Genomic DNA, 132954 nt, shown 5'->3' with positions numbered 1-132954 from the left:
GCAGGAGGAAGCCCAACTCTCGCCATACAATGTGAAATATTTATGGGATATATCACATTCCCTCTTTTTGAATTAGACAAACACACCACTGTTTTGCCACACCTTCTTTCAATTAAAAAAAGAGGAGAATCTCAAATCAAACGTCCTCTGTAGGCATGACATAAATGTTTTTGTGTTCTTCGCTGCAAATTGTGTGAAATACAAGATGACTACATTTGATTTTGAATTTGCTGCTTTACAGGAAGAGGTGCTGCTCCCTACACTCTCACTCTTTTCTGTCTCTCTCTCTCTCGCTCTCTCTCTCTCTCTATCTTGTTGATCTCAAACAGCTTTTGGAACTCATCTATTTCCTGGTTATACACTCCTCCCCACTTCTCCCTCTTCTCTTTAAAAAAAAAAACTTCTCTTTCACTTCACCACCCTCTCTCTCTTACTCTCATTATTCCTCTTCACTCTTTTTTTGGTTTGGCCACCTTTCCTTTCCAACTTATCAAATTCCATAGGGTGGGGAGGGGAAGTGAGGGTGGATCCACCCACATGAGTGATCATTCATTGCTATTTTAGCAGTGTTGTTCTCAGCTGGGGCCACAACATCCACCTGCAAAAAAAACAAAAAAAAGGCTGATCTTGTTGCATCACTGGATCAGCATAAATGTATAGACGCATAAAAACGGCAATATATCACAGCACAAACATCGTTAAACCGTGCTTATAATAGCTAATTTTCCAGCAGCAGCAGCAGGGAGGATAAAGATAAAAGGTAAATGGCTGGCTCCTGTTGTTGTTGATTCAGGGTGTGTGCATTGTGTGTACGTGTGTGTGTGTCAGGCAGGGAGGGGTTGTTGAAAATTCCTCTCAGTATAAAGGGAAGGTGACTGATTGAGAAGTCCCAGGTTGTGTTCTGTTGCTAATATAGTTATGTGGTGTAATCGTGCAATAATAACATCATAATCCCATCTGGAATGAGAAACTGAGGACTGTGTGCTACAGTGATTGAGGCCATTTCCTGTGTGTCGTTGGCAGTGCATTTTAAGCAGCAGTGACTGCAGGAGGCAGCCTGATGGATACAGGATCATACTGCAGCGCTGACATTGTCTTCAGTCCTCCTCCTCCTCTTCCTCCTCCTCCTCCTTCACCCTCCCCTACTGTCTGCCTGCCTCTCAGCAGAATTATCACTCTAAAAAAAACACACAGACTAGCCCTAAACACACACAGCTGCAGACACAGTTCAGCCACACATTCACTGCAACAACGCACACCGATGAAGTTCACAAGCTGATTACAACTACACACACTCAAGAGGCATTATTCCCTAAAGCAAAACTCCTGCTCAGCATATTGTACACACACATACACACACACTCATTCAAATCAGCCATGCATGTTGAGACACAAGGTGCCGCGAGGGCAAACAAAAAAGACAAAAACAGCCATCAGGGACATGCAGAGAATATCACAGCACTGAATTTCATCATTAAATCTTATGTCATTCTGTGAGTGCATTGCAGAGCCCACATGAGGATCCCACTGACTTACACAAGGCAAACAGGAAGTCAGGCAGAGAGCTGTTGTTGCCACCAGCACACACACACACACACGCATGCATGGTTTACTTTACTGGTGACAGCAACCCTGTTAACGTTCAGCCTGTCACAGTAGAAGGGAAGTGTCCGCTCCTGTCGTAGCCCTTTAATCCAAACACAGAGACGACTCTGTCTGTGCTCATGGTTCAAAAGAAGCAGAGAGGAAAGAGAGCTTGTTGTTAGTATGTGTACATGTGTGTGTGTGGAGGGGGTTTGGCAGGAAAAGGTGAATGAACCTTGTGAATGTTGTGTATATGCACAGCTGTGTTATTCCAGTGTATCTGAACTTCATTCAATGCAATTTGAAGCCAGCACTATTGTTCTGTACATTGTGCTGCCTGGACTCCTATAGATGGTGTCCAATGGTGATATTAACATACACAATTATTACATCCTCAATACTGACTTCCTATGTTGATGCTTCCACTTTTTCTCATTAGATGAAAATCGTCCTGGGCTATTATACACAATATATCCGAGGTTAATCAATTCTTATTTATTTTAACAAACTTTTTTTGATCTCACGTATGTTATTTAAACAACACTATCCTTACACTCCTCCAGAATAATACCTCTTGCTTTCATATTAGTGTTTATTTGATGATTTGATGATGATATAATTAACACGTTGCCCTGGACGTGTTGCCTGTCTGACATTGTGTCTGACATTGAATATGGTGGTAGACAACCGCTCAGAGGCATGAGATGAGTATGCCGGCTAGAGGCCAGAGTCTAGACTCCAGGCGACACACCATATGATATTGATTATCTTTTGTTTGGCTATCTCTGCAGCTCCTTGCCCTAAAGGACTTAACTCACATTATTGTCTGGCATGAGGCTCTATTATTTCAATTTAGCAAGCTCTCCAAGCAGCAGTAAATGTAGTGCAGGTGAAATGTGTCCATGAGATTCCCATAACGAGGCTGCGATATATTTCACAGCGACTCAGTAGTAGTTTCAATAACCCAAACTTTATTCTTTTTTGGAAAAACAACCTTCAAGATTGAGTTATAATAGAAAATCTTCTCCAAAAATATAATTTGTATTTTTTTTCTAAACAATACACAAATGAAGGCCAACTAACTTTGTAAACACTTTAAAAGTTTCTACTTTCTGTGCTGCCTAAGTCTGTATCCAATTACTTTTTGGGCAGTGGATAAAAAAAAGTTTTTTTTTGTAATAAAAATGTCTAAATGTGTAATTTAAGAATTTAAACTATTGTTTTCCTTTAGTGGTTGGATCATATCACATTGTGCAGTGCAAAAGAGCAAGTCTCCTATTTGTCATATTTATCAATAATTACATTATGAATGAGAGGTTTTGTGATTAGGTGTAAAGAGAGATTTGAGACCAGAGGTTGTAAAATACTCTACTACTCTACAGCGGTGGTGGTGGTTCCAAAGTCACACAAGTAGTAAAACCTAACATTAATTTCTACTGATGCTCAAGAATATTTCCACAACTTAAATCTAAGTATTATTGACCGTCACCTCTTGACAACAATATCAAACATTGGAGATGTAAAGTAACAACAACACAGGTCTTTAATAGTATACTGGTGGATAACGGTAGTTGTGATGTCAACAGTGACAATTACACATATTTTTAGTCTTGCAAAATACTAAAAGGAACAATAACAACAAACTGAGGGGCTATAAATAACGCCTGTCTTTGTTGTCATCGATGTGTTTCGGTATTTTGATTATGGTTTCTGTTTGTGTAAACACAATAGCTTTTAATAAATATATAACAATTTCATAATTCAGTTTAAGAGAACACTTCTATAAACTTGCATTCAATACACTGGTGAAAATGCAGTCAAATAAAAAATAATATATTGTAACGTCTTTGTGTTACAATATATTATTTTATTTTGTAAGACTGCATATGATGATACAAAGGTGTGATCTGTGTGATTGTTTCGTTAGCAATGCATGAAACCTGATTTTAGCTACAAAGGTCTGGGCTCACATTACCTGCTTTGCAGACACTTCCAAAATCTGACACAATATACGCCATCTATCTAAACCTGATTACACGCCCACTCAACTATCTAACCCCCCAACTACACTCACTCTTAAATCATCAAGGCTATTTCCTCACACACTCACACTGTAGTATCACTTTAATAATGTACCACTTCTAACTAATGGTTTTAGAAATCGATCTATGCTATTAATAACAACTCTTTGGCTATGTCTTCATAATTCCTAACCATTCTGTAAATAAAATAAATTTGATCGTACAGCAGTATTCATTATTCCTTATGAAACATTAATGATTTCTGCAACTCCCGACTCCCGAGCGCTTATAATCAAGTTTTACCCCAATAGAAGGTGATGACTTATATTAAGAATGAATATGTTGATGAAGATTCTTAGTCATACAAGTTGTTTTCACTCAGAAGGTTGAATGTAAAACTCTACAAGTACTGTAGTCATATCTTTTAGAACAGATAAGGTATATATTATCTATCTAGCTCTCTTCTTCTGGCCCCAAGTAGTGCAAGAGTGGAACCCTGGAGGTGCAAGTGTACGCAAGCTGTCATTTCAACCAAACACTAAAGCAGGTGAAGTCAGTAATTAGCCCCTCTTTGGCTGCAGGGGTGAATCACCTGTTATGCAGTAGCTGTTGGATAGAAACATGCACACATGGCTCCACTGCCTTTATCTTTTTTCTCACTATACACACTCAGGTGTGCAAACAAACAAAGAGTGTGAGTAGAAAGATAGAGTGTGGATTTAGCACTGTAGACAGTTAATTGCTTCACTTGTATATGTCAGCTACTGATATTATAAACATGTATACTGTTTATTCTAACAGATTAAAACAATAGCCTAGAATTAATGTTTCAATAAAAAAAAAATCTCATGACCCTTTAGATTTCTCTTATGACCCTCTGAAGGAGCACAGCTCCAGGTTAATAACCATTACCCCGACCTATAGCTTTACTTAAGTGGGTGCTTGATACCTGTAACATAATACTTTTAAACTGATACTTTGCTTTCTGCTAACATTCACCACAACGTTGCTGCACATTTATTTACAATTGTGCAAGCATACAAACAAAATGTTTTGCAACACACATAACAGACATGTTGCATTGCCCTCCACTTATCTTGATCTTGCTAATTATATCCAAGGCGTGTGTGTGTGTGTGTGTGTGTAATGGTGTGTGTCTGTACGCAACCGTGTATTTGACTTTCCTACTTATGCCACAGACAGCTGTTGTTTGTATTGCCCACAAGTGCTCAAACACAGTTTGTAATTAGCCCTATCTAGTTTTACTTTACTTAAGTGATGAGTGTGTGTGTGAAAGATGAAGAAGCCTAAAAACCCCCACCCAGCAACTACTGCTGGCACCATCCCACTGAACAACACCCTACCCACCCCCAATCCTTTCTGCAAAGTAGAGCCAGGATCACCCACACACACACACAAAAGTGCACACAGCTTTAGCCAGTGACAATAGCTCCAACACAGAAGCCATGTTCAAAACAGCTGACGCTAAAACATGCCACTTTATAAGCTGTCAATTGTTTAGAAAGAATTGAAGATTATATTGAGTGTGTGTTTATACTGAACACACAAAAGCATTTATAACAACCTAGGAGCACATATGACCTGCTTGTGCAACCTGTTGCCTCAAGAGGCAAACTTGTTAACACGTTTATACCACAACAGAATCAAAAGTACATCTGAGTGTTTTTCATTATATTTAACAACTAAATATAAAAAGTACAAGTTAAACAACACACGTGCCTTTTTATAGGAAGGTGAGGGAGGAAATCATGGCAAGGCATGCATTTTTTTTTTCCGAGAGGGGGGATGGGTGGCTTTTAGATTGTCCCTCCTCCCTCTTCCTCTGTCTCTTTTTTTTTTTCTCTCTTCCCTCTCATCTTTGTTCAAGGGCTGCGTGGCTCAAACAAGCCACCCCTGCACACTACTCTATAAGACATAAGTCAAAACTGGACAGAACACAAAAGTCAGCAAGACAGTTCTGTCACTAACGGGGAGTTAGTGTGTTTAGTTGAGATATTGTATACTATTATTCTGTTGTGGTTGTGGTGTTGTGGCTCTGTGTGTGTGACAGAGAGAGTTAAAGTGTGTTTGTGCATGTGCACATAAGAATGAGTGGGTGTGGTGTCAGGGGAGTTGTAGTTAAGTTGAGATAGATGGATGGAAACCACTCCTTTCACTTACATTTCACATGCATTTTTTTTTATTCTTGAATTGTCTATACTACATTTTCCTAAGATTGTTTTTTCTTGTTGCTTGTATAAAAAAAGCCTCAGGAAAACATTTATCATCATCATCATCATCTGCTCCTCTTTTTCCTCTTTATCACAAGGAGCTCTGGTGTATGTCTCTGTTTAATGACCACCGATGACGCACAAACACAATTTTCAACTCCATCTATATGCTATGAGTAGGCAGGGACCCACAAAGCTCCTCTCTGAAAAAAAAACCCTCTGTCCATCTGCCTCACAAAGCCCTCATGCCTCTCATTTGTAAATCACTTAAAAGCATGACAAATGTGCATTGGAAGTTTCAGAGCGTCCCTCTTCAGAGCGTTTGCAAGTCTCTCATTCACGCCCACTTCTCTTGATACACAACCACATTGTGTGAAGCAGACATATAGCTTGGTGCTACACGCATGGTCATTGTGGCTTAATTGGTATCAGCTTGAAAATGTAGCCAAAATATTTGCTGTAATGAAAAGGCCATTTGCAGTATGCACCAGTCTTATCTCTGTTTTCCAAGAGAATAATGAGACATGCCGAAAAACGATGGAGCCTGATAACACTCAGAGTTTCTTGTGGCTCGGCAGAAAGGAGTTCTGTAGTTGTGAAATGATTCGAGAGCAGAAAAAGTGTTACATTGAAATCCAAAACAAAGAAGTCTTGTCCCACAGCACTAATCCCAAAGGAGCATTTCTGCCACAGACTGGGAATTACTGTGTATTTCAATCATGTGATGGGCCATCAAGCAGAGGGCTTTACAGCATTTCCTTGTGTGTTTCTGTCTGAATGTAATCTATCCTGATGGGCAGTGGCTTGAAATTTATATTGCCACGACTCTATTTTACAATTTGGCCTCTGAATGAGACACAGTGTATTCCAGCAACACATTCATTCAGACAAATTCAATGGGGAAGGATCAGGATCATATCCAAACAAATAACACCAGTGGGAAGATGCTGAAAGGGTCAGTAAGAGGTCATACACAAAAATATGCTAGTCTACACTAAGAAGATTATATCTCTGCAGCAAACATCATGGTCTACACTAGAAAAATGTTCAAGGTTTCAACATCCCTAGATATAGATATTTTAGCCAATTATTTTAAGGCAAGGACTACACTCCATTTAAAAAAGGGGAAATACATTAAAACAATGGAGGCTTTAATAAATGTATTGTAAAAAGTATTACGGTACAAAAATGAGGTCTAATACTTAAAATGATCTTAATGCCCTTCAGGAAATGAACTAAATAAGGTTTTTTCTTGTGTGCAAAGCACACTGGCTGGGCTGAAATAATCAGTTGTTTGTCGTATTACAGCTTCTAAAAAAACTATTTACATTACACTAAGTGACACTTAGAAACACGAGTGGTAAGTAAGTAAGTACTTTGAGTATTTCCATTTTAGATAGACTACTTTACATCTATTTTACTACAGCTTAAGGGGATAAAAATTTCATTTTATAACATTAACGTTACAGCTATACTTTACAAACGAATGTTTTCCATGAAAGAACTCAAAAATCAGGGGAATGGAGCAGCGACCCCCCTCATTTATATTGTTAAAATATTGGCATTCCTTCTTAAGTTTCAAATATTTACTACACTCAAGAATTTTATTGAAGGGGGTGAAAAAGTTTCTTTGCTATCCCATTAATCATCACTTGACCCCTCACATGTAGCTTGTGACCCTTTTTAGGGGCCTGGACTACAAAAGCTAAGAATAAAGCAGATAACAGCAGCTCTACTTCAATACACACACACTGCTGCAGTAACAATGTAATAATATATCAGTTACACACAATTGCAAAGGCCACTACACTTAGGAATGTCACACGTCATACGTCAGGAAAGGTTGACTGACACCGATGGTAGTTTCACTTAAATTTTAATAAATGGTCTTCACATCACAACATTTGTATGTTTGCTAAAACAAATACTTATTCATACATGCCTCGTAGGAAGAAAGAGTGTGTGCTGACAGTGCAACTGTGTTGTTACTGGTAAACCAAGCCTGGTCATTGTAATCATGATGTGACATATGATTAAAAATAACTAACCATGCACTTTCAGAACAATGCTAGCTGTGAGCAGTCAAGAGGATGTATGACTGTCTGCCAACAGACCGACAGTTATTACAGACACAAGATGAAATTTTGGTGCCAGTTTTTCCGCCACAGCACTACTCCAAAAGTCACATCCTTTATGGGTTTTGCCACAGGTAGTGTATCATGTCTGTGTCATTGACTTGAATCAAATCATACAGGATAGATGTTCAGACTTTCTCTGGTCAGATGCCTTTTGTGCAGGAAGCGTCATTGTCATGACTGCTGTCTGAGAAACTGTCTGTCTTAAAGACATGGTCTAGTCATTGACTAGACTAAAACCTTATACTTCTTCACATTCAACTGTCCACAACTATACTGGTATTGTGTTTACTGTGTTGAAGAGATCTAAAAACCAAACTAAAAAAAAAAAAAGAGAGATACTTGCTGCCAAGCAATTGTTGCTATCATTACATAGAAACCCTGACAAAAGTATAACAGCTTGCCCATAGAGGAATCATGTTGTAGAGCCATTTTGTACAGTAAACAACTCCCTTAGCACATCCATTGCTTATGAGGTGTGCATTTTATTCTCATGAGCCATCAGGAAGTGTGTGTGCTGTTGTTTTCACTTCACCTTTTTAACTGTTATCTCAGTCTTAATGTGACATTTAAATACCCAATGTTAATGGTTTATCCCTAAGATGAGTCACATTCTCATCTTTCCAGCAATGGGGAAATAAGAGGCAGAGATAATTTGGTCATATCTGTTTGAAGAGGAGCTCTTACGCTATACACCTGACAATTTAAACTGATACAGCTATCACATCTTCATGATTCACTCGCAAAGATGCTGTAATGAAAAATTAATGAGGTATACTTTGTCAAAGGATAAATTATTTATCTCTGCACAAGGTTTGAACACCTCTATTAAGCGTCTGGTCACTCCCCGCAGCGTTGTGTAAGACTTATCTGTTCCACTTCACCAGCAGAATACACAGCAAAAGCATTTCACTACACATCAAAGTTTTCAGCCCTCATCCTCAGTTCCCTTTATTTTTTGCACTTTGGTGTTTTTGTCCCCTCAGACACATACACACTAACACACCTCTGCCCCTAAACCCGCACCACCACACTTGTGTCTTTGTATGAGACCCCTGCCTCGTCCCTATTGTCATGTTAATTTGCTGTTTGCTCTGTTTTGCAAGAGCTCGCCATCCATCAAAGCGTTTTGCAGCTTTTCATCTCACACAGTGCATCTCTACCTGTAATTAGGTTTGGGAGAGGGAGAAGATGGATTTTGTTAGCACCATGCAGAGGGAAAAGAAGACATTAGGTAGTCTCCATGGCTGTTCTGAGACCAGTCTTTAATGGTGTCTAATTGATCTGAGCTGTCATGGGGCCAAGGCTTCATGTGGCAGGAAGCTGATTATCCGTATGTGCCACCCTTGGTGCATAAGCATTAGCTCAGCATTCTGGCAGTTTTTACAGTGCGAGTATGTGAGTGTGCGTGTTTGTGTGCATACAGGTGTGTGATTATATGTATCTGTGTAGGCAACTATAACTACAAATTGTTCCGTGTGTCTATATCGCATTCAGGGAGACAGATGAATGCACTGCAGCGTCTGTTTGTGGTGGAAGTGTACTATCTTTTATGAGTGTATATATGCATGTATTTATAGCAGCTGAGAAGAGGGGAGGCAGCACTGCGGTCAGAATAATTTAACATCCAGATGTGCAGAAGCCGGAGGGAAATCGATACAGACGATGGCTCCCAAGCAGGTGATGAGCATACTGTCGTAATGCAGCAAGGATGGAGACGGATTAATATTTAGCAGTAATCTGGACTGAACAGATGGGCTATGAAAAAAAAACGCTGAGGGGTGTGAAGATGAAATAATATCAAGGAGAAATAATGGCAGGAAATGATACCAATCAAAACAATTTGAAATCATAATTAGGAGGAGCTGACAATAACATCATCTGGTGACATTTTAGATTGTAGCCTGGAAAATACTTAGAGTAGGTACAAGGGAGAAGACAAAAAGAGGGGAAGGGTTATATCTTTTGTAGACATGTTTAACAACTACACAGAATGGCAAGTATTTGTACAACTATTGTGCTTGTACAAAAACTGGCGTTGACCTGGGATTAAGGCCAACACCAGGTTGTTATATTACGTACTGTATAAAAATTGTTAATTAACTGAAGGTGTGCAGGTAGTAGCCACCAGGGCGTTTTTGGACACAAAGGATCGAGCTGCTTGCTAGTATTAGGGTGTATGCCACAAGATGGTGAATGACCACCGAAGAAGTTATACTGGCAACATTTAACAGTAGACTTTCTTTCTACCTGTGTTCAGATACTTTGTTGTAATGTGGGCTCCCTGCAGCCAGAATTTAAACCTTCATGGTGACTTGTTAGGTTGTTCTCATACTATAAAATTAGCTCAGAAGAATATGTTTTGAAAATATCTGAGGCAAGACATTAACTATGAATATTATATCTTTTGGACACAGTTTCCAGAGGAAAGCATGAGTATTGTTGATTTGCATACAGTAGCCAAGACATCAACTTACCAGAATACATTGTATAGGCTCTTCCTAAACAATACATGAGAAGTATAGATGGATCCCGCAGATGCATACCATAAGGCTATAGTGAGTGTACAGGGGTGTAAGCTGTGAACATGATGCGCTGCACACACACCTTCCAAGATTCTTTATCTGCATGAATGTGAAGTACTATGAAAAGACAGCCTACCTCTGACAAAAAGAAAAAATGTATTTATAATTTTATTTTGAGTATTGTTTTTATATTGTAAAGTATGTAAACTGTATAGTTATATGTAATATTTGATTGTATGTTGATGGTAAATGACATTATTATTGAGTTTCTGCCTGTCTTGGCCAGGACACTCTTGCAAAACAGAATTTTAATCTCAGTCTTTCCTGGTTAAATAAACGTTAATAATAATAATAATAAAAGCTAAAACTGTGCTTGAAGTAGCATGCTGTTTATCACGCAGTGCATGTTGTGACCATCTGTTCATCCTTTATTTGTTATTTGATTGGATTAGTAATCATATTCCATGACAAGCCTCATTGCAGACACTTAATCACAAGCCCCTATCAACTAAAATAACAGCCTATACAATAAACATGGATTTACAGGAAGGAATGCATTTACACCCAATTGTCTGTATATGTTTACTTCCTTGTGATATTTACTGTGGGGACATCCATGCTGCTCAGCTGACCTTCAGCATGAAATGAAAAGTGTCTGATGCCTCTGGTGTGTTTGGAGGGGCTTTCTCTTTTCTGAAGATGGACAGCCATGCATTATTGATTACAAAACACTCCTGCAACGCTATTTCATCTTTCTACCACAGCTGACTGTGAATTGTGCTTTACTTTAAAAAGTAGTTATGATGTGCTATGTATGAATGTGAATGCACCTTTATGATTGATTGCGTGGATTTGTTTGTGTAATGCTGCCACCCTCCCCCATTCCATAAAAACACCAAGTGGGAGGCTTAATGGTAGATATGGAGAACGAACTCCCTTATCTTTTCTACAGCCCCTGCACATAGGCATCACAAGACAAAAGGCAGGCAGACATACACCAGTGTGGCTCAATCAAGAGGCTGCATTACAATCCAATTATTAATCACACCAGCTTTGCTGTTCATTTGGAGCTTTAAGTAATGCATACATACATCTAACACTACTGTATCACACACATTCTGTATTACTGCATGTTTATTGCCTACATTTCTGAGTATATTCTCAGACAGTACATATTGTTTATAGATTTTGATGAAGAGAATTCTTATTAATATTCCATATTTTCTATATAAATCTGACTATTCTCTGCAGTTACAAACTTTACAGTAAGGGTGCATCTTGTTTTACAAAAAAAATCTTTCACATTACAGCAGAGAGCCAGTGAGTGTTGCTGAGCGATGGCCTTACCTCCCCGGTCCCCCGTCGAGGACGGTCACAGGGGAGGACGCCCATGGCGACCACGGCTGTCAGAAGCTGTTTCCATGATGCCATAGAATGATTGGTTTCATGCATCCGGACAGTGGTCTCTGACAGCACAGGGGGAGGCTCGGCCACACCTGGGAGAAGAAACATTGGCAGGATGTGAAATGTTACGGAACAAGGTCACTTTAAGGGTCATCGTAAGACCCATCATCCACCCACTCACCCCTCGTCATCTAGGAATTTACAGCCAGGCCTCGTGCTACATATTGAGAATATTGGCTCTGAATTTATCCTTTGTTCGAGTCTTGACTCGGTCTTTGTCTGCCTCTGTGTGAGGTGAATTTGCAGACAACAATGTCCCGGTTTAAAAACACAATCAGCAAGGTTTAGGTGGTTTTGAGAATAGTCTTATGTCAATTAAAGTGCTCTGAAGATACTAACTGCAAAGAATTAATCTTTAATTACACTGGAGTTTTTTTTACAAGATACCTCATCTGCAAAGGGCTGCAAACAAGCACCACATTTTCAAGTCTGACTCATGTCTAGCCTAGTCTGTGGAAAAGTGCAGCCAGTATCATTGATGTCAGTGTTGTTGGTGAGGCTCGTTAGCCTGAATGACAAGGCCAGCGATGGGACTCAACAACAGCTATTCCCTCACCTTTTTTTCTCTCTCTCTCTCTCAGCATGTTTTCTACAACATGAGATGAGCATGTCTCCTGAAAAGGTGGGTTTTCTGACAATCCCACTCCCAGAGCCCATGACAATTTTAATGATTGATCACTCTCCTCTTGACTGCGGTGAGAGGGAAGAGCGCAGACCACAGCACAAAAAAGGGAGGAAAGAGGGGTGTGGACAATCCCACAAGGTCAGAGTGATGTCCAATCTTTTGTTTTCAGTGGTGAGATCAGTGGCCTGCAGTCGCGATGGGATGCACCAAGTTACTGGCGGCCTGGCAGGAACAGATGTTCATGCACAATGAACATGCACTTGGTTGGTTGGTTGCGTATTCACTAAAAGTCACGGGGGCTGACTTCCCATTTTTAGAGACAAAGAAAAACACAGGCGAGAGACACAGCCTTCCACCTGTATCTCAGGGAATATATATTGCTGAGGCAATCAGGCTCATACAGTATGATTTACGCCCTGCTAAAGAAACATCCACACAACAGATGTACAACCATTTATGGTCATGACAATATGTTAAAGATACATTAGCGTGTGCTTGCATTTATTAATGATTGATACAAACTACAGTAGCTATGTGCCATGTTTAGCATTCTCTAACTTTCTGTTTGTATAACTTAAAAACACACAAATGTATGATTGTGCAGGTTTTTCCCTTTGGTCACCAGGATAATAAAACTTCTACAAATGATAAGGTTTGTGTTTAGCCCTTTTTATTGCCAATATTCTTGTGTTGTTCCTTTATTTTTTTATACACAGCTCTGCTCCCATTGTCTTCCATGAACACCCTCTATTCATGTCAGACGAACATATAAATTCCTTCAACTTCCTGTGATTGTGGATGAATGAAACTGCTGCTATCAATACCAACCAGACAAAGACAAGCAACATGGGTTTAGTCTTAGAAATTTAAAGTCCAAGTATTAGAATAATATACATTCACCATATATATTTTAACACAAGTTAATCAGATTCTAGAGAAATCTTAAGGACAACCAAAAACAGTACAGTACAGTTTCATCAACACATTAAATTTGTTGATATCTATAAACGACTAAAAGCTATTGTTAACTCACTGCCTCCCTCTGCTGGTGTTAGTATGTTAGACATTTTTAGCTTAGACAACAGCTTTCTTCAAAGATTATTAGGATATTATCTGTAGGGGTCAATTTTAAGTGCACAATTACACATTACACCTTTTTTTTTACACAGATGGGATACACTTTTGTTGTTTGATTTTTTATGTCTACATAGGATTTTAGTGGATAGTTGGTTATTAGTTGTGTCATATAATTTTATAGGGTATTATCAAGCAGTAGCCTGTTTTAGGCAGTATTTCTGTGTCCTGTAATGTTACACTAATCTTTCTTTCTATGGAAATCATTATTGCAAAGTGTGCTTTCTTTATAGTATTTAAACTTTGGACGTACGGAGAGTGTTTATCTCCGTTTTTTTTCATTTGTTATAAAATGAGTAAACACTTGATGTCAACTTTTTTTTAAACTCCTTCAACCAAAGATACTCCGTATACTGTTTACCTTAGCCACTTGTTCACTGCCGTGTCTAATATGTGTAGGCAGCCTACTAAAAACTAGCAAATAAACACGCTGCATATTAAGCTAACTTTTAGCTAAGTTTAAGCAGCTAAGTTCCTTATTAGCCAAACACAGTTGTTTTTTATATGTGTGTGTGTGTGTGTGTGTGTGTGAGTGTGTGTACCTGAAGCTGCAAGTACAATGAATCAGACGGTAGATGTCTCCCTTGTCCGCAGCCGTGCGTCTTCATGGGGACGCTCGGCTCGGCTCTGCTGCTGTCTACGGATGAGAGCGAATCGCCATTTTGAAAAGCAAATCGTTCACAGCACACCCGCCCAGAGTACTGGAACTATGCCGCGGGGCCGGCCTCGCAAACTGAGAGTTAAAAGCAACGACGATACAGGTAACAAGTACCAAAATGCAAGGAATAAAAAATACAGTTGATGGGCTATCCAAATAACTTGGTATTATTTTGTCAAACATTTCAGTGGCTTAGATAATAACACTTCAATGTAGTGTATATAGTCCCCGGATATAGTATTGCGGGTGGGCTTTGCTTTGTACGGCGAAGGAGTGATTGAGGCGGAATGATATTAATAACATCTCTGTGGCTCTTCTTATTGGCTTCCAGTCTAAATTGGTGTCCGCGAGGAGAGGAGCTGTAGTGTCGTGCTGTGTTAGTTAATGCGCCCTTTCTACTGATATTATCTTTTTATTAGTAAGTCTCTGTTAGCTTGTTGTTGCTAACTAGCTCGCTTTGCTACTGTTAGCTTTTCGGCTAACACGCAAAAACGTTGGCTGGTGTTTTGATTCTGTGGAGAGCGATGCTGTCCAGCTGCTGATTGCGTTAGTCGTGTAGGTCGGAACAAGTTGGTTAAAAACACACACACACAAACATGTGTCCAACAAGTGGTAAAAAATGCAGCAGAATGCATGCGTTTTGCATCTTGCAGCAGGTTATGGTATCGTGAAACAATAGCGGTGTTAACTTAAAATGCAGCGATAGCACCAGTAACCCCCAGATGTAACTTATTTAAAATGATCTGAACACAGTATTACAAAATGCAATATGAAAATGTGATCCTTTGAATAAAGCACACATATTATTCGAGCACTGACTGTGACAGCCAAGGTGGGCGTGTACCAAACTGTTGAATATCATAGTTTAACCGACACACACGATCTGATATTTGCTTTTTTTCTACTGCATGCACACAAAAACAACCAAGGTTCTGAATTAAAAGCATCTTATTCCATGCAAACAATGATCACGGATCCCTCCTCATTGATGTGCTGAGTGCCTTTGTCTGCTACCTCTTTTCATCTTCAGCTACTTTGAGACATGATGGACATATGTGGTGTATAGTAGGACATATAAGTAATGCACAGATTAGGGAACACAGAACAGAGAGAGGTGTCACATTGTAGCTGTTTGTCACTGAAGAAAGGCTCTTAAACCACATTAAGATACTCAAGTGTCACCTCTTGTACTTCACATCAGATGCTGATCCAAGTGAAAGCAAGGCAGAAGGTTTCACTGATGAAGAACTCAAGGACAAGAGGTGCACAATATGCACTCAGATCTTCACCACAGACAGCCAGCTGCAAAAGCATCTCCGTGAACATGAGAGCAATGACAAGGTAAGCGTGATGTGGATGTGTGTCTGCTGTAAGCAGAGATCTGTTGTTGATTCTCTTACTTGGTGGGTCACTTCATCTGTGACGTAGTTTCCCGGCTGTGATGAAGATGAAGAAGATAACAGACCTGCTGTAGTCAAAGCTGCAGTGGGTGACAATGTCCCAGCCACAGGTTGGATTTAGGCCAAGCTAGGGGCTTAACATTAAAGCTGAAGATGCCCTGGATTTCTCAGCTCAGATGATTTTTCACAATGTACACGTTAAAAGCTGTCGTAGAGTAGATACCACATCTATTTGGTAGATTCATAGTATTTTTAGGCCAGCTGATACCACAGCTTCAGTGTGGTGGACACACTCCTGGGTTGTTTACTTACCTTCATTCAAACACAGTCAAACAGTGTTATTTTTGCGTCGCTGCATATTTGACTGCATGGTGTTTATTAATATTGAAAATGTTAATGGAGTCAGACCTCAGTAGAAATGATTTGAATGAGCTGTTGCAAATGAGACTGGATCCTGGGTTATTTGTGACTTGTGTGTGTGTGTGTGTGGAGAGCAGTGAAGTGTAAAAGTGTTGTATGTGCTCCGCTGCTGAAGTTTGGTTGAAGGAGCTGTTGTGGAAACACAGTGGTATAGTGGGACTCCTGGATGAATAAAAAAACCCGCTGTGGGAGATTTGTGGTTGTTCTGAAGCAGTCGACTGCTTATAAGATTAGGATACAGCATACTAACAGCGTGTTGTAATTATAATAATAAATTTGCCATGAATAATTCTTTGGATAAAATGCCTACAGTTATTGTTGCTTTGCATTTACCATTTTTTGTGGTTGTGCATGAGAACTTTGTTAACAGAACAGAACTTTTCATCCACCTCCAAATCTGCTCAATGCTCTCTCTCCCTCTGTGATGCCCAGTAACAGTCTTAAATAGCACAGTAAATATTACTGTATGGTTGAATCACTGCTGCTCAGGTTTGTAATGCCGCCTGCCAACATATGGACATCCCAAGTTACTTTCTGTACATCAGCATGTTATGTTAAATGTCATGAGTCTTCTTAGTCACCAGATGAGTCAGAGTGTTGTTAAATGTTTTTATTTGTAATGCATGATGAATGTCATGTGTGGAGACGTTATGGTGCAAGAGGTACAGTGTGATGTTCAAGGCCTTCCCCCGGAGCAGGCCGTATGATTGGTCTGATTTGTAAGGAAACTTTTTTTGTTGGTGTTGCAAATATTATGTTCTTGATTAATAGCATTAAGAGAAACATTACATTACCTAAATTATTATTTCTAGTCCTTCATCAGAGTCTAAGTTTCATTTTCCATCTGTTTACAGCACAAGGACCAATAACATCTTATCCTCAATACTCACTGCCTCTTTCTTTTACACACACACACACACACACACACACACACTTCTTAGCTTCAAAGGGCTCCTTATGTTACCTTCTCTAACCTTAAAGCTATAGTTGCCACTGAAAGCATGGGCTATTGAAAGAGAACATGAAGTAAACCGACAGCGGTATTTTTTTATGACAAAAAGCTTAAACTTAACTCCCACAATAAGAGATGAGTTTCTCGACTCCATGGCATTATCATCGAGCATGTTAGAGTATGGATAACTTCACCTCTCATGACTAATCTACTTTGATGTAACAAGAGGCACAGTCATTTGTAGCTGCACCTGCAACCACGAACCATTTCGGTCTCAAGGCCACTTTTTTTACTTTCATTCTCTGCAGCCTGAAGAGCTGCTACATCAGGGTCTGCCACTCCAAGACTCACCGGTGTCGGCACTGCTCTCAGCCTTCACTATTTTCAAAAAGCACTCTGAAATTTTGAGAGTCAGCTGGCCCCTCAAGCAGAGATAGAATTTAATATTCAGGTTGTTTCTGCCTTATGGACTTTTTTAATGTTGACTGTTTCATCTCCTAAGTCTCTTGTTCCTTCACAACAAAAATAGGGGTTTAAGTTGGTTAATGTAGGCACTGACTGGGACTGAGTTGGGATGTGTTCTATTCTGATGTCTACATTGCTCACTATATTCTTTTACCTTTCTCTCCTTTGCAGCCTCATCGATGTGACCAGTGCGCGCAGACATTTAACGTGGAGTTCAACCTCACACTACACAAGTCCACACACACCACTTCTGACTTCACCTGCCCTGTTTGCAATAAAAAGTTCTCACGCATCGCTAGCCTCAAATCCCATATCATGCTGCACGAGAAAGAAGAGGTGAGCCTCGTCATTTCGCACGCAAAACCCAGCATGAACTGCTTTCTGTGCAATCTTAAGTTCTGTGTTTTCCCTCCTGCAGAATCTGATCTGCGCAGAGTGTGGAGATGAGTTTGTTCTTCAGAGCCAGCTGTCTCTGCACTTAGAAGAACACCGTAAGGAGCTCTCAGGCATCAGGGTGTACACCTGCAAGACCTGCGAAAAGGAGTTCAAGACGTCTGCACAAATCAAGGAGCACATGAAGAGTCACATCAAAATGAGGTCAGTCAGGGCTTCAGAGGCTGATTTATCACATTTGAGTCTGAGCCGTGTAGAAAAACGCTTGGGAGCATGAATCCATCGGCTGTTTACGAGCATTATGTTGGAGGCAATTTACTGTCAAAAGTTCTACCCCTGTGTAATGCTACTTCGTAATGTAGTTGTCCAAATAACACATAACATTTTGCTTGCCTGTAGTCACGGAGACCAAGGAACATCTCTATTCATCGTGAAAAGGATGAGTTGGCATTCACCCATCTGATTCTAACAAGTGTTCACTTGATTGTATGACCCACGTTGCAGTAAGATGTGACTTTTCAGAAGCAATCATTACCAAATGTCAACACTCACAGTATGTTGTAGTGTTGTCCTGCACTTTTCAAATTCTATTAAGCATCCTCATCGAATCCTTTACAAAGGTTGCTGTTCAAGGTGTTATATAAACCCTCTGTAGCTCATCTCCAAGAAAAAGGTCAAAACAGACCTGTCAACAAGAGGCGTAGATGGAAGTCTCAAGTGTATTTAATACTTACTCATGGCTGTGAGAAAGTTTTGAATACATTCTGATGCTCCTATAAGCATGCACATATGCACATATTGCAAACATTTGTTTATAAATGATCATAATGCTGACCTGAAACATTTTGTGTGTACATCCTCCACAGGCCGCTCACCTCTAGTTCCAGAAACTACAAGAAAAACATAGATCGCAGTGGGTTCACAAACAGCTGCCACCACTGTGGAAAAGCTTTCAAAAAGCCCAGCCAGCTCGTCAGACACATACGAATACACACAGGTGAGTGAGAAGCACAGAAAAGACCTGACCTGTCCACCTCACAGAGACCTAATGCACAATTTACTCAGTGATAGCAGCTGTAGAATAGAACTTAAATAATCCTTGTTTTTAATTCAAATTGCTTGCAATGTGCTTGTTTTGTATTAATTTATTTTTCTCACCTGATAGTAGTAGTTTATTAAATCATATGTAAGCCTTAAATAAGCTGATGGCTCATTTATTCAGTTTTCACCAACTTCTAAAAAGTTTTCTGTGTTTCCAAAAGACTGTAAACATCAGCCTTCCCTCATCACTGACCTGCCAGACAGCAAGGTTGTGTGGGTAGAATTTGGATGCGCTGTTTAAATTCTAATGTTCGCGAATTGGCGTACAATTGTTTAACTGTCTGGGTTTAGGGTAACGTAGCCAGTAGTTTCCACCCAAATGTTGTTTACACATCATCCACATGTTAATTTATTTTGTTGGCTGGCTGGCCGGCCGGCCTGATGACTAATGGTGGATGGTGTTGATTCCTCTGTGCTCTGAATCTCAAACAGCCTTTAAGCTGATGAGATGACGAATTGTTGCAAGAGACAGAAACACACACACTCTCACACACACATTATACTACATTGTCTCTTTCCTTTAGGTGAGTTATTCAGCTTGAAGTCATACCAGACATAATCTGAACCGTTATGTTGTAGGGTGACAAAATTGCGTACTGATACAAATTGAGGAATCAGGATGCATCATGACTGAAGTATAAACTGCAGACACCTAGACACCATATAGTTGCTTGCCTTTTTTTCATTCTATGTCCAGACCACTAAGCATTTGTAAAGTCTGAGAAAACAGGCACAAAACACATCCATATACTAATTATATGCATATATAATTATACTCATTATGTGCTCTGAAGCTGTCAGTGTATGGACGTTTTGAACAGTTAGTCTGCAAACAGAAAAAATGGCCGTATGATGTCAGAATACATTGATTAATCATGGACTATCGATCAATAATGCAAATACACATTGCTGCAGTTCTACACCCGGAGCCAGCAGGGCACTTAAGTTGCACATTGCGTCTATTTACTTTTGGACATAGTGTATGTTAATTAAAGTGCCAGATTATTAAATGTTTAGTGGATTATAAATTAAGGATTGAAACAAAATGTCAAAATAACATCTTGGAAAAATGACAAAAAAATGTTCAATTTAATCAACAGTTTTTCAAAATGAAATGCCTCTGGGAAAACATCAGTTTAAAAATGAAAATAATAAATATCTTATAAAGACTCCCAGATTTTTTAAGCTTGTATTTTGAATCGGTTGAAACAAACCATCTGTGTTTCCAAGTTCTTAATTGTGCGCTTTCCTTTCAGGCGAGAGACCCTACAAGTGCACGCACTGTGGCAAGGCTTTCAACCAGAAGGTGGTGCTGCAGACTCACATGGTGAGACACACGGGTGAGAAGCCTCACCTCTGCATGTTCTGCCCTGCTTCCTTCTCCCAAAAGGGGAACCTACACTCCCATGTTCAGAGAGTTCATTCTGAGGTAAGAGCACAGTGGAAAACCCCCAACTGTTTTGTTACTGCCCACTGTCCATTGTTACACTGTTTTAGCAGTCAATTAATTAATAAGTAAATAATTAATAAATAAATTAAACAATTAAAAATAAGAAATAAATATTACCAGTGGCCTCCAGTAGGGTTTGATGCCTTTGGTAAAATTAGTGCTTTTAATTTGAAACTACTGATAGGTCTGTATTGTTTAAATTGCAAAATGGAACGTAGTTTAAAACTAAATCAGTAAATGGTTTCAGCTTTCAACCAGCATATAGAGCACATTTATCCCTAATAGTCTTTGCATCATGCACATATCTAAAATATATATACTCAGTCTTTTAAAACTGTTTGTGCTGTTTACCAAATTTCTGAGCAGCATTTCTTTAATTTTCACTCTCGTCCAAGATGTCTGTTTCTTTGTACACCTCCTTCTCTGACTCACTAAATTGCCAGTCCTCCCACCTCACAGCTTGGAACATTCAATACACCAGGACACCTTGTCATATTGTTTGTCTGTCGGACAGGGAATGAGGTGAAATTGCTGTTCTTTGTTCCTCATTTGCTTGTTCCCCTTTTGTAAGCACTTCACAGCAGCCAATTTTAAGAGCCCACCTGATCTATCCAACCTAATTTAGCCTGGACTTTGGTCTCTAGTGGCACTCTCTCAACTCTTCCTCTCACTGTCAGACTGTAGTTGAGAGGTCAAAAAGAACCCCACACATCAAAGTCCTCCCTAGGTGGGCAAATGTTCATGTCAGCAGATGAGTATTCTCTCTCTGTGTGGATGTCTCGGGTTGTGAAATGAGTCTGTTATTGGGCGCTGGTAGTGTCTCCTGGTTGATGACTGCTTCTAATAATGTGGCTACAGCCTGAACTGGCTTAGCTCTCTGGCAGCCTTATTGTGAAGCAACACAATGATGTCCATCACAGGAGGTGCAGTGGGTCCCCCATCAGTGGATGTGTCACAATGCCCAGTGCTAGTGCATTTTAGCAAAAGAGCATAAAAGATGTTTTGTGTCAGTACACCAAGCCCACACTAATTCAGTTCACCACAGCCTGTGCCAACTCAGAAATACATTTACCTGTGTTTTTTTTGGCAGAGATGAAAAATGCAGGCATGAAATGTTTGTCATTGTGCTCTGTTTGCTTAAATAATATATATTTTATAAGTCTGGTTTCTATCTACAGATGTGAAGTGAATCTTTTGACATTTTTCCTCTATACTTAGTAGTTGGTGCAGATAAACTATGCTAGTTTTGTTGGCAGATTGTGGTTTATGTAACCTACTGTAGCACAGCTATAATAAAAAGTACAAGAAGTAGAGGCAACATAAACAAGTCAGCTTGACAGACAGAATTATGTCTTTGTTTGCCATTTAAAATCAATATAATATTTTTATCCTTTTTAATTCTAAGGGTTGTTTCTGTCTCATTCTGGGAGACCAGAAACAGCCGTCATGCGAGGTCAATCTTCTTCTTTTTGTATTTTTCATATATTTTTCATCACATTTTGCACATCAAGAGTTCTTCAGATAAGTCTAAGACCACCTCGGGCAAGAGTGAAAACTTTTACAGTATTTCTTAAAAGCCGCTCCACAGCTTCAAAATGTCTCACATGTTGTGGCAAGGCTTTAAAGATTTCTTCACACTGATAATTAACAGTGGGAGGTCATGTTTAATCCATTAAAATAAAATACATCTTACTAAGTGTTTTTCTGAATAAAGGAGCTCACTTAATATGCTGTGATTAGCAGTCAGGTTTTATCAACTTAGAGGAGTTTATATTTAATGGTTGTTTTGCCACTGCTGTCCATGCAGTGAGTTTTTAGAGCAGAACTGTTTTTTGCATTTAATTAAAACATTACATTTTATTTCAGAGGTTCAAAGAGTCGGTACACTTGTTAATTTAATTTTTTTTCAGCATGCATTTCAGGCAATTTGTGCATGTTTTCTTACTGCCTGACATGTTTGTGTGTTCTATGCTAAAAGCTGGCGATGGAGCCAGTTGATAGAATTACTTTAGAAAAAGCCACATGGCAGTGCACTTTGAATAATGCATCTAATTTGCACAAGAGTTCTTCAGCCTTCCTGTTCTAGATAGAGTTTGTTCTCATGATTGATTGATGAAGAGCCAGGGATGTTGCCCCGTCATCATTACACTCAATAAAGTGTTAAGTTATGTAGGTGGTTCTGTTGTGACAATAACACTACCTGCATGTAAATAGAATGTAAATCAGATTCAGCTGCTAAACCTCAGATAAACAAATATATTTTGCATTAATCTGCTGCGAATATACAAACCTAAGACCTGTTCAATAGTGATTTATAAAACAACAATATACAGAACAATTTATAGCTTTAGAATTTCAATGTCATGAAGACATAATTCCCCACAATTCCTCATAATGCTGCATCTCAGAAATTGATGAGTATGCAGCATTATATGTATGTTTATATAGTGCTGTCAAAACACTGCCAAGTGCCACAATTACACTGCCATTAGAGTCAAATCTGTCTTAACTGTTGTTTGAATATGGTTAGTGGAGTTGGCACTTCTATATCTGAGTGAATCTAAGTTCCTAACTTAAACTTTCTGAAATGCTTTCAACAATTATGCTTCTGATTATTTCATCTCATTTCAGTATAGTCCATCAGAAACTAAAGCTCTTCTTTCATTGTCAGCATTCATTGTATTTTCATGTGAGCACAGTCCCTTTGATTTTTTGGATAATTGGGATGGAGCTCACATTGCAGGGGTCTGATTCAGTACGCCCTGACACTGCAGATCCTTTCAGTCCTCAAATCTCAACTGGCACAATTGATTTTTTTTTAAATTTTTACTTTCTTAACAGTTTCAACAGACCCTTCAAACGCTGTTGGAGTTTAAAATTCAGCTGACATAACAACAGACACCTCAGAGACCATCATACTCCATCCTGAGCTGCTTGTCAGTGAGGGTGCACTGGGTTGAGCTGGACTATGGGGATCTGACCGTTTCTCTAACTTTGTGAAACTGACATTTACCCCTGATTGGTCAGAGGTGAGACTGGAGTCAAAGCGTGAACTCTCCCTGCACTCTTTTCCTATGGGTACAGCATGACAAGTCTATTCCACTATGGTGCCTATAAAACACATCTCTGTACTTTACTGATAACTGCAGTTGCCATAAAGATGTTATGACTTGCTGTAGGTTACTAACCTGATGACCTAACTGATTTGTTACACCGAACTATCGGGGAAGTCATCTTTGGAATCTTCCAAAAAAACAATCTTGGCAGGTGGTTGGTTAAACAATCTATCTGTTAAAAGCTAATTATACCAGTTAAATGACTTCTCATTGCCATCTCATAGACCGCTGCTGCACCTGAAACAACTTCGAAGCCATCAATAGTGCCATAAAGCAAAGCAGATTTGCAATATGGATGTGATCTCATTGATCTTGCGGGTCTCCAGCTGCATTGTGTGGTGAAATCATTGCTCCCCACTTACACATTTAAGACCATTTTAGTGCTCCAAAATCAATGAATACTGGAACGAAGACAAACTAGAAGAGGGTAAATATGATGTGCTGCAGCATTTTTTTTGGATCAGCTGCAGGCTGGAATTTGGACATTCTAATAATGGTCCAGCCCAGAAGTGATGAATGCATGGACTAGTTTTTCAGCATTGCTCTAAAATTGGTCTTAGTAATATTACGAAGATAGTCTTCGACACCTGTGTTCTGGATACATGACCTGTCCTTGTCAAAAATGAACCAAAAATTCTTAATATATCAGACGATTATTTTACATTGTAACATTTTAATATGATCGTTTCCTGTTTTTTTTTATCTTCTTAATTTCTGCCATGGCTTCTTTGTCACTGCCTCCTCATATGATTAGCTGCTTCAATTCTGTTGCTTCTGTCACGGTTTTTTTCTCTCCCACTTTTTGACCACCATGACAGAAAAATAACAGTCCCCCTGTGTCCAACCATTCCCCCTTGTGAATTCAACTTTGTCCACACTCCCCACAAACCTATCATCACAGGGCTGATGACAGTTTACTGGACGTCTTTGCCCTCTTATGCCCTCAAAAACATTCTTCAGTTGCATCCTTTCTAGTGTTCAACCACACTTCACAAACTTTCCCAACTTTTACTGATACCACCACTTCTCCACTGGGTCATTCCTCATCCCTCAGCCGTATGGATTTTCAGCTCTCGACAGTTCTGGCATCACTTAAAACTCTCTCTCTCTCACACACCCACTGCTTGCTGTCATTTCAGTTATAGATGTATTCTTAGTGGTTCAATTTTGTAAGTTATTTTTTTTCCTCTTCAGTGTGTGCTCAATTTATGGAATTTTTCAAATGTCTGTTCAAAGCCATCAAACTCCAAAAATCTGCCAAAAACAATCAAATGTTCATGTATCTGCTCTCCCAAGTTTGCTTCCAGCCAAGCTCTGCTGAGGCAAATTCAACAAAATCCACAGTTGTTGGTCCGCAGTTCAGCAATGCTGCCATCACATCAGTCAAGGCTGCACTGTACTCTGCTGATAGTCTGTAAGATTGACAGGTGTCAGAAAAGTGCAGAAAACTGTAAATATTGCATGGTGTCAGGATCTAGAATACAGTCTCAACCTGTCAACTCAGAGGTAGATGTATTGTTATACCATGCATACGCTGACATAGGATTCAAAAAGTGTGACACTTAGCCTCGCAGTAATTTATTGTGTGTGTACATATTGTTTTACAGACTAAAGGGGTTCCACTCTTTCCATGCATGGACTGCAGCTGTGTCTTCAAGAAGCTGGGCAGTCTGAATGCCCACATCAGCAAGATGCACATCTCTGTGATTGAAGTGCCGTCCAGCACTCCGGTAAGAGAGCAGCACATGGGGGAAAAAAACAGGCAGAAAGGTTATCCTGCATTCTTTCTCCAGTGTTTTTAATCCATTTGAGTTGTTTAATTTCCCTGCACAATGTTAATTGTTGCACTAAATTAGTTTGGATTAAAAAAGTTGCATTCAGTGCCTTTGTTTTAATCACAGAGAAGGAGATTAATGCTTCTTCAGGCACCCCAAGCCAGTATCACAGAACAAGCAATGATAGCTGGTGACTGTGGTGTTGCTCACATCGCCTGTGCTTGGTTTCACCTGGCAGAGTAACACCTAAGTTATGCTCTTCAGTAAAGAAAATAATCCTTCATCTGAGGATCTGAGGCAGCTCTATTTATCATTCTAAAAGGGAAACTGGAGGGGAAGGATTTCAGATATAACAAAGGGTCGCTGAAAACTGACTAGTTGGTTTTCAGTTTATTTTCATTCCAGATGGCCATGTTGCTATAAAAGAATATTTGTATTAAAATGTTTAAATGAGATGCAGCTGAAAAATGAGGACAGACCTCTGTGTGCCCTCTTGGTTTTGTAGCTTTATTGCTCTCATTACTATTTGTTCTCTCTTACACTGTTATGCTAATGTGAGCAGTCAATCAAGAAGGTTCTTCATTAAAGGAGTTCGTCCTTCAAATGCTCACCTGGCAAAGGAGCTATTGACAGGCGTCCAACTAGTTCCAAAATCGGGCCAACAATAAAACAATAACAATAAAACTGTTCAAGCTAAGATAACTGATATTGACATAGCAATAATTTGTTGCTCTAAAGTTACGTGTGTAATCAAACTTTCTTTCCTGTAAACCAGTTGCTTTTTTTTTCATCCAATTGCATGGTTCTCAAAAGAAAATCATGCAGCTAAGCTCAAAAAAATAAGTTTCTATCTGTCTCTTTCCAAGTCGATAATGATGCTGTGCTTTTTTTTTAATCTCAATTCTTCCTCATTCTGTACTGCCAGAAACTCTGAGAGCATCAGCTTCATTTGGGCTATAAGAGCAGCGGTTTTGTGCTGTTAAACAATTTTCCCTCTGCCATAAACCAATGAAGCTTGGTGTTGGCCAAATCTGACCTGGCACACATTCGAAACTATTGCACTAAATGTCTCTCCTGTTTGCAGCAGTGGTATTGATGTGTTCACATTTGATCATTTTTTCATTACAGTTTTCTGTTTATGTCATTTTTTGTTAAGATTATGCACAATGTCATGTGTATATATCCCCTAATACCTTATTCTTGGTCCATTTTATGCCCCAGAGAGCCCCTAATAGAAGTTAATCAGGGTGCAAATTCTAGCCCTTCCTGGTCCTTTGTCTCATTGCTCGCTTGTCTTTTTTTTTATCTCGCCCTTTTTCCCCTCTATCTCTACCTGCCTTTTCTTCCCACAGGAGACGGAGCCAACAGGTCAGGCTCCAGGCGGGTCAGAAGGTGGTGAGGGGGTGACAGATGTCATCCAGCAACTTCTAGAGCTGTCAGAACAGGTCAACGGGGAGACAGCCCAGCCCCAGCCTCCAGAGCCAGCTATTGTCATGGAAACTGCCATCAACCAGGATATCCTGCAGGTGAGTGAAGGACATATCCCCATTCTGCCATTACAATACCAAAAAAAAAAAGTATCCAACCACGATCTGATCCACAATCCTCACAACCAGCTTATATGTTTCAGGTATTAAATCCCTGAATATAAAATATGTATGTATAGGTTCTTTTTCTTCTCTTTGTCAATGTGGAAGTGCTACCAGCTGCTATGCAGGAGCACATAAACACAAATCTGGCTCCACGTCCAAGCACACACATCAGCACCTGCCAATGAAGAGGGGGGGAAGCTGGTGGAACTATTTATGCAGAAGTGATTTAGATGAAGAGGAATATATTTGGACACAAATAAATAGATGAATAGAAGAAATATTTTTTTGATAAATTTACTAAAAAGTCTCTGAAACGGTGCTTGAATCCAAAGAGTGGCTTTCCTTCAGTGACTGGCAGATTTTTCCACCTCAGAAGAAACACTGTCCATCCAGGGGATAGAAGGCAGTATAATAACTTTGCACCAGGAAGCTTTATAGATGAGAACTGCAGTAGAGCCTCAGCTTGCCAACACAATAGAATGTGATTATCACTGAGCATTGATTTTGGATCCAGCCTTTATTTGTACTGCCAAATGTTCACAATGCCATTTTCATCCAGCCACAATCAATAATAACGTTTTTTTTTTAATTCATTTTTGTAGGATTTTGCATTTTCTTACCAGTACATTAAGTTATTACGTTATTTTTTTAATCTGTTTTCTCTGTGCAGCAAGCACTTGAGAACAGTGGGCTGAGTGTGGTCCAACCGCAAAGTGATGTCACATCTAGAGAGCCACAGAACCAGATCGTCGAGGGCACCGCTGCAGAAAGCAAGAAAGTGCAAGGTCCCGACAAACCGCCCAGGGAGAAGAAGCGAAGCATTTTTAAGAAACCAATACAAATGCCAGGTAGTTTCTTCATGACTTTCATTGAAATTACTAACTTCACTGACTGTAATTCAAAAATCTGAAGATCAAATGATTATGTCAAACATTTGTTGCTGGAAAGTACATAAAAAAGATACAGACAGCTGCTTTATTCTTTATCTTTCATCCAGGTTCTATCAGGGAGGAGGATGGTGTTCGTTGGCATGGCTGTCCATACTGCTCCAAGGAGTTCAAAAAGCCCAGTGACCTTGTTCGCCATATCCGTATCCACACCCACGAGAAGCCTTACAAGTGCAAACAGTGCTTCAGAGCTTTTGCTGTCAAGAGTACCCTCACAGCACATATGAAAACGCACACGGGTATCAAGTCCTTTGAGTGTCAGTGCTGTCTGAAGTGCTTCTCCACTTCTGGCAGCTTGAAAGTACACATGAGACTGCATACAGGTGAGAAGCAGGTCCACTTTATGGAAGGGTGACACATAAAGACCGCACACTTTCAACCTATTGACTAACATGTCATTTCACATCATGCACATGCATAAATTCTGTTAATTTAAATTTTAATTTAATATTTAAAAAAATCTTGCTAGCCAAAACTACATAAAATCTAAGCACACTTTTTCTATTTATGTGTGGGTTTTATGTTATGTGGTCAGGTTTGGTTAGGGTTTAAGGTTTAATCTTAGAATCTTTTGATGTTTTTTACTCCCCCTGCTCTCCCTAGGTGTGCGACCTTTCCGCTGCCCTCACTGTGACAAGATCTTCCGTACATCAGGCCACAGAAAAACACACATTGCTTCTCATTTCAAAAGTTTGCAGCAGAAGAAGCACAAATTTCCCCGGAAAACCAACAAAACCAAAGTGTCCAAAAGCAACCTACCTCTGCCTGACATCCCCCTGCAGGAACCGATCCTCATCACTGACTTTGGTAAGAGCGCATGCGTATTAATATGGATTAGTGTGGCATCTTTGTTTAAAGATTGTACACTTATTTGGTTGTAGATAGAGTGGAAATAATCTTTCATTGTTTCTCCGTCTTTCTTTAAACAGGCCTCATCCCATCCCAGAATCCCCGTCTGGCTTTCCAGCAGTATCTGGATGTGGTGGGCAATGACCGGCCATATAAGTGCCAGTTCTGCAGTAAAGCATACAAGAAATCGAGCCATCTCAAACAGCATGTCAGGTAAATTACTTTGACTGTAGACGGCAAATATTTAATAATTAGCTGGAAGCTGATACATTTAGACCCCCTTAGCTTTGTTAGCTTTGTCATGACATAACATTAGAATTAGAAAATTGTGGGAGAACATCATGTTGTGCTTGAATGTATGTAGTGGAAGTGCATATAATTAAAGAGGACCAAGGAAGGAGCCCTGGGGAACACCACGGTTCATTGTTTTCTTTCAAAGAGTAGGTGTTAGGATTGTATTTAAAACTGTTCTTAGATCAGTCATGCTCCACATAATCATGTCAGACAACAATCGAGGGTAAGACCAGCTCTGTAAGTTTACTTTACAGAGCTTTTGAGACTTAAGTTCATTTCCAATCGAAGCAGAAGAAGAGAAGCAGTGGAGCAGAGCATGCAGTCATGTTGACAGAGGTGATGAATTTGGTGAGGATGGGATAAAGTACCAAGGGAGGCAAGATTAAATTGATGTGAGATTGAAGAGAGTAAAGAAAAAACAGTTAACAGGCAGGTGGAGGAGATACTTCTATCTTGTATATCTCTTTGAAAAACCACAACAACAAAAAACATTTAGCAATATTCATTTTAAGCAGTAAGCAAAATTTAAAGGTCCTTTGTTAGTTTAAGTACCTGACACACATTTCAGCAGACAAGGACTTTGCTGAACTTTAAGATGCTCCTGTCAGGCTTAGATTAAGTATAACACTAAAAAAAGTACCACTAAGAATTATTAGTAGTCTCATCACTTATCTGCTCTGAACAATGTATCTCTGAATCTTCTAGCCTTTCCCTATAACAGGCTTCACGTATTGAGTCCGCATTTCAATATTGAGAGTTTAATCGGAATAATCTGAAGCCTTTAGATGGTCGCTGCCCTGCTCTTCTTTCTCTTTGGCTTGTATCTCAAACAGAAGATCCATATTGGCCCCTAGTTGTGAAAGTGCCCCTGAATCACTGAAGAACTTCTGTTCCCCACGATGTTGCATGCTGATGCCCCACCAAAAACTTTCCACTGTAAATGTAGTTTTACATTTTACTGTTGTGTTTTTATGGTCTCAGGTCTCATACAGGAGAAAGGCCCTACAAGTGTCTGCAGTGCAGTCGCGGTTTCGCCTCCTCGGGGGTACTCAAAGCTCACATTCGGACACACTCGGGTCTAAAAGCATACAAGTGTCTGATGTGCGACACAACGTTCACCACCAGCGGCAGCCTGCGTCGCCACATGACGACTCACAGCGATCTGAGACCTTACATGTGCCCCTATTGCCAGAAGACCTTCAAGTCATCCCCCAACTGTAGGAAGCACATGAAGACACATAGGTTGGAATAGCATACAACCTCTTTGTTGTACACAAACTGCATCACTCAGAATTGTATGTGTAAGTCCCTGACTCCTTTGTCCTGTCTTGTCCCACAAGGTATGAACTGGCCCAGCAGCTACAACCCCAGTCAGCAGAGGATCCGTTAGGAGCAAGCACTGTGGCCCATGACATGCAGGTGGAAATAGAGGGAGACTCTCTTCAGCAAGCTTCCACTACCACAGCCGAGCAGCAAAGCATGCTGGGACTGAGCCAGACGGAGGTTGTGAATGGAGGACAGCAAGTGACACTGGAAGCCCCCTTGACTGACCAACAACTTGTACAAGGAGAAGGTAGGGGCAGCCTAAAGGTTAATTGTCTTTTTTCTAAATGACTAATTGGAACAATTTGTTTGAAATCAGCCTGTTATTGAGTGAGAACACTCTTAACTAGTGCACAGCTGCCTGGACCATTTATCAGCCGTACAAAGAAAGTGTATTTCCCAGTTATTTTGCCATGCTTTTATTTGTGTGGATGCTTGGTCAACAAAATAACCCGGCTAATAACATTAGCTTATCTCCACTGCAGCACATTTCTTGTCACAGCAGAGGAAGAATGTTGTAATCTATTTGTGGCCATAACGTAGCCACAACTTCAGGGTTTCCTTGTCCCCCAAAGGTACAAAAAAAGCACACAAGTGATTACATTGCAGTTATTGCCACCCGTATTATTGTTGCTCAATATTAAATTCCAAACATGTGAAACTCAGAATCTCATTTTTTTTTCTAGTTATACATTAAAGAATGTTGTTGTTGTTGGTGTGTTAAACTATAATAATGTTAGGCAATGAAAAATCATCCTATCCCAGTATCCCAGCAGTGGAAACGTCCTAAAGCACACCTGCAGGGTGATCAATTTCTCCATGGTCTCCATGTGTTTGGTCACTATACAAACACTCACAAATTAAAGCTGAGAAGCCTCCAGTGGAGCCTCATAATCCCTCCATGAAGACCATGATCTGTCTCTGAAAATCTTTTTGAAGTCACTGATGTTGACCCACTTTTTTTCAGTGAACTTTTTTGCTAGTTGAAAGAGAACTTTCCTGACAACCGTACTTTTAAAATGCAGCTTTTGTAGTCACATTTAATCACTTTAACCTCAGCTGTTTTTTTGTTTTTTGTTTGTTTTTTTATGCACAGGAATGTCATGTATCTCTCAACCCTCTTTACATTTTTGTGGGGTATAACTACTAGAGACCAATTATACACATCTCTCTCTGAATTAGATTGGAGTAATTGTTTTATTTTATATTAGTAATTTATATTGAAAATTGCTATTTGGATTTATTAATAGTGGAAAAAATCCTCTTTTAATTGGATTTCATGGGTTTTATTTTGTATGAAAACTACCATTTTTGTTTGAACAAAAATGTATGATTGTATGAAAATGGAAAAAAATTCTAGCTTCCTTGTCATATGAGAAGAGACTTTACATTAAAACTAAATAATTCAGACTCTCATGCAGTTTGCATGGTTGGCATAACAAGACATGATGAACTGTGTAGTGCATCTAAAGTTTTTATGTAACCTGAACAAGACTAAGCAGTAACAATGTCACAAACTAACCTGTTGCTTTATGTTTTTTTTTTTGCATTGACAGACTCATATGTGACTACCCAGCATGCCTTGCCTCAGAATATCAGCCAGTTTGAGACACCTGCACTTCAACAGCCTTCATTTGACCAGCAAGCACTCGCACAAGGTACAAATATATATGTATTTGTGACAGGAAAAGAATCTGTGTATACTGTCTAACACTGTAGACCTAGTCTAACAGCCTCCACTTATTATTCTGAGAAATGAATATACTGTATAATGAGCCGTAGCAATGCATTTATAGTAGCTTTAATTACCATGCTGCAGTGTTTTTTCACTATAAGAGTTAATTGATGGAGCAGATTACAAATGCCGGCCTCAAGCAACCATATTAGTAATGCAATCTCTCATTTTAGATTAGTGTTGAAAGAAATCAGTCAATTATAAATATTAATGATGGAATGAACTTTTTTTTAGTTTTATTTTTATGGGGGGAGTGTAGGGTTTGTGCCATATTCACTTTAATTCCCAGAACATACAGAATATTTAATTTGGTCATCTTGCATGTATCATCAGCCTTATAGCTCTCCATTCTTCACTGTCCCTCCAATGAAGTGCTCTCAAACGCACCATACTGATGCTGCTACTTTACTCCCTATGACTAACTTGCCATGTTAGACCATGCTGGTCTTCATCCTGTGTAATCAGAATTGAGGAATCTGGGTAGTTGCTGCAAACCGTAATGCAATCAGACATCTGTGAGGCAGATCTACCTTTTACTTTGCATGAGGAGGTGTTCCAACCATTTTATATCTGACCAGAAAAGACACGGTGGTTCATCATTTCAGGGTTGAAGCCATATGGCCTTGATTATCACCAGATTTTCAAGTGTGCACAACTGCTCAAAAGGCCTTTTGAACATCTAATCATATTTTTTTTCTCCTGGTCCTGGTCCACTCTCAGGGCTGAAGCATGATTATGTACTATAGTTGAAATGATATAACAAATGACACAGATCGCTGGGAAAACTCTTGAGGAAAAAAACCTTCATTATTTTACTTTTTGTATCTCACCACGTCACCACATAACAGTCACCGCACTTAGCTCAGAATTCCAGTAAATTGCTACATGACCAAAGTTCACAGGGCTGTCATTGTTTTAGGTTCACACAGTGGGGCTGCCACAAAATTGTAAAAGTGTCACTGTAGTAAAGCGATGCCACATCACAAACCTTAAAACAATCTTCCCCTGCAGTATTGCTCAGCAACAAGAAGACCAGACAGGGTCATAAAAATGAGATGGATACAAAATCAGTACCTGCCGACACTCAGAATTAGTCATCAACATTTTATTTGCTTGAGATGAGAATATATATTACTATTAAGAATACCTACAAAACAATATTTGTAGTTGGGCCATATACTGGGGGTTTAAAACAACATAAACATATAACCAATATGCAATTTGGCTAGGTGTAGCATGTGTGCTAGCTTGTTTGGTTGATATGAGTTGACTCAAATTAATTTAAGCGGGCATTTTTCACTGTACATATTATTATAGTATATATAGTATTATGCCCAATTTTCAGTAATTCAAAAATCGATAAAAGCCATCCTCACTGCTGGCTGAGTTCCTGACTGGTATTTTGCTGTGTTGTTGCTGTGTTTTGCAGATGCTGGATAAATACAGTCACTGACTGAGAATACATAGTTATTATTTTTTGCTAGGAGGAAAATTTGCACTCTAAATACATAACAACTGCATTTGTGCTGAATTGTAGATTCACTTTTTCTCTTTTAAAAAGTTGAAGCAGCGCTCTTTCCTTTTTAATGAAAGTTTCTTAGCCAAAAAAAAGTTAATATCGGTTTTTTTTTTTGCTTCACTGTTTCCACAAACTAATGGCAGGTACTTTAAATTCAGCTATGTAATACACTGATTATTCTCCATCGCCTCCCTCCAGGCTTCACCATCCCTGAATCGAGCTACAATCAGTCCCAGTTCTCCACCGTCCAACAGCTGCAGGATTCCAGCACCCTGGAGTCTCAGGCCCTGTCCTCCAGCTATCACCCCCCAAATCTGCTCCACGTCTCCACTGCAGAGGTGGTGAGTTCTGCATCCCTCCGCAATAATACCTCCATCTGATTGTTTAATCTTTTAAAAACAGTAAGGACATGTTTTAGAGAATTAGCTATTGTGTCTTGAAGATCATTAGATTACAGGTGGAGCACGCAGTAGCATAGATTTGCATAATGGTTATTCTAATCTTCCTACATACCCAGTAGTACGTAGAATTCCTTTGCTAATGGATGTAAAGACTTGTGCTGTACTTATCTATGTTTAAAACTGAGTTGTGTGCTGGTTTTCCATTCAGACAAACGGGCTTCTTCAACAGAACAGTCAAAATGATCTCCAGCTGGCTACGGAGACGCAGGACTACCAGGACGACAGCGAAGACAACACCAAGAGAGCCTATAGGTTTACTTCAGAGTCCTTACTTTGTGTGTGTGTGTTTGTGTGTCCAAGTCTGTGTGAGTAGCTTCAGAAAGCACTTCCACCGCTTAACTGTTTAAAATCATACGATGTCTAAAAGCACACCCTAGGTGGTGATGATCACAGCTTCCGCACTCTCCTTGGTTTTTCCATTTGCTTTCAGAAATCATTTCACAATAGATGGAGGAAAATACTGAACTGTGATCTCAGGCATTCTCACTAGTTTGAAAACTAGTTGCCGGGCTATGTAGGGACAGAACTTGTCCTGTTATGTTGGCGTGGTTGTAAAGTACAGAAAATCTTTTAGCCCACTGTGATGTTGTCTACACTTGATGCCCTGAATTTTCTCCCACTCAAGATGCCTCCTCTCGACTTGATGGTTGCCTTACAAAAGACTGGTATATAGTTTTTACCAAAAGCACTTGGTATTCAGACAGGAGCATTCAAGCTTTGCCTCATCATGACAGAAAACCTGTCTTCAGGAAAGCAGTTTTACAAACTCCTGGTAACTCAAGGGTGGCGCCTGTCTATTCATTCCACCGTTTAGGGCCGATTGCTGTGCAGCACTCTGGCCTGATGAGCCTCTGATACTGATCTTCTTGACTTACGGTCCCATTTTATCAAGTGACTGGCATTTAAGTTCAAAAATATGCTGAAACATGGATTAATATGCACTAATACTTAAAGTATACGATGTTTTATGTTGCTTTGATGATCTCTCGAATATACAACCCTTAGAAACTCTGTATTCTGAGTTGCGTTTCGGGGAATGAGTCATTTTATTCTTGTTGGCCGGTTGGTTGGCTTTTAGTTCTTCCTCGCTGCAGCCTTCATATTGTGTCCGCGCTCCATAAAACCCAAACAGATCTTTTATTTCAGGCCTTAAAAAAAGAGAAATGATATGCACCATCATAAACATTGAGCTTGGGGAAATAGAAAGCAGAGCTCACGCATTCAGAATGACTCCCTTTAATAACTTCACCTGACTTTGTTATCAGTATCTTTCATTTCAAACTTTTCCTCAGATAAAGCCATACTATTTAAAGACACGCTCCAGAGATTCATGTTTGCTGAGGCATCTTCTCAATACGTCATAATCACTGCTCCATCTATGCCTCAAACCTACATTTTAAGCATTTTGAAACTGACTGGAATGGTATGTAACCATGATAAATAGCCATGTTTTGGATGTTATATATTAGTTTTGATGATGACAAACATGGAGGCAGATGTGCCTCCATCATAAGTTCACACAATTTCACACATAGGTTTCCCCTCCATCAGTTCATACCTCTGTGTCCCTTAAAGAAAGGCTGTTCTTAATAAACACAATAAGATAAACTCTCATACAAAATATCAAAAAATCATAAATTTTTGTTCAAACTACAGGTGTACTTGGTGCAACAAAGGGTTTAAAAAGTCAAGCCACCTTAAGCAGCATGTGCGATCCCACACTGGGGAGAAGCCCTACAGATGTCACCTCTGCGGACGAGCCTTTGTATCAACAGGAGTCCTGAAGTCGCATCTGAATACACATACAGGTGAGCGAGCTCGAAAACCAAATCTTAAAGTGTCTTTCTAAATTATCTACACTTTCCACATTGGATATTTAGGAGGGTCCAGGCTCACACAGTGATTTAAAAAAAGCTTTTATTGCATGTCTATCAAAGATCTTTACATTAATACAATAATTAGAACTTAAAACTTCTTTTAAATGGAATTTACATGTGCCATGGCTCCCCACAATCAATCCTGTGTGCTGTGCAACTCAAAGTCTGTGAAGCACCATTGTTCCCCATGTGTAGTAAATTAGAACTTGCCAATATTCAGAAGTCTTACTAGCTTTTGAGATTATAAAAGGTAATAGCATTACTTTTCTCTAAAATATCACCATTCATCAGATGTCCTGCCTTTGCCTTCTCCCACTGACAGGAGTGAAGCCCTTTAAATGTGGTGTTTGTGATGCCTCGTTCACCACCAACGGCAGCTTAAACCGCCACATGATTATCCACATCAAGACTTTCAAATGCTCCATGTGTGACGAGAGCTTCCGCACCAGCCAGCTGTGCAAGAGGCACATGAAGAAGGAGCATGCCGTGGATGATCAGAGTAAGAACGCTGCAGATGACTTTCCAATTCTGTTGTTACTCCAAAGTTAGAAAATAAACTTAGAACACAGCCTACCAACTTTCTAGTTGTACAAAAATGATCAAAAAAGTAAGAGACAGTTGATGAGAAGGCAGTATTTATCTTTGCGCTGTTCGCTGGGAAAAGAGCACAGCACCATTCAAGGATTTGTTCTTTGTATTTAGTATTTTCTACATTTTAGTCCAATGCTGAAGAGAGTCTGTAAACAAAGCAAAATGCTTTTCATTTGATCCTTTTGATAACAAGGCCAGGTCTAATGCAGCACTCCACCGCTTTCTTTTTTTGGTCAAATAACCTTTACACAGCCTGGAGGTGTGTTTTGTCCCACTCATATCGCGTGTTGTCCTCAGAAGGCTGTGGTAGCCACGTCATATCTTTGCCCTAGTTATAGATTTATCCTTGAGTGTGGACAAAATGATCAGTGAGGTCGCAGACTAATTCACATTCTAATGCACGTCAGGTTAGTTCTTCTCTGTAGAAGATGGTAAAAGTAAAGAAAAAGTGAGCTGCTATTTGAAAACTTCTGACTGGTTCTTTTTGCTTTAATGTGAGCTTTAATGTAAGTACCTCAGTATGAGCTGAGTTGCATAAAATATAATCCAAAGACCCAACTCGCGTTCTCACAGTGATAGGTCTGGACAGTCAGGACGTGGAGGAAGACGATGAGGACGCGGACCTGAAAACATCAAAACGGAGGGGTATGGAGATCATCACTTTCACCGAGGAGCAGGCGGCCGAGCTGGCGAAGGATCCCGGCGAGGAGGCCTCGGTGTCGGAGCGAATACTTGCCCAGTCAGCTGCTGAGAGAGATCGGATCAGCGAGATCAAAGATAAAGCTGTGGAGCTGGAAACGGAGCCCAAGTACGCTAACTGCTGCAATTTTTGTCCCAAAAGCTTCAAGAAGCCAAGTGACCTCGTCAGGTAAAGAAGAAAAAACATTTACATAATTAGCATACATAGTTATCTGACAACTTCACACAGTATTCAACTGTGTTTTTAAGGCAACATGTTGTAAATAGAATTTACAGAGTAATAACAACTGGTTACCCTGAGAGGAACTATGCCACCTTTTCCAGCTGTATTACTTGAGTTTTCTCCTGTCTGCATCTACAGTATTGCACATACATATGAAAGAAACATGCATAATGAACACAAATGGAGGGTTAGTAGGTCATCCCATGCAATTCACATAGGTAATTAATGTGTCAGACTTCATTATTAAAGATAAAAGAATATAAAAGTGACAGTCAGAAAATGCACAGGGTCACACTTCACAATTATCTATTGTAACATTCAGAAAATGGCTTTGGGATGGTGTGAAAACAGTGCTACAAAATATATATATATATATATATATGTGCTTTACATCCCTCTAAAAACTGGATCTTATTTGCACACCTGTAAAGCTCTCAAACCGTGGAAATGAGTTTTGGTCAGATACTCTCCAGTGAGCTATGTTTATTATTTAAATGTTCATATTTAGAGATTGGGTGCATTTGCAATTTCTTGGAAGCTCATGTAACAACAGCTCAGGGAACTAAAGGCATGAAATGGAAGAGTGCTCTTTGGTGATAACCGGTAAACAGCGGCGAGGCTGTATATTGTGCTCTGTCTACTTCACTCACTTTTTGGATTGTAAAGTTTCTCTGTCTTTCAGCATCGTAGTGCTGTTTCAAATTCAGACGGTGTCAATGTCTTTTCAACATCCAGGCACATCAGGATCCACACGGGAGAAAGACCTTACAAGTGCGATGAATGTGGGAAGAGTTTTACAGTGAAATCAACACTCGACTGCCATGTGAAAACACACACAGGTCAGTGGTCTATCATGAGAAGATAGCTAGTTAGTCAGTTAGGCTATTTCCTTTAAGGTCATACTATTCCTTTCCGTATGTATTTTTTCACTACTGTAGTATCTAAGCACTCATTCATAGTCCGTGACTGCATTCTCTTTATCCCTACAGGTCAAAAACTGTTCAGCTGTCACATGTGCAACACGTCCTTCTCTACAAAGGGCAGCCTGAAGGTTCACATGCGTCTCCACACCGGTTCCAAGCCCTTCAAATGTCCCTTCTGTGATCTCCGCTTCAGAACCTCAGGCCACCGAAAAACTCACATCCAATGTCACTTCCGTCCAAACAGTGACAGCCGTAAATCCAAGCGGCCCTCCTCGTCTGCTGGTCAGGCCAGACAGGGCCAAGAGCCAGGATCTGGGCAGACTGTGGCCTCCGGGCAAGGGCAGCAGCCGACAGCTACAGAGGCTCTTCAACCTGTGGGTCTGCTACAAACACCCAATTCTGACCCTAGCATTTACCTCCCAGCCAACCTGACAGGGCAGTTTGACCAGAATCTACTGCAGCCGGGACTCGTAGGACAGACCATCCTGCCGGCCTCCATGTCAGGTAGGAATTGTGGATAGTTCAATACACACAAAAACAGCAACACAGATTCGTAGAGCTTTGTAGCATGAAACAATCAGCAGTCAGTTCATCCCTGAGCATTGATTTTATTTACTCACACTCAATTTGGTCAACATGCATCATTTTGAGACAAACAAATGGCCCTTGAGCAAGAAACCAATGCACTCAAATTCTATTATACCAAAGACTCACTGTGCGGTGTGATGGATGACCCGGCAGCAACACATTTGTTATTGGTATTTGGCACTCGCTCGATCGTAATGTCAACCTTGTGATTAATGCACTGAAGTTTGTGGGTGCTGCAGGATCATCATTTCTATTGGCAGCCGGTCGCTTAGTAATCAATTGGCAGTATCAACGTTGTACTCAGGACAAAATGATTTACATCACAGCAGCTGATAAGGCCAAAGCCCAGAGAATGAAGGTGCTTTATCAACACAAGCCACCTTCTGTGTACTCCTGGTTCCTCCAATCACAGGACAGCGTTTCATCATACTGTGGACAGATCTGTCTTTATGTTGTGCCAAAAATCTCCCAGCTTGGATGCATTTTTTAAAAAGAGAATGAGGCCCTTTCACACTTTCAACAGCTGTGAATTGGATGTTACCCCGTCTGTGAAAATGATACTAACAATGTTCATTAAGCTATGTAAAATGCTTAATAAGTGTGTTTCTGTAGCACTTTATAAAATATTCTCCCTTTTGAAATCACATTCGCCTCTCTTTACCTGGAGCCTGACATCTGAGGAGGTGGCCGAATACGTTTTCCAGTCATTGCTTTCTTCTTCAGGCTTACAATTCCATATATTTATACTCTGTCTGTTTTCTCCTTTTTTGGAGAAGTGCACAGTTCACTGAAAGCAAACCTTCCTTTCATCATCGGGGAAAAGACTGAATACAGAATTTCCTTTGTTGTTAGTCAGTCCTTTGGTGGAACTTATTCATGAGTTATACAGTACATGTACTTCACAGATATTCATGCTCCAGCTGAAACCATCTGGCTGTTTTGATAGCCTAGAAGCCTTTGACCCGAAATGTAAAATTAATGTCCAAGCCTCCGGGGTCATCCTCATCGGTTACCATGTAACTCTGCAGCTGCTAACTTTGAATTCTTTTTGCAAGTAGACACGTGAAATACTCTGTGTTCTGTGTTTTTTTGTTCTTCTGGTTGTGTTAAATATTTACATATGTGTGTGTGTGTTTGTGTGCTGCAGCTGCAGGAGACCTGACCGTGTCTCTTCCAGATGGCCTGACCACGCTGGATGGCATCCACTTACAGCTGACGCCTGCCAACTTGGTTTGCCCCAATGTTCAGATTTCTGGCATTGATACCACCAACATCAACAACATCACACTACAGGTTACAACCCACACACACACACCTATCACTGAAGCTTATGTTATCATCTATGTACGCAGTCACCTTGATCTTAACCTTTGAAACCTCTTGTGCTCTACATCGTTTTGTCATTTGTATGTTTTCAAATTGTCAAACATTGATAAGATCATGAACTATAATCTTCTAGGCATTCTTAGTCAAAGCCATTTTCTCAATATTATCACTTGGTTAGTGTTAAAATTCTATAATTCTTCTTTCCAAGCGCCATGCACTCAGGTTTAGCATCCAACCTATCAGATGAAGCCCTGGCTACATGGTCCATGCATCTAGCCAATCAGATCAAGTTTCATCTTGCGATCACTGTCACAGCTTACATTGGTAAAAGGAGAGAAGTTGTGAGGAAAATGTGATGGATGAAACTTGTATCATCTTCTCACACTGCAGACTTTACTTACATTATGCTGGCCGTGTGCTATGTGTTTTATCCAGAGTGCCCTGCTGCTTCAGCTCAATGGTAGACTGTGTGTTTGTCTTTCAATTATGAGTTTTGGGTTTGTATCCACAAAATCAAATGAGAGTCCCACAAGAGCATCAAAACAAGATTCAAAAGAAGTGTTGCTCAGTCAGCTGTAAAAGTAGTACATTTAATGTTTTTTTTTTTTTTTGGGTGGGGGGGGGGTTCAGATGTACACACTAGGGTTTTAATCCACTTTTTTTCCTCTATGCGGAACTAAATAGATAGTATTATCACTTATGTCCTGACACTTCAGGATGTGCAAGAACTGGAGTTCATGTGGTGCATTATTTATAAAGACATTTTTGTTACATGCACTAAACACAGGAAGCGATAAGAAGAGAAGCACTGAGCTTAATTATACAAGCTGAGGCCAATTTTAAATACAGAAACTCTTCAGTTATATAAAATAGAGTTCATTAACGGGACAGTTGTGCAGAGAATAACAGAAATATTCATCAGTTAATGAGAAACACTCAAGGCCGCTGTATGCCTGCTATTTTTGTCAGATCTTCTAAAGGTCGTCATAAGTCAGGCTTTTTTCATTGCTATGCTAAAAACAATGAGGACATTTTGAATGAAATGTTTCTGCATAAAATCAGCCATCTTGCCTGAGGCTGTTCTTGTTCCACACACACAGTCACTCTGCTTTCTATTCTTCTCTTCTAGATCGATCCCGCCCTCCTTCAGCAGACCTTACAGCAGGGTAGTCTCCTCTCACAACCCCTGAGTGTCGACACCGGTCTGGTCTCCCATTCTGGCAGTCAGCTCATGTCTTCAACTGACCCCTCAGTGTCAGCCAATGTTGTCATCCACCCACTAACCAGCCTGGCCCTGCAGCCCTCCACCATCACACCTGCGCAGGTCACAATGGCCGGACTCTCAGACCAGGATGCTACAGGTGCGTGTGCGACAGCCTTTAAGTGCTTAGATGCTCTCTTTTGCAAGCTTAATAACTGTCTTTGTCTCACTGTGTGGATTGTGCAGGTTCTCAGGACCTAAGTCACGTCATTGGCAGCTCTGGCCTGGTAGCAGGAGCTAACAGCGGTCAGGAGATCACTCTGACCATCAACAATTCCAGCCTGACACAAGCTCTCGCCCAGGTCCAGGCCCAGGCGTCAGCTGCTGGCTCCAGCACTGCTGCAGGAAACCCTCAGGAGATCACCCTCACTATATCTGGTATACACAGCCTCAGCTTATATCAAAATAATAGAAATAACACAGCTACACTACAAACACTGTCTTTTCATGTGTACAGAAAGAGGCAAACAATAACAAACCTGACATTTGCTGTAAAACCCCTCAGGAATCAGTGCAGCCTTTATTGATTTCCTCACTCAGACGAACATACTTACAGACAAGAAACAGTAGCACGCAGCCCTTTATTTCATTTTGAAGCTGCTTCACAAACCCAGATTACAAGCTGCAATATTGGAGGTTAGGATTGATTGATTTTTTTTAACCATCTGCACACTTCTTCAATGTCATCCTCATTTAAACCCATATATCCGCTGAATAAATATAGGCTGTATCATTAGTGTGGAGGAAAGTTGTCACAAAGCCCCCTAAGTGAAGATACATACATCATTCCTGCATAAGTGGATTAGTCAAAGTATCTCTTCCAGGGCCTACTCAGCCTCTTTTTCATTCAGAACTCAGATTCATTTCATTGTGATTCAAATCCTTCCTGGTAAGTCTTTAGGAAACTATTTATAATTTATGCTAAAAACGTTGAATTGACTGCTTTCCATGGACGAATTCTCAGTTTTTTGTTTTGTTTTGCAGGTCAAGATCTGCTCACACAGCCAAACAATCATAATGGTGCCGAGATGAACGGCACCATCAGGCTGGCATCGCCTCTAACGAGCCAGCCCACTAACGCTACCCTGACCATCACCTCTGACCACCTCCTACCTCAAAGCCCCGCCAACACTGGAATGGCAGGTCAGGACTGAAATATTTTACAATATGTGTTACCAGTATAATCCCTGAGAAAGAACAGGGGACAGTGAAGATGTGAAGTGGCAGGGCCTATTTTACTTTAAAGATTGGCAAAACTTTTTCTAGCGAACGTAATTTGCAGACTGCCTGTAACTCTCCACAACTCATTTAAAAGTTGCTATGCCTGTCGTTTATACATACATCATTATCTTTGGACTCACTTCCAGGTATGCAGCATCCCACTTATTCTGCTGCTTAGACTTTTAGCATGCATTTACATACACTCAAGAAGTTAATACCCCCAGAGGGACATCGGTGAGATCAGTTTGTTAGAGCAAGCAGATGCATTTTACTCCCTCATTGAAACACATGATGTTGTACCCAGAGAATATTATTGAAGTCTATTCTATAGCAAAAAAAGCAACCCAGAAAATGAAGGAAACAAACACACCCATTTCTCTTTGACTTTGTCCTACTGGAATCTTAAATCTACAATGAACACAAAGGCCGCTTTTGACCTCGACTCACTACTTTACTCCAGGCCGCTACTTAAAGAGCCAGCAGTGTGATGAGCAGTGACCATGCTGTCTCTGTCAGTAAAGTGCTTCAAACACAGAAGATAAATGAGTGAAGTTCACTTCTGTGCTTAATTATTGCAAGAAGGAGCATAAATAGCAACAGATATGAGAGAAACTTTTACGTCAGATTCCTTTTAATGGTTCAAAAGAAGCCACGCTTGCCTCCAGTTCTAGTCATAGATCCCAGTCGGACTAAAACTAAAGCACCAGTTCAGAGCCTCAAACAGTCTCCAGATCAATACCCTTTTCATGAAATGTCACACTAAGGTTTGTGCCCCCACTATAGAGTGTATGTGGGAGGCTCAAATAACTGCAAGATAGACTTTCAAAGCAGAGAAAAGCAGAGAAAGCCTCTGTCCTACATCACACAGAAATGTTACAATGGCTGCATTGGAAAATTAACATCAAATATTGGATCATAATGTAATCCGGTGCTGTTTTTCACTATAATCAAACTATTTTTTTGTAAATATTCTTCTATTTAAGCAAAAATTGTCCACTCTGACCATCTGTTTTGAAGCTTGCATCATTTTGCATCAGCTAGCTGGTTAAAGCTAACTTAGAGAGATGGTTAGTATGAGAGAGATGGGAAAACAAAATGCACAGATACAAGAAAGAAAATAACAAAAAAAAAATAAGATGAAAAACCACTAAGGGCCTCCTAACACAAATGATGTAGCAGGAAGCAGGGCCAGCATTCCCAGGACACTTCTTTGCCAAGTCCAAATGTAGTTCTCTGCTTGCATCTATGTTTGAGTTTGAAAACTATATATAGGGATTATTGTCATTTAATTATTGTGCAGACCAAACGGTGATAAGAAAGTAAAGGATGTATGGGCTGTGACATGAGCAAATATGATTTGCTTTGTCAGAGATGGTTTCCTGATTGTTCTGTTGACTGGTTTGCTTGTCACCTAGACACTTAATCAAATTTCTAGTCTCATCCCTCTCTCTCTCTCTCTCTCTCTCTCTCTCTCTCTCTCTCTTCATTACCCTCCTCTCTCAAGTGGAAAACATCCCGACTGCTGCGCAGAGACACCGAGAGCATCTCTGCTTTTGTTGATTATAGCGAAGCTTTATCACTCTGTATACAAATATGGTTCAAGCTGGGGTTTGACTGAGGAGCTGCACTATATTGGCCTTTTTTATTAAAAGTAAATATTGACTAGGTTTAGTTTTCGCCACTATGATTCCCCTGTGACCAAACCTAATGTCATTACTATTTTAAGACCTCTGGTCTCTGGTTGAAGCCACTGGTCCAACACTCCACTCGGAGTGGGGCCTGTACACTATACTATATACTATATTGATAGAATGTAAAGTAGTAGTTCTTCATTGAACCAGCTGGACATTAACCTTCATCTTTTTTTTCCACCCGTCAGTCACCAGCCTGCCACCCAGCACCACCCTTTCACACACTCCTGTATCCCAAAGCTTAGTGATGTCATCGGGAGGCGTGGCCAGCGATGGCAGTGTCACACTAACCCTTGCAGATGCACAGGGGATGCTGGATGGTGTCACTCTAAACCTCCATACACAGGTAAAAAAAATATAATACTACACAATATAAAGGCTGTCAATGAGAATCTAAGAGCTAAAATGAAGAGTGTGTTTTCATCAGCTGCCTCACCTGATTTTGTTTTTTAGGGTCAGACGTTTCCTGCAGTACTGAATGATTCTGGCCTGACAGGGCAGCCAGGCTCCTCTGGGCAACAGGTCATACTGGTTAGCCACCATCCACAATCCACAAATGGGACATCTGACAACGGATACAACGTAAGTGTGTGTCTGTAGATATCTATGCAAAGAACTGCTGAACATTTGTGGTAGACCACTTGACTTATCTACTAGAATGGAGTGTAGTTGATATTTTTTTGTCTGGAGGATGAGAAAATGATGAGAAAATGTGCAGTTAAATGTTCAAGTGTAAGTTTTTTTTATCTGTCTTTGTATATAATCCAGATTTCTGACAGCCAAAAGGGTGGAAAAGACCCCCAGACGGACACTGATAACCGGAACCAGTGTTTCTACTGTCATCAGGTGTGCCAGAATGCTAACACACTGCGACGCCACTGCAGACAAGCTCACGGCAAGGACCGCTGTCATGTCTGCAGCGTTTGCAGAAAGGCCTTCAAACGAGCTACTCACCTGAAGGTAAGCAAAGAACTCGATACCCACTCTGATTAGCAACGAGTTTTATTTAATGCTAAGATGGGTTAGCCAAAAAAGGTTTGCATATGAGCGAATACAGATAATGAATAAAGCTCTTGAGGTTTTATGAAAACAGTATGTCAACTCACAAAAAAAGCACAGTCTCAATATTAAAAGCATATGTAATTCATCAAGTGACTTTTGAGACAGACCCTTAAACTGTCACTCTTTGCAACAAAACAAAACACTTAAACAAGAGGTGTTTTGCAGTCAAATTATGGAGAGGAGCATGTGTGCCTCTCTTCCCTGACGACCCTCTTCATGTGGTTGAAACACTCAAGCACATAAATGCCTCAGAGAGAGAGAGAAGGAGGATATTCTAGCACACGACTCCACAAAGGCCGCTGTGCCATAGGCTTTTCTTTTTTTTTCTTTTGTAATTGTGCCTTAACATGCTGAGCAGTAATTGTCCCTCATAAAAGTAATGACACTGAGATTAGGTGGGTGTCACAGCGAGAGAGACTCGGCTCTCTCCTCTCCAGGTCCCCAGGCTGCTCATTAGTCTGCAACCACAACTCGGATGTTGACTTTCGATTTTTTTTTTTCAAAGCCCAGTGGAGACAAAGATGAATTAGTAGCACTATTGTTTTTCATTTTTCTGGCCTTTAGATAATAATTTTGCCATTTAATTGTAGCCGGACAACCAAAAAAATGATTTCTTTGTAGTTTGGGGTTTGAGAGTGGTCATGGTGTACCAGCCTGTGTCCATGAACAACATCATGGCAACTAGGATGTACAATTTAAACTGGAGGGCGATAACAGTACAATACAAGATCAGATTCCACATTTTAGGGATTTTCAGATTGTTTTAACCCCTCCTTCATTAGTTTTATGTTTGTGAGAATGCATTTCTTGTATTTTTCTGACACTTACCCAAGGCACCTTTAATAAACTAGTACCCAAGATGCAGCAGTACTTCCCTTCTCCTTATAAAGTTGATAGAATTACAGCATATTTCACGCTTTTCCTGTCTGCCTTCTTATACTACTGTTTAATGTTTATATTCCTGTGGGGCTGTCAGGTTTGTTCTGCCCAATATTTGGCTTGAATATTGAGCAGTGTTGCAAGAATAACATCAAACTGACTATATTCTCCTGCACTCCTCTTTGTTGTGGTCAAATCCCCCTCATGAGAAGGGAAATATGGTCTCGTATAAAACATAAAGAAAGATGATTTTTTGCAGGTTTTGTCTGCATGAAGAAAATATCAACAAATCTAGTAAAGAGACTTACGTGTTAGACTGTAACATTTTTCAATCTGCCTACAGGAGCATGAAAGAGTGCACCAGCCGGGACCGTCACCCAGCTCCCAGAAGCCCAAAGTCTTCAACTGTTCCTCCTGTGTGAAGGCTTTCGCCAAGCGCAGCCAGCTAGAGAGACACAACCGAACGCACACAGGTAAGAGGATTAGGATCGTTCGCAGATGTCATATCAAGAATATCACGGTAAATTAAACCATGAAATCCTATTATTTCTGAAAACTGTTGATCAAAATTGACATTTATTGGATCATATTTTTTTTAATTGATGTGCTGCTAATACTAGAATGCTTAGACAAATTGCATATCGATATAATTATAGTTATTTGTTAATTTCCTTATGTAATATTGAAATCACTCAGATTCCACTAGTTCAAAAACTGCTAGGAAGTGTCAGCATGCCATGGACCTCTGTGAGATCTTCCATAAACACTATGGAGACATAAAGGTCATAGTTATTGATCACATTCATATTTTATAAGGCTGTATTCAGTGCACAAAATGTAGAAAATTGAAACAAAACAAACCAAAAAAATAACAGTGACAGTTCCACATTAGAGAAATTCTCCTCCTGACAAAATGTAACACACAACATGTGTGTAAAATGTTTTTTTTTCTGAAATAACAATACTGATAGTGTTCTGGTGAGAGAAGAGCTTCATGTTAAAACAGGATTTTACAGCCATGATGTCATGTTTCACAGCTATCAGCTTCCCCCTTCAGCGTTCCTAATTCATACAGTCACACAAGCACAGCTAATAAGCAGCTAAACGCCTTTAACTCCTCATCCCTGTGAAATCCTAAGCACCCAGACATGATTACCAGCCTTCAATGTACATAGAGAAAAACAGCTCTGTTGGCCTATTACCATTTCAATGGGCTCATTTGAATGCTGTTAAAGGGGATTCTGATTGGAACTTTTCATACTCTCAACCTCATGCTGACACTTTTGCAGGCTTTGTCTGTTAAAGTTATAAACATCGTTCCCTTTTTTTCTCCACTCCTGATATTTGTAGGTGTTTGTTCTCTCGTACCTTGGTCTTTAGTGTAAATAATGTGCATGAAATGACAATAATGGGGCTTGACACAGAAAAAAATTCAGTGGCGTAGCCCCAAATTCCCTTCGAATACAAAGGCTTCCCAAGGTTGTTGCCTACAGCCTGTGAGTGCAAAGAGCAGTGATTTAGGTAACATGTTCATGTAGAAAAGAATGTGAATTCAAGAGCGTTCCCATAATTTGGCAAGTCTCGGAGTTTGGGTTGAAAGAATTGACTGTAAATTATTAAAAAAATAGCTGTGAACAGTTTCACAGCTGAATTTTATGTACTTTTTTATTATTTTATTTCTCACAAGAGGACCAAACCCAGTAATTCATGATCAATATAAATCATGTATGAAGTTCTGTATGTAACACCGCTCATTAACCAACGTGCGGTTCTGTGTTGTGCTGCAGGCGAGCGCCCTTTCAAGTGCAGTCAGTGCGACAAGGCCTTCAACCAGAAGAGCGCTCTGCAGGTCCACATGGTCAAACACACTGGAAAGAAACCCTTCAAGTGTGAGGTGTGCAGCATCAGGTTCACCCAGAAGAGCAACATGAAGCACCACATGAAGAGATCCCATGGCTACGGTGAGCAGCTGCACGGCATCGCACCAAAACACAAACACACACACACACACATTTGGACATACAGGCAGCTGTTTGTGCAGCTGGGCAACAATAAACAGTAATCACCTCTCTGTCTCTCTTCTGTCAGCTTGATTTACTTTCACTCCTGAACGGTTTTTCTGACAATCACGTTATAATGGAATCCATTTTTTTTGCCACATTGCGGTGTGTCTGCGTCTCTCATGGTCATATTTTCTTTATGATAGACCCAGTTCGTGCAGCACTGAACATTAATAAGTGTCCCTGAGTACTTCAGAAGACTGCCGAACACGAACTATCCCAAGTTTTGTTTTCTCTTCACTAGGTAGCTGTTGGGAATTAACCCTTTTAGTGCCTACACTCATCTCTGATGTGCATGCACACTCACCTCCATCATTTAGAGCAGGTGATGTTGTAGAGCAGGAAAGGACCATCGACTCTGTTCCCTTAAAGCTTCCACTTTGATATTAGTGAGTGAACGTTCTGTGTGTATATTACCTCTTCCTGACAGCATTGGTTAAGGTTTGAGGCCGCACCTCCCCTTTGGGTTGACCTTGGCCAAGTGCAACCCACACACACACACCCACACACACATTTATACATACATTGTTATTCAATTCATTCCAACATCCCACCATGGAACCTGCAGGCACTATTGAAGATGACCGGAGGAAGAGAACACTTCTGACAGATCTGTTCTACTTACTCAGCCTGAAAACCAACTTCACAAATGATTCCACTCAGGTCCCCCTGGCTGAGTGGGTGTCGATAATTTAAAACGTCCTATCTGAAACACTGCCCTCTGGAGTGTCACTTGGAATAAGGGCCAGATTCGACAAGGTTAGAGCAGGTGTTTAAGGTATTCCATCACAGCCATTCAGATCCCAGAAATGAAAAAAAAAACAAATGTTTCCAGGTCAGCTAGTGTTTCATAAATTCAGAAAATATACCAGAAAATGTCATTCAATATTACCTCTGTGAGTTTGATGTGGTTGCACTAGCAGCTATCCACAAGTCACCTGTGTCAACACTGGTAAAACCTGAGCAATTTGTTTTTGGATTTGAGATGAGACACAGCGTGCACAGAGCACAGCTAAACCTCCCCGATGTGCCAGAATACTAAAGCAGGATTGAAAAGACAACCAGCAGCTTGTGTTTGTGATTTGTGAAGCCTGGCTTCTCACCCAATTCCATCGACTGTTTGTTTTTTTGTTTTTTTTACTAGAAAAGCACAAAACAAGAGCTTATGCAGGACAAGTAAGGGAAAAAGAAAGAAAAAAACACTTACAAGCACAATTGCCATGTAATCAGAGGCTTTTATGGCAGGACCCCTGCCCATTGTACCAAAGTTACTTTCAGACACAGCAGTGTTTAAAAGTGAAATAACAGTATCTCTGTACCACCTTTCCACTTCTGCATCAGCTTGCCTGCCACATTGGCCGATGACCACAGTGTTACTTCCTATTTTTTATATTTTTTAAGCCATGACTAGGCAATGACTAATTAAATACGAAAACACGTCAAATTGCATTTGAACACAGATCAGTGTGATTAAAAACTAGCTAATGAGCCATAAAACATATTACTTTCAGTTTTGGTTGGCCTCATGTCCCATCCACTAACAAGGGGGGAGGTGGGGTTTATGGTTCATGGCCTGTAGCTGCAGCCAGCCAACAGAAGAGATGTTTTTGCCACACTTGGCCTCAATTTTGGGGAGCTTTCATATTGTCAGTGTTTATTTACTGTCTGTTTTAAACTAACACTATTCTGTCAAAATTCATACGTGTAGAGTACACAGTGTACAATAACTGTACAGAACTCATATAAGAAACATGATGTGGTGCCATTTTAAAATTTGAAAGTCATTGTAAGAGCTAAATGCAAATAGAAAAGTCAAAATAAAATTTTGTATATGCTCAGGAATGACTCGGACACCTACAGTATTTAATGAATATGTGTGTGAAGTGTTTCAGATATGAAGCAAAAATAGATGGAGATAATGAATTGACTCCCACTGTAAAATTGGATTCTGTGTATGGCCTGCAGCAATGAATCTCTCAGTCACGGCCAAGTGACTTACTGCTGTTGTTTGGTGCTCCAGTTATTTTAGCGCCGACTATGACACATGGTTCATATCATATTTACAACTCATAACGAGCATGTTCCGCCTCTGTCAACCTGTGTTATATAGACTGTGCAGTGTTCTCAGAAAGAAGAGCAAACAGGACAGAATGTGAGGTATTAGCACAAATGTTGGAGGTAGAGAGGGGAGAAAGATTACTTTTTGATGGATGGGCTCATTTGCATGACAGCCACTGGCAAATTAAATCCAGAAAGGGAGCTGCTGGTGCTGCTCTGTGAATGTGTGTTAATGGGCTTTTTCCCCCGGTTTACAAATCTCTTGTTATTACCGCTCCTATGGAGCAGTTCACTTACACACAGTACACTTTTTTTGTCTTCCAGGTCAAATACAAGATGTGTCTCTGAGCCAAGAAGAGACTGCACCTCAGGTGGAGGTAACACCTGATCTTGACCTGGAAGTTGTTCCTGAATCCTCCGGAGACTGGCACAATGTCTTCTCCTGACCGCAGAGTCAAACCGCACTGATCCGCAGCCAAGCTTTGCCAAACATATTCTCTCTTCTCGAAGGGATTATCAGGTTAAATTAAAAAAAAAAGACATCATAAATTAGTTCCAGTGTATACCAAGAGCTTTTACCCCAGTAGCAGTCCCCCTTCTGTTTATCCACAGTAAGTGGAGTCTGGTTCCCTCTGATTGGTTTAATGACTTTTATCTGTTTTGCTACCGACTGATTGTCATCAATATGATAACCTCCGGAGAGGTTTGGCCCAATAAACACAGGCATCCCAGAGAATTCTCCACTCAGGAGATGCAGGTCCCCTCTAATACCCAACCCTGCTGGAAAGAGAGGAAACTGTGCAACACTGAAAAAGCTCCCCAGAGACCAGAGCTGTGTCTCTTCATTATCGGTCTCCACACAGGGAGCTGCAGCCCACTGTACTGCTGTCCCAACAGTCTTTCCCCTCCATTGGTTTACAGCAGATCTGTCCTTTTGGTGCAGATTTATACTGTACATACTTCATGTCGTTTTATGTTGTTTTAGTTAGAAGACAGAGCCAAACATGTTAATGATGCTGATGCTGTTCGAGGTTCCAGATTGAAGATGTCAGCGTCACATTTCCTGCTGTCCTTTTAGCATTTAGGCTCGCAGCAAATACCGTTTAGGTACTGTAGGTAATTTTGTAAATACTGTAGTTAGATCGCGTATATTTTGACAATTTGAAAGATGTCATTTGTTGCATTTGTTACAAAGCGAAGCCAATGTACAGACGATAAGCTCTTTTTTTTGCGCTTTTTTTTTTGCAGTTGTATTTTTTATTGTCCATAATAAATTAAGATTAAAGTAATTTTTCTACAAATTCAAATGGGTATTTTTTATTACATTATTGTAGCTAACTGATAAAAAAATTACATCACTACATTAAAACATGAGTGACAGAAGCCAACAGGGATCTAAATAAAAGGATTGTATACTTAGCGTAGCTTAGCATAGAATCTGAAAGCATACAAAAACTCGTGTCACAAACATGACCTGGTTTTCTGAAGGATTTCTTATGAGAGAGAAGGTAAAAATAAACTTCATTGTGTTCCAATGAGGACATGTTGTATTTGTATTAGCAGAGCTCCAGCCAGCTTTTGTACATCTATGTAACATGACAAAAAAAAACAAGCTATAATGTGTCATTATGCTTGATTCTGAATACTGAGTGCTTTGGAAAGCTTGGCATGACTAATGATTACTCAGTGAGTGTATGTCTCTATGAAAGAAATCACATTATATTCTTTGTTTGCTGTATTAACCTGACCCACTAACACCACTGCAGGACAAAAAGAAAAAAACCCAACACAACCCCGGGACACAGAGTAGAGTTGCTTTTATGATTTTTATTTATTTATTTTATTGTATTTTTTTTAAACTCTCAGTTAAGTGGTTGGTCATGTTTTATTACACATACAATAATAATGAGGAGGAGGAGGAGGAGGTTTACATTCATTCATAGGATCCATTCAGGAAAAAAAACGCTACACACAGCACTCAACGAGGCTCAAGCAAACAGTGGGAGCTGCACATCGCACATGCACGCACACACACACACACACACACACACACGCCTGCTTTTGAATGGATGGAGGAGGTCAGCGATGGTGCCGAGCTCAACTGCACATTCCCAAATAAAAACACTTTGTAATGTGTCATTACAGTTAGAGTTAGCACCTTTTTGAAAATGTGTGTGTTTTTTTTTAAATTATCCACAAAAAAAGGAAACACAGCACATTGTATTTGGTAGTCAGGAGGAATGGCACTTGGCACTACAGTGGACTACACTCTAAGGCAGCGAGGAAAGATCAGAACATGGCGCCGTGCAGAGTGGAAACACTGCACGCCGCTTTCAGTAATACATGGAAATAAGCGATGAAGAAAAAATGCATCTTTTTTTTTAATTTAATAATGAAGGTTTAGAACTTTAACCACAAAATCCACAGCCAGCCTTAGATCATAAAAACAAAGATCAACATTACATTCATGACAGGACACTTAACTACATCTAAGACACGGGGGGGGGTGGAACAAAGTGGCTCTCGCTGAAATGTTAACGTTTTCACAAAACAAATGTTCCGACACAGATTTGAAGAAGTAACGCAGACAAAGTCACGAGACAAAAAACCGCTCTATTGTTTTCCTAAAACAGAAGTCGCCCCGGTCTTTTCAACCAATCATTAAGCGGCAATGACGGTCAAGTCAAGTTCGGACTTGCACCGGCCTAAAAACCTTCAGCTGCTCCGGGTCTGCTTCGGCTTTAGCCGCCATGTTTGTTAGAGAAATGATGAAAAGACGCAAAACTCAAGCACACACAAACACATTTAAATATGTATATATAGAGAGAGCCATTTAAAAGGGAAGGGGGGCATTCAGGCTGCACATGTGAGCGGCTTCAGTTCACACCGGTTGATGATGATGACTGCACAGACTTAGCACAACGCATGCAAAGGGAAGGGGAGGGAACAGATTGTGTCGCTAACTACCAGCCAAAAGGGGAAGGGAGGTGGGGGGGGGGGGCAGTAATAGGGATAGGTGAGGGATTTAGCAATCATTAGAGTGTTAATATAGGCGGAGAAGGTGAGTGTAAGGGTTGAGAAGGTTTCCTCCATTTCTTCCTCTCTTTTTTTTGTTGTTTTTTTTTAAATTCGTTTTTATCCGTGCTCTCGCACGTCTGCCCTCGTGCTTGTTGGAAGGGTTGTGGAGAGGGACCTCAGCGTTTGGCTGGAGAAGCACTCCTGCTTCCCTGTAACAGACAAGACAAGACACACATGATGAATATGTGCAGGCTTCACAGGCTACTCATTCACCACCGAAAGGACGACACCGCTTGCTTTTGGAGTGCGGCCATAGACTCCTCGTTTCCACTCAGTATGTGAGAGTGTTCACCTCAGCGGGCAGCTTCCATGAGCTTGAAGCAACAAAAAGCCTACTGACACACAGGTAATTGTAGCCAATACGTTCTGACAGTTAAATTTCAGCTTTCAACGGTCTTAATAAATCATCGCCTATTTAAAAACATCAGCGGGTCTTGGTAAGCTGTGAAAAACAGATAAAAGTATTTCATCATGGTTCCAAAACTTCTTTCATCCAGCTTAAGAGTTGTTATCAGTAAATGAAGCAACCCGGCAATGTCGCAGCCTTTTATTTATTATTAAATGATGAATTTGAAGCTTAACTCGAATTTAATGTCAGGTTAGTATGTCTGTTAAGTGGCTATCATCCTGCAGCGCTGCATATATATATATGTAGATGTAGATGTAGAAGACGATAAATGAGATTAAAATGGAAGCAAGACACCGAGCAGGAAGATGGGACCATAAGCACAGTGTGATAATCAGAGAAAACGGTCATTTTAAATCAAAATCTTACAGTAGTGAGTCTAATATATGCACAAGTTAATGTGATATATGCAAGGACACAATAATACATCACATCTACATGATTAAACTTAATTAGATTATTCAGAATATAAGGGTATTTAAGGATAGAGAAAAAGAAGTATTAAAAATATATATATCTTTTAATGGGTTCTATCACTTTGCTGTCAGAGTGTAAGTCTGCCTCATTCTGTTTGTCTTTCCTTTAAAATGTTTATTGTCAGCTTTTCTGCTCTTGAAGGGGAGAAAAAAAGGTCAAAGCTGTATTTCAGTGGAGATCCTGCAAATCTGTGTGTGATTGTGAGGCTTATCGTCCTTTCAGAGGCAGAAACTTCAAAGTTTTCTATTGTTTCTTTGTCCTCAAGAGTTTCAGATTAGACTCTTTTTTTTGTTTGTATCACGGTGCACACAGCCTTGGTAAAAGTTTCCATCCCAGACTCTCAGACTGATCAAAAAAACAGGACGAGTGGAGCGAGTCTAAAAAAGAAAAAAAGAAAAAAAAAAGACTGAAAGATTATACAAATGAGACAAATCTTTATGGATTGCTTAAGATGATAATCCATATTGTGGAAAGCCTTTTTTTTTTTTTTTTTTTTTGCTGCTCATAAAATGAGAGCTTTTGTTCATTACAGAAAGAAATTCATTATCTGTCCTGCAAGTAAGGAAAAAACTCAATATACAGCATGGCTGCTTAGATTTAAATCTGAAATTGAAAGCAGAAAATGAATAGAAATGAAGTGTGAAACATTAATTAAAAGTCAATATGGCTTTACGCTCATTTCCATTTGGATTGTGAAGCTACTTATGAAGAAACGGAAGTGATGGTGTGATGGCACTGAGTCAACGCTCATTAGCCATATCAGAAAGACTCGAAGATCCGTCCCAGAAGTCCACCACCACCACCACCACCTCCAGAGCTGTTTACTCTCTCGCAGCTTAGTGACAACAATTTAGCCACTACAGATGAGGATGCAGCTCTGGGGAAATTCAGATTTCTCTCCCACTTCTGGTAATTGCTAAACTAACTAATCTAAGGTACAGTCGGAGTGTCTGTGGCTCATTAAAACCTGACAGGGAGGAACTGGCAGAGCATGAAAGCTGCCACCCCCTTTTTTCATGACGCACACCAAAACAAATCACTTGTAAGCGCTTCTCTGTAATGAGGAAGCAAGTTGTGAAGACGGCACTGTGAAGTAAGTAAGTGCCAATGAAAGTGTGTTAAAGCTGAAAGGTTGCACAGCATCAGACTCAGTGTACTGGAACTGTCAACTTCACTTAGTCATACTAAGAGCCAGAGTGTCACAACTTCCATCTGTGCTCAGTGCAGCTTTGACATTTTATGTTCGGGGCATTTGTTGTTGGCAAAACTCTTGTTTCACACTCTGTACAGTGCAGACGATCAAAAATCCATAACTCTCTTCTTAAGTGGAAAACACATGGTTTGTGTTCACACACCTTGCTTCACTCTGAGGTAACAACACAGTTTAAAAAAAAAACACATTTGTTGATCCATCCATCCATCATCCATTAACCCGCTTCGTCCTGCAGTGCAGGGTCACGGGAGGCTGGAGCCTATCCCAGGTACACCCTGGACAGGTCACCAGTCCATCACAGCAACATAGAGACAGACAACCATTCACACTCACACCTATGGGCAGTTTACAGTGACCAATTGACCTAACAGGCACGTCTTTAGAATGTGAGAGGAAGCCGGAGCACACAGAAGGGCCCCAGTAATAATAATAATAATAATAATAATAATAATAATGCATTGGTCTTATTTAGTGCTTTCCTGGGCTTTACATTGCATTATTCATTCACACCACATTCACACAGTGGCAGTGGTAAACTACAGATGTAGCCACAGGTCCCCAGGGGGAGACTGACAGAGACGGTGCACCTACGGCCTCTCCGACCACCGCCGATTCATTCATACACCAGTGAGTGCACTGGAGGCAATGTGGCTAGGGAGGAGCTGGGGTTGGACAACCCTGCTCTACCACTGAGCCACTGCTGCCCCCGGTCACACCCAGAAGGGCCCCAGTCACACACAGAAAGGCCCCAGCCAGAATCGAACCAGGAACCTTCCTGCTGTGAGGCGACCACCATGCCGCCCCACATTTGTTGATCATTAAATAAACAAAAAAAAAATCATTTATATTTGTAGATTCATTTATTCAAATATCTAATTTTATTTTTTTTATTTTAAAATTACTATTTTACTGGTTTTGTATTTTATATATATATATATATATATATATATATATATATATAAATAAAATCGTCTTTTTTAAATCTAAAATGATTTTTTTACACATTGTTTCACTGAACATTATGATTGATTTCACATTCCGCTAACGTTCGCCTGCAGTAAGTTCTTCACAGAGGAGCCGGTCGTGCTCAGCAAGTGATTGATGTGATGAAACTCAGTAACAATATTATATCATAATTACAAATATGCATAAGCAGCCACTTCCCCTCCCCTGCAAGGCAGGTGCAGCTTATGTTAGCTTTATAGCCCCGGCTGGACAAATATCAGAACTGGATCTACCGTCTTCAGCATGATTATATCAGCGCAGGCATAAAGCATGCAGCATGCACAAGGATCAATCTTTGTCTCTAAAAGCTTCTTATTATTCTGCTGCAGGCTGCCATAGTAATGGGATTATGATGTCTTCTGAGCATATCAACGTTTAACAAATGCATGGTGGTTTAAAGTCAAGTATTCCTCCAATCGTGTATCGGTTACTCACTCTGCTGCTGATCACATCACTGAGGCAGAACAGAAACACAAGGAGCAAGAACACGATTAAAACTTTTTGCAATTTAATTTCCAGGAAAGGAAAATAACTTAGGAAGTGTTCAACAAGTTTTGTTTTTACCATTTTGAAGATCCTAGTCAAGGTGCCTTCCCCTGCAGCAGCCTTCTTCGCTTTAGCAGACTGTGACTTCTGGGGTCCCTGCCAGGGAGAGAGAGAGAGAGAGAGGAGTGTGTTAAAAGAGTCTTAGAGTCCCAAATTCATTTTCAGTGCAGCACGGGGTGGTAAAAAAAAAAGAGTCCACAGAGTTATGAGGGGAAAGAATATAATACATAAGACCTCCTTCTCTAGGCAGCTCTCAGAGTGATGGATCACAGTGCTCTAAAGGACCCCAAACATTGGATAAACAAAAAAAAAAAAATAATAGGTATCGATTACGATGCAATCCAATTGTGCTCTACCTTTACAGTAAAAATGGGTTCCACTTTGAGCAAAAGTTTTCATCCAAGTGTGAATTATGTATGAGTCATACAGCTTCAAAGCAACAAATATGAAGAGGAAAAGTTTTACGCTGCCACAAGAACCAATTATTTATTTATTTATTTATTTGTAAACACATGATTTTGAGGCGACCACATGAACCATTTGTATTTTAATTCGGTGAAACCTTAAAATCACACTTGGATCAAAATGTTATCCTTTCAAGTGGAAATAATAAAAAAAAATCTTTATGAAGGTTTATTTCTGTAGAGGAGCACTTCAGGGACTGTATGAAAATTACTGTGGTGGAACAGGAGGAGTTTAACAATGTTAAACTGCTGCAATGCAATAAACTGTGTGACCTCCCCACAACTACAGTTTTTTTTGTTTGTTTTTTTATGGAGTGCATTCAGAGCACGTATTCGAATAAAGCTGGAGACAATCAACGCATCCTCTCTTCTCACACGTCTCATCACTTCCCTGTGATAAATAACAATTGCATTACACATTCACCTTCTGCAAGTCTGTCATAAAGATTAATGGGACTAATAGTGAGCAAAAATTGTTTTTGAAACAGGATGTAATAAAAATAATAAACATTTTTTTGTGGCTGTTGGTTATTTTAACACTGGAGTCTATGGAAAATGGGTCACATTTGCAGCCCCCCCTCCAGAGGCTGGAGGAGGAACTGCAGCTGTTGACACTGTCCAACCACTCTCCCTCTTATAATAATTTTTGTACAGTCCCTTAGCAGTCTCCTTTTATCACAGCCACTCTTTCTTTCTGCTGCTTCACACACACACACACACACACACTCAATTAAGAGCTGATAATGCTGCCAAATGTAGCAGAAGGCGGCTTCACTTCAGCCATGCACAAAAGAAGTTTTGAATCACAGATGATGGAGAGGAGAATACAGCCCGCGTTATCATGAATATACAATGTATGATACGGGTAAGTCAGCCTGCAGAGCCACAAAATGGGCACGATGTACTTGAAAATGGACTTAAGTCTGAAGGAAATGAGGGTGTTATCACTGATGTATGGGCAGATTATGAGAGCTTAAGTGGTTGATGGAAAGTAAATGGAGCCACAGGCATCACACTCGAAGGCAGTTTGAGAAGATGACCTTACGTGGTTCTTCAAGTTTAATTAGGTATGATACCTGCAGGTTTTTTTTTTTTTTTTTTCAAACCACCTACCAGGCCTATCTTGGCTGCTAGTCCTCTCCACTGGATGTGCAGAGAAACAAGAGACAAGGACAAACAAAAAAAGGCAGAAGGGGACAAATAGAAAAAACTTGTGTCTTACTCAGCACAAAGGCAGGATGGGAAGGAGAGGAGGCAGGTAGGAGAGTCCATCCGGAGGAGGGGGGAGGAGAGGAGGAGGAAGAGGAGGAGGATGAGGAGGAGGAGAGGAGCAAGGCAGATGCTCACATTGGAAAGAGCACACACATTTAGTGACATTCAAAAGCAACTGTTGTGTTTTCTGTACAAATCTGTCGTTCTCATTGGCTAAAACGGATTCTCATGAAAATCATGCACCTTAAAGATTAACTCTTAAATCCTTTCTGCTGTGTCTTTATTCTAATAAAGCCCTGTTCCTTGTGTGATACCACTGAACAGTGTAATGCAAATAACTCACCCTAGACTTGGGAGGGGCAGGGGACACCTGAAGAAGAAGAGTTAATAAAGAGGTTTGGACAGAGTTAAAGAGAGAAACATGGAAGAGCAGAGGAAGGAAAGCACACACTGGCTACTCACGATCGTGCGGAAGAAATGCACCACGGCGTTCTCTGCTCCACGCTTACGTGGGGAAGTGGCGGAGGCTTTCTGAGGGGCCGGAGAGAGAGCACCCCGGAAAGAGCCCTGGAGAGGAAATGTAGACGTACATGTCTGAGGAAGCAGTAAAAATAAAGCACAATGCTGTGTCCCACTTACCTGCTGAACCAAAATGATAGAATTTACTCACCTGACTATTAAACAGTTTCCATATAACACACATGTCCTCCCTCTCAGTGTATAACTCTTGGAGTTTGTGAGCTTCCGCCCTTCTAGTAGCGGCTCAAATGATTCACTCCATCATTAATAATGGAAGCAACCTCCCATATCGTTAACCTTTACTGACCAATAATCATTAAAAACTCATTGAAAAAGGTGGACGAACAGCCAAAGGTCTCTGTCCTTTCTTCGTCAATTGGTCGATCATAAACAAAGGCAGCAGAGTCACTCTGTACAATGGGTACGTCAAGTTGACTGCTTAATAAGCACCGAATACTCTGACTCTAAAAAGCTGTAAAGAAAAAATCTATAGAGACACAAAAGGTGAGACACATTAATCCTCTAATACCAAAACAACCAGCTGCTGAGGGAAGAAATAATCCACCTACTCTCCTCAGTTTATGCATCCCTTTCTGTGACTATGGTAATGTGTGTGTGTGTGTGTGTGTGTGTGTAGGGGTGGCACAGTGTGATGAACCGCATCCATTACTATCCATTACCACTCAAAAAATGGTAACTGAAGGGGGGGGCTTCACTGATGCCACCATTAAACACCATGGCTGCTCTCTCTTTGCTTTTGTAAGAATGCACCGATGGACAGTTAGATCATTGATGCATATATTCCAGGCAGCTACAGTACAAAACTCTTAATGATGTCCTCTTTTAGAAATGTGTGTATTTTTGGAGGTGACAGGGTATGGAAGCATAAATAAAAAGAAAATACCGTGCTCTCCTTCTTTTGCCAAAAAAAAGGGAAGAGGAAACAGGAGATCAAATAGTTCTGCAGAGATTGTGCTGGTTCGGTCTCAATTTCAGCCGGTTGTGCCTTTGATGTGAACGAGTCGCTGCTTCCTGTTTGTTCTCTGTTCTTTCCATTCTTTATTTTTTTCATCGTATATGAAAATATCTTCAGTGAGTGCCCTCATATGGCCCTCATACATCTAGATGTCTGCTGGATATTACACATATTTCAGTGATGGAAAAAATGAATGCAAATGAGTTTTCCATTAGCTCCTGGCATGCTGTTAATGATGATGGAGCCATTTAAAATCTTCAACGATGACATGGAGGCATTCGAAAATGTCTGTTGCTGAATTAAAAAAAAAAGGTCTCTCTGTAAGTGTTGAAGTTTTTTTTTTTGCTGCTTCTCAAATTGTTACTTCAGTAGTGTCTGAAAAGAAGAAGGTCGCAATCACTGATGCCCGTTTGATGTCTGAAGAGAAAGGGGGTTCAGGAGTGTGTCTGTGGAGGTGCCGAGAGAGGAAAGAGCTCATTTTCATCCAGCTGTAACACACATACACACACTGGCTGTGTACTGCCTGTGGTCTGTCATGATTCTGTATTTTGATTCTGTATGTTGTAATTTAATTCCTTTTTGCTTTGTTTGGGTGTTTTGGGTTTTTTGGGTCCCTGTGCGCTCCTGTGTTCTGGCTGTCTGTGATGCTTTGCTTTTGTCTCCCTTGTGTGTGTCCATGTGTTTTACTTCCCCTGTGTTCCCGCCTTTTGTGACTGTTTGCCCCACCCTAATGTGTTTCACCTGTGTCTTGTTATCTTGTCTATTTTAGTCCTGTGCTTCCCTTTGTCTGTGCTGCATTGTCTTGTTAGCCTGGAAGTTCCCTGCTCGGTTTGTTTCTTTGTTTCGGTTTTCTTGGGTTATTTCTTGGGTATTTTTGTATTTTGTTTATTTGAAGTTAAAACTGAACCCTGGTCTGCTGGATTAGTTCTAATTTGTGTCCACCTAAAATAATCCTGACCCTAACTGTTGATTTAGTATCATTCATTTCCTAAATTTATTTAAAAAAAAAAAAAAATCTTAATCTTAATCTTAATCCAGACACAATCACTGCTCATGCTAACCAGCATCTATCTAAATCACACATAATTGGATTTGTTGCATAGACTGAACATAAAGGTGGACGAGGTGACTCCACCTCCGCCCATAGTACACCTAGATGACGACTATAATTATAATTTGGGGACGATTTTATTTGAGCAATACTGAGGAATACAGGGGGCGTTAGAGATGTTTTGCCCTCGCCTCATGTCGTCCATCTTTATATACAATTTCTAGTTTTTTGGCGATACTGTAGAAAATAGTGGTGCAACATTGTGGGCTCACTTGAAACTCACCCGTTGCAGGTAAGACTGTTAGCTTAGCTTAGCACTAAGAATGGAGCGTGCAGCTAAAAAAGCTATGTTTAAGCATATAGTAAGCCATAGTAAGCTAAACAAACACTATGTAAACACACCCATGACATGCAAGATTAAGATACAGTACAGCAGAACTCAGTATCAATGGGTGTTGTCCTATTGTTGAGAAGGAAAGTTTCAGACAATGTATAAGTTAAAGGGCTGCAACAAGTGGGATAAAATAACACAATTTCTGACTCTGTTGGAGCCACAGAATAAAACTATAGAGCTCAAAAAAAGCATGACAGTCCCTTCAGTAATCACTATCAGCCTCTGCTCAGGTTAGAGGTCACAAACTGCGACGAATCCGCTTCATTATAGATGATGCTCAATAATTAATACTGTGCTGAGGAGAAATCACGCACATCATAGTGTCAGTAGTTCAGACTTCCTTCACCTCACCTCTCCGAATTTAGCATTCATCAAGTCTTCTGTTGGTAGATCTTTTTACTGAATGACAGAAAACATCACCGTGCCCCAGCTTAATTTATTCCTTTATTATATATTATAGTTTATTAGCTCAGTTATAGACTGGTGCCAACCTCTGCTTCACCCCCCGAGCCTTCACTCTGTGCTACCATTCATATCATTAAAATCACAGTTATTTATGGGGAGGGTGCTTTTTATTTGTTGCTTTGTTGATTATTTTTAACTTGCATGCAGATTGCTGTGGTTCCTGTTGCCGCATTTTATTGTATTTAATGTATAGCCTGCTCTGTAACCATGGTAACCACAGAAACTATACAGTGGCTGTAAAGCAAGGGATGCATGGTTTATGAAACACCTTCTTCAAAATATCACAAAATTAGGAATCTTTCCACCTTAGGCTACGTACTTATCAATCATCCCCTATGGGTGCTGGGTAGGAATAACGGGCAGCTCTATAGTATGAGCCGGTTTACTTGTTGACAGCAACATGACGTCTAATTGCTCTCCTTGCCCTCCTAATATTTTCCACACAGTCCCTAAAGAAGTCCCAGATTAAATGCTAAGCAGCTGTGACACAAACCCGCAGGGGAAAATGCTCCAGCAATATTTACACTTTTAATTTTTCTCCCAGTCTACGTACACGCTGCCTTCTGTCAGGTGTGACTGATAAAGCTGACGTACTGTTAATTCTGCTGTATCAATTACTTGCAGCCTGCATTTAAATTTCATTATCATGCACAGCTGTCCAAAAAAAAAAGGCTAAACAGTGCGTTTGTTTTCATTAAGCTATAGTCTTGTGCCAGGCTAACTGACTGTACATGTTCTTTGAACTAACTAACTAGATGAGATAAATATAAACATGGCTGTTTGCATTTTGAGTATGAAATGAATAAGTATTAAAATGAGACCCACAAACAAATTTCATTATAGCACATTCCTTTACAACTCTCTGATCTGGAATGAATTTCATTGTGCCCTCCTTTGGTCGATAAACTGCGTGGGGAAGAGTGAAAGGTGTTTTATTCTCTTCCCTTTTTATCTTCAGGCTCACACAAGCAAACAAGACAAGGCACTCATCCATTACTCGCTTCTATCAGAGTGGAGATAAACAGTAGCTCTGCTTTCCATTAAACCTTCACTGATTACTCCTTTTAGTTTGCGGTATTTTTATGTGATTGATACACCGAACTGTGGATTTTATTAATTTGTCTTTAAGTTCTGACCAGAAAACCCACTTTAGTGCTGGAGTCATCACAAACCGCTGTTGGTGAATTGTTAGCAGAGCTGTTAACATGATATAATCATGCTTGTATAAGTGAAGAAAAAAAAACAATACAGAGAGACAGACAGCAAGCCAGATTAAAACAAAACAATGACAGCGCTCAGGGTTGTTGTTAAATAGTTTTAATTTTAAGCAGTAATTCAAAAAAAAAACAAAAAAGAAGAAGAAGCTGCAAACAGGATCAGGTTAGGAATAAGTCAACCGCTCACAACAGATACAACCAGTCACAAGTGTCCACTGCACTGCAGAGCTGAAGGTGTTTACAAAAAAACAAAACAGCAGATCAGCAGCTGGTTCCACCAGACTAGGTTAAAGACACGTGAACCTGAGGTGAGCAAACTGATGTGAGAGGGTGGTGTCAGAGCCGCCTCCACTACCACCCTGCTCTCCATCCAAGACACTGGGGTTAGAGTACAGTAGCACAAATGTTTTGGTTTGGACTGAGAGCTGTTCTCCCGTGCAGTAATCACTCCTGCACTCATGTTACAAATGTTCTTTACAAGTCCTTGTTTTACGTGTGACTAGCTGAAGTTCATGCAAACTTAATCTCCCGCTCTAATTAGTAAATCATCAAAAACCATACAAATGCACTTTTGCTGCTCGTGTCCTGAGACCAGAGTTCGTCTTTTTGTTTTGGCTTCATCTCACAACTTGATTGAAAGAAAGAAAAAAATCTCTCGCGTACCGTTTTAACATTTTCTCAAATCCCAGACTCGGGTTTAAGATTTAAAAAGAATTGTAAAAGAAAACAAAAATGAATCAGACACAAAGGGATGTGTGTGTAAAAGCATGCATAATCCAACACTGACACAATCTTTCCTACTAATACTGCAGCCAAGAAGTTTGAATTAAGTACGTCTGTGGAGAGCCTGTGCACACAGACAGGCGGGTTACAGAAGAATTTATGCTAAAAAATAACTTTCTTCATAATGTAATCGTTTCTGGAAAAATAAGTGTTTTGCAGCAGAAAGTTAGTGCAGGTTTCTTTTTTGCTAGAGGCAGCAGAGGTGGGGTGAACCTGTCTGTCATTTACACAAGATGATAGCACTCTTCCATTGAAGGCAAATCCACGGTGAATACATAAATATATATATTTTGTATAATGTTATTGTAAACTTGTCATCGGTATGGAGAATAAACATAAATTAAAAAAAAAAAACAAGGAAATCAAATACTGCAGCAAATTGGTCGCTGGCGCGATGCTAAATGAACGCCTTGGAATTTGTTCTGTTGACATTTTTCCCTGAATAACATCTGAAGCGATGATTCACGGCACACATGAAATCATCTCTATATCCTGGATCTAGCGCTGAGCGCTGTTTCATATAGTTGGCGTAAGGCGTGGGAGAGATGCATATTTTCATGCTGCTCTGATTTCTCTGCAATTACATTGCCAAAGCACTCTGATTAGAGCTCTGCAGGGTTAGGGAAAGCTGGACTCTGTTTAAAAAGAAGAAGCTCATAATCAGAGAGAATATATATGTATTATTTTTGCCCATAGAATTGATCTCACTGTAACATTTTGGAACCATTATCAGTGATTAGGACTGTTGTCAGGGCGAGCAGATGAGGCTAATGATGGAGCATATGGATTCACTCTCTCTTTCTCTTTCTGATTTTTAGGCTCAGCTTGTTGCTGTGGTGTTGTCAGGACCAACACCAACCAAGTATAAAAAGAAAAAAATAAGGTCAGGCTAGACTTTAGGGCAAAATATTCCATCATCTGCTAAAGCTAAAATTTCATCACCACCACCTCCAGAGGGCACAGTTTATCGGATATACAGCCAGGGAAGTTGGTATCTCAATCCCTGTGCCAAGCAGTCCATCATGTCTGCCAGCAGTTCGTTTAAACTGGCTTGTGCCAAATGGAACTTTTGTTACAGTAAACCAACAATACAAACCGGTCCTTTATATGTTTTGCGCCAAAGTATGGTTGCTGGCATCCTGACGACACCACAGTACAAAGCAATTAGAAAGCAATACAGGCTTCAAACGCCTCTTATTAACATGATGCAAGCTTTAGTCCCAAACAGGGGATGATTATAAGCTCCTACTCTAAAATATATATATACAGTATATCATTATATGTTCATATACATCTCATATTTCTTTGATCATTTATAGCATAATGTGGTCATTAATGTGGAAAGTGACTTAGCAGACTGCGGTACCATGCAAACAGTAGTGAAGTACCTCCCTGCGGCCGAGTCATCACAGATGTTTGGAAAATCAAAGAGAGACTCTCTACAAAGAAGATCCAGGAACTCTCTGCAGAGAGCCTGGCGCCTCTGCACATAATCACCTACAGAAGTACCTGAACTGAGACACAGCTGGCATAACATCACATCTACAGATATATGCACTCAAACAAGAGGAGGAAGATGCTACTAATATCAGTACCATTCAAAATAAAACAAGAAACTGAATCCCCTAAATGATTCAAAATCACAGCCTCTTGGTAATAAAACAGAACACTAACCCCACCCAAAGTCATTTATCCAGTGTCGATCCATTAAACACCAGCCAGATAATGTGAATCGCAGGACAACGCAGACTTTGGTTTACCATAAAAAAAAACAACAGTAAAAACCAAACTACGTGACAAATATATGGCAACAGACTCTTAAAGAATCAGAAGTAAAAAGTGGTTCTGGGAGTGAATCAGCAGAATGAACTGAGATACATGATTCTCCTCGCATCCTCACCTTGCCCTTCCTCTTTTTGTCCCCTCCAAAGAACTTCCCAATCTGATCCAGGAGGCCGGGATTCTTCTTCCTCCGGCCCAGCCCGAAGGCGGCCTGTGCGGAGCTGCTTGCGGATGCCATGGTTGTGTAGTAGAAGTTGGTGGTTTATTTGTATTTGTCAAAAATGTGTGTGGCCTCTCTCTTTATAAATGAGAGAGCAAAAGGAACAGAGGAGGAAAAAAGAGAAAAGAGAGGAGAGGGAGGGGAGAAAAAAAAAAGCTAGCCTATTCTAGGTCCTGTTCGGGGCTCTCCGTCCCGCACTCTGAAGCCGCTCCGCTGTGCTCCTGGATGGTCTGCAGCTCATCCGATTCGGAGGGTCGCTCTTTGAAGGTGTTGTCCTCTCGGCCCGGGGCATCTCGGGAGAAGAGGCGGACCAGGTGGGGGCGTGGTATGGCGGCGTCAGGGTCAGCTGTGCTGGCCGAGGTCCAGAGCTGGTGGGGGCCCTCAGCGCCCGTGGAGTCAGTCACCGCCGGCTTCTCCGAGATGCAGCCATTGTTCTGTTTCGCATCTGCCTCACCCAGGCCTGCGCAGAAACAACAAGGGGTCATCTTATGGGCTTGGGCAATGCATGGCACACAACAAACCGCAGCAGCACAATGGGCTCTTTTGACAAGTGCAGCCCCTTCCTGCTGCAGCACGGCTAAGATTTTAAAGTTAAGCTGTAATGAAGTATACCTGCTGAGCTGGAAGAGGTGGAAAAGTGAGATTTAAAGATGTGATGAATTGGAGGGTGTTCAATAAAAACCTTTGTCTCAGGTCACAATCACCTGCTGTGTTCTTCAGACTTTTGAATATTGCAGGGGCTGGGCTCACTAATCCCAGCCTGCACAGCTTAGTATTATACAGTAAAACAATCAATACTAGGGAAACCATTTCTTTTCACAACACAGAACTCTGCCTGACATCTTAAACTTGCACTATTTATATAACCGAGTCACCCCAACGTAATGCATTAGACCCCATCTCCAAGTGGAGATGGGATCCACTTCAGAGCATATTAGTGCTACTAAAATGAAAGTGTAAGGTGCATGGGTTCCTGCAAGGTCCACTTTGACAGCTAATCCTTTAAAGTACCCTGGCCTGCTCCCACAGCAGAGGACATCCAGTGCATTCCTCCCTCCCAAAACAATATCCACACTGTACTGACAGAAATGGTGTAGCACTACACCAGAGAATCTGCATGCTAATACCGACTGAAACAGTGCTCTGTTGTCAGAGCTGCATAGTTATCGCAGAGAAACAAAGGGCCCAGTGTCACTAAAATAACTCCTATAAGTATGGATTTTCAACCCCAATGCACGGTGACACTTATCTGATCTGTGGCCTGGAGAGCTGCGAGGCTGCTGTCTGTGGGTGCAGCAGCGCTTTCTTCCACTTAGAACGTTCATTCGTCGCACATTTAGACGGAACAACTTCTAAATCAGAACATCGAGTGAATCCTTAAACTTATTATATATTTTCCTTCCGGCTGTTTGTCAAGTTATCAAATGCAGATGAGAATGCAAATATAATTTAGTTTATTGAGGATGAGACGTCTGAAGAATTAGAGCTGGGGGGGGGGGGGGGGGGGGGGGGGGGCTGTTTATCATAAACACATTCAGTGTTCCAAATGCACCTTTGTCTAAACACTGTTTAGCCCGCTACTATTATCCTGAAGTGAGGCTGATGCAGTGTGTGCCTGCCCGACGCCCACCTGCAGCATTTTGTCCGAGTCATTAAGGCCCTGAGAGGAAAAAAACAAAATGTTCTTAACACACTTTGTCTACACCTCTGAGATACATTCATGCTGCTTTTCAGCTCTTTTACTCCTTTGTTGCTGCTTTTAGCAAAAGCGTGCAGGTCAAAATGTAAGTAATGAAATTATCCTTTCCTGTAAAATTACATGATGGAATAAAAATGCTTAATTATGCAGCTGTCTTGCTACCATTGAGCTTTCTTTTGTGCTACTTAAATCTTAATAATTTCAGGTTATTTCTCAGACATTCAATTACATTTAAAAAAGGCATGAAAAATCTTTTAAAGGCTATTCCAATGCAAAATTCTCTGTTCGCAAAGTTTATTTTCATCAAATGTTAACACAGTTTTTTTTAATTTTACCATACATTTACCCCTTGACCTCTGTTTAATATGCACCCCTTTGAACTTATGGGAACATTCATTTAACCTGTTGAACCCGATCGGCCCGCCGTCTTGAATGGTAAAGCAGTTGCAGTGCAAACTGAATGTGCATAAATATCATGGCTATTCAGGTACAGGCAACACACAGGCAATGACAAATGTCCAGTGACGTTACTGTTCACACATACAGCCCTGCCAGCTTTATCTTACTAAATGTGCACAGCGAGTTTATTTTTGACAGGGCTACAAATGAATAAACAGCTTTTTGAACCAAAAAAAGGAAAGAACACAGCACACACGGCCCTACTGCGGCCTGAACGGACTCTGTATATTACGAGGCGCCACCTAGCTGTTTGGAGGACAACAGATAAACTGGATTAAGCCGGATTGAGCGAGGACACACGTGTGTGATAGCCAGATTTGAAAATAGGTCTGAACGTATCCAGTTTAAAGGCTATCCAGATACAATCCTACTCTAGCTGGATGGACTTTCTCCAGTGTGAACGGGCCGTATAAATGCAGGGACTATCATTGGTGGGCCATAAACTAATCTGGCACAAGATAATGACTTATCAGACATGCACTTCATGGAAATTCTTACAGATTCCCACTTTAAATAGAAGTCCTGGTACAGATTCATTAATCCAACAAATTAGTTTAAAGCTAAGTACCAGATTGGACATCTTTGCAATACAACGATCAATGCCATTAACTGAACGCTGTGGTTTCTCGATAACTCTTCCTCTTCATCATTTGCTGGATTTTTACTTACTTTACTAACTTTTTTGGCTTGAAAACTTTAACTGTGTTTAAAAAAAAAAAAAAAAAGGACATGACTTGCTGTTGTGTTTTCAAATGACTGTGGAGTTGGTGGGCAGACAGTGTGACCTGCCACTCACCGGAGGGAAAAGCTGGTTTTTGTGATCTCTCTGCTGGCAGTAGGGCTCATTAAAGAGTCACTCTGCATGTTCGATGTGTTTTTTGGATCTAGAGGGATTGCTGCAGAATAAGCCAGTCAGCCCAGCTCATTTGGTTAAAATAAAACTATGAACTGTGCAAAAACTTTTAAGTTGAGCTTTTCATCCACCATGGAACAGGCATCCGACAGGCTGAGAGATATCCCCGTTGTCATTAAGAACTAGGTTCAGAGGACAAAAAGAAGAATCCTGCAGCAGCTGGTACGGGGGTGGTGAAATATATGCTAAATCCTGATTTGATTTTTTCTGTTTACTTTGAAACGATACTCTCCTCCCCAGTGGCATAGCCTCGTGAAATCAGGGCAACACATTCCAACTCATTTATCTGCTTACAGTAAAGAAATAAAACTCATAATTTCTAATAAATACTTGAATTTACAATGCTGTTCCCTCTCTGCTGTTCCTTTGTGGCTGCTATTCTGCAACACAAGAGGGGAATAAATAAGAGCGCTGCTGTTTTCTAGCCTTTAGTGGCATGCCCATGAGTCCTCTCACATTTCCATCATCCATCATCTATTTGCTCTCTTTTGTCACCCCACTGGTGCTGCCATCGGCTAATAAATACCAATAAAATACAAATTATAGAGAAGGAAAAAAAGCATTCTGGTTCTGATTAACACATCATCACAGCCCATAAATCAAACTGTATAACATGCCCTAAAATAAGATAACACACTAATTTGTGACATCTCAATGGCCTTAATACATGTGTGGAGCAGTGACAGGGTTGCCTGATCAATGCATTGACTTAGTGATTATAGGATCAATACTCTGGCATTTGAAGCTAATCAGAGCTCACTCTCCAGCCTGTGCTCTTTGATGGAAAAACAAGCACGCACACACACATGCACACACTTTCAGCCTCCTAATGATGAAGGATAATAAATGACAAAGTGACTCAAACCTAGATGTTTTCCTGCGCCGCCACACCGACACAGATGCATTGTTATTGTTATTAGATTTATCATTGTTTTATTTACCTTTCAGTTCTTTATTGAATCTCTGTAAATTAGACAACTTACTTACCTGCATGGTGAAGATAAGACTGTTATTTGTGCTCATTACCACCCACAGTATACTCTCTGTATCAGATAACTCGGGTGTTTTCACTGAGAATCTCTTCAATAACACACTAATGATCCTTTAACTGTGATTGTGATCAGCTAATGATTGCCTGCTCCCTGTATTCTGCTTTGCTGTAATTCACCTGCAAATCCAACAGCCAAATGTTTATTAAGTTGCTTTAGATAAAGGTTTCAGCTCCATGAACAAAAAAAGTGTGACTCTAACAGCTGTTCTATTAAGTTTGCCATTCACAATCCATATTAATTAGTGCAAATTAGGACAGCATCCTTAAAAACTGTATCACATGGAAGTGTAATTAATGAAATACAAAACCCCAGCATGCAACATAATGAAGCTTGGGGGACAAGATGTCCTTGTTGGCAAGGTCTTTTTTGGATTGTGGGTATCTACGTGTCCTCACACAGCTGCCACTAGTTATCTGTGATAGTCTCACTGATAATTCCAGTATTTCTCCTTTCCTTCATTTAGTATGCCCGATGACTCCCATCAGATAACCCAGACAAAATTAGGACACAGGTAAATCCTCTAAGGCTACGCAGTTTAAAAAGCTGGACTCACTGACAGCTGCACTTTTCAGTAATGGCCTTGGCTCTAGGTCTTAAATAGTCAATCACAGACTGACTTGTTTCCTCCCTGACTTCACCAATCTTCACTTTGGTTTGATAACACCTGCCATGAGTCGGGGAATCAATCAGCACCTTATGGAGCCTAATAAAACCCTCAGAACACCTAACCATTTTCATTAATTGCAACTGTCTGTGCTACTCAGCATGACAACTCGCAAACTAATCTTGTCGTAAATGTTTTCAGCGAGGACTTGAAGTCATCTGACAGCTGCACCCCCCCCCCCCCTCAGTTTCACAGTGACAGCTCACAGATGAGGTTAGGACTCTGTTTCACATAATGTCTGGATATACGGCAGGGAGAACTTAAAAAACTGAGCAGCTTGTGTCATACTTCAGTCAGCTATGATGCTGCAAGTTTCTTTTTCCCCTTCTCTGTCTATAGTCCTTTGCTACGTTACAAAAAAACTCCTCTTCCTCTAGCACTTCAAGGAATACTGGTTATGCAAAAGCAGCACAACTTGTAAACAACACTAAGGGCCAATTATCCAACAGTCTGACGCATGGCCCTGCAGAGAGAGGCACAAGGGTCTGCGAGGAGCGTGCTCACTTCAATTTGTTGGCTCCTTTTATAAATACAGGGTTTATTCATGAGTTGAATTCCCAAGATAATGGGAGTTTCTTAAGCCCGTCCGTCACTGGTTTAGCTGAGGGGGTCCTTAAACCACCAGCGAAGAAGTCAGTAAGGTCAGTTTCTGCTAAGCATGCTCAGTCAGATATATTTTTCTGGATGTCTGCCTTTATTTCCAGCAAAAGACACTGGCCTCATGCAAAATATATTTTCTCATAATGTAGCCAAGACATTATCGCACTCTGGGGGAGGTCAGATAATAGCATCATGATTGATTCACCATGGCAACTCCATGATGTCCTTATGACAACTTTAGCACTGAGATGGTCCGATAATTCTGGTGAAATTATAGGGTACAACTGATGTGATCTACCGCCTTGGAAATTTCTAATTGTTGTGCCCAGAACAATTACCATCACCACCTCTGTCTCCGTCTACTGCATGTTCCAGGTTAAATAGTCAGATAAAGACACCACAAACCGCCTGTCTGATCTGTTCTGAAATTCAGCATCTATGAGCGCACAAAGTATGCAGTGAGTGGGCTTCAATCTCCTCATTTTTCCTCCTCTCCCTCGGTGTGATGAGGATGTGTGGTCCATCATCTCAGACAACAACAATTACTGTGGTGGGTCAGAGGCACGGGAAGCATTCCTCTGAAAAAAACATCCATCGCTATGTGGCCTCGAACCAACCCTCCTACCCAGGGGCAAAAATCCTTCTGCCACTGCATTCATGGTGGATCTGAAGCACCCACAAGCTTGGCAGAAAAAAGCCGCTCTCTGTTTATTAAAACTCCAAATGGCATTCAGGACGTTTGTCCTCCACAGATTGTCCTGGGGGGGGAAAGATAACCCCAGCAGAACCACTCCTTTACAACCCAGGCGGTGATTCTGACCTCTACTTTACCTTTAGCTGTGACTTTTAACAGGAAAATTATGTAGTCAAATAAATACCAGAAAGCACCTGATCACAAAGAAGGAGCCATTCTAACATTAGTCTGTGTTGCAGTCTCCACCACATTACACAGAGTGGTCTCAGAGATGCTGCTCTATTTATTAGCTCTGATGCTAACATCACCACATGTAATGAAAGCCCAGATCTGCCTTTGAGTGGCTTTTTTTTTTTAAAAAGAATGATCAGATATCCTGGCTGTTTATGTTTGCTTGTATTTGTTAAGATAACAATGCTGCAATCACATCAAATGTCCATTTGAATAATTCAAGCTGCAACTAATTTATTTCACTCTGAATTTATCTGTCTACTTTTCCCCCCCCCAAGTCAATTATTTGGGTTTTAAAATGTCAGAAAATAAGGACAATTTCCCTGATCCTAAGCTGACATGTTCAGAGTGAGTTAATCATATTATCCTCTTAAAACTTGTTTGGAACATGAGATATTCTTCTTACAGCTTTTAGAAGCTACACTCTGCGTCTGTATAAGGGACAAGGTGTAAAACACAATTAGGAACACCTGCTCATCTGCTTATTCATGCCTAATCCCATCAGCCATTCAAAGCACTGCAGCAGTTCATTTTCACATCAATGTAAGGGTGTGTAGAGTGTTGGCAGTCTCAACCCCCCTACTTTTAGCACCAATAAATGACCCTTTAAATTTAAGAGTATCTGCTGACCATAATTTAACATTTGTTCCAAAGCCAAAGCCAAAACTGGGCCCTTTGCCAGCATTAATAAAACACTCATAATTCCCACTAAGTGTGCATTATATTGTGATTTGAGGTCAACTGCTCCCTGTTTTACTGCTTATGTTTGTGCAGGATGAGGTTTTTACTGGCAGCCAGTATGAATGGACGTCTCTACTATGATGCTTGGTGGCAGCACACTAGAAGAATAGAGCTCAGCCTGGGTTGTTGCCACCAGCGTACTGCTCTGAGACCAAAACACATTTAAACATATGCACATTTCAACACGGCAGTGGACATGACTAATGTTCTGGAGTGGTAAGCCAGCTGGGTACTTGTGTCAAAAGCTTCAGCATTCAGAGACATTACACTTGGAATTCTTCTCCCTAATGTTACAGCAAACAGCACTATATTCAGAATATATGTATGTTATGTCCCAGAAGGGACAAGCTGCAATGTATTTATGTGCCAGAAAACAATTCTCTCCTGCTTCCTCAGTATTTCAACCCAGCAGGAGAGTGAAGTTTTATACTGCAGCCAAACAAATGCCAATAAATACACAGATATGGGACAACTTAATTTACTGGGGAAGGATAGATTGTGGTGGACTCTGATATTGCAGGTCCAGCTCATACTGCCACTGACAATCAATTCTCTCTGTTCCTAATCTAGGTAGCTATATAAACAGGCACACCCATAAAGCAGTGAGGAACAGTGATCCATCCTTTGAGGAGAAAACAATGTGTCTATTGTCAAGATTTGTTGAATCTTAGTGTGGCTGAATGCATAGAATATTTCTCTTGTTAGTCACAGTTCAACTTTCACACATACATCCGCATCTCTAGCAAGTTTGTTACATGCATAACTGCAGTTTACTACATATTATGATACATGTTACTAACATCTTGGTCATTTGCAACATCTTTCAGACAGGACTGAAGCTGAGGATGCTTCAGACATGATGTATTGCTAGGTGTAAACTGGACACAGAGATAATCTGGATGTTTCCGGAGGGCCAGATTCTTGGTGCTCAACAACAGCTGCACTTCCACTTTAATTTGAGTTTGTGTTCTCCTCAGAGGAGGGAAAGACTCCGGTTCATCTTGTCTGACATATGGGATGCAGTAACTAGGGTAGTACTTTTGTACTCTCTTGGTTACCCATCATCCCCTCCCCTTGGACTTTTGTAGCCACAGACCCAGCTGCTAACACATGCATACACACACAGTGATTGTCCTGCCAGATGGTCAAGGCCAGATGACGTGGTCTCCTGAACTCATGAGGCACAATCTCTTACAACATGGCACACAAACAGATATGCATAGAGATTGTGCATGAGAAGAGGTAGTGAACTCAGATGCAGGATGTTCAACTTGTGTAGCCTGCACATTTCTGAGAGAACCAGACAAAACTCCTCCATCAGAGATGAGAAGAGGGGGAAAATGAAAGAAAGGAGAAGAGATCAGAAGGGAGAAAGCAAGGTGAGAGGGGACAGAAAAGAAGAAACTGAACAATGGTGTCAAACCAAAGAACACTGGTCCAGTGATGGATGCTGCCCTCTAACAATCAGAGCTTTTGAGGGGAAAGCAGAGGAGGCGCTTCACATTGGCAGTGCCAGGGCCCGTACCAGCGAGAGTCAGCCTCCGCTACAGAGACAAATGACTGAGCTAGTGCACTTTTATATCCAAAGCAGAGGTCTAAACTCATACATATTCTCAATACAGTGTTGTATGCACAGTCAGCACTGCTTGCAATCTCTGTGACTGTATGGAGTACACATGCATAATAGATATTGATCAAAACCTACATGCAAAAAGCCCCGCTGCATGCATTACTTTATATGTCATTATTTCTATAATTAATATGTACCAGCAAATTTAAAACAGAACATGTGAATTATATGATTCATATTAACATACATGGACATATCTGAAAATATTTGTTTAAAACTGCTCTAATCAATGACTTTTTATAGCCAATAGTACACATGTTATGACTGTTTTCTAGTAAACCTTTAGTTTCCCTGGATACTTTAGTAGAACTGCATTTCATAGTTCTGTTTTCAGTTCTGTTCCTGACCTCCCTTATGTGTTTGTTGTTGTTTCCTGTTTTATTTTGAAAGTCTGTGTTCCCTTCCCATGTGTTTAACTTCCTTGCGTTTCCCTCCGTTAGGATTGCTTGCCCCGCCCCAATGTGTCTTACCTGTCCTCATGTTACTTAGGTCCTGTGCACCCCTTTGTCCTTGTCAGTTTGTCTGCTCACCTCTGTAAACTGTTGCACAGTTTACTCTGTTGGATTTCTGGGTTTATGTGTTTTGGTTTGTTCCTAGTTTTTTCCCCTCTGGCTCTTTTGTTGGTACTTTGTGATGTTTGGTCTTTGTGTTTATGGACTTTATTGAAAGCTCACTTTTGGGTAAATGTTTGGAGTAGTCTGCATTTGGGTCCTCCCTGCACACATCCTGTCAATCAGGGGCACAAGAGCAACAGCAAAACCCCAGAGTTTTCAGCAGTGATGAACTAGTTGTACACTATGTGGGAAACAAACTCTAGCTGGTGAAAAGAATGCTTAAAAACCTCAGGGAGAACAGACCAGAGCTAAAAAGAAGGTGGCCCATTGGAGAATTATTCATGGTCGTCAACTGAATGCTAATGGCACTGCATAACAAATGTCTGCTAACAAGTTGAGCATATTAAGTTTGAAATTGTCTTCGTTCACAGGATTTTTTTTCTTCATACTGCTCCAAGGGGACATAGTTTAATTTATTTTAAAGGCACGGAAATAAAGCTGATATCATGTGTGGGACTGCTTTGACATATTATTTCAAATAACCAAGTCATAACTGAGACTTCGAAACAGCAATTTAGTCGTATGCTAAGTTTTATGCTGTTTTCTTTTCAATGACCTTCTTGCATTATGCAAGCGGTTTTGTGCTTGCCTTGAAATGTTCTGTGTGTGTATAGATTGAGTTCTACAGAAAAAATGCCCTTGGTAAAACAATGGTGTGTGAACAACCCTGAGCCTGCAGCTTGCAAAATGTAAGTTTCAAACCAAGAGCTCCAATTTTAGGTGTGCTTGAAAGTGTGTCCCTTCTAGAGTTTTCTACATTTCTACACAAAAGTGTCACAACAAACACAGGGTAAATTCTAAGCCACTTCTCTGACATTGGCTGGTGTTAACGCTCATTCATTCAAAACAACAAATCTGAGCATACCAGTGGCAAGATGGAAATAATAGTTTAAGAAAACTTTTGAGCTTAGCTCTAAATTAATCCACATAATTTCTCATTTATTAAATATAACAGCTGTTAAACCTCTCTTGAATGTAGCTATTTAGTTTCATAGTCAACAAGCTGATCTTCAAGGGTGTTTGTCTGGAGCTGTAGGGGTGTGCTGATGAGGCCTCAATAGATTCCATAAAAGAAAAACAACACTGATACCTCCAACTTTTTCATGATTGAAAAACTATTACATTTAGTGTTTACCACAAACGGTGAAGCCAGCAAAGCAAGGAAAAAAAAATATAGTCATTACTGCAGAAAGCACAGGGAGCTATGTGTTTGCAAGTAAATGAAAATCCAGCTGTGTATCACACACAGTGCTACATTAACTCCATCATCCTGAAAGCAAATAGATATTAAATATGCACAAAACCCAGTGGAGGGAGATGTAATTTCCAAGGAGCATGTTCTGAAGAAGGTTCCCGGTTTGATTGTGACTGGTGTCTTTCTGTGTGGAGTTTCTCCCTGTGCCTGTGTGGGTTTTCTCTGGGTAATCCGGCTTCCTCCCACATTCAAAGACGTGCTAGGTTAATTGGTGACTCTAAATTGCCCGTAGGTGTGCATGTGAATGGTTGTCTGTCTGTGTGTTGTCCTGCGATGGACTGGTGACCTGTCCAGGGTGTTACCCTGCCTCTCACCCAAAGCTAGCTGGGATAGGCTCCAGCCCCCCGTGACCCTGCACTGCAGGACAAAGCGGGTAATAGAAGATGGATGGATGGATGTTCTCAATCTGTTTTCATTATGGCTTGATCTATGTCTTTTTGTGGTGGATGTGGCCCCTCCCCCCTGCTCCCCATTGGCCAGTAGCGAAAAAAAAGAACTTTAAATAATCTCAGCACGCTTTGACCAAATCAATACAATCTAACACAGCCTGTTTCACTTTTAAGATCTCAAGAATAACCAGAAGGTTTTCCAATTGCAATTAGACGGATTGCGTTTGAAATATGTGATAAGTAGAGCTCAGAGCAAAATCATTCAATTTTACTGATAGAGGCTCAAGTGTGATCTTAAGACGGGATGGATCTGGAGTGACAAGCGATCTTCCTGAGGACAGAACCTTATCATGTTATGCCTATAACCTAATCAATCTGGCGTTCTTTCATGAAATGGTCTCAAGTTGTGAAATGTTGAGCCTCTTTTGATTACCCAATTATTGGTTTTGTTTACACTCTGATAGGACTGTCAGTCAAAACTCTATAACTCTATAAGATTTTCACAATAAAAGCCCACAGTCAGACAACGCTATCAGGTTCTGTACTTATACATCAGATGTTCTCAAAGATCTTTGGCACTATGTAGGGCAATAATACTGTATAAATGTATGTTACAATCTATAACAGGACCTTTCTACCAACAGCAGTTCAATGTTGGGAAAAGCTATTTATGTGCATCTACATAATGGAACAGTGTTGGAGCTGTTCCTGTGTAGGAGCCGATGAGATTTCACAGGAAACAATACACTCCCTTAGTGCACTGGATGGGATGTGGAGGAGAAAAGCTGATGCATTCATACCAAGCAATGCAGTAAACAACCCCGTCTCCAAGAAGCTGTGCGCCATAATACATATCATAATCTTTACTTAACCATAACAGAGTAGTGTCAGTGCCTATAAATGAGCCTAAAGCACTTTCTGCTGGCATTTAACAGTATTACTGGAGGCTATCTTGGCAGAAAATAATGTCACTGTTTAACTTTGATGCTAATAGAGAACATAAGTGTGTTGCCATTTATGTTTTCATCTTATCTGCTGCAGTAATTGCGCACCATTTTAAGAATGTGTTCACACCACATTATACATAAATAACACATTCTCATTAATAAACAATGCATTTGGTTGATAATTATATTAGACCCTGCACCAACCCTGCAGCGTCTGGGGGTTCATGTCACCCCTGACACCGGTGACACATGGTCGACCAGAAAAACAACACACAGGTGGGCTGTAGCTTTTTAAGTGGGTTCAGTCACCCAATGAAAATATGTCCTATACACTGTATTACACCATCACCATCAACATGGATTGCTGACACAAGGCAGGATGGATCTGTGCTTTTACGTTGTTTATCTGAAGGTTTTCTTTAAACGTCTGCATGCTGTCACTCTCCTAAAATCTAGGGGTGACTGCATCATGATCCAGCGTGGCTGCCAAGGCTGATTGTGGCCACTCTAGATAATTACAGTGATTCTAACATATTATCTGCAGCATGTTCTAGGGGTGTGTAAGTGGGTAGAAAATCGGAAGCAGGAACAGTGAACATTTGTGAAACAAAACACCTGGTGCAGTATAACAGGTGGAACAGCTTTCATATAACTGGGCTCTTTTTTAAAATATTGGATAAAGATTTGGAAGTTTTATGAGATCAAAGGGAATCTTTTTTTTTAACTCTGTGATGATTTTTTAGCCACCACTAGATTAGAAATTTGACAGAAACTAAGAATGCTGTAAGACTGTAAAAGGGAGAAAGGCCTTATTCTAAGACTAATTACATCCTGTAAATCTAGTTTTAACATAATGACAAAGCATTTGCCATTACAATCATGCAACTGAAGTGTGCTTCACTTGTTTTCCCCCTGTAGGAGTGATCCCATTCCAATTCAATTATATCCATGCATGCCTTCGCTGGCAAGATTTCTTTCTTTTTTTTGTCTCACCAAGCTCCTCTTATAGCCGGGGAGAGATATATTGTATCAACTTTCCCAGGAGCCTCATCATGCTGACATCCACAAACACAGTCTTCTGCAGCAAGCAAAATTAAATCCTCACAGGCAGTGAGTGCGAGTTTCTTTGCAGAGACAATGTGCAATAAGAATAAAGAAAGACGTCACCCCTGGGGCTCACTCAGGAGCCATCACTGACATGGCGCAGCTGAGTTTTCATCAGCTTCCTGTCTCTCCTCTCTGGTGAAGCCACACTTGAAGAGTTGAAGAGTTTTAAGAAAAATACAGATAATAAGATGTTTTCATAGGTATTTGCTTTTGCTCAATTGAAATGTATCTTTTCTTTATAGTCAAGTGTTCTCCATGAGAACAGACTGCTAATTAAAGTCCTCTTCATGCATGTGGGTGCAAGAGGAGAATAAAAAAAAGGCTAATTACAAAGAGCCAAGAGACCCACAGAGAGAAAACAAAACAAAACCCTCTTCAACTTAAATGTGTGTACTTTATATGAACCTGACAGCTTTACAGCGTAACGGTGTCCTTGAATGTGCACATTTTAAAATGACAATACCATTGTATTTCAACAATTTCACTCGCTATCTACAAATTGCAAATTACACCCAGAATAGGCAGTGAAGATAGCAAAGAAAGTGAAGTTGAAATGCACTGCAAGTTTGATTAAGAAGAACACTGCTCTCAAATCCTATCAGGATTCGGGTGAAAGGATCTTAAGGATGGCAAATTTAGAGGAGATGCTAAGATAAAAAAAAACAAAAAAAGAACCATGTGATCGCTGACATTTGGATGCACTATTCGTAGGAATCTGATAGCTGTCTTGTGAGTTTATCTGCTGTGAAACTGGTATTAGTCTTAATCCCCCAAAAAAAGTGTCCAGCAGCTTTTTTGGTAGTCTTGAGGCAGCAGCGGTATCTTTACCCTGCATAACAATCAGGCAGAAACAAGAATAGGCTGCACACACCCCTGCGTAAATGCTACTTTTAAACTTATTTCCTCCCAAGTGGTTGGTCAGGCAACCGTTGCTAAGTCCACCCCACTTTCCTCTGCCTCTCCTGGGATTTTGTCTACAAATGCTGTTAATTTCTCCTGAGTTCACACAGAGCTGGTAAAGAAACAGTGACCCAGACAGAGTCAGGACAGAACAGGCAGACATAGAGATAGATAGGGGGGGTGGTCTGTTTTGCAGAGCAGGGCCTCTGCTGCAGGCCAGGTCCAGGTAATGGAGTCATAATGGGCTTTTAACAGGCGCACGGCTGATGGTGGTGTTTGCCCTTTAGTGAAAAAAAGCAGTGCAAACAGGAAGTACAGCATGGAGACATCCCCGTACGCTGGACAGGCCGGGATGAGTCATGACGCCTGCTGATGACAGGGACACTGAAACACGCACCAATGGGAAAGACAGTGGACTTGCCTCTCATAAACCACTCACACTGTGCCAATTTGGTCGAAATTCCTCTTTTTTTTTCTTTTGCCTGCACTCTAGGTCAGCCTAATGACACTGAATTACTTCAACCTTGGTGCACAGGTCACAGGAGGGCTTGAAAAGTATTCTCACAGCAATGACCTAGAGGCTGATAAGAAAATGAGATTTTTATACACTATCCAAAGGCAGTGCTGACTGAGCAAAGAACCTGTTAAACATTAAGCATCAAAGCAGAGTTTGGACATGATTATTGAGTGAATATTTACAGAAAACTATATAACTTTGACTGAAGCCTTGATTTTTACTTGCGACTCCTATGAAATCTTAATTTCAACGAAATCTCTTTCTTCAGCTTGTTTTCCTCATACACAGTCTTCATGTACTAGATTAATCAATCTAAATACCAAACTAATTATTTCTCTTTGCAGAGATGGAGCTACAGCTCAGTGATGTTCACTTTGATCTCAGTAAACATAAGTGAGTGCTGCACATGTTGCAGGCAGATCACGTTGTAGCCTGCTGCTTGCCTGCTATTTTAAAGAGATCAGCACTCACACTTGCCTCCTAATTCATTCCTGTTTTCATCACAGGCTGCGAGGAGCACCGCTGTGAAGAAGCTGAGGTTAAGCAGGAGATTAGTGTAAAAAATGACTGATATAAAGGTCGGGCTGATAAAAAAACGGAAGTATTAGGTAAGCAAGGTGACTCAGATGGACATGCATGTAGCTGAATGCTGTAGCTGAGTTTTTTTTTCCTGTAGGTGGTTTGTTTGAGATATTATCTTTGTCAGTAGTGGACCCTCTAAGTCTGTTCCATACTGATCAATGCCAAGTGTGGACATTAATTACTGTATCTGCAGGAGAAGGAGCACATTGAGTGGATCAATTTCACCTCAGCGAGGTGGAACATCCCTGCTGGGAACAACAGGAGAGAGAGTGGTGGCTCTGTGGCACTGCACATGGAGGCATGATTACATACTCAAACAAGCTTCCATGACATGACATCAATATGGGCACACAAAACCAATCAAGCATACACACACACACACGCACAGAGAGAGAGAGACAGAGAGAGAGAGAGAGAGAGAGAGAGACAAGCATAGCTCTGTTTGGCTGATAAATTAGTTTTGCATAATATTAGATCAATATTGACCTTCCTCTGAAAATCACTGGGTTAGTGCCTTCCACCCTCTAATGCTGCTTCATCGATTTTGTGTTTGTTGTGTAATCATTCAATAAAATGCTGACCATGGATTAGAAATACAAAAATCACAAATTCCTGCATGTCCATTTATTTTGCCATTTTTTTCAGTCTTCAGTAGACGTTTGTAAGAATTACATTTCGTAGCAGTTGTTTGTCATTAAAGAGTAGTGAGCTGAACAATTAGAGTCAAATATGGTTAAACCAAGCCAAATAGTACCAAGGATAGTGGCAATACTCTTGCAGTGAAACTGTAATTATTAATCATTTAAGTCCTTGTACACAGATTCAGACCTAAGATTGAATCCACCTACTGTTTTTTTCTCTGGATCTTGTTAGACATAGAACTGGATTCATTCTAATATTTTGGTTTTAACCCTGATGAACAGCTATTTATATTTTAGGTAAATATAACTGCACAGTCATTGGGGCACAGTGTTCATCAACTTGCAGTACACGTGAACAAATCCATCCCATCTCCTGTATTTGACCTCAGCTCACTTTGAAAACAATCAAGCTTGACACAGAGGGGGGGGGGGCAGCCTGCATTTGTCTTCCATTCACTTTCAATTGGATGTTTGATGCTTTGCCTAGGCAAATGTGGCTTTAGGGTTCTATTCTGTTGGTGAATGAAGCACCAATTTACTATTTTTTAATACCGAGGATGAACTGGCTACTATGAGAGGTCAGCACACTGTGAATCTGAAGCTTGTGTTTGCCTCTGTGAGTCTGGCAACAGCACATATTATACAGTAAGTGTAAAAAAAAGCATCTGCAGTCAGTCACTAACATCAAGGTTGACACGAGCCAACAGGAAGCCTCAGAGACACTGATGGTTCCATTTACAACAGAAAAAAACGAGACAGCGGTGATGATGATTACATGAAAACAGGCCTCAGCTAAGCTTTGATTGAGCTTTCCTGTTGATCTGCATGCATTGAGCTTAAAAAAACATTCTGATTTACCTTTGATCAGGAGAAAAAGAATCTGAACTTTCAACTCAATTTTCCTCTGGCTTCAATAATCTCTTTCCTCCTCATCAATAAAAACATCTACCCCTGAAATAAGTCAGTTTATCACCAAGTTGCAGATATAAACTCTGCCCTCATCTGCTGATCTGCAGTATTACATAGGCCCTCTTTAACCCCTGTCCCTTCACACTGCAGAGTGGATGTCACAGGAAGGAAAAACTTCAGAAAAACTGCAAGAATAGGCTGAAAACTTCAAGCAGTGGATCACCAACTTTTAAGGTTTTCCAATTATAATAAATATTTGGCTTTGAGTTTCATTCATCATTTTAACAGCTAACTTTTCACCAGGCAGACTGCTCCCTCCAAACAAATGTCAGTACTCAGGATTAAGCAGCTTCTGAGTCAGTGTAGTGAAGCAGAAGTTTCATTTCATTTTTGCCAAAGGGTGGAAAAACAGATACCGAGTCAAGATAGCGGAGTTAAAGAAGCTACTGTGTCAATGTGGATTTAAGGCTGTCATTTCAGGTTCCACTGATGTCTTGGTAAGCCATTTCACTGCTTTTCACACTGCCTCACAACCAAGACTTCAGTGAGACTGGCAGAAACATCTACCAAGAGTCTAAATGTTATTATGTGCAAAGAGTCTGAGCGTTACCAGCTCCAATTTTTGTGATTACATGCATATATTCAACATGAATTAATGCATTTCTCCATTAAACTCTTATGTGTTGATTAGAGAGTGGACATATGGTTTAGAGTGGCACAAAATGTTCCCTGATTATGCACACTAACATTAATGATTTAATCTTGCTAGATAACATTACGCATATCTCTGTATCACCAGGGAGTTCAGGGTGACATTAGCATGTATGTATGTAAATTCTAATTCGAAATGTATTATGACTTCTTACCAAAGACTTCATCTTGTGCTTCAGGTTCTGCTGCTGTTCCTGCTGCTGCTTTGGGTTCAGGTGATGAAGCCTTTAATAAGAACACAAAAACAGATTGAAGAGGTGAGGCGCTGAGGTGCCATGGCAACAGAGTGAAAAACAGAGACCAGCAGAGAGAGAGAGAGAGAGAGAGAACAAGAGACAATTACTACTGTTTAGTTGGGCTCTGGGCTTTAATAGACCAGAATTATGCAGTCATTTATTTAACATTAAAAAAACATCTGTACAGTACATGTTTTCAGAATCATAAATTGTATATATTGAGATTTGAACTCCACATTAGGATTTTAAGCAGGTTTTAGTCTGTATAGCAAGTAGATTCATTTGTTTTTAATACAATAATACATACTCTTATTTGTCTGGGATAGATGAGTAATCCATCCCAGCAAACATAAATAAACCAATACCTATGCAGCCCGGCAGATACTGGAATTTTAGGTATAGTATACTATATATATACTGTCTATACAGTATTTATACCATAGCTTCCTTAATAAAATATTGATGGCACTATATCTAAACTAATCCAAGCATCTCTTTCTGTATTCTGCCCATTTTCAGCAAAATATATGCAACAATAATATCTTGGTCTGTTGGTTATTGTAATAAATGTTTAAGCTAATCAGAACATACTAAATGTGCAGATGCTGTTAAATCTGCAATGTGTACAAAAGTTTTGTTTGTAAATGAGTGTCTAAAAATGTGTTAAGTGAATCCATGCTTAACATTGCCATCTTGAGTCTTTTAGGAGAATGGTCCATAGTAACTAAACAGAAATAAATCACTGAAACAGTGATTTCAAACCCCATGATTGCTGACAGTGTGACCAAATAACCTGGGACAGGAGCAAATCCATCCACTGGTGCTGATTTGATATGGATCTGCACACATCATGATGTGATGTAATTAAAATGTTTGGCATCATGAGCACATCTGTTGTAAAAGATGTTTCCTTTGCAGTGGGACATTTACTGTTATGTTTTTAGTGTTCAGGGAGGACCCAAATTCAGACACAAAAATACCATTTCAAAAAGCAAAAAACCTTAAACTATCAGAAACAAGAAAAAGGGCCAAAATCCAACCACAGCGTCACTGGAAGCATGGGAGGAAACATGGTGTCTACCCAGACCTGACAAAGACAATGGAGAGCACAGGACTTACATACATAACATACGGTGCAAGGAAAGGTGACACAGGTGAAACACATTATACAAGGAAGACAAGACTTTCAAAATAAATCAGGAAACACAAGGAAAAGGAATATATGAGGAAAGCCCAGCCAGCTCTGTGAAAGACTTCGGACCTTTGGCTGGTTCAAAAGCAGATGAGAAGGGCCAAGTTGGCTCAGTGGAACATTTCGGACAACCAGCTAGCTCTGGAAAACACAAGGAGGGCCCAGCCCGCTAAGTGGAAGACTTCGGACTATCAGCTGGTTCTGACCGCAGCTGAAGGAGACGTTAGCTAGCTCCATTAGGGAGGTAGAGATAGCTGGCTTTGGTAAGACAAAGAGCTTGTTTAAACTCACAGGCAGGACCCCAGATTTGACTGCTGGCAAGTATAGGCAATGGGGTAGAGGCCGGAGCCGAGGCTTTAGTATGTGCAGGCACTGGGAGTGGAGCTTGTACAAAAGTACAATTTATTGAAAATAAAATCCAAAAAGCCAAAAAAACTGAACAAACACCAACCACAAAACATGAACACGGTGTCAGTGGTAGCACAGGAGGAAACACAGAGAGCAAATGCAGGAACAAACAAAGGAGTAATGCAGGGCAGCACAGAGGTGGTTACACAGACTAACTGACAAATACAAAGGGGAGCACAGGACTTAAATACACAAGGAGCAGTAATAAGACACAGGTGAAACACATTAGGGAGGGAAAAGCAATTCCAATGGAGACTAGGAAGTAAATTAAAGTCAAAATTTCCAGAGATTTATATGAACTCATATCGACGCAACAAACACAATTTTAGTAATGAGTATTCATTTATTTCCGATCTTTGTACAGGAAACACATGTTTTATCATTACTTACACCATAAGTCTGTGTATTATTAGCGCCTATATATTGATATATAATATATGAATATTAGACAACATTTAAACGTATTAAGTAGAGGCAAAAGTGATTAATATTCTTCATATAACTGTTCTTTCCTTACTTTGTTTAAACAAAGAGCTGTTTGCCATGGTTGTTTTTAATAAATGATTATAAAACATAAATTATCAACTAGCTTTTTTGCCACTCAGTGCATGTAACCCAAGTTACCCTCTGCATCTCGGGACGTCACCTGCATATCCTAATATTAGCAGACACAGTAGACACAGGCATGTTTCTGGGACACTTGATGTATTGATTCAGCTGCAGCTCCATGAGGTCATACCTTATGCAAGCTGAATCAATATGCACACCTGTGGTGGAGTTAATGCAGAATGGCACTTGGCACTACAACTCCCTAACACATCACTCCACTTCAGAGAGCACCAGCCAGCACAAGGAGTCAGCACATGTATTCAAAAGCAATGGGCATGCTGCCTACCATGGAGGGTGAAGGGAGGAGGAGTGTGATGAGCAAGCACGACTTACCAACGCAAAGGGCAACAGTGGCACGCTTCTTAAATTGTCTCTGAGATATTACTATGAAGAAGGCTCAGATTTAATTAAACAAGCTCTAGTCAAGGTTAGTTAGTTACAGGAGATTATTTAAAGCCCACTTTTCACAAGTTTGATAAATATGAGCCCTGATTACCGAACAAATTTATAAGGATTAGGAAGGGATTAAAGAGCCAATTGTATAATTCAAAAAAAGTTCTTCACCAAGTGTGAATAATGAGACACATTTATCAAGCAACTTACTCCTACTTACAGCAAAGTGAAGGAGGAAAACTTAAGAGCAGCTCCCAAGTGATGAGATGATTATTCACGTGTAGGATCAGAGCAAGAATAGCCCATCAGAGCCAAGTACTTGCACTAAATTATCCATTAAAACACAGCAGCACCTAACACATCACCTTTGGTGACTACTTTTAAGTGTAAAGTGTCCTTGGTTAGCACAGAAGTTTCTGTAATAAGGAACATGGTGAACATGTCATTTAAAATGAGACCGAGAAAGCCTGTCAGTAAAGATGAAGAACTGCATCTGCATTTTTGATTAAGCGGATATATTGTTGTTGCATACCTACAGTCTGGCATGCCCGCAATGTTTTCTTCATCATTAAAGCTCTCAGCATTCAACCTTAGTTGGATATTGTCCGCGCACACACCCACACACACACGTAGACTCAGCTGTCTTATCTCTCTATTCAGCCTTGCACTTCATGTGTAGTGTAGAGAAATTTGCAATGCAAACAACAAATCCACATTCCAACGACATAGCCACTGCTGCTGATTTGTCTCACAAACTGATAATGCCGGTCACTGGCGACTGGCTAGATATGCATGCAAAGGGCTTTTGAAATTTAAAGGACACATAATCTGTACCTTGACCTATAAAAAGTAACATTACGAGCAGGAATCAGGAATTTCACATTCTGAAGGACTCAGAACCTTGGCCCTTGTTATTAAGACACGTCAATGACGGCACAGAATAGCAGAGAATATGCATAACAACTTGATGCCGCCCTCTCTGTCAGTGTTACTTCGCACACCTCTCACCACAGGTGGCTTATTAAGCATAGCTCTTGTCAAGCTGAGTGTCCCGAGGTTAGTGCTGGTGATGGTGAAGCATCACCTGACCTTGTGGTACCTTGTAAAGGAGATATAGACAGCAGCTCAATTAGGAGGACATGTGCTGACTATGTATGTTTTCCTGCTTTGATCCTGTGTCACATTTCTTTTGAATACATAACACAAATACACACTAACTTGCCCCTAAGTCTGCCCTAGTACATAGTAAACACACCCTGTAAGTGAGTTGTGTATAAGTGAGCATGAACAGACAGGGAGAGAGAGGGAAGAAGGGGTGCAGCATTGTGAACACCTCTTAGGGCTTGGCTGATTTGAGGCTTTTAAAGGGATCATCATCATGTCTGTGGTCCGTTGATAGCTGTGCCCTTCAGTGTTTCATCCTTTCCGCTCTTCAGAAATTGAAAGACAATTGATGCATGCACATCTCATCTCACCTTTTCACTATGATGTAAAATGAAACGGTCTACCTCTACCTTCAAAAGGCCAGTTTCACTTTATAGTGTTCAGCAAATGCCACAATGAAATATTTCTCCCATTTATCTCTATTCAGAGCTGGAGGAGAGTAATTCATATATCTAATGAAGGCTAATGTAGTTTAGGGCATTGGGATCCAGAAATCAAACAGTATTAAAGAACCTTAAAGAGGAAATCCAACACTGCCAGTAGTTAGCATAAATAAAAGAAGGATTATCCATCTAAAGGCAGTTTAACTCTGTGAGTGAAGCAGGATAGAAACAGTCACTATTTTATATACACATTTCTCTCTTCCCTTGTATTGCTTTTAGCTTGGTGGTCATTGTCAAAGCTGTCACTGCGGGTTAGCTAATACCAAATACTGTCAGACCTCCACACCAACAATCCAGTGACATCACCATCTCTGATAGGACAAGATGGCGCTATACATTTTGGGAAAACTGAAACATAATATTTCAGCAAACCAGCAGAATCTACTTTTGCACATGTAACATTGGAGACCACAAGAAAGAGAAGTTGCAGTAAAACTTCAGATGTGGTTGTCTCTCTGGACAGAAGAACAGAAGAGACATGAACAGGACTGCTGAGCTGGTCACAACACATAGAGTGCACTAATTGGTACAGCTGACGGCTGCTGGTCTACTCGCTGAGCCTCAAGCTCCCTCATCTGGAGACTTGAGTTTTCATTTCAGTAGCTTCGATAATAGGACTGTATTACAATAAGGTACATAAGCAGAAAAATCACCAGATCCTAATTTGACTTATAGAGCTCCTTACTGCACATTTAAAGCAAGATTCAACACAACCTAAAGTCATTTTGACAAAATTTAATAAGGTAAGAATATTAACAATCAGAGCTACTTGTTACCTGAAATTGAGTCTGTGATTTTCTCCCTCGGTTTTTTTGTTTTAATTTTCCAGTTAGCCATAGGTGTTCTGATAATTCTGATGCATTGACTAATTTAATTTCACGTGTGACATGTTCCCAACTGCAAAAGAAAACACAAAGCTGAATTCTGAGCAAAATTAAAAGAGGACACCGAGAATTAAAACACCAGTAGCCATCCTTCACTCAACATACGGCAGTTTATATATCACATAAGACCTCATAACATAGCAAGGAAGCATCAGTGTCATTCTTTTTGTTCAATAGTCTAGTTGATTTATATACTACAATTGTTTTTTTAGTGATATTTTGGGATCAGTAAAAAGGCAGCACTATTATCTGGGACGTGATGCCACATCCTGATGTTCACTGCTGATGTTTGAGATAAGTGACAAATCAATTCCTCTCTTTAGCCATGTCGACATGAGGTGCCACACAGTCTGTGGTTGGCAGTTTAATGTACAGAAACGACACAGGGAGGGGGGTCAGAGAAGCAAACAGATGTTAGCTTAAACTGGTTTCAACCAGAGAGAATGGCTCTAACTTTGTTATTATTTATTGATTACATTTGTAGGTTTTCCGTTCACATCATACAACAGTCCATGTCAACAGACACCTTCCAAACTGATTCAAATTGTCATGATCCTAAGTTCTTTTGTCATGGTTTTCTCTTGTTTCTGTCATGATCCCGTGTTTTGTTTTAATCCTGGGGTTCTGTTGTTTTGTGGTTCTTGGTTTTCCCTGAGTGTTTCCCATAAGTTAAAACTCCTTATCATTCGTGTTTTGAGTTCTTCGTTGTGTTGACTTTTTTGCTGAAAATAAATCCACTTGAGAATATTCCCACTGTGCCTGCGTCTGACTTCTCACCACACCATCCCTGATAACTATAGTAGAAGAACAGGGATAAAACTTCCTGTCTCTACTGTCATAGTGCTCCTCTAAAATTGTGGAAGTATTTTTTAAAATCCATCAGGAGGTTTCTCTGTGTTATCAGGACACACCTGTGAGCCACTATGGCACCTCAATGTTATTATCCTATAATTCCAAGTGAGATTTGCGGCTGTAAAATATCAGTGGTGTGAACCCATCAGATGGCTGAAAGGGAAACATTTTGTCAGAGGCGCTGCTGAGGTGTGACGATGGAGGTATGGATACAGCTCACCCATGGTAAAGTGATAAGGGATTGGGAGAGGGATCACGACTCTGAACACAGCATCCAAACACAACCAGTCTTACTCCGTCACGCTTTGTTCCTGTTTGACTGTCACTATGACAACTGGCTCTGTTGCTAGACCTTTAAATTAACTTTCATGCCACAACAATAAAGGCAAGAGATATATGCAGCATAATTATTAAGCTGAATAAACAACGCTGCTTCAGAGCTGCCCTGACTCCCACCAGATTCACACCTGACAAACTGATGCACTTCTCTTTCTTCTGCTCTCTCCTGAGTGTGTTCTGCAGGCAAAGGAAACTAATCATGTGTGGGCTGAGCCATCAGCCTCCCTGCTCGTTTGGGCTCCCCTCATCCCCACTTGATCACTCCGCCCATTACAGGCACTGTCCAGGTAGTGAGTCATGAGCTCACAAGCAGACCACAGGTTACACTGCTGCCCAAAGCCTCAAATACTGACATTGATGACCCGATTATTGTTTTTTTTCCCCCCTCTCTCTGTGACTCCTTGCTTTAGAGCCTGGTCTTCTCACAACAAGCTCTACAAACATGATTGCAGCCTTTGCCACAATGGCCCAAACTGATTACATTAGCTTAGATTTTTGAAAAGCTGTGACAAAAAAAAAAACTAAAACAAGGCTGGGGTTAATTACATGATGTCACTAAATTACATCACTACTTCAGTTTAGGCCTGCTCATCCTCCACACTTAGCATAACAGAGCAGATGCTGACCTGTAATTTCTCTGTAGAGCAGAAAGAGTGTCACGTGTATTTGTTCTATTTAATTACAGCAGTATCAAAAGCAGACAATTTCTGTTAAGTGCTAGCCCTGGGGCGCATTAGTGCACTGTACTTCGCAGCCAATTAAACAAAAAGTCTATTTAGAGGTGCTTGACATCCCAGTTTGTTATAAAAGAAAATTGCACTTTATTCCCTGATGGATCTGTACATTTATGGCATGCTTTCTGCTCTAAGCAGTTTATGTTTCTCAACATTAAGCTATGAATTAAGCAATGATCCGGCTTGATGCTTTCACAAGCAGTAATTGCTTCTGTTTCCACCGATGTGCTCACATTTTGACCTGTAACAGCGGCAAAAATGCTCCATCACCCAGCATAATATCTCTCCTTCTGACAGATTATTGCATTAGGCACCGCATATTTAGATGGGAATATTTTTTTTTACACAGACTTCAAGGGTGAACAGGTAGCCAGACTCATTTGAGTCCTGCTGGTCAGCAGGCCAAAGCTAATGGTCAAATGAGATGTGTACCTGGAGAGGGTTTAGTGTCAGCCTTGATGCACACCATCATCTATTTACTCTCTCCAGTTCAAATTGGTCCTCTCATGCAGCGCTGCTGCAGAGGGGCTTGTGGTTTCGAGGGGTTATTATAGGGCGGCGCACACAAGAACCATGGAGATTTGTCGTGCTTCGGATGTTGCCATGGCAATGCAGCTCAATTAAAGAGTGAGTGGGATGCTGACGGTTGCGACTGTTTAAAATGCAATGTGCCAAATATTATCTCTGAAAAGTTTTTTCAGCAATTTAGTCGACGCAGCAGTAAAAAGCAGAAGAGTGAGGGATTTTGATATGAAGGGCCTTTAGTGGTTCTTTATATCACTTCACATTTAAACAGATAAAAAATATAAATGATACTGACACATGGTCCTTGTTTCAAACTCTTAAATCAAAATGTATTTTGTAGCTTGTTTGATCTGTACTCCCCACCGTACAGCTGCTCAATTAAAGCAATGAGTCAATGCAGTATTTATAGACTACTGCGGGATCCAAGCACTGGAGGTGAGAGTTGTAACCGCTAACACGTAAGTGTCTCAGAAATAAATATAATCATTGCGTAAACATAACAGAACATTCTGTCCATAGACCTTAGCTAGATAACATGCACCATGTGAAGATTTGTTTTTCTTACAAAAGAATTTTTTCAGAAGAGATTCAAGACACGCGCATGTTAACGATCTCAGTCACGATAATAAATCAGCACGAGGGAAGGAGCTTGACAGCTAGTCTGCAACAGAGTCCAAAGTCCTGCTGATAAAAGCCGGCGCTCACATTGATATGGTTAAAATAAAAATCTCACAAACATGCTGCATTCTCAGATCACAATAGTCAGAATGTTTACACACTGCAAGATAGCTATACACAAAAAAAATAAAATAGAAATTGACAGGAAGGACTCTTACCTTGCTGTCCAAGGGTGACTCCCTTTTTCCTAGATGCTGTCCCATGCTGCTGACAGAGGCTGTAAGAAACACAGAGAACCAGTTAACACCAGTGGAAGCATGTAAACAGCACATTATGTGAAGATCATATACTGCTTCTTATCTGAGTAAGAGAGGCTACCTCCTGAGTCACAGTGTGAAAATGTAGCATCGCACATGGTGATTAAAACACCAGTGATAGCAGTAATAAAAAAAAAAATAAGCATCTATAAATGCTACAGCTGTGCAGTTTCTTCAACAGGAACACTGCTGCTAAGTAATTTGGTGCAAGAGTATGAATATTTAATTACACTTGGCCTTAACATTTAACAAAGCAATGGTTTGTATAGGGTGGAAAAGTTGTGCATTGTGGATATGTGATTTCAATATGATTATGTTACGGTATAATTATAATGTCAGTAGTAATGTACATTTCAAAGACGAAGCTTTTCCAGTTCTTTTGTTTTTGTAAAATAAATTCTCTGTCATTATTCCTCGACACTAACATCTGGTTCTTTAACATAATGGGAGTGCAGGGTGCCTATGTTCACTTCCTTTTTCTTAATAGTCTGTGAAAAAACATACGCATAAGAGCGCTACTTTACTTCACTTTTACTTTCTGAACAAAAGTTCCCCTGCAGTCTTCACTTGAAGAGTGAGATGAAGGGAGGTTAAACAGCACATTACAGTTTCATTCATCTGTTCAGAATGTCACGTCTTCATCTGAGCTCATTCAACTATGGATGTACAGCATTGGGTTTTTCTCTGATATGCTTAATTGTCCAACCATAGACAGATATTAACTAAGGACAGAGAGTCTGTGATGTCACCAGAAGGTGTCTGAAGCATTTTGAGTCTATGTGGGAGGTCCCAACTGTCCGTCACAGTCCACCTGAACTCCGATTTCAGGTACAGAGGTGGAGCATGCGTGGAGCTGAGGCAGGTGGGCAGCCGTGGACACAGGAGGATCGCACTGTGAGTCAGCACCCACTCAATCAAAGCTGTCCTGCCCATAATGATGGATAATTTTCAAATTGCAAAACAAACAAGCGTGTTGACCCCCTGTACAGTTGTAACTAGATGGAAAAGATTAGCAATTATACATGTTTATTTATGTTGTAAAGTTGGCCACAGTGTGTCATGATTTGGTATTTTGAGTTCTTATTTGTTTCTGTGATTTTCTAAGTGTTCTTTTTGGTTGGTTACTGTGTTAGTGCCTTTGGATTTCATTGTTTTATCAGTTTTTCCCCGGGTTCTGGTTTTTGGGTTTGTTGTTTTGTTGCAATAAATACTTTGCTGAGGCCTCTGCCTGCGCTTGAGTCCTCCTCAACCTCAGTTCCTGACACGATGGTAGTCTGTGGGGATTGACTTGCCTTTGGAGCCAGCCCCTAGAGGGTACGTGTTAAACTGTAATCTTTAACACCTCAGCATGGCCTTCATTGCTCAGGTTGTTGCTTATGTCCAATTAGATTTTGGCCTGTTGCAGGTGTCAATATATGCACATATTTTTGCAGAAGACTCTTCTGATTAAAACTAATTGAAACAAACACTACACCTCAGAATCTGATTCTGATTCTGACCTCTGACTCTGCAACCTTAAACCTCAAGCCTACACAGCAGTCTGAAGTCTCTTTTAATTCTAACATACCCTCATGTTGGAGGACACAGGGAATACTGTCAGTGTAAATTATCTGCCTTTAAGGTTAAAGCCCCATTGTTGTCTGAGTCCAACCAAAGTTGCATAACCTTTTGTGTGTATGTGTTCTACCATGTTCATTAGAACATTTTGTGCTGATGGTCTGTTTTCCCCTGTGATTCTACCATTACTATAAAGCAGTCTGCTGTTAATTAGTAGCTACTTCATTAGTCTCATGTTAGAATCTGCTGTTGATATGCATTTTAACTTGTTATTTTGCTGTGCTGTGCCACAAATTAGCCTCATTCTCCCCATACTCTGCTGGTCTAACTAAAGGCATGGGGGGATGGATAGGAATTACTGCCACTTGAATGTACAAAATGCTGTTTAATAAACAACCTTTGTGAAAGCCTAGATATAAACGCAGCACTAAAGAGTCGATCCTGTGTCACAATCTGTGTTTTTGACAACCATAAATGTAATAGCAGCTGAAGGCTAACAACAAACTGACAGTCTCCAGATAGAGAATACAGTCAGAAAGATTCGGCTCTCTCCATGTAGAGGAAGTGAGAAATATCTGTAAGGATCATAAAGTGAAGCCAACCAAGAACCCTGCATTCTTATGCAAAGAAATGATGTTTCAAATTGAAGTAATTATATATTTGATATAGTTGAGACCTGGATGACTGATAATCATGTGGCTCTTTCTCCTTCAGTGTCTGAGGGCCAACATGTACATTATTTTTTAATGTTAACATGTAGCTATTATATTCAATCTGTCTTAATAATCTTCTATTATTAATCATCTATTATTAAACCAGTCATTGTAGGGGAAGGCACCACCACTGATGCACATGCCCAGGAATGTAGGTACAGGAAACTTAAAACTCTGGTATACTGCAAGATACAAAGGGATTTGCCTGGCACTGAAAAGGCTAAATCAGCATTGTGTGAAGTCATTTGGCAAGAGCTTGAATGCAACAAATGTCCAATTGTGTGCAAGAGTCCTACATTACAGCTTGAAAAGGTGTAAAACATGCTGAAAGCAAAGGGATGAATATTGCATCACTCTAAATCTGAGTCGGCACCCACCACTCAAAGAAAAAAAAAAAGTTCTTTCCCTTCTCACGGACTTTAAAATAGTCACAGCATGCATTTTTTTGGCTTTTAGGAGTTTTGCAGCCATGTAACAAGGCTTTCATCACCAGGAGTATTTCTTCTTTCTGTTTTTTTTGCCCTAGTAGTATCTGCTGTAGATATGTTTATGCTAAAAAAGGTTCGGAGTTGATGGTCTACTGATAACTCAGAACAGAATTCTGATTTTATAAATAGATTCACAGCCAAGAGAGTAGGGAACAATACATGTGGCCAAATATGACCAAAAGCACCACCTAATTAATTCAAGAATGCAGTATGTGTCAGCTTTGTTATTTAAATTCTAAATCTACCGAACCTCTCAACATTCCCCACTGATTAAGTCAATCAGTCAAAGTGACTGAGTGAATATAAAGTAAATAAAGTTATTATTATAATATGTTAATGCGGCCTTTAAACATTCATAATAAAAATCATTGCACAGCGCTCTCATGTTAGCACACAAGTACGCATGATTAAACACCTTATTCGCCTTATGCAATGGCCAAGTCCGGTTAATTAAATGTGAGTGTTTTGTGTGCATGTGGAAAGATTGCCCATTGAGAGGAGTTATGACATGCACTGCCCTCTGTACTGGCAGCACAGAGGAGCCCTTCTGCTACGATAAGCAGCAGCATTAGCCAGTGTGTGAGTGAATGTAATTTAAAATGCAATCAGCGGTCAAAGTTCAGTACTTTAAGTCACAGCAGTATGGCTTAAGGTGAACAACACTGCACCCGGAGGAGCACAATTTGCAACAAAGACATTTTTTAAAGGCGACATTTTAATAGTTTGAAACTCTCCATGGAACCAAAATACTCATTAAGATAATATGCTGATGCATCTTTAAGAAAAAGAACAGCTGAAAGTGTCATGATCCTGTCCAAATCTTAGTTTGGTTATTTTTGTATTATTGTAGTTTGGGTGTTTTGGGTATTCGACTTTACTTGTATTTTTCTTGTTTTTTGTTGATTTGTTATTTCCTGTTTTATTTTATATGTGTGTTTTTACTTCCTCTTGTGTCTCTGCCCTCTGTTGATTGCCTGCCCCACCCCAATGTGTGTCACCTGTGTCTCATTGTCTTCCCCTCATGTATTTAATGTCTGTGTCTTCCCTGCACTCCCTCTCAGAGCATCTTGTGTTTTTGTCGAGGGTATCCAACCTTTGTTTTGTGATAGATTTTAGTGTATTACCTTGTGCTGTCATTTGAATTTCTGCTTTTGTCTAGCCTCTATCCTCTTGTGTCTCTGCACTCTGTTGATTGCCTGCCCCACCCCAATGTGTGTCACCTGTGTCTCATTGTCTTCCACTCATGTATTTAATGTCTGTGTCTTCCCTGGACTCCCTCTCAGAGCATTTTGTGTTTTTGTCGAGCGTTTCCAGCCTTTGTTTTGTGATAGATTTTAGTGTATTACCTTGTGCTGTCGTTTGAATTTCTGCTTTTGTCTAGCCTCTCTCGGATACTTTAGCCTCTGTGTTTTTTGTTTTGTTTTTTTTTGTTTTTTGACCTTGTTCTGGTCTGGACCTGACTCTACGCAATCCTTTTGTGCCTCTGCCTGACTGGACTGCCTTCCTGTGTACCTAACCTTGCCTGTGATAATTTTCACTAACAATTAGTCCTGCATTTGGGTCCTCTTACTCTCCAATCCTGATAGACAATAAGTTTGTTAATGAGGAAAGTTTCACAACCCAGCTTACCATCCTAACATTAAAATTGACATTAATAGATTTTTATTTCAGTAGAGCACACAGGGTCAACCCAACATGTATCTAATCAGAGATTGGTGAGAGCAGTAAGAGCAAAGTTAAAATAACACTGTCAGCAACAACCACAGTCAAACCCTGGATGTTGTCGGCAGCTCTTTGACTTTAGCTGACTATCCAGATGTGTATGCTAATGCTGAAGTTCAAACGAATGAATATTCTATCAGAAATATCTGTAAGGTTCTTAAAGTGAAGCCAACCAAGAGCACCGCATTCTTATAAATGCAAAGAAATGATGTTTCAAATTTAAGTAATGATATAGTTGATGTAAACCTTTCACAAAAAGAAGAATGTCAGACCTGGATGACTGAGAATCGTGTGGCTCTTTCTCCTCCAGTGTCTGAGGACCAACATGTACATTAAAATTGACATTAATAGATTTTTATTTCAGTCGAGCACACAGGGTCAGCCAACATATCTAATCAGAAAATGGTGAGAGCAGTAAGGGCAAAGTTAAAATAACACTGTCAGCAACAACCACAGTCATGTTGTCTGCAGCTCTTTGACTTTAGCTGGCTATCCAGATGTGTATGCTAATGCTGAAGTTCAAACGAATGAATATTCTATCAGTCAGGCATCAACACACTCAAATGATGTGGATTGATGATAATCTCCCTTCTTTTTGGCACTGAAAGGTTTGTCTTTGTGAAACAGAGGAGTTTTCATTGTGTGTTCTCTATATGACCTCGATGTATTCATCAGTTGGAATATATTATATTGTGAATCAATTTAAGTTGTGGGCCATTAAACCAGGGCAATAAGCTAAAAGATGCTACAACACCCTATAATTGAGGACAACTGGAAAATCCTGATGATCACTGGAATCAACCAAAGTTTTAAGCAGTTTAGGTGCAACTATATGTTATGTTACATACCGGACACCTATTGAGTTCGTTGTTTATGTTCCATGTCACTGGATAACCATCATTGTGTTATGTTAGCCTGTTGTTCTCTATTCTATCGTTATTATTATAAGTTGCCTATCAAGATGAAATGTCTGTTCTTCTCGGATTTGGTAAATAGATTTCACCCAAAAAAATGTGACTTATACCGGTGTATGTTTTTTTTCTTCTTCCTTACTCATTTTTTGGTTGGTGCGACTTATAGTCCGGAAATTACAGCAGTAGAAATGAGTTGCTGGGTGATATTTTCTGAAGCTAAGGAATTATGAGGCATAATCAAATTCATATCACAGTTCCTGAGACAATATAAGTTGTAGAAAAACAAAGAAATGGACTACTTCGTTGTATTCTTCCACAGTCACATCCAGACAGAAAATTCAATGTCAATGTCTGCAAATCGTGAAGAACAGCTAGTCATACTTTGTCAGTAAGGCATTAACAAAACATTTTACCATAACCCTGCATAGAATTAACAAAGAAAACTGAAGTAAATGTGTTGAATCATATGTGCTTGTGGTCGAGTCACAGTCACACAAAGCACCAAAAAGTAGCTCTGAAAAATAAGCTGGAAACTCCTGCCAATTAAACAAGGGACACTATTCTGCCGTCAGAGGCAAATGAATACAGTGCTGCGTGTGACTATCCACTGAGAATGTGAGTGTGAGCTGGACATGCTGAGACGTTGCCAGGATTTTATGTGTCAAAATGTGAAGTCTTGCATCCTGCTTCCCTTTGAAATATTACACAATCAAAGCTGAGATCCTGTAAGGACTTGCAAAAAAAGACTGTTGCATAAGAAAGTGTGAAACAGAGAGGGATGAAAGGGTGTGAGGAGGGGGTTACAACTCAGCAGCATACACTTGCCTACCACACACACCTTGTGAGTCAAAGTGTGTCCATCTCAATTACACCTTTACAGGTTGACCTACATAAGCTAATGTTAACAGCTAGTTGTACCTCGTTACATCTCTTGAAACATTTCTTTGTTTGTCACTTAAATAAATCATTAAGATAGGAAAAGCTCTTACTATAGGGTGGTTACATAGAGCCTGGCACCTGGAAGAATCCATTACCTCTCAAAGTGGAGACTGCAGCACATATGAGCTATTATAAGTGTCTGAGATGTCCATTACCTGAGGCTATTTTAAATCGCCATTCTCTCATAAGCCACTAATGTTTTAACACGGCTTCAGAGCAGATAAGGAACAGCACTCATTAGTCAAAAAGCCTGCATGTTGACAGTCAAAACCCCCTGCACCATATGTCTTCTGTTTGCTGCACATGCTGAAGCCTTTCTGTTCTCTGTAACTTTTACAGGTCTCAGCTTACCCAGCTAAATGATAGACCATCAAGAAGAGGTTCTGTTGTCAGAGAAGATAACCGCTGCTTTTACATTTGGTAGAAAAAAAAGAGAGATAGATGATAGCAGAGACTGGCTTCAGAACCTGTAATGACAATCTCTCCTGGGACACCCGCTGTAAATTTGTTTCAGGTGAGATTTCATCAACCGATAAAAAGACAATGCATGCTTTTTTTGGTGAGAAGTGAGAAATTGTAGCCATTTGTTTCACTGTCTATAGGTCTGTGAAGATTAAAGGGATATTGCCTTACAGTGATAAATGTCCCCGACAGGAGCTGTGGAGTTTTTTTTTTTTTAAATAATCTGACAAATGGATGACTTTACGAGCACAGCAATAAAACTCATATGGAAATGATAATGTTCAAACCCAACATGGCTGAGTTTATCACCCTGCAGTCAATAAGCCCCTGCTTTCATTTGGGAGAAGCAGTTATGAACAAAGACAAAACAATAGTGTGTGTATGTGTGTGTAAGGATTTCACACCAAGAAGATTGTTCTGCCTGAATGAGACTTCCTCAAAGACAGGGTCAGCAAGCGTGAAACCTTTTTTTTTTTTTTTTTTTTTTTCTTTTAATAGGACAATGACTCACAGAGGAGATGGATGTGAGGAGCTAGGTAAACAATGTAGTGCAATTCTTTCCTCTTGCTGTACAGCATGTTAGTACTGTACAACGAAATGCTCCCAGCCAATTTTCCCACAAAGGACAAAAATAATAATCGTTTGGGAATATGAACTTCCTGGTGGGAAGCAGGGGAAATTAACAGGGTTTTGGGTCAGATTTTCTACTAATATAGAGGTCACAAGCAACTACAAAAACATGTGTGGGCAGTCAGCATTGCAACATATTACTGTGGATTTATGAATCCTCTGTGGTCAACAACCTGCAGATTTACTGTTGTTATTAAGTCCAGTCACAAGCTGTGTCTGGCAGTCTAAAAACAAACGGTTTTAAAAATACATCTAAAACCACAGCTGAAGCTGTCATGCCAGAACCTTAGACCAAGCCAGGCTGTGACTATTCCTACATTTATTTTTTACATGTTAACATGCAAAATGTTCTGTTTAGCCAAGTCTGACACTACACCATGATGACGTCATAAAAACACAACACATTCAACATCCTTACTCCAGTGCTAGCATAACTCGCATGTTCTTTTGCCACAAAAAAATGTGTGCTTATGCAAACAGCAGCATGACCATTTGCAATTTCATGGGGTGTCACATGCTTTGACCCTTCCTTAGTGTAGTGACTTCTGCAAATTAGTGTGGTGTCTGCACGTTCGCAAACCTTAGACACTTGAGAAATAGCTGTAAGACAAAAACAAACACCACAGCGTCTCCATTTCTGTTCAAGCACAGAGAAAACACGACAGTATTACAATGAACTGGGATTGAAGTGAATATTTTTTTAACTTCGGTAAGAACCACACTTCCTGTTTCCCCTTGTGTTACATGCACAGGCTCAGCTGCTCCACTGACATAAGTTATACGGCTTCTAGCACAGAAGAATCTACCACTAGCACTTTTCCTGGCAGAGCAGACTGCTTGTCCCCTGCTGCAGATACACTAATACATCTGTTCTGTGTCCATCTCTTTGGCCTGTCTCTCTCTTCCTATTCTGTGTAGACAAACAGATAATACCTCAAAAAATGCCAAGGCAGTCTGCATTCTTGTGCACACACAAACCCATGATTAAGAATCACATGAGACCTGTGCCATTATTGTACTTGTCTAGCCTCTATAACCACAGCATGCATATTTGATTTGCTAAAAATCCTGAATGGTACGCAGCCATGTAAAATGCCAACAATCCCTTCTCTCTGTCTACCACTGAAGCCAAAAGTAGCTGGAACACATGCCTGTCTGTCTGCTATTGCTTGGTTCTTTGTTTTGCTTTAGGTTTGTTCTTGTGCACACAAGACAACGGCTTTTCTTAACCCTCCGGCTGCCCTCAGCGATTGCACCATGTTATGCTCCACTATGAGAGTCAATTACGTAATAGAAACGGAGCATGTGTACGTGTGTCTGTGGGCAGAGGACTGGGGAGGCAGTGATGAGATGAAAAATCTATAGTTGCACTCTGCCTATCTACTGTACCAGTTACAGTACTCTACTCTTGACAAAAGATTTGAGGTCAGAGGTCAACATCTGTCCTTCAGGGAGGGCATTTGTGTGAATGGGAAGCCGCCTGCCATTCAGCCTGGTTGGTTTCAGTTTCCTCACTTCCTTTTGCTCTCTTGTTGAAGACTGCCATGTAATCTCAATTATTGAAGATGCAGCCAACTGTGAAAGAAATTCTATCATTGCTAAACAAATAAAAAATGTATATTGATAATACAACAAAAACACAGCCTGAGCTTGTACAGCCTGCAAAACTACACAAACCAATTCTTATATTTCTACTTCTGTGCTGTCTTGACAGCAAGAGAACTCAGATCACATCAATCAAACCTCACACAAAATGCAATTCATGTTTTAGCAACCACAGAACACAGCAGGTTTGTTTTCTACATCTAAGCAGTGACCATTGGTCTGTATCCACAGTGATGACTGCCATTGTAAAGAGCACTACGGATGGTGACTGTTTCCCTCTAACCACAAATACAACAGCAAGTGTGAGGTGGAATAAACTATGTGGTTATTCAAGTTATTTCTATAACCCTTCCAGCTAAACAGGGTACTGCTTATAATTTTACCCAGGAAGCTTGATACCTGGGGCATGCTGTCATTTTAATAATGTATAAGAAAGTGAAAACAAATTCATGACCAGCATAAATGCTTTCAAGACCTAACATGTGTGCATGTAATAAATTTCTCATGTCATTTTAATGTAGGAACCACATCAGGCATTGCAGTTCTGGCACTTTCCCCTGAAGTGTTGTTGCTAGCACAATATCATAAGACTGTATAAACATGGACACAAGACAGCTCTACAAAAGTAAGTCCAACACATTCTGATAGAGAGTGTTCTGACCAGAACAACAACAGTGCAGCTTTATCTTGCACCCTCTATAGCTCAGACTCTAGCTCGAAGGTGCTTCTTTTTCCAAAATGGCAGCGCCTGTAAATGAGATGTTTTGGCCTTGTTTTATACAATGGGTGGAGACGGAGCTGTGTCGTCCATATGTAGTCTACAGCCAATATCAGCTGCTTAGGCACATGGAAAACAAATGTATTTAACTCTGTATCTAACTGGTTTAACCACCAGATCAAACACTGAAATATATTGTCCTTAAGTGCAAAAACAACCTGGACCACAGAAGTTTCTACAAACTTGAACTAGCACACGTGGGAAGGCTGACAGTGCCACGATGTCATTAGCTATCCAATTGATTTGTTTTCAATATTTCCAGGCCTCAAACAGTGCTGCTCTGGCAGCTAGAGCAGCAAGAGCGGGTCAGGAGGAGGCTGCTGTAGGAAATTAACAGATGATGATGCAGGACATCCCCCCTGCCAGCTATTGCCACAAACAGAATCTGACTCTGTGGGAAACTCTGTAATCAGTGATGAAAAAAAGCAGTCCTAGTTAAATCAGGAAAGGGACAAAATAAGGTTTGGACGATATAAATAAAACCATAAGGCACAAACAAAATCTACAATCTGCTGTCTTCTCAGGATGACATCTGTGAATCTATGTAAAGTGACTCACTGATTCACTGGGATAAATTCTGCAGGTTTTGGCAGACCGTCCAACTAAGAACGCTGTGCAGGCTGTGCTACTGACTGGCATAATTGCAGGGTAAAATGATAACATAATTGATACGCCCATGCATTTCCACTTGTCATGCCAGTCTCACTTCACAATCCACCATTCCTCTATTAAAACAACAGAGTTCTGTTCGAGCTCTGCACTGCTGTCGTATGTAGGACCAGGCTAGAGGAGAAGTTTTTGTCAGCTGGGTGACCAGTCAGCCTTGACTGTCTGTCAGTTCCACCACAGCGAGAAGCACTGTTTGCCTGTGGGCTCCAGCTGAGGTTGCTTTCTTAGCTTCTTGCTCTCTTAACCCAAGATAACTGGCCTCACAGTTTGGTGATTTATCCAGATGATTGGTGCTCTGTTTTTTTTTACTATATTATTCTTACACACACCCTGTTGAGTCTACAGAAGGGGTGTAACAGACAAACATACAGCTGCTCTTGTGTACAAATTTCTAAGGAGGCTGCTGTGGGACTTCCTTGACATAACGCATATGGCTCTGTGAGAATATTAGAGGAAAACAATACTCCCAAGGGTCCACGCTGTGTAAAGCTATTGCTTTGTTAATTCAAGCATACATTTGTTTTGCTTTGTTACACTCAGCCACCTCACAACTCTCCCTGAGGTGTCCCACTGATATAGCCTGGAGCCTGAAGCGTAAGTTCCTTGATGGAGCTGCACAGCCAGTGCCACCTGGGGTTTTATATCTAATAATCCAAGCTACAACCTTTCTACATGGAACTGGAGGCAAAATATTTAACTCAACAATCTGCTGTGATGTCTACGCAATCCTGACACATTGCAAGCTGTGACGCCATAAAGGATGACATGGTAATGCTGTCAGAGTCGCACCACGCCTTCGGCAAAACTTACAAAAACCATTGCGTCGCTGCACAGGAGTTGTTCATAACAGCAGGTTATGTGACTCAACCTGTCTGCCAAAAAACAAGCGCAGACAGGAGGGGAAGAGACACACGAGAGGAAGTTTGTGAGTCTGCAAGCACGGAAGCTGACTAACCTCAGCGTGCCACCTGTGAAACAGCTAGTGGATGTGGTGCATGCACTTAGCAAGCCGGATGGAAATGTTTAGAGACAGAAGACTTTACTTAATTGAGTGCAAAACTACACTTAAAGCCTTCTGGTCTAAGTGTGGCATGTTCATATTGACAAAGGAATGCCAAGAGAGGCACGTGACAGAGTGAACAAACCTCTAGGCCCTTTTTTTTTCCTTGGCTGAGGCAAATCCTGTGAAATGTAGAAGGAATGCATTCCTGAGGCCTTCGCAGCTCAAGCAGTCACAGGTATACTGCAAGTGCTCTCAAACTACGGTTACGCCATTCTGGCATCTCACTACAAACTACAACAATCAATTGAAATTCCAAAACTGGATGACAGACCAAAAGGGGGGAACAAAAGGGGCACATCAACATGATTTCCTACATGTTTTGTCTTAATCATCTGAAGGAAGCCAAACATTAAGCACTATGTTAATCACATCAAACAAAGCAGGAGGTTATCTTGAAACAGTGTTCGCTGTTCAGAGGGCATTTAGGACGGCAGGCTTTAATAAATCAGGCGCAGCTCCGACATACAGCATCCACTCATGTGTGAATGCTTTATTTATAGCCACTGCACAGCAGAAACAGTAAGTGAACATTTCAGCATACATTTTTGCCCCAATCTCCCTTTTTTATGTTAAACATAACTGATAAAGTGACAAAAAACATCTATCATCTGATCTCCAGCTGCTGTGCATGCTGCTGCTCTCTCCACCAGCAGAACAGCAGTCAGCCAAGTCATTTAGACCTGACAGAGCCTGTATGGTTTCTGTTTCAGTGTTTTTATGTAGAGTTTGGTAACAAAAGGAGCTTCGTGCATGCAAGTAGCATCTGGATATGAATGCAAAGTGATGTAATACTTCCATTTCCTCAAGGCTTCTCATTGTGTGTTTATAAGTTCTTAAAAGCCTTCCTTGCATGCACACAACAAAAACGACAACAATATTAAACCCAAAAACTACTTACCACTGATATTTAGGGCATCAGAAACTGGTGTTAACACTGGTATGATACAAGTAGATGTCGTGTTGATTTTGCACAACAGCACTGTTGATTAGGAGGAGTGTAAAACTCCAACTAAAATCTTCTAATACAGGCCTTGAGAGTCATGAGTTTCAACTTAATATATCTACTTTATCCACTGATGGATTCGACTAATATTAAATCCACATGTATGTATAAATATCTGCCTTCCTCTGTTTACCCAGAGGGCTACAGCTAGCAAAACCACACATATTTCCTATTAACTGTCAAGTGATTTGAAGAAGATTTTTACTCAGTTTAAGTTAAATTTAGACAAAATGTACCTACGCCGAATTGATGGTGTTCATCTAAAGATTGAGAATAATGCTTTAGTCTCTCTCAAAGTCATGTGTTGTACGCGTTTATACGGAGAAAAGCTAAATCGCTAAATATGCTAACCGGGTTTGGCTAGCGCGAGGGAGGGTGGTGGTTGTAGTAGAGGTGGTGTAGTGGGGGGGCTGACACTGCTGTCAAAGCACATGACAGCGACACAAGCTGCTCACCGTGATGGTTAAACTGTCTGTTTGGTTAGTTATAAAGACTGTGTTGAGCACGGAAATGGTTATTTTAGTTTGCGGGTTCCCACACGGCGCTTATACGCACTGTAAACAAGTCGACGTGGATAGCATGTTTACTATCGATACACACACACCGCGGTCCAAGGGACAGAAAACACAACAGTAAGGTGTCCACAGCGCGCGTGTGTGTGTGTGTGTGTCTGTCTCCACACAGGCGTTGGTGTACATATATATTTGTGTCTGTGAATTTAACCAGCTGGACTGTGCACACATACCCTGCTTCTCCGGTTAGTCTGTGTCAAATGCATCCACCACAGCTGCGCCTCGCACTGGATGTAACCAACTGTCAGTCTTCTTTCAGCTGTGGTCGACGGTGGTCGTCGACAGCATCGATAATAACGCCTTCTTTCCCCTTTATGGTGCGTCGTCGCTGTAATCACCGAAGAGTCTCCGTTGGAGGAAAAAAAATTAAAGGAAAAAAATAAAAGAAAAAGAAAACGTGTCGGTGCTTCCTGATTTAGGTACAGTGGTGGTGGTGGTGGTGATGTTGTTTGTAAAGGGGTGGGGCGGAATGCAGCTTCCAGTCCGCCAAGAAATGTGAGCTAAAAAAGCACGTTGTTGCACGTCTGTGCATGTTTAGTGGGGAGGGTTCAGGAAACGTGTGCACACAGTGTATAGTGGGGATTTCTGAGCCATACGGGGTCTAATCGTTGCACAACAGCAGCAGCAGGTAAGTGCCTTGCACAAGGGCTCCAACAGGTTGATTAGATCCAAACTCCACCCTTACAAAAACGTAATACATTTCTAAAACTGTCTTTTTTTTGTTTTATTTCTTCCTTCGTCGACCCATAGGTAATAAAATAAATATTTTATATGTTAGTTTAAGTCCTTGTATGAGTTTAGTTAAAAACAAGTGTATTTTAATATAGAGTCTGTTTCTAATTTTGTGAAGTATGACAATAATATGTTTAATGGATTTTTTTAATGACATTTTCAGAAATCAAGCACTTTCCCATAGTATGTAAACACTGAAGTAGAAATAAAGTAAGAAGTAAGTAAGAAGAAATGCTGATTCTCTGATTCTGATTCTGATTCTGAAGTGGCCCTCCTATTGGACCAGCATTGGCCCCCTGGAAATGTGTGTTTGACCCCCCCTCTGTTATTAATGATTCTATTCCCTGTTCGACTATATAATTTGTTTCCCCTTCAGTCAACACTGTCTGATAAAATGGACAGATTCGTGCCATCATCTGCCACTTCAGTCTCAAAGTCTTCTCAGCCAGGGATAGTCACAAGGACATGGTGTCAAAGGGGGATGGTACTCCTTCAGCAGAAGCAAGAGTGATGCTGAATTCAAATGAGAATGTAGACCTCATCTTGGGCACTTCACCTGATCAGTGTCTAAGGTTAATAAGGACCACGGTGGTAAATTGCCATGTCAAAGAGCAACCTGACATTTCTGAGGGAGCTTTTAAGAAAGCTGAATGAATGCAGTGCACAGACAAGGTGCAGCTGGACTATCTGGGAAAGGATCACACTATTATAGGCCTGATCTACTCCTCAGACAGGAGCAAATTAAAATGGGAACCTGGCAAAGAGAACATTTCCAGCCCACGCGTCTATAGCGGTGATGGATACTAAGCAGGATGTGGACATCCCAGTAGTTAATTTTAACACACATGGAGGAGTCCAGTGACCTCGGCATCTAATGGTTGGCCAGTGGATAGAGGTAACTCTAAATGTTCCTCTTCATGCGTGTCAGCAAAGGAAAAAAGGATATGGAGAAGTGATTCTGATATTGATCTTCTAATAAATTGATTTGTAATATATTGGCCTTGAAGGCAAGAGTTACCTTTTCTGTTTATATAAATAATATACTGCAAAAAATCCAATTTTTACAAAATAAAGCTCAGTCTAAATGAAAGAGGATCATGTTTTCCATGTTTTCTTTGTGGAAAACCATGTGATAATAATGTCCAGACCTTCATCTCTCATGAGTGAAACCATGGCAACGAGCAGAGAGCGCAGCTCCAGGTGATTTTAGTTCAGTTTTAGGTATACAGGTCAATCTTTGGATTGACAGGATTGTATATATATATATATATAAACATCCCACATTTTGATGAGAGCTCATATCATACTTGACCTTAGCATGTTAGCATGCTAACATTTTCTATATGCTAAACACAAAATGCAAATGATAATATTTTTTTTTTAATATGATATCATTATGAAAATCTATCCAGCTATCAGTATCATAGCTTCAAGATGATATTTGAGGCTGTAATACGATGATGCTGCGATGGCCCAAGAAATCAAATCGTCATGGTAATGTATCCGGAAGGACTGGGTCCAATCCATCCTGACTCAGAGCTCCTGAGAGCGCTTCTGACTGCAGTAGGTTGGGCTTTTGTCAGGAAGGGGGTTGGGTTTGGGGGGGGGGGGGGGGCACACTGGCTGAATCAACAATTTGATTGCTTACCAGAGATATCAGCCCGCCCGAGGCAGAGAGAAAATGACTCAACATTGTCAGTCATATAATAATAAGCCATTAGCTTAGAGCCTGGACCAATTAAACAGAGATACAGTAACTTGTTGTCATGGAAATAGCCAGACCTCAGTCGAGGTAATGGGCCTAAAAACAGCATGGATTATCCATCACAGTAACTCTGGGGATAAGGGGAGTTGTTTTTTTCGTCTATGTATCAACGTTGAGATAAAACGTTTGCTTACTGCTCAGCGAGATGTAGACAAAGCATATTTCTGTAACTGTGAACAAGAAATCACAATAACCTCAGTCGCTGAATACTCACTACAGTGTCCGTTTTCTCCACTTCCAGGTGAGGACAGATGGTAAAACGCAGGCCTGAAAACAGACAGTATGTCCGCATGATTTCATGTTTTTATGTATCGATGGGTGTTTTTGCTTGATTACTAGCTTGAAAGAAATCCAGGTGTCTTGCTCTCATCTGTATTTGTCTGAAAGGTAATTATCTTGATTGAAAGTCCTCATGCATACAGCAGCAAGATGGCTTTCTTTTCATCCATAACTAAAACATCCATTTAGATCTAATCTGAAGGTCTTCTAGCAACTTAGTTTTTATTGTCTACTGTTTCATTTCAATTTCTTTTTTTCTTTTTTTTTACAAACACAACCACAGGTGGTATTTATCAACATTTTTTAATTAACTTCACCTCATCACATTCATAAACACTTCAGTGTTGTTTAGAAAATGGCTGTCGAGTAATTTGATGTCTGAACACTGATGAGTGGACTAAAAGCTATCTGAAATCATTCATTCACTGAGGCACTGAAGCTCTCATAATAATTGTTGATTGAGTTTTGAAGTCATTTCGAGCTTTGGTAAGATTTAGATGGCGTAACATAACTAGGATTTTATTAATGCAATTAAGTGAGCGCCATGAAAAATCGGTCTACGGTGCCCATTGACACCCATGACTCTGTAGTATACAGGACAAAGCAGGTTAAGAAAATGGATGGATGGATCGAAGGTTATCTCAGCCTAATAGATAATTATAGACTTCCTTCATCCAAATGTCATTTTTTAAATTTTATCTGGCTCATCAGTCTAATCAGCACTGACTCATTTGGCAAGTGTGTAAATGTAGTGGACAAGCGATCTATATCTAGTCAGTGGTCATCTGTGTGGGCTCCGTCGTCATGCTACGATTTGATTTCCAGCCAGAGCAGTTGATTATATTCTGTTACTTTTCCTATCCTTCAGTCTAACTTGAGTATCTTTTAGATACTGTCATGATACTGTCATGATTCTTTGGGTTTTTGTTGGTGTTCCCTGTCTTGTCCTGTGTTCTGGCTGTCTGTGCGATGTTTTCCTGGATCTGGTCTTGTTTCTTTTACTTTAAGACCCTGTTTCCACATACACTTGTATCTGTAAAAACAAAGACTTTTCCCTTCGTTTGTGCCTTTCATTTACACATAAACTGAGTTTTTGCCTCTGAAAATGAATCTTTCTAAAAACTAAAGTGGAGATTTTTTTGTGTAGTAGGCTACGGCTGCCAGAGTAGGCTGTAGTCTAGTAATTGAAGCATTCTGGGTAGCGTTTGCATTTCTGTTGGTGTAAGCACTTCTTACAAACATTTACATTTACAGCAGAGACATGTTAGGTCTCGAGGTTCAGCAATTTTGGAAAAACTCGATGAGGCTTCTGATTGGCTCACACGGCTTTCTCCTTCTTCCTACACTGCCATCCACAGGCCTGGCATAGTTATGATGGATCTTGGGAGCGTATTTAAGCAGGTTAATGCAAACGGAAACTTTTTTAAAAAACGATGATGTGTGCATGATGTTATTTTGGAAAATGGATGGAAGGAAATATTCGTTTTTCAAAATACCCGGGTATGTGTAAACGGGGTTTTACTTCCCCTGTGTTCCCACCTGTTTTGATTACTTGCCACACCCTGATTGTGTACACCTGTGTCTTGTTATCTTGTCTATTTACATTTAGTGTAGAGTCAGTGTGTTTCCTGGTGTGCTTTTGGTACTCCTTGTGTTTTTTCGTGCCACCACAGTGGAAATAAACTTGTTGTTTTTTGTGCACCTGCCAACAAGTCCTGCGTTTGGGGGCTTTCCTCCTCACAAACCCTGACAGATACCGGTACATAACATTAGTTTCCTCGTTGGTTGAGTTATGGCACTTAACAATGTCTGGTGCAACTTGTTTTAATTTGTGACTCATAAATCCTAGACACCTAATATCTAATAAGTATAATGAAGTCTTAACAGTTTTTTGTTTTGTTTTTTTGCTTAATACATTTGATCAGATCTGATTTTGAGTCTTGTATCATCATTGATTACATCCTACACCTTCATCCATATACCTAACTTTAACATCCTGTTGTTCATACTCAGGGCTTTGATAAACTCAAGAACATATGGTGCAACCGCTTCCTGGTCTCACCTACAAAACAATTAATATTTAAGTGAGAGTCCTTTTGGTCAAGTATGAAGCAGTTACAGGAAGCGTAAAATTGGAAAGGTAATTGAAGCAGCAACCTTTCAGTCACTTTAATTAAGAGATGAGCTGACTCTCATTTTACTAACACTTATGTTAATTCAAACTGAATGTTCAGGGTTACTGAAAATGTGCTTTAAAAAAAAAAAGAAAAGAAAAGAAAAGAAAACTGTACAGTACTTCCACTCAAAGGGCACTCCAGCTGGTCTTATGAGCGGCTGCACTTTATCTCTATACATTTGGCTAATGATCTCCATGGAACCTGGTGGATATTTAACACTGCCTGGTTTCACCTTTTTAGGTTTAATCACGTAGAAGGGGGAAAAGCAGAGATAACATCTCATGCACAAAGCAAGGCCGCGGCTGTGGTCAGGCATGGCAATAAATACAAATCACACACACAAAGGCTCTCATCTCACACAGGGTTTCTGGCTGATAAGACTGACTGCTGACACCCAAAAGTTCACCAAAAATGTAGTTTTCTGAAAATAAAAAACTAAATAGAAGAGTTATTCTTTTCTCTACTGACACAGACTCCTACACAACTGCTGCTCAACCAAAGTTGCAAAAACATTTACAGCATGGATTTATGTATCGGTGTGATTATGCATCCCCAAATGTTGGAGTTGCATAATGCAATTGCATTTTGAAACCACAAGAGATTAACCTGCATGACTTTCCTAAATCAAATTGGCCAGTACAGTGTACTCATTATTTCCACTGATGACTACCCACAAAACACAGAGAGAGAGGATTAGTGCCAGATACAGCAGCGAGCGCTCATTCTGCACAACCTGAAAAAAAATCAACATACTTTAAGCTGTCAACAATAAGTTCTCAACATGCATGACTTAAATATAAAACAGCTCCATCTAGTGGAAGATATTTATAGATTATCCCTCAAATGTAGAAAGATAGAAGAATATGAAGCTACAGGGAAGACTAAGGAAGGATCACTTCGTCAAATTCCATTGAGGGATCTGTTGTTCTTCTAGGAACGTCACTGACATCAGTATTCCGTTGAATAACAAGTCAAAGTCCGCCACTCAGATGCGGATGTCACACCTATAATTTGTAAAAGTTTTACTTCTCACTTTTTCTTACAATACAGCCCAGACAAACAGTGTGGGGCTGATTAGCTGTCAGATAAAGCCATGATGGTGGGTAGTGTGACACAGTGAGAGTGTTTTTTTGACACTGGTTGATGCACAATGTCTTAACTGCACAACAAAAAGGTAATAATGATGGCAGTAAAGACCACAGGATCGTGGGAGCATGCAGCCTTGCAAGCTCAGGAAATGAGAGAATGTGACATTTAGAAACATCCCACACATGTGTACTCTAACAAAGACAGTAGAAATCTAGGATGTAATGCATATTATATCTAATTACAGGAGATAAATCTTTTATTTGTTTTGTATTGGCTCTTGTGTCTGACCTTTGAATCACAATTATGCTGCCCCTGTAGAGGTTACATGCAATCTAATCATGTCGGAACAGATGAATAGCCGTTGAGACGTGTATGCTCTCCCTTCTCCTGCTTGTAATTGTCATCACCGATTCTGTTTGCTGGGAGGCACGACCAGCGCTGAGCTGCACACGTTGGCTCTGAAAGTCTGACTCCGTGCAGAAACCACTGAATTATTCCAATTGTGACCCATTCTCACCTACACAGCTGAGTCTAATGGGACACAAACCAATACAAAGGATGTTGGCAGAAGACAAGAAAGGCAAACAATGGACACAGAAGAAGAAAGTTGCTTTCTAACACGGAAGCACTAAACGGTATACAACCAGAACTCAGGATATGAGGAAATAAAAGAAGTCAGAGAAACAAAATGAAAAATAAATAGACTGTCTCAAATACCAAGCAGTTTATTTTAGTGTTAGGGACATAGAGTGACTTCTCAAATAAATGTAATATTTCGTAGCTCACATCCCTTTAAACTGTTGGATCTGATATAAAATGTGGCATTTAAAGATAATCCGCTTTTATATTGCTCATTGATATAAAACAACAATATATTCTGCTTGTGAAAGCTGTGAAGTTTTCATTTTTAATGGGAACAAGGCCTCTGGTATACAGGCAGTGTTTGGTTTTATGTGGGAGGTTAGAACAAGCAGTGGGCATTATTTCCTGAATCTACAGCTCCCTTCAGCTTTATGGAGCTTTATATTGAGTGCCAGCTTAGGTATTTTTTTTTTATCAGCAGTGTGTGGCTTTTCAAGAGAGAACCGAAAACCGGCTGAAAGAGATCCAAAAACCCACTGCAGACATTACAGGTATAGGCACCCAGAAATACCATGTGAATGCTGATGGGACTATAGCTGAATGCATACTCATACCAAACCATATATATATACCATATCATTGATACCTCATTGAATGATTATGCCTGGCTCAGGCTCATTTTAAGGTTTGGTTCTAGCAGGGACAACAGCTGTGTGATCCTGGAGGTAAATGTTTTTACAGTACAGTTTTATTACTGTGTTTTCAGTCAAGCATGGCACAATAAACCCAGCTCAGCAGCTTTTTCAGCGCAATGAACAACGAGTCAGTACTACACAGATTAAATTTTCATCAACAACTGGACTTGGACTTCAGTATGACACCTACACAACTTCTGGGAAATCTGCATATCTTGAGGGAACAGTGTGTATGTCACATTTCCTGATTTGACTTGTAACATCTTCATACTTTGTGAACTTTTTCAAGAGTTCATCTTGTATAATGAAAACAGATTACACAGATTGAGAATCCAATTTTTATGCTTTTTAATATGTGAGCAATATGAATAAATGTATAAAATAAAGTGTCCCTGGACGATGCTGATTAGACTTCATGCTCATGTCGAGCATAAGCTACACAAGCTGAAAACCTAAATATTGTAATGCTTTCCAAAAGCTTATTTTCTCTTTATGACAAAAAAAGGTTCAAATAAGGCAATCATAGCACAACTGCAGAGAGAGATTGCTTTGTGGCATATGCAATTTTGACTGCCCAGGCATGTAATTACAACATCTTCACCGAGGCCGTATTGTGTCGCAAACAAACTGAACCTGACGAAGACGATGATTTTTGGCCTCTGGTTATCTAAATTATATAGGGATGGATTCAGAGGACAAAATGTATCCAAACAATATGGATTTTTTTTCCTTCTGAGTTTTTCTTGGGAGGTGGTATGTGTGCTGACGTGAATGCTTCAGCCCAGCCCCTTTGAATAATATGAGAGAAACAGTCCAGACGCAGAGGAAAAGGCTACAGACTGGATTTGCGCGGCCGTTACGCAGACGCATCAGGTGCGCACCAAGGACAGGGAGACTCCAAGACGCACGGTGGGAACAGTGATTAACGGTGCACAGAAAACCAGGCAGCTTTGCTATACATGTTGGTATTGGGAGACTAGTGTAATGTACAGAGTTAAGGCGGAGGATTTGCTGAAATATTAAGTCAGAGACACATAAAAAGAACTACGTGCAGGAGCGGTAATGGAGAAGCACCGGATCACAAACCTCCGGTCTGAAAACTCCGTGTCATGAAGCAGCAGTGGAACGCAGACATCCTATAAGTCAATTTGACGACGTTTCAAGTTTATCTAAAAAGGAAAGAATAAATCATGAACTTGTCAGAATCTGTCTGGCTCATCGAAGAGCCGTGGAATCTCAGCAGAGTGGAGGAGGAGGAGGAGGACCAAAAACTTTTATTCGGGATCGGCACGGATAATTTCATTACACTGCTGGTTTTCGGGCTCATCTTTACGCTCGGCGTGCTGGGCAACTCTATGGTAATCACTGTACTTGCCCGGAGCAAACCCGGGAAACCGCGAAGCACCACCAACATATTCATCCTGAACCTGAGCATAGCAGATCTCTCCTACCTGCTCTTCTGCATCCCTTTCCAGTCCACTATCTACATGATGCCGACGTGGGTTCTAGGCGCATTCATTTGCAAATTCATCCACTATTTCTTCACTGTGTCCATGCTGGTGAGCATCTTCACCTTGTCTGCCATGTCCGTGGACCGGTACATTGCCATCGTGCACTCCAGAAAGTCGTCCTCTATCCGGGTGGCGAAGCATGCTCTGATCGGAGTGGTGGTGATTTGGATTCTGTCTCTGGCCATGGCTGCACCTGTCATGTATTACCAGAACATTTTTCTCAGAGGGGAGAATCACACCTTCTGCTGGGAAGTGTGGCCGGATCAAAACCAGAAGAAAATCTACGTGGTGTGTATGTTTGTGTTTGGTTATGTGTTGCCTCTGCTGCTGATTTCCTTCTGTTATGCAAAGGTAAGAAGAGTTTTTTTTCTGTGCGTTTTAATAATAATAAAAATATTAATATATATTGCTAATCAAACAAAAAACATATTTTCATCTATTTCATTTTTTACAGGTGTTAAATCACTTGCACAAAAAACTAAGAAATATGTCCAAAAAGTCAGAGGCATCAAAGAAAAAGGTATGTAAGTCAATTTGTCGGATTACAGATTTGTGTTTGCAACTTGTCTGTCTGTAATCTCACACCAACATTATACCAAACATTTCAGAAAAAATGACAGTAAAATAGGCAAAACTTATATTAAAAGATCTCCCTGTGTGATAAATCTCCACTTAAAAGTGACCTCCGAGCATTACACGTGCATCAGACTCCTATCTGCAAACCTTGATGATGATAATGCCACTAATGATGATGATAATGATGGAAAATGATGTCACCCTACACATAAATTCTAAGAAAGAGGAGCTATGTTGCACGTCCACCGAAACGCCCTCAGTTTGTCTGGATCAGTGTATTCATGGTTCAGTAAGCTGCAGCCTTCTTCTTATGTTGACATATGGTTTGAAGCAGAGGTCATTGCTGTTGGCCTTAAGAAGATGTATATCACAGCTACTCACCCACAGTATTTGGTGTTGAGCAATCCTGTGTATACTGTACTATAATGTTACATCCAACTCAAGGGGCACAAAGTCATAGAGGCAGAATAAGGAATATCAATGTCATTACACTTAGTGTTAATTGGCAGACTTGAACAAAAAGGGCAATCAACTGCCAAGTAGCCTCCGTCGTTTTTCTGTGGGGGTCATTTAGGTTTCCCCGGAAACAGTTATCTCCTGTTGGCTGCTTGATAACCGATCTGTCCGTCTATCCATCTGTGCATTGTTCCCCACAGCTGGTCAGTTTAGTCAAAATCTGATAACTGCTTGGGGTTATGAAGCAGGGTGGTGGTGGTAGTGGTGGTGGTGGTGGTGGTGGTGGTGGTGGTGGACCGGCTCATGGTCAGTTGTTGAGGTAGTCAAGAGATAAGATTGTGCTTTAATCTGTCCCTTTATAAACACGCTTTATTGCTGGGGGCTCCAAACCTCTGTGGAAGCTGTCAAGATATTCTGATGATTTGCAGTGTTCACTGTGCAGAGCGCTGATAGAGAACTCGCAGAGGGAATGTTACACTGACAGATCTGTGATAAACAGTGCATTAAATCCAGACTGTAATACATAAATAACCTGAGGTAGCTACTGTAAAGGACCAAGTAACAGTTCGCAAAGCCATATTCATTCTGCATGAGGAACTTAGGAGCACTAAAAGCTGAAGAATGACAGTATATTTATATTATTAATACACATTCTAAGTGTCATTGACAGGGTATATTTGTTTACTGTGCGTCAGGAGACAGTTAATAAAAAAGATTAATGGAAGGAATGGCAGAATCCTTGTAGAATAACAGAAAAATGAATCATGCCATTGCATCAGTAAGTCAATAGATCAGCTACTGTCTCATTATTTATTCCTTTTCCAGCAAACCCCTGTAAAAACTAGACTCTCTTGACATTAACATGATTTTTTTTTTACAATTATCTGTAAAGGTTAGAGGTAAACTGAACTATCAAATCACCCCAGAAGCTGATTTTTTTCACTTCCATGGTGTGAAATTAAGGTAAAGGCAGAACACATTTTCAAGAGGAAATGAATTTTGGCACGACACCTGTTCTGTCACAGTTCCTGTGATGACTCAACTCCCTGGCTGCATCTCCTCTCTCTAAACTAAAAAGCTAATCTGGCTGTTTGTTGCAGTTTTTCTTTTTCCTGTGCTAAACTCAGCAATGCACAACTGTCCAAACCATTACTTATGGGGACAATTTCGCCACAGTTACACTGGTGGTGTTAATAATCTGGATTGTATAAATGTTGGTGATGTATATTGTGTGACATAACAAGTCCCTCTTAGTTACAGACTCTCTCCATTGACAACTGTGTGTTTTGAGAACATAAGATCCCATGTGGGCCAGTAAGGGCTGGACATCATCGTATATATAAACTATTACATATAAATTGTAGAATGATGTAACAAGTTTTTCCCACTCTGTTTATTACAACTATGGCCTAGACAATAATTTGAACGCAGCAAATGTGTGGGACCATTTCTTGGCCAGGAGCTGTGACTGCTCGGTGTCTCCAGCTGGTTGTCAGCTGGTAAGAAATAATCCCACAAATAAAATGGTTCAATCAAGTTGGATCAACAAAACACATGTTATCATCCAGATGGGGGGGGGGGGGGGGGGGGTTGTTCATTTAACATGCCATCTTGGGGAATGTGGCATGTCAAATGAAGGTGTGAAGTGTCCATAGCTTTACACATTGCATCTCAGCTGACCTAAGAAAAGTAAATAGCATAAACATTTTCAAACAGACTGAATATCAATAACCACTTACAGTTGGTTATTGTTTGATAAGGAAGATGGCGTATGCACAGTTTATCTTACATCCAGTGAGACAAATGAATTAATTTGCTGTGGGCCACACACTGTGATGGAAAGCGTATGAAATATGTTCAAAGAGAAGTTTGAGAAATGATTTTTCTGGTTCAAGGGGGGTCAACAAGCTCAATGCAAGCCCTGTGAAATATAATGTCAGCGGCAGCTGTGAAGAACAAGGTTACTCCCACTGCTGTTTACATTTAGGGGAACTTCTTATCACCTTGGCCACCAACAGCAGGAATCGTCCTGCCTCATCTAACAAAACTCCTTAATCTTTCTTTGTGCAAAGTTGAGAAAAAAAAACAGTTAAATAAATCCCTACATTACATAAAAAATAATGTACTTTTTGCTCATGGTTACTCCCATTGGGAGAGCAAGAGCTTTAGACTTTATGTTATTTTGATAAAATATAATGTTTTAATGGATCCACAGTGTTGAACTTGTGGTTAAAAGCCAGTAATCAGTACTCAGTTGTAGTCAGCTGGGCATCCAGATGGAGCCCACAGATGGTTATGGATAATTATGAAAATGAATATTTGGCATCTTGAATTTGTTGAACAACATCTGTACAGTAATGCTTCACAGAACAGTTTTTGGTCTGTGAAGCATTACTTGAACCTAACAGTGTACTCAGAAAAAAAAGTAATTGAACACACAACATTGCCACAGACTGCGGTTTAAAATGTATTTTTCAATGTCTAGTTGTTTATATTACTCTAACTGATGTGCCCTCAGTGGGCTGAGGTGAAGATATAAATGTGTTATGGAAGCTGTCCAAACAAAACACAACACACATTAAAACTGTGGGAACCTTTCCCCGGATACTGTGTTGTCCTTGTGTGTTTGTGTGTATAAAGGGTTGGGCTTATTTCTCAGGACAGTTTCGACCTTTCATTCCAAATTCAATATGATCAAACAATGTTTATCTGTCATTTGATCGATAACATTGTTATTAGCATTTATTAGAAAACTCATCGATACTGCCCTTTACCCTTTATCGTGAAAAATGTATCAGGAGGCATTTCATCACACTGTGCAGACCTTAACTGTCATTATTGTCATTACACTTATCAGTGGACACCCCCACAATAACCACAGTCAGTGTTTGCTGGGCAGCTGTAAACACAGTATATTAAAGTTGTTAATGAAAACTTGCTGGCTATACATCATCCATCTGTCATATCTCTCATGTTTGAATATGCACAACCATAAATGTCTGTCTGTGCTGGGCAATCAACCAGGTGTACCACTGACAGGTGCAGACAAGAAATTATACCATATAGTGCACTTAACGTATCCCACAATGCATCATGAAGACTAGTGCAACAAGCAATGGTCACTACATTAGCAATATGTACCACAAGCAATGTTTTATGTATGAGACACCAGTGACGCAATTAACACTGCCAAGAAAATTATGAAAATGAAAAATGCTTTTCAGATGAGCTCACAACCACAGACAGTATATAACTATGGACAGAGAAGTCAATGATGTCACTTATAGGTTTCTAAAAAGCCGCTTCGAGTCCCTGTGGGAGGCTCAACCGTCCCCATGTTGGCAGCGTCATAGTCAGGTCAACAGGTGGGGTGTGAGTGTATTTTTGTGCAAGGCAGGTAGGCAGGAAGTTTGTACTGTGAGTCAGAATCTGCCTGGCTCTCAATCATTTTTTGGACACCAAAAAGGGAACTTATAAATTTTCTTTGTACCAGGCTGTAAATATGTTTGTCGTATAAAGTTGGCCCTTTGCTTGCTGTCTACTAAATCCCTTACAATGGACCCCCCCATAGAGTGAGGGGGTAGTGATTGAGTAGGTGATTTCGGACCCAGTCATGGTCCACTGGGAGAGCACATTTTGTACATGCACAGTAGATTCTGGGGCCAATGTCCACACTGACATCAATTGGCAACCTCCAAGGCCAAAAAACAGCTGCTCAGAAGCATAACAACAGCAATAAACATGTCTACAAAAGGGTCTTCAAGAACCTGTGGATGATGTCAAAACATTGTTTGTTTGTTTTTCACAATGTGAAGTTGACGAGAAGTTTTCTTTTTTTCTATTCTTTCAATGGCAGCAATGCAGAGATGCAGGCAGGTGTGGGAGTATTTACACAGCCTCTCTTCAGATTTACACAAATCCTTGCAGAAAGAACACCATCACAGTAAATGCTGGAGGTGGAGGTGGAATGTAGTTCCCTAAATTGCAAATAGTCTACACATTTTTTTTGTTGCACAAAAGCATCTTCGACTCTCCTCTTTGTTGGCTCTATTATTATATACAACAGTTGTGATGACAGATATTTCTAAGATCCACGGAGATGTAATTAGATGAACATCCTTTGTGTTTTCAGAGTGCAGAGTGTGACACAAGACTTGCTGACTTGTTGATACACTGCTCAAAAAAAAGAAAGGGAACACTTAAAGAACACAATGTAACTCCAAGTCAATCACACTTCTGTGAAATCAACCTGTCCAGTTAGGACGCAACACTGATTGTGAATCAGTTTCAGCTGCTGTTGTGCAAATGGACAGACAACAGGTGGAAATAAGAGGAAATAAGACAACCCCTATAAAGCAGAGGTTCTGCAGGTGCTGACCACAGACCATTTCTTTGCTCTCATCCTTTCTGCCTGATGTTTTGCTCACTTTTGCATTTTGTCAGTGCTCTCACCCCTAGAGGTAGCATGAGTGTCTACAACCCACACAAGTTGCTCAGGTAGTGCAGCTCATCCAGGATGGTACATCAATGAGAGCTGTGGCAAGAAGGTTTGCTGTGTCTGTCAGCACATTGTCCAGAGCATGGAGGAGATACCAGGAGACAGGCCAGTACACCAGGAGATGTGGAGGGGCCGAGGAGGTCAACAACCCAGCAGCAGGACCACTACCTTCTCCTTTGTGCAAGGAGGAACAGGAGGAGCACTGCCAGAGCCCTACAACATGACCTCCAGCAGGCCACTGATATGCATGTTTCTGCTCAAACCTTCAGAAACAGGCTCCATGAAGGTGGTATAAGGGGCCTGATGTTTACAAGTGGAGCTTGTGCTTACAGCCACCAAGATTGGCAGATTGGCGCCCTGTGCTCTTCACGGATGAAAGCAGTTTCACACTGAGCACATGTGACAGAGTCTGGAGACGCCGTGGAGAACGTTCTGCTGCCTGCAACATCCTCCAGCATGACCGGTTTGGCAGTCTGTAATGGTGTGGGGAGGCATTTCTTTGAAGGGCCGCTCAGCTCTCCATGTGCCTACTGTCCTGAAGTTTACTGATGCTTTAATCCAGGCCCTCAGGACATCATCTGCTGCCTCATCAGGAGCATGTCCAAGGTGTTGAGGTCATACAGGCACGTGGAGGAACTTCCACTCAAGTTGGATCAGCTTGTAATGGGATTTTGCACGTTTATTTTGAGTGTGGTTTCAAATCCAGACCTCCATGGGTTAATCATTTGGTTTTACATTGATCATTTTTATGTCATTTTGTTCTCAACATATTCAACTGTGTAATGAATGAAGATTTTCAACTGGAATATTCCATTTATTCAGATCTAGGAGGTGTTATTTTAGTGTTCCCTTTATTTTTTTTGAGCAGTGTATATCGCCCTCTGTCTCATTGTCCCTCTGCTCTGTGCTTTCTGACATATGATCAGATGGTTGGGCTGGTCATGTTTTTCTAACTTTCCTTTAAAAAAACTACATGAAAGGCAGCATTTCCAATTAATTTTCAAGCTTTTTAGTGTTGTTATTTTCTATGAGGGGAACTAATTAGTCCTGGAATAAATCCTCTTGCTACCTAGAAATGCAAAGGAGGGGCTCAAATGATCAGGCAGCATGTAATTAGTTTTTTTTTTTTTACATTTTTAAACTTTTTTTATGATTACACCATTTTCCAGCTGTAGCCTTTGGCTTTACTTAAAGTCTCGTCACAAGTAATAATATCAGCTAATTTCTTAATAGATACTGCCCTGCCCTTAAAAAAATCTGAATACATTTAAAGGCCCCATGAGCCAATACAGACCAATAACAAGCATCCAATCCTTCATGACAGAAATTAGATGTATAGATTAGACATTATTTTCCAGCCATCTAGAAGAGTGCTACATCATTTACGTACTGTGCAAGTGAATACCTTATGAGGGTGATCTCAACATTTAGAGGATTACAGATGGATCTGCTGAGTGAAATGTCCATGGGATAATGTGCTTTATGTGGTGCTGGTCAATTCCCTGTAATACAATTAAGACTTTATGAGGGTCCATATGAGTATGAAATTGCACGTAAATAAGCTGGCTGTGTCAGTCAGCATGTAATACCAGTCTGTATTTTATCAGTATATATTTGAGTACACATATCTGTTAGGTAAAGGTTTTAGCAGCAGATGTCTTTGGAGCAACTGAGCGGAGAATAAATATCATTTTTTTCCCCCATTCGTGAGTAAATACTGCAGCTGTAGAGGGAACATTTAGATTCAATATAAATGTTGCTTTGCTTTCAATAGGTAATTTTAGTTCTGGGGGTTTTATATACTGCACTATAGGATTTACAGTCTATGGAATCTGTGGTCTTATATTGAAGGTTGTACTGTACTACAAGAATACCAGCAGAGCAGCAGCAGAATATCAACCTTGGAGAGTCCACTCTCTCCAAATCTTACTTTATACCTTATAAACCCTATAACCCTATCTTTTAAGGGACTTAAATGACTGCAGCTTGTAAATCCAGTGTCTCTCACTTATTTCTTCCTGTTGTGTCTCTCCTTTGTGGATTCCAGACTGCCCAGACAGTGCTGGTGGTGGTGGTGGTGTTCTGCCTGTCTTGGCTCCCTCACCATGTCGTTCACCTTTGGGTGGAGTTTGGGACCTTCCCTCTGAACCAGGCCTCCTTTGTGTTAAGGGTGGCCGCCCACTGCCTGGCATACAGCAACTCGTCTGTCAACCCGGTCATCTACGCTTTCCTGTCGGAGAATTTCAGGAAGGCGTACAAGCAGGTGTTCAAGTGCCAGATCGGTACCAGTGACTCCCCGCTCAACGACATCAAGGAGATCCGCAGCAAAGCGGATACGCCACCCTCAACTAACTGCACCAACGTGTGACTAATGATGGGCGGTGACATAAAAATGAGTTGTTGCTACTGTTAGCTATGCTGAAGGCGGTAAGCATCACTAATGTTATAGCTGGCCTCACTGTAAGTCGTGACAACAGCTGTCAGACATGAGTGGGTGCGTGTGTGTGGTTTTGGAAAGTAAGTGTGGTTGGATGTTGCTGTGTTATTCCACATAAGCCCTGTTCATTATACCTGGACTAGAGGGGATGAAGCCACAGTGTGGCTGCAGGACATGATCCCTCTCTTTTTTGATCTGTAATCGCTGTGATCTTTAGGTCTTTCATAACAAAAGTCTGAAACTCAGGAATGTGAAACCTGTTTTGATTGCTGATCGTATTTACTGATCCTACTTACTAGATAATGATACATTTTCAAGCCAGTAAATTCAAATATGAGGCTATTGAACTTTCAGACTTTAGTCATGAAAATATGAATACTCTTAATTAGTAGGCTTTTTTTGCAAGAAAAATAAGAGTTGTATTATAGTGTGTCAAAACATAACTACCCACTGCTGTTTACTAAAGAACTGCTAGTTCAAGTCATACTAATGTATCTGATGTACCAGTACCTGGTTGGCAGTCCTCCCAAGAGTTCGATGACACTCTTTGTTGCCTGACTAGCACAAGCCCAAAGCAGCTGGCTGCTACAAAAAGAAGACAACATTTAAATTTGAAACCTTTATTAGTCCCACAATGGGGAAATTGATTAAGGCAGCCCAGCAAAGAGCACCATACACCAGTGAGTACACTGGAGGCTATGCAGGTAAAGTGCCTTGCCCAAGGACACACAACAGTGACTAGGGAGGAGTTGGGATTGAACCACCAACCTTCTAGTTATTGGACAACCCTTCTATACCACTGAGCCACTGCTGCCCAAATGTTTATACAATTATCAAGTTCTATCAAAATTGGACTTAAATGTGTGGCGATATTGGCAAGACACAGGATCAATGTGATATATTAGCTTTTTAAAATGAATATTGGCATCTGTGCAAAACATAGACAGGTAGTTAAGTTTACACTGACTGATACTGCCTGTGTCCCCTTACAGAGGTGTCACTGCAGTCTGTTGGGACATGACAAATGCAATAACCTGAGTAAGTGGAGTCATCTCCAACTGTCATTGCAAACTTTGTACATTGTCACCGCTATAATAGTTTGTTGGCCCTCAGGGGCCCCCTGTCTGGCCTTGGGCCTGAATCAGTTATTTGCCTAGTCTGCTGGCAAGGAGCGTCTCGGTCCCCTTTAAAAATGAGGTCAGTGAGCATGAAGCGGAAACAAGCATGTCTGGATGGTTTTAAGTGGCAGTGTCCATGTGCCGGTTTCGGTCATGCCAAATAGTGTTCCTATAGCACCACAAAATGCATCTTAATACAAGAGAGACTGTGTGTGTTCTCCAAAAAGTTAAAAAAAGTATCTGTATTTGCAGCAGCAATTGGCCAAAGTGGATAATATTGGTATGTTAGATACTAAGAATAATCCAGCATTCCTGACTATGACCTGTGGCATCAATGACATATTAGGTTTTCTTTGGAAAAATGTCTAAGGTGTAAAAGGTGTCTTTATCTTTATTTATTACAAGTCTTTATTATTGTGTAACTGCTTAACTACAATATTAAGACTGGTTTAAATCCACAGACATTATCTTTGTAAAGCAGCTCTTGTCCACTGTGATGATAAAAAGTTGTCACAGTAGATAGTAAAAATAAAAAAACTAAGCCTGAAAAATACCCTGCCCTTTACATTTGATTGTAAATATTACAGACTGAAGCTGCCTGTAAAAGCCTCAATCAATACCTGGCTGCAATGCTGTGTTGGCAGTCTTTGGATTGTGCTGTACTCAATGATGGAGCTACACCCTTTCTGGTAGCCATCTTTATGACCATGACAACATACTACAAACAAGGGATCCTTTGGAAATGTTGTATGCCATATGTATGTGATGTGCCAAACCTTCGCACAGCAGCTTTACCTCCGTATGACAAACAGACAAAGAAAAAAAAAAACAACAACATGGGGAACTACAACTTGGACAGTATATCTTACCTTTGGACATTTAACAGGAATGTGTTCATCCATTCTTTACCTGAAATGGAGCCTAATTTGTTTTTTCGGTGTGGATTTTCAGTGTGACAGTTATGTATTAGTCTGCTGCAGTTTTTTTCTAGAGCAGCTGATATGACTGATTAACACCAACTTCATGCTGAGAGAAGGAATTAATCAGCGTAATCAGCAGACTCTCATCCTCCCTGTCAGCGAGAACCTGAGATGTGAGAGTCAAGGATTTTTTTCCCAGGCAGAAGAGGAGGTGAATTTGATGACTGCAGGGGTGTACTGGGAGTGAAATTCAGGCCCCGGACCTGTGCGTGGAAACCTAATTCCTGAAAGTGTGCAGAGCATAGCGTATGTGTTGGTGAGATTATGTGTGTCAATGCAAATTGAATTGAGTCAATCTTAATTAATATAAATGGTGTTTTTAAAATGTCTTTAAAATGCCCTCACAAAGAGCATGTGAACAAAAGAGTTGGAGCATCTAATTTGGATATATTTTACATTGCAGCCCTCAAATGACAGTTTCTTTATTTTGTGTTTGGCATATAATATGTTTTTATTACAGGTAAAGAAAATTAGCATGTTTAAGGGGGGACTTTCATTAATAATTATAATGAGTAAGAAAAATCAGCTATATAACTACTAGTTAAAGGTTGTATATGCTGTTATTTATGGGTATAAGATACTGTTTAGGTGAGTTTACAGAGCAGTATAATGTAAAGTGACCTTTAGCATGTAAAAGGTCATTTTATGTTGCCATATTGACATACAAATCTTTCAGTTATGGCCAAAATGTGACTCTGCAGGACATTTGAACACCAAATTCCAATGACTTCATCCTTGATTTAATTCAAAATAGAGAGCAGAATTTATTCCTACATTCAGGTGAACTTCTTCCTTCCTTCCTTCCTTCCTTCCTTCCTTCCTTCCTTCCTTCCTTCCTCCCTTTCTTTCTTTTGCCAGATTTGGAAATAGCAGCAATTTACAAATATTTTGTGGTATCACACTGTATAAAGTTATTGATAATATGATACATTACTTATTTTGCTGAAGAACAAAACTTTTTGGAAAAAAAACGTAAACCTGTGTAACACAAAGTTTAATTATTTAATTCTTGTATTTAATACAAGATAATTTCACTGTAATTTGCGGGCTGTAAATTTGGTCACTTTATGCTAAAATAAAATAAAATAAAACATGAGGACATTAAATAAAGGTGCTCTTTAGGTTGGTTCCGGGGGGGGGGGGGGTATATTTGTATTTATTTACTCACTGACACCATAATGTTTGTACAGATGTTCTGCTTTTAGTTGGCCTGTACTTAATTCAGCTATGATGTATGTATGAAAAAAATATAGAATATATTTACAACATGTGAGAAATGGCTTTGTTTAAAGTACTCATCATCTGGATGTTATTTTTTTTAAATATATCCAGGCTTTTGATTGTGTCTTATGCAGTGCTACTTATATTATATCATTATATTAAACTCTGTGGCAAATTCCTTGAAGAAACCTGCTTGCATTTTTTTAGATTTCTTATAGTGGCCTTCACTTCTATATAAGGAGCTTTTCTTCAGCCACATTCATAACTGACACCTCCTCTCCTCTGTCACAATGTGTTGCAGCCAACAGAAAGAAAACTGCAGTGTGGGTTCCCACCAGTTGCTGCGATCCCCTCAGTGTTTGGTTTTGTTGATTACACACTGGTGAAGAACATTTCCTGGCATCATATCGACCCAATGATCCCAAAGAGAGAGGTCTGCAGAAACAGCCTGTTTTTCCCATGATGCCTTGTACTGTAAATATCTATTTCTTTCAGGGCTCAACTTTATTATAGGAAAATAGGTCACAAAAAAGGAGGCACTAAATTTGTTTTTTTTTGTACAGTACATAAGGAATACATTTCAAGCAGAGAGAATGAGATGCAGTTGACAGCTCTGGAACAAGAAAGAGGTGGTTTCCACAGGTGTGTGTGTGTGTGTGCTAAAAGAAAATCCCACAAGGGATGTTTTTTGATATTGGCATGAAAATGAGGACCAAAAGAAACAAAGGACATGGTAGCTGTGGGAGGTTCAATCTGCACTGAATCTCACTGAAATTGTGAGTTTTGTGGTTCGTTTACTTTCTGTGTGCTTGATCTCTGTTATTTTCTGTATTGTTTGGTAAGCTCATACAAATATTGGCAGTGTTTTAGGAGGTGGCTGTGGATGACATTTGTCCCACATGGTGTCTTTCAGAACGTTTAACCAAAGATAAGTTGTATCTTAAGGTTGTATTTGCTTTAAAGACCCATATGTATTATACTTTATATATACATATGGGTAATATATGTGTTTTTACGCTGAAAACGTCAAATGAAGAGAAGGTCTGACATCTTTGACACATGACCGTATGGAGAATATTTGCTTTAATCATCATCCAATTTCTTTGCAATCATAATTAATGTATGAGCACAAGACTTTTGTACAAACCTTTGATGTCACCTCATTATGTGTTTTATTAACTTACGTGAACTCATTCCATTAACCCTAGCTGCACTTTTGTGTTTTGTGCTAAAAAGAAAATGTTAGTGACAAAATAAAGATGAGGGCAGTGTGGTACAATAAACACGCTTAAAGCCAGAATGATTGGGATGTTGTTGGAGATCCTGGCAGGCAATGAGGTGACTTAAACAGGAAATTAAATGAACAGAACAGCAGGTAGCACTGTGTGAAGAACAATGAAAATGACAGGCCCCCCAAAAAGGGGCTGATGCACTGAGGGGATAATGAGGGAATGGGAAGCAGGTACTCAATGAGGACGGAGATTGGAGTGAGTAGGTGATAGCTGGATTAAGAAGAAAGTTCAAGGACATCTAGTGGAATAATGGAGGACAGCACAGTGGAGGAATCAATGTGGCAAAGTCCCCCAAATGTATCTTTTAAATTACTTGTGTGTAACTCTTGACACATTTCAAACTGGATCAAAAGCTGTTTTGTCCAATGAGCAGTACATAATTGGCCTCTCTGTGTTGGGACTTAGCATGCTGACATCCACAGCTTGACTTTACTAGCAGCACAATCACTGACCTATTCTCTAAGCTATTGATTTTTTTTACCCTGGGTGATATGGGTGGCAGATTTAAAAAAAGGACAGAAGAAAGTAACATCTTGACTGAAACTGTCGCATCAAACATTTGTGTTCAAGGCTGTCCTAAAGGGTGAAACGCTAAATTGCTAGTGTGATCTTTGAAGTTAGGAAGCTGCTAGTGTGTGTATCAGGGGACTGATAATATGTTATAATGTTTGCCTTCTGAGGGACATCAGGTACACTTTGAAGCTAAGACAGGGTACAGTATGAGTGCAAAATTTATAAAAGCAGTTAATCTCATTGTCCTAAGCTTGTTACATACTCCATGCAATGCCTCCATTTGAGCTTCTTCTCCTAAAGTTCAAGGATTTTTTTTTGTACATATATTCCAGCCCAGTACAGTGCAGGGCTACTCACTCAGGTTGTTTTGGGTAGTCAGGCAGGGCATAGGCCCCTGATTAAACATATTGTCATGGGAAAAACTACTTGACTTACCTTGATAAATGTAATTCTCTTGCCAGAACAAATTTAGATTTATGTCTTTACAGTTTTCTGCCTGGAGCTTGTAGATAACCGAGTGATGATGATGATGATGTTTTTTTTTGGACGCCTCCTCTTGTAGTCTATAAACCCCACCTGAAAGACAGGGCGTGTGAGGGTGGATTGCTCCCACAGTGTTTCTTTCTTTGACCACTATCAGTTATTCTTCCACTGGCTGTTTTCTGTAAAAAGCTGTGTACTGTGGAATAATAAAGCCACAGAAAAGAGGAAGCTGGCCAGTACTCACAATCCAATATTAGTAATACAAGAGCATGAGTGAGAAAGACCAGTGCCATTTATAAATCATGCTCAAGCTTCCTGCTTGAATGGCAACAACACAGGTAGCTGACGCTCTGTCTGACGTCAAAGAGCAACTCTTCCTCTGACGGATACCAAACAAAAGTAAGTAAAATTACTCACAGTTTGGGATTGATGCTACTTTCTAATATTCCCCAGAAGAACCCATGCATGAATGTGATAATGATAATGATTCATAACTGTCCTTTCATCAAAAACGAATAAACTGCTACACTCAGAAGAAACACAGAAGTTACATAACGCCTCCATTACTTTCTTGAGAAGAAGATTTTATTACGGCTAATTTTACAATCACACCTTGAGAGCTGCACAAAAGCTTTTGTGCCACAAGAGGATAGGAGGCGAAAGGACGCAGCTAGCAGAAAAACACATCACTCACTCACTCACTCACTCACTCACTCACTCACTCGTAAACACGTTGCTCATCTAGTGCAGCCCCATTTCCTCTGAATTGGCTGCTTGCTAATTGACAATGATAGAGTGAGAAGTTCAGCTCAACATAGAATATGAAAAAAGGTTGTTCATTTAAAAACCTTCATGTGAGGTAACATTAATTAACTGACACCTGAATGTTTGTGATTAACTATTCTTATACAGTCTTCAAGTAGCTATTTTTGCTTGAGCCTAATGGGGTTGAGCTGTCTGTTAAATGAAAGGCTGCTGAACATTCAGTGTGCTGTGTGCTTCATCCAGTCTGTGTCATGATCCTGAGTGCTTTTGTGATTGTTTTCCTTGCTTTTGTCATGGTGCTGTTTTCTCTGTGATTTAACCCTGTGTGTTTCAGGTTATTTTGGGTTTTTGATGGTATGTTTTTGATCGACCCTGTGTTAGTCGGTGTTTCTGGCTGTCTGTGGTCTTGTGTTATGTTTCCTGTGGTTTAGTCTTGCTTTATTTTGATAGTCTCGTCTTCCTTGTGTTTTACTTCCTCTCGCCTTGTGTGATTGCCTGCTCTGCCCTGATTGTGTTCACCTGTGTCTGGTCACCCTTGTCTATTTAGGTCTTGTCCTCTCCTTTGTTTGTGCCAGGTTGTCTTGTTCGTTCCTGTGTGTTTCGTCCTTGGGTTTCAGCCATTGTGTGTTTTTCTTGCTGTCCAGCCTCTGCCTGTAGCTGGATTGGCTTTGGTTTGTCCCTCTCTATTTTTTTCTTACCAGATGGGCCCGATTTAAAATAAATGTAGATTTTGAACCATGCTTCTGTGCCTGCACCTGAGTCCCCCTCATCACACCCCTCAGTCTGCTTACGACTGTAGCATTTTTAAGGGTTCGGTAGTCATGTAGCCTCTTCACAAAGCAGGTGAATGCCATGCTGTGAATGTTTGTGCTCATGCAATTATGACTGATGGATGATTAGAAGAGTCATGGTTGGTGCACAGCATGTCAAAGTCAGAGCTAATTAAGATAAGTGCTTTTCTTAATTTGGGCTAATAAGTGGATTTAACTTAAAACGCCACATGTCTGGCTTTATTAAAGTTTAATGCATTAAATTGGTATTGACAGTGACAGGGAAAAATAAGTCTAATAAGTTGTTCAATCATTTTGCATAATCAGCACTTAACAGTGGGGGGAAAATATCATACAGTAGGATTTTGTCTCTGTCCGTGTTGCACTGCTTTCAGGTCGCTGTGATCGTGATACATGGGAGCTGAAGAAAAAAAAACTTCCAGAGTGAAAACCCAATTACCACAGCTACATGTCTGTTCCCAGAAAAGCATTAGGGAAACAGCATGAGCTTTTCCAACTGGAGAGCATAGCCTGACTCATTGACACATAATATAATAACAAAAAAGTTATGTGGGCACATGCAACCTTGCCATCTCAGAGGAAAAGTGAAAAGTAACCGTTTGGCTTTATTTCCTTTCCTTGTAGAAGCAAGTGCTTTACTGGCAATCCAGCAGTAAGAGAGCCCGGAGTCAGGTATGAACCCAAGATAGATGAAATATAAATGCAACAGTCAGCGTTAAACACTTTTTCATCTTAGTGGCATGTAAAATGTGATCCCCCCCCCAGTATTGTCCCTGGAGTATGTTCACTCAGAAGATCAGACATATTGAGTGCCTGTGAACAGAGGCAGTATCTAATACCAGATATACAATCTTGATAGCGTGATCACAAATTGGCTGTTTTGTATTCAGATCAGGCTTTTGTACTAGTGGCTACAAAGGCTGAAGAGGTCCCTGATTATAGAGTTAATTCCCTTTCCTTCAACTACACTGCTGAGACATCAACTATTACCATTGGAACACTTACTGTACTATCTGCAGGCCAACAGGCATGAATATTAATGCAGCAGCAATACCTGAAGCATAATAATGATCACAGACCTCTATGTGCCGCATTTCATTAAGAGTTTGCAATGATTTTTAATATTAGCACATCATTCATTACAGATTAGTGTGATGCTAATGCTACATTATAGAAGTCCAGTATAGGTTAAACATGTGGGTTATTTTGTTTTCCCCATGTTATCTAAGGCATAGTTTGAATCTGGCCTGAGGGTCACTGAGAGGTCTCCACTACCCTGATGTCTTTCAGACTCAGACTTCTCTGTCTCCAGGCTCTACTATCTGTCTGCATTGCTTTGGACATAAACTAGATTATAGGTATTTACAGTTGAAGGGTGGGTGGATTTCTCAAGGCAAACAGCCTGAGGCGTATGTTTATCACAATCTGTTTTGAACTCCGAACATGCACTCTTGTGCATATTACTCAAATTCCACATAAGTGAATGCACATTGCACATTTCTAAGATTTAATTGTCATGTTCTGGACATTGTACGCGTATGTCCTCTAAACTATATATTTTCACATTACGCTGCGTGTGTGTTAGTATGCATTGACACAGAATACGACACACACACACAAGCATAAACTGCATAAACATTCAACAGCATTGTGTCAATCCGAGGTGCACCATCACAATACCCTGAAAGAAAGAAGCCACCCTTGCAGCGGCTTCAACACTGACTCATCAAATTGGTCAGCACTTGTGTGGGACGGTCAAGCAGAAATTATCTTTTTCATCCCAGAGTTCAGGTCACTGCGTGGGACGTGTTTGCTTGTGAGAGTGCAGGTGTCGGGGATACAAGTTGACTTGCAACACTTTTGCTGTCTCACACAGAAGCTTTTTCTCTCCTAATCCCTGCTAAATATCCTGCTGTCACTCAGGCACCCTGCAGCATCATATAATCTCTATTCTACAAGATGATTACTGTCAGCTAAGGGCTTTTCATATGCACAAACAGCAAGGGGGAATGAAATGACTGAAGGTCATTTATAAAACAGACTGCAATAGAGGAAAAATGTGTATTGCTATAATATTTTACAGAAAGAAACACATTTTGAAACCATATGTTAATTGTTTGTGTGTCTGATTGTGTTCACCTGTGTCTTGTTGTCTGTGTCTACTTAAGTTTTGTGATCCCCTCCATCTGTGTTGGACTGTCACAGTCCTGACACCTTCATATTTAAACAGAGCATCATATTGTTGTAACATATCAAAACCTCCTTCATCCATTAAAATAAAGACAAATTGGATTTTGTGTATGACCATTAGTTTTTATAGGAAAATCAGCCTTAACATCAATCCACTTTTATCCTGTAGATTGTTTTCCAGCATCAAGCAGCAATTCAAGTGTAACAGTTATTCCAGCATTTGATTAAGAACATTGATTCTACAAAAAAAGAAACATTTAAAAACAAAAACATTTTTAAGTCTCAAATTAAGTGAAAAACAACCTGATTGACAAGACGGCAACAACACTGAAAGAATAGTATTTAAAAACACTGAAATATGTACCATTCAGGAAAATAGTTCTTATATACAGAATAAAACTAACAAGTACAAACATGAAATGAGTGGTTTGAGTGCAGTAACTTAGTGGAAGATACATGTCAAGTACAGGTTTCAGAAAGAAAGGGCTGCGTCCTATACGTTTATTTTGCAAACTGGCTCCCCAGACACTGGAAATGTTCCCTCATTTGTTAAAATTTGCATGTAGTTACTCATATTCCCTTTCTAGGCAAAAAACCTTTGATATGTTCATTGACAATAAGTAGCTGTTTATCTGATCAAAGAAAAAAAAAAAGATTAGGCTGCGTTATATACCATAATGATCATTCTATAATGGTAATTATAACATGAAATCAATCTTTGAATCGTAAAAGCCAAGCTCATGAAATAATCTGACTGAATGCCAGTTATGATACCAAGAAATGCATCAAAATAAGAGCAACATAAATTCTGATTACATATTATTATTTATTAACCTATGTTAACTTCTAGTGACCTGTTTATACTTGAAATGTAATTTATTTGAAATTTTGATTTTATATCTGAAACACAGTGTACCAATACATCAACCATTCTTTTTAAGAAACATTAGCTCTTTCTTTAGTGAATCATCATTTTCAATAGTTCAAGTTTTCTAGAGATACGATAAGGAGAACATTTACAAAGGTTCAGTTTACTCACATTAATTGAACGTAATGAAATTTGAGCGAACTGACCCTTTAAAATAATCCCTTTAGATTATTAGTGCTACAAATACTGATGAACTTTTTAAAATACAAACTTAGTGGTTTGACTAAATGAAGGTTGTGGCTGAAATGCATTCACAGCCACACTTGTACCTACCTCATGTGTCTGAGGTTGAGGTGTGTTTGCAGCTCAAAGCTGTGCCAGGAAGATGCATGATAAGTGGTGGCAGATCATGCCCT

At 40.3% G+C, this 132954-nt stretch overlaps 4 protein-coding genes across 5 annotated transcripts in view; 2 read left to right on the top strand and 2 right to left on the bottom strand.

The window, feature by feature from the left end:
* The first annotated feature begins 14396 nt into the window (after positions 1-14396).
* znf236 (zinc finger protein 236) lies at positions 14397-51835 on the top strand. 2 transcript variants are annotated; one of them, XM_028426264.1, is made up of 32 exons: positions 14397-14480; positions 15579-15718; positions 17786-17950; positions 18033-18211; positions 18874-19004; positions 20365-20537; positions 25282-25404; positions 26802-26975; positions 27712-27889; positions 28039-28311; positions 28592-28795; positions 28918-29050; positions 30113-30373; positions 30472-30704; positions 32011-32112; positions 33907-34046; positions 34318-34421; positions 35826-35977; positions 36369-36545; positions 37211-37505; positions 38295-38398; positions 38549-38986; positions 40218-40363; positions 41526-41757; positions 41844-42035; positions 42642-42800; positions 44758-44915; positions 45023-45151; positions 45338-45529; positions 46854-46983; positions 48298-48471; positions 50953-51835. In XM_028426264.1, exons 1-32 carry the CDS (start codon positions 14429-14431, stop codon positions 51072-51074), a joined length of 5565 nt encoding a protein of 1854 aa, XP_028282065.1. In that variant the 5' UTR covers positions 14397-14428; the 3' UTR covers positions 51075-51835. The 2 variants fall into 2 exon arrangements, with proteins under 2 accessions (XP_028282065.1, XP_028282064.1); XM_028426263.1 differs by having other exon boundaries at positions 33907-34049.
* Positions 51836-53247: 1412 nt separating this feature from the next.
* On the bottom strand, positions 53248-105983 carry LOC114448344 (myelin basic protein-like). The gene is made up of 10 exons (XM_028425254.1): positions 105694-105983; positions 92307-92365; positions 83847-83916; positions 66603-66896; positions 66335-66480; positions 59492-59596; positions 59373-59399; positions 58931-58960; positions 57372-57449; positions 53248-53855 (listed from the first exon to the last, which is right to left on the bottom strand). The coding sequence occupies exons 2-10, from the start codon at positions 92349-92351 to the stop codon at positions 53823-53825; spliced, it is 828 nt and encodes a 275-aa protein (XP_028281055.1). The 5' UTR covers positions 92352-92365; positions 105694-105983; the 3' UTR covers positions 53248-53822.
* A 7717-nt stretch (positions 105984-113700) lies between these two features.
* LOC114448784 (galanin receptor type 1-like) lies at positions 113701-122445 on the top strand. The gene is made up of 3 exons (XM_028425960.1): positions 113701-114701; positions 114805-114870; positions 121928-122445. Exons 1-3 carry the CDS (start codon positions 114030-114032, stop codon positions 122246-122248), a joined length of 1059 nt encoding a protein of 352 aa, XP_028281761.1. The 5' UTR covers positions 113701-114029; the 3' UTR covers positions 122249-122445.
* Positions 122446-131990: 9545 nt separating this feature from the next.
* Positions 131991-132954, bottom strand: part of LOC114448667 (DEP domain-containing protein 1B-like) — a 7491-nt gene continuing 6527 nt past the window's right edge. The window contains exon 11 of the mRNA XM_028425774.1: positions 131991-132954. This exon is cut by the window's right edge and continues 156 nt beyond it. Within this exon, the coding sequence (XP_028281575.1) occupies positions 132946-132954 (9 nt within the window). The 3' untranslated portion in view covers positions 131991-132945.

The sequence above is a fragment of the Parambassis ranga genome, chromosome 16 (genome assembly GCF_900634625.1).
Source record: "Parambassis ranga chromosome 16, fParRan2.1, whole genome shotgun sequence".
NCBI lineage: Eukaryota > Metazoa > Chordata > Actinopteri > Ambassidae > Parambassis > Parambassis ranga.
Note: the sequence above shows the minus strand (reverse complement) of the source record. Positions and strands in the feature narration are given on the sequence as shown.

Bases quoted from the DNA above. Each gene is read 5' to 3' on its own strand.
- znf236 (XM_028426263.1), top strand. From the start codon at position 14,429: ATGCCGCGGGGCCGGCCTCGCAAACTGAGAGTTAAAAGCAACGACGAT. The intron at 30,705-32,010 runs GTAGGGGCAGCC...TTGCATTGACAG, and splicing joins ACAACTTGTACAAGGAGAAG to ACTCATATGTGACTACCCAG. The intron at 36,546-37,210 runs GTAAGAACGCTG...GCGTTCTCACAG, and splicing joins GCATGCCGTGGATGATCAGA to TGATAGGTCTGGACAGTCAG.
- LOC114448344 (XM_028425254.1), bottom strand. From the start codon at position 92,351: ATGGGACAGCATCTAGGAAAAAGGGAGTCACCCTTGGACAGCAAG. The intron at 66,481-66,602 runs AATAGGCTAGCT...ACAAATACAAAT, and splicing joins GAGCCCCGAACAGGACCTAG to AAACCACCAACTTCTACTAC. The intron at 59,400-59,491 runs GTGAGTAGCCAG...CTTCTTCTTCAG, and splicing joins TGCATTTCTTCCGCACGATC to GTGTCCCCTGCCCCTCCCAA.
- LOC114448784 (XM_028425960.1), top strand. From the start codon at position 114,030: ATGAACTTGTCAGAATCTGTCTGGCTCATCGAAGAGCCGTGGAATCTC. The intron at 114,702-114,804 runs GTAAGAAGAGTT...CATTTTTTACAG, and splicing joins TTTCCTTCTGTTATGCAAAG to GTGTTAAATCACTTGCACAA. The intron at 114,871-121,927 runs GTATGTAAGTCA...TGTGGATTCCAG, and splicing joins CAGAGGCATCAAAGAAAAAG to ACTGCCCAGACAGTGCTGGT.